The 120,818-nt window shown below is 45.9% G+C and overlaps 1 protein-coding gene across 2 annotated transcripts; it reads left to right on the top strand.

Annotated features, from left to right (window-relative positions):
* Positions 1-2,862: 2,862 nt before the first annotated feature.
* On the top strand, positions 2,863-90,864 carry LOC143989310 (WAP four-disulfide core domain protein 2-like). Of its 2 annotated transcripts, none has more exons than XM_077489396.1 (5): positions 2,863-2,971; positions 12,416-12,550; positions 19,009-19,155; positions 88,937-89,086; positions 90,702-90,864. In XM_077489396.1, the coding sequence occupies exons 1-5, from the start codon at positions 2,905-2,907 to the stop codon at positions 90,704-90,706; spliced, it is 504 nt and encodes a 167-aa protein (XP_077345522.1). In that variant the 5' UTR covers positions 2,863-2,904; the 3' UTR covers positions 90,707-90,864. The 2 variants fall into 2 exon arrangements, with proteins under 2 accessions (XP_077345522.1, XP_077345521.1); XM_077489395.1 differs by lacking the exons at positions 88,937-89,086; positions 90,702-90,864 and adding exons at positions 22,624-22,803; positions 31,428-31,590.
* Positions 90,865-120,818: the final 29,954 nt, after the last annotated feature.

The raw sequence follows: 120,818 nt of genomic DNA, 5'->3' as shown, positions 1-120,818 counted from the left end.
TTTTAATATGGGTACGGGGTTCCCCTTAATATCCGTACAAGACCCAAAGGGCCTGGTAATGGGCAGGGGGGGCTACCCATGCGATTTTTCTCAATGATTTTCAACCATATTGCCGGAACCAGATATAACATTAAAACCGCAAGCAGTTTTAAATTACGTTATTTCCGTTAAATGTCCTTTTGTGCAGGGACTGTTCCAAACACGGGAAACACGTGGCACTTCACAGGCATACTATAGACACCCCCCAGGCACCATATTTAAAGGAATATTTCACTTTTTTTTCACTTTAATCGTCATTAAAATCAGTGCTCCTGCCAAAATGGACATTTTTTAAAACATTTTAGGCATTGACCCGTGTCCCCTGGGGCAGGAGCCAGGTCCCCAAACCCTTTTTAGGACAGTATCTTGCATATTAGCCATTAAAATTAGCACTTTTTATTTCAAACGTTCGAGTCCCATAGACTTCAATGGGGTTCTAACGTTCGTACGAATTTGCGGTCCGTTCGAAAGTTGTGATGCGAACCGAACTGGAGCATGTTCAGCTCATCCCTAGTCAGAACACATGAGGGGAGTTAAGCAACCAGAGGAAGATCACTGCATAACCATGACACTCTACTAATTACTACCACCTAAGTGGAGTAGATGATATGAAGGGGAGTGAAGTAGATGTGGCGCTGTTCTAACTAATAATCAACAGCCCAGTGTGACAGATGACTGATTATATGATTCAGTAATAACACACCCAAATGTACTTCCTAATCATAAGTGCTCATGAAAATGATAAATTTATTCAAATATGGAAATTTAAATCTGTGACAATAACAAAATTAATAAGTGTGAATATATGCAGTGATCTTGTATCCAAAAAATCCATTGGCTAAAAAAATACAGTAAATATACACTGTGATCTTATATCCCCAAAAAATTGTTAACTGAAAAATCCAGCTCAAATTTATATGTAAAAACGTGATAAGTCGTGATGACCAAAAACAAAAACCAAAATACAAACTCAGTGTGTTTATATAATATAGCAAATGATTCGATACTAATCCAAAAATGCAAAATAAAAAATAAAAAATAAGAATAAAAGATAAAAATAGAAGTAAAAGTGAAAATAAATAAATAGATGCTATAGTCCAATTCTTCACTAATAATCCAAAATTTTCTTCTAAGATTGCCCGTATTTGGCTCCATCCATCTTCCCATCAACCAGCTTCCCTGTCCCTGCTGAAGAAAAGCATCCGCACAATATGATGCTGCCACCACCATGTTTCACGGTGGGGATGGTGTGTTTAGGGTGATGTGCACTGTTAGTTTTCCACCACACATCATGTTTTGCTTTTTGGCCAAAAAGTTCAAGTTTGGTCTCATCTGACCAGAGCACCTTCTTCCACATGTTTGCTGTCCCCCCCACATGGCTTCTCACAAACTGCAAACGGGACTTCTTATGGCTTTCTTTCAACAATGACTTTCTTCTTGCCACTCTTCCATAAAGGTCAGATTTGTGGAGAGCATAACTAATGGTAGTCCTGTGGACAGATTCACCCACCTGAGCTGTGGATCTCTGCAGCTCCTCCAGAGTTACCATGGACCTCTTGGCTGCTTCTCCGAGTAATGCTCTCCTTGCCGTCAGTTTAGGTGGACGGCCGTGTCTTGGTAGGTTTGCAGTTGTGCCATATTCTTTCTATTTTCTTTACATTTTCGGATGATGCATTGACCAGTGCTCCTTGAGATGCTCAAAGCTTGGGATATATTTTTATAACCTAACCCTGCTTTTAAACTCCACAACTTTATCCCTGACCTGTCTGGTGTGTTCCTTGGCCTTCATGATGCCGATTGTTTACTAAGGTTCTCTAAAAAAAACCTCTGAGGGCTTCACGGAACAGCTGTATTTATACTGAGATTAAATTACACATAGGTGGACTCTATTTACAAATTAGATTACATTTGTAGGCAATTGGTTCCATTAGATTTTAGTAAGACCCCTTTCACACTGGGGCACTTTGCAGGCGCTACAGCACTAAAAATAGTGCCTGCAAAGCATTCTGAAACAGCCGCTGCTGTCTCTCCAATGTGAAAGTCCCGAGGGCTTTCACACTGGAGCGGTGCGCTGGCAGGACGCTAAAAAAATTCCTGCTAGAAGCATCTTTAGAGCGGTGAAGGAGCGGTGTATACATATATAAATCAATGGGGCAGCATGGCTATACCATCGGCAAAGCGCTTTGTGGTGGTTTTAACCCTTTTGCGGCTGTTTTTTAACCCTTTGTCGGCCACTAGCGGGGCGGTTTTGAATATCACAGCTAAAGCGGTGGTAAAGCGTCGCTAAAAAATAGCGCAGCTTTACCGCTCATACCTGGGTGCCGGCAGTGTGAAAGGGGCCTTAGGGATATCAGAGTAAAGGGGCTGAATACAAATGCAAGCCACACTTTTCAGATATTTGATATTTGATTCTAAAAAAAATTGAAAACCATTTATCATTTTCCTTCCACTTCACAATTATGCACCACTTTGTGTTGGTCTTTCACATAAAATCCCAATAAAATACTTTTACGCTTTTGTTTGTAACAAGACAAAATTTGGAAAATGTCAAGGGGTATGAATACTTTTTCAAGGCACTGTATCATGAAGCAACCATTAATTTTATTGTCGCCTTAAAGTGCTTCAGTTGACAATAAAATCTTGCTGTTCCTCCTTTGCAAAAAGTTTAAATATAATTTAAAATATTCCATTTAGGGCTTGCTTAAACATGTGCTGCAAAATATGCAAATCTTGATTATGGTTAAATTGGGGAAACAATAACAGATAATGACAGGTTTGTGGCACACCTCTGACATCTCTTCCTTCTAAAATACAGATATAAGAACCATCCGCAGATTAGAGATTTATTCCATCCAGACTGCAGACATGAGATTGGTGGGACTGACACTATCCATCCTCCTGGGGGTGCTACTGCTCCAAGTGGTGACTGCAGGTATGTGATTCTGCGCTAAGGCTACTACAACTATAGGAAAACAGAAAAGAGAGGGCACACCGGTCTTGTGCATTATCCTATAACAAGTTTATTTAATTTAACTTTAAGTAGCTGTTAGCCCTTGTGCACACGGTCGGACATTCTGACAACCAAATCCGTTGGATTTTGTCCGATGGATTTTCTCCGACGGATTTTGTCCGAAACTGTTGCATACACACGGTCGGACAAAGTTGTTGGAAAATCCGATTGTACATAACGTGATGACGTTATTTCGTTACGACGGAACTACGTTCAGGCTAGTAGCCAATAGCTTTGGTCTAGGAATTTGATCTGAGCATGCGTGGCACTTTGTCCGTCGGAGTAGGCTACACATGATCGGAGTATGTCCGATCGGAGCATTTTACGGACAAGTTGGAAAACTTGGTCCGTCAGATACTCCGACGGAAACAGTCCGATGGAGACCACACACAGTCGGATTATCCGCCAAAACGGTCCAATAAGACACATTCCGTCGGAATCTCTGACCGTGTGTACAAGGGCTAAGAGATGAACACTGTTAGTCTCTGAAGAAGAAGGTGTAACCTTCAAAATGCATCAGCCAGCAGCGGTTTGTACGTTCTCTTCGCAGGATCTGGAGAATGCTACCAGTGGACAGACTGTGACAAGTCAAAGACTTGAGCGTGATTTTCTTCTGCCTTTGTGAGTAGTTTTATTATGGGTTCTTTTACATAAACTTGTTAATGGATAATGCACAAGGTCGGTGCGCCCTCTCTTTTCTGTTTTCTTGTTTGATCGTTAGGATATCCCTATCCTTGAGGGCAGCAAGGCTGAAAGTTACCGTCCATCCTGAACCTTGAACTGTCGGGCTAACACATTTATGTGCAAGAGTTTTTGTTCTGTTACTACAAATATGGCTCTGATATATTGCACAGTGCTGTGTACAGACAGAACACGGACAGTCTCTGCACCAGAGAAGCTTACACTCTAATGTCCTTCACACTGTCACAGTCACATTTATATAGCTCTGACATATACCGCAGTGCTGTACAGAGAACACTGAGCCAGCCACATCAGTCTCTGTACCAGCTGAGCTTACACTCTAATGTCCACCCAAAGTCACATATTATTATTATACATTTATATAGCTCTGACATATACCGCATTGCTGTACAGAGAACACTGAGCCAGTCACGTCAGTCTCTGTACCAGAGGAGCTTACACTCTAATGTCCCCCCACAGTCACACATTATTATTATCATACATATATACAGCTCTGATATATAGAGCAGTGCTGTACAGAGAACACTGAGACAGTCACGTCAGTCTCTGTATCAGAGGAGCTTTTACTCTAATGTCCCCCCCATTATACAATTATAATGTCACAAGACGTGTAAAGAGCCTGCATGTACGTAAAGTACAGCACCCGTATAACACACAATCCAACTGACCCTACAGAATGCCTTTACATTATAACAGAGCCCCTGGGTTGTATAGGCGCTATGCTTGCACACCAACTGAAATGAGAAATCAGAATGAGTGTGGAGGTTCCGAAAGAGGAGCAGGAGGGAGCAACCCTCATTCTCTGAGGAGCTGATACCCCCTTCTAATGTTCCTAGACAGAGAAAAGCTTTAAAAAATATCACCCCCCCCCCCCCCCCCCCAATCACCAGTGACGTATTCCAGAATCTGGGCTGGCTTGTGATTTCCTTCTTTCAGTCTTTAGTTCACATCCTTTTATTTAAAAGCTGGGGAATCTTTGGAGAAAGTTGTGTGACTCTTGGGTGAAAACATTGATAAATAAATCCCTAAGAGTGAATGAATATTGATAAAAAAAAAAAAAAGCACGAATATGTAATAGTCCAAAATATGAAGAGGATACTGCATAAAGTAGCATGGAAACACTACTTGGCATAAAAAGCATGAGGCCCAGCTCTTGATACACTTCGTCTTCCCCCATCCATTGCCACAACCTGTTTCACCACTTATAACATGCAGGAACTGTACACTATATGACCCATAGTTTGTGGACCCCTGACCATCACGCATATATAAAATTGTTTGACATTTCATTGCAAAAGCATGGCTATTCATATAGAGTTGACCCCCCTTTCATTACTATAATAGCCTCCACTGTTCTTGGATGGCTATCCACAAGATTTTGAAGCAGATCTGTGGGAATTTGTGTTTAGTAGGGTTGGGATCCAAAGGCATTGTAGGATTGAATCACAGGGTTAAAGTCCAAAGGTGTTCAGTAAGTTTGAAGTTCAAAAGTGTTAAGGTAGAGTTGAGGTCCAAAAGTGATCAATAGGGTTGAGGTCCAAAGCAGTTCAGTAGAAATGAAGTTCAAAGGTGTTCAGTAGGGTTGAGGTCCAAAGGTGTTCACTGTTCAGTAGGGTTGGGAGCCAAAGGTGTTTAGTATGGTTGATATCCAAAGGCATTTGTTAGGGTTGAGGTCCAAACATGTACCACAGGGTTAAAGTCCAAAGGTGTACAGTAGGTTTTGAGGTACAAAGGACTTCAGAAGGGTTGAGGTCCAAAAGTGTTAAAGTAGGGTTGAGATCCAAAGGTATTCAGTAAGGTTAAGGTCCAAAGGTGTTCAGTAGGGTTAAGGTCGAAAGATGTTCAGAAAGATTGAGGTCCAAAGGTGTTCAGTAGGGTTGAGGTCCAAAAGCTTTCATTAGAGTTGACCTCCAAAGATGTATCTTAAAGCGGACCTCCACCCTAAAGTGGAAGGTCCGCTCATTGGAACCAGTGGCACCTTTCAGGGGGGAGGGGGTGTAGATACCTGTATAATCCAGGTATCTGCACCCACTTCCGGGACAAGCTAGCCGCAGATGCCCCCCCGTTGTGTTCTGGGAAACACACAGTTCCCAGGACACAGCGGTGGGACCAGTGGAGACGCGCAGCGCGACTCGTGCATGCGCAGTAGGGAACCGGGCAGTGAAGCCGCAATGCTTCACTTCCCGATTCCCTGACAGAGGATGGCGGTGGGGGCAGCCGAGAGACGAACGATCGTCTGCATCTGCTGCCGACATCGCTGGACCCTGGGACAGATAAGTGTCCATTTATTAAAAGTCGGCAGCTGCAGTATTTGTAGCTGCTGACTTTTAATATTTTTTTTAAAGGTGCAGCTCCTCTTTAAGGTTGAAGTCTAAATGTGTTCAGTAGGGTTGAGGTACAAAGGAGTCGGACTTCGGTGGGGTTGAGGTACAAAGGACTTTAGTGGGGTTGCGGTCCAAAAGCATTCAAGTAGGGTTGCAGTCCAAAGGAGTTCAGTAGGGTAGAGGTCAAAAAGGGGTTAAATAAGGTTGAGGTCCAAACGTGTTCAGTAGGGTTGAGGTCCAAACGTGTTCAGTAGGGTTTAAGCTCAAAGGTGTTCAGTATGGCTGAGGTCCAAAAAGTGTTCAGCAGGGTTGAAGTCCAAAGGTGTTGAGTAAGGTTTAGGTCAGGGATCTGTGCAGGACATTCAATTTCCTCTACGCCAGACTGGTCAAACCATGTCTGAGTGGAGCTGGCTTTGTGCACAGGGGCACAGTCATGCTGGAACATAAAGATAAGATTAACATGCACAACAGAATTAATCAGAAGAAAGACTGACAGAACGGCTATGACAGAACACGCTAATGACAGAACCGATATGACAGAACCGCTATGACAGAACACGCTAATGACAGAACACACTAATGACAGAACACTAAAAAGTCCAAGAGTGCAGCGCTAAAAAAGAGATTTAAATGTGATTGTCCATATAAAACAAATGTGTAAAAAATCTATAAAATCTTAAAACGTGATTGTCCATATGAAAGATGATGTAGATCCTCCACCAAGTTTCAATGTGCATATAAAAAGCACACCACACCCACGTGCTCTCAATCTGCTTACCAGAATAATATGAAAACGGGCATGTAATCACACGATGCAAATGGTGAATAGTAAACTTGGATGGCACACTCCAAACTTGATAGATGGATGATAGAGTTAACCGGGTACATCAGTATCAGAAGGAGCACCAGGACTCACACCAGAGTATGAATTAAACAATCTCGGATGTTGTCTCTCTGACTGAACGGCACAAACACCTGATCGTCATGTACTTTGAGGACAAAGTCTAGCGGGTAGCTGAAGGTCTTCTCAGTCTCAGCTCGGGGGGTCTGGTTGTCCAGCTGGTAGATGAGTCCTCCAGCCTTGTAGCCCTGACAGAAACACACTAATGACAGAACCGCTATGACAGAACACGCTAATGACATAACCGCTATGACCGAACACGCTAATGACAGAAACACAAATGACAGAAACGCTATGGCAGAACATGCTAAAGACAGAACCGCTATGACAGAAACAAAAATGACAGAAACGCTATGGCAGAACACGCTAAAGACAGAACCGCTATGACAGAAAACAGAAAACGTTAATGACAGAAAATGCTGTGAGGCATAAGTCAAGAAATGACCATGGAACTGGAGCAACCCCACCAATCAGCCCCCCACCTGCTGGTCTCCACCCCAACCCACCCTGTGATTTGTGACCCCAAGGTAGCCTGGACTACCAAGCAAGGCTCAGCTGGCTTGCTCCTCCGGCTGTCAGGGCCAGGGCCGCTGATAGAAATCATGGGGCCCCGTACAGCCTACCTGACGGGGCCCCCTTCAGCTCCACCCTGGCCCCGCCCCTGGTCCCTCCTTCAGCCCCACCCATTGCCCCTCCCCAGACTCCGCCTTGAAACAAAGTGTAGGTTTGTCTACAAGTGATATTTTTTTTCTCCAGCCAGTTATAAGTTTGATTATCCAAAAGAAATGGGATGGAACGGTGGGATGGCGTCAAGGCTGGGCTGATCTGTGTTTTTTTGTTTTGTTTTTTTACATTGAATTTACTTTGCTGTTCAGGTTGCCCAGGCCCCCCTGCTGGTCAGGCCTGGTACAGCAGGGCCAGTTGTACTGGCCTATCAGTGGCCCTGGTCAGGGCCATGCCAAGACAGATCAAGCCAAAACATGTCCTCACTAGAATTTACTGAGATTCTGGTGACACACTGTGTAAAAAGCAAACTAAAGGTAGACTTGAGCAGGGGTTCTTAAACGGGGGTATCGCTTGTGGGGATGGATCCAATTGATGGGGGTATGGTATGAATCTTTGAACAATTAAATGAAATTGAAATAGCATTCTCTGCTGTACTGCAAGCAGCCCTCCCCCCATTATTGGCACCCTCCAGCCCATCCATTCCAGGACCAAAACAGCTAACCAATGCAGGCACCCCCCCCCCCCCCCCAATAATGCCAGGCGTGAGTACTGGGAGAAGTGAGAGGGCGGGAGTGTGCACCCCCCCCCCCCTGATGATGCAGAACCACCATGAGACTCCTGCAGCCAACTGCCATACTGTGAAGAAACCGGTGGTGACGTGGCCAACCCAGAAATGACGTGTGTTGGTTGTAACCATGAAGATGAGCCAACACACAATCACAGGAGGAGGAGGGATATATACCCCTCAGACTCCTCCTACAAATACAGGCTGGTTTCCTGCCAGCCTTCTCACATGTCCACTTACACGCGCCACTCCATAGAGGAGAATGGAGGGTAATTTCAAGTCCTCCCACAAAATGGACAGGTGGACTCGATCAGACCGCTAGTGTGAAAGGGGCTTAAGAAAACAGATAAGATGACCCTACACATTGCTGTTATCATGTCCCAAATTTCCAATACCCATCGTGCCCTGCTCTCTGCAGGAGATACACAAGGAGCCTCATCAATCCAACACTGACCAGGATTGTAAAGGTGAATAGAAGTGCTGCCTCTCCGTCTGCCAGTATATATGCACAGGCACCAAAGGTAGCAGGCACAGGACTGGCATGACGTCCATATACCAGAGTCCAAAAGTCACCCCTCCTGCCTCCAAAGACACCCTTTTAATCATATAATACAAATTATAACAAGTTGGTTGCAGGAGAAGATTAAACAAGACCATGACAGGAAAAGGTGCACATCATTTGTAAGTCCTCTTTATTCAGAATGAGAGAGAAGGGGTAAGTGTGAGGTATATGTAGCCAATCCACACTTACCACACTGACAACCATTACCCAGATACCTCCCTTCCTCTTCAAGGGCAGGAAGTAAACCAAGTTGTTGGAAGGAAGTCATGGAAGGGTCATGGAAGGGTAGGGATCATTTCTGTTAGTCCTCTGAAAGGAGCACTCATAACACCACGTGAGCCCCGGAAGGATTTAACCCTTGAATGACCAGGCCATTTTTTGTGATATGGCACTGCGTTGCTTTACCTGCCAATTGGGCGGTCGTACGACGCTGTACCCAAAACAAAACTGATGTCCTTTTTTTTCCCCACAAATAGAACTTTCTTTTGGAGGTATTTGATCACCTCTGCGGTTTTTATTTTTTGCGCAATAAACAAATAAAAAAGCGACAATGTATAAAAAAACAAACAATATTTTTAACTTTTTGCTATAATAAATATCCCCCCAAAAAAATGTCATCATCAGTTTAGGCAAAAATGTAGGAGGGGGCAGGGGGTAAGGGGAAAAAAGTACCAACCAGGTAGGTGACAATGAAAATAAAAATAATAAATATAGATAAATGTAGAAGGGGAAAAGACGAAAAAAAATGTAGAAGGGGAAAAAAAAGCTGGCATGAGGTGAGAATAATTAGATGAAGATGCAAATGAATGTGATGGGGGTTGCCAAATAATACCTAGAATTATCTGTGTAAATAACCCAATCCAATAGCGACAAGTGTCTACAAAACAAAAACCTAGGGAATGTCTTATAGGGTAAGTGGAGTATGGAAACTCCAATGTAGCTGGGAATGACCACCAACGACACGCCATGGTCAAAAGCGAGGCATAACTACACCGAACGAGCGACGGACGCCGCGCGCAGGAGCACCAGTGCAGCACCACCTCGTGGAGAACGCTGATAGAAAAAGCACCGCGGTCGCGCGCCCACGCCAGTGGTAATGACGTGGGATTGACAGATCGCCGTTCTGGCTCTCTGAGGAGCGATCACGGGTCACCGGTGGACATTGCCCCTTTACATTTGGCACTTTTTTTGGGAAGAGGAGGAAGAGAGGAACTTCCCCTTGTGGGTGAAGTTCCTCTTTAGGCTCCCTTTACACGTCCCATTTTCACCTAACTCCCATGGCCAATAGAAAGCCAAATAAAGGTGTCACCCTGCCTTAATGGTTCTCCATAATGTAGAATGAAGACAAGTTTGTAGGAGTCAAACTGTGAGTGGATAACACCCTCGCTATGGTCTTGGGATGAACAAAGACAAACTGGTGGAGGGGCTTATAAGGAGAAGCAGAGACACAAGCTACAGTGGTAACTGGTTTGTGCTGGAGAGCGCACTGGACTGACTGGATCAGTCACTGGTAATGGATGGGAAATTGTGTGGGTGAGTAGGAAGAAATCCCTATCCAGTAGGTTATGCCAATGGTGGATGGTGGCGGTGGTGAACTCTCTTGGGGCTTGGGCTGCTGCATGTAAATGTACAATGTATCTGTAAAGCCAGGGCCGTCTTTAATATTGATTGGACCCTGGGCAAAACTTTTCTTTGCCCCCCCCCCCCCCATGCAGTTTCACTCTCCACCTGCTCTGAGACATATAATAAATAGTAGCTAGACTCAAAATCAGTTTACTGAATCAGATCGGGCAGCTATTGTGATTGGTTGCCAGAGGTTACATTGTATCATTACCGCTCACTGACTGGTTGCTAGAGGTTACAGCACACATTACAGCTCACTGATTAGTTGCTAGAGGTTACAGCACATGATTTCTGCTTGTTGATTGGTTGCTAGAGATTACTGTGGATATGACCTCAGGGGAGCATAATATACATATCATGCCCCCCTGAGGGGGGGGGCATGATACCCCCTATTTACATATGAATGCCGCTGCTATTTACATATGAATGCCGATAATTTACATGTAAACACGGGGGCCGGAAGATTAGTCATCTGTACACAACAATAGGGCAGGGCTGAGCAGCATTAGTAGCAGCACTTCACACTGAGATATCAGGACACAGCACGGGACTAAAACTTCAAGGGACGAGGCAATTTAACCCTTTCATGACTAAGCCTATTTTTGACATTTGGTGTTTACAAGCTAAAATCCATATTTTTTGCTAGAAAATTACTTAGAACCCCCAAACATTATATATATTTTTTTAGCAGAGACTCTAGAGAATAAAATGCCGATTGTTGCAATATTTTATGTCACGCGGTATTTACGCAGCAGTGTTTTAAACTCAACTTTTTGGGGAAAGGGACACTTTCATGAATTTAAAAAAAGTAAACAATAAAATTAGCCCAATTTTTTTGCATAATGTGAAAGATAATGTTACGCCGAGTAAATAGACACCAAACATGTCACACTTTATAATTGCACGCACTCGTCGAATGACGACAAACTACGGTACCTAAAAATCTCAATAAGCGAAAAAATTTCCGGTTACCACGTTAGAGTCACAGAGGAGGTCTAGTGCTACAATTATTGCTCTCACTCTGACGATCGCGGCGATACCTCACATGTGTGATTTGAACACCGTTTACATATGCAGGCGCAACTTCCGTATGCGTTTTCATTGCTGCGCGAGCTCGCGGCGACGGGGGGGGGGGGCACTTTAAAAAAAAAAAATATCTTATTTATTTTATTCATTTTTAAATTAATAAATAGTTTTTTTTTAAAAAATAAGAATTTTATCACTTTTATTGCTGTCACAAGGAATGTAAACATCCCTTGTGACAGTAATAGGTGGTGACAGGTACTCTTTATGGAGGGATCGGGGGTCTAAAAGACCCCCCCACCCCTCCTTTACACTTCAAAGTATTCAGAACGCCAAAAACGGCGATTCTGAATACTGTATATTTTTTTTAATCTGGCGCCATTAGCAGCCGAGTAAACAGGAAGTGACGTCATGACGTCGCTTCCGTGCTTACAATTAGGAGACTGGAATGACGCCTCCTTACGGCGTCATTCCAGTCCCTCCCTAGCCGCTGGAAGCGGCGGGTGTGAGATCGGTGCTCCCGATCGAGCGGGAGCACCGGTAAGAGCGGCGGGAGGCGGCGGGAGGGGGGGGACGTCCCCTCCCGCTCCTCCGGCATAACAGCCAAGCGGCTTTTAGCCGCATCGGTTGTTATGGCTGGAAAGCCAATCGCCCGCTCTAAAAAACGGTACCGGGATGATGCCTGCAGGTGCAGGCATCATCCCGGTATATCCCCTGGAAGCTGAGTACGCACATCTGCGTACGCTTGGCGGGAAGGGGTTAAACCAGGATAGTTGGCAAGTATGAGGCAGCTGCTTTGGGCCCCATAACAATGACAGGGGCCCAGGGCAGCTGCCCCTTTTGCCTTGCCTTAAAAACGGCGCTGTGTAAAGCGCTAGGTAAATATAATTACCTGTAAAAATAATAATACTAATAATGATAAATGTGTATTTTCCTGCAGAGTTGGGGAAACCGGGCATCTGTCCCCCAACCCTTAAAGAATGTTTGCCATGGAATTGTAAAGAAGACTCGGATTGTCCCGGGACAAAGAAATGCTGTGAAACAAGCTGTTCTTCTGCTTGCCAGGAACCCATCGGTAAGTGGATGACTGTGATAAGATATTAAAGCGGAGGTCCACCCTAAAATGGACCTCCGCTCATCTGATCCCTCCCCCCCTCCGGCGCCACAATCGGCACCTTTCAGGGGGGAGGGGGGTGCAGTTACCTGGATAATCCAGGTAACTGCACCCACTTCCGGGCTAGCTGTCTGCGGAACGAGCGTAGGTTACGCCCCCGTTCCGCAATGCCCCGCCCCCTTCAGCAAGTGCCCCGCTGCCTGCTGGGAAACACACAGCTCCCAGAGGCAGCGGGGACCGTCCGGATTGCGCCGCGCGGCTCGCGCATGCGCAGTAGGGAACCGGGAAATGAAGCCGAAAGGCTCCATTTCCTGATTCCCATACCCAAGATGGCGGCGGGACCCAGCAGCCGAGCGAGCGATCGGCTTCGGGTGCCGACATCGCGGGCGCGCTGGACAGGTAAGTGTCACTATTTAAAAGTCAGCAGCTGCAGTATTTGTAGCTGCTGGCTTTTAAAAAAAAAAAAAAAAAACGCGGAGTCCCGGTGGACTCCCGCTTTAAGTGGCCCGGTACAGACCACATCTTACCCAAATGTGAGGGTGGAACTGTCAGTATTGCCCCTAGGAGCCAATAATCCGATCCTTCCTTTCCTTCTCCCAGTGCAGCTTGTATAAGAACAATGTGTACAGCAAGTTTTTACAAAGCATTTGCAGAGCTTTCATCCAGATTTTAGCAGCTTTGTAAAAGCGTTCATCCAGTTGTACACACTGGGAGTAAACAGGGTGTGTGTAGTACATCGTGTCCTTCTTCCTCGCTGCTGTTCCCCATCTCATTTGTCACTAATGGCTGTCAAAATGACAGCAGGGAGTTCCTGTGTAAATACAGCAGCTTTAGTAGCTACTGCTGTCAAAAAAAGCACATCTGATACAGTGTTTATAAACATTGTGCATATGTAAGATAGAGAGGTAGAAAGCAATATATTTATTAATATTTTTCAGACAGGAGATAGAGAGATACAAAGTAACATTGTTTATAAACATTAATCAGACAGGAGATAGAGAAAGATACAAAGTAAAGTTGTTTATAAACTTTGATCAGACAGGAGAGAGAAAGAGATACAAAGTAACATTGTTTATGAACATTGATCAAACGGGTGATAGATACAAAGTAACATAGTTAGTAAGGTTAAATAAAGACACCAGTCCATCCTGAGTGAGTGTCTACAATTGTCTCTATCCCTGTACATTGCACACTCACATCAGTCCCTACCCTCAAGGAGCCCACAATCCAAGGTCCCCATTCATATACTAGGGCCAATTTTGGACAGAAGCCAATTAACCTACCTGCATATGATTGGAGTGTGGTAGGAAACCGGAGTACCCAGGGGGAAACCCACACAGGCACAGGGAGAACATGCAAACTCCAGGCAGGTAGTGTCGTGGTTGGGATTTGAACCAGTGACCACTGTGCCGCCCAAAAACATTTACAAACATTGCTGATAAACATTGATCAGACGGGAGATAGATACAGAGTAACATTGTTTATAACATTGTTTATAAACATTGATCAGACGTGAAATAGAGAGATACAAAAAGTAATAATGTTCATAAACATTGTATATAGAAAAAAGGGGGTAAAGGGGGTACCACATCCATATATAACTAGAATTGAAAAATTAGGACTTTAGAGCAGACTTTATAGGTACCAGAAAAGGAATACAAAGTATTATTAGAAAAATAAATATTTTATTAAACATAAATATAAAAAAGACAATATCACATTAAAAGCAAATTGTATTTGGCTCTCAATAAGAGAGACCGCACATGGATTTGTGTATGTAGTCCCTGTTATTGCTTGGACAAGGTTGGTCGACGTTTCGCTTTCACTTCCTCAGGACCTAATTGCCTGACAAGGCCGGTCGACGTTTCGCTCTCGCTTCCTCAGGACCTAATTGCCTGACAAGGCTGGTCGACGTTTTCGCTCTCGCTTCCTCAGGACCTAATTGCCTGACAAGGCTGGTCGACGTTTCGCTCTCCCTTCCTCAGGACCTAATTGCCTGACAAGGCTGGTTGACGTTTCGCTCTCGCTTCCACAGGACCTAATTACCTGACAAGGCTGGTTGACGTTTCGCTCTCCCTTCCTCAGGACCTAATTGCCTGACAAGGCTGGTCGACGTTTCGCTCTCGCTTCCTCAGGACCTAATTGCCTGACAACAAGCAGAGGGATTCTGTGTAAGAAAGGGGAAATAATCATATTTCACATATAGACAATGGGCACATACACATAAATCTCAGGGGAGAAGTTTCCGCATAGCAGAAATACAGACATGGTGCAAGAGATAACCACTCACATAGAACAGCAAAGCCTCATAGGTGTGGCATGCCCCACGTCATCCCAAAAGTGGCTGGATTATACCGGAGGTCATGCAAATATCCAGGCAGTAAGTCAAAGATTTATATCATATAAAGAATAAGTGCTGTCAATAAACAGCAAGCTGAGATAATATGTTCAACCGGCAAGACAGCATTATTTTTATTTTTAGCAAATACTCACTCAGCTATGGGTGCGTTACATTTATCATGCTAGAGCCTAGCAGGTGTGCATCTAGAAGTCAAGAGGACTCAGGATAGCATAGCAGTTACTTCACCATAGAAATAGAGAAAAAGAAAAAGTCATCAAATGTGACCAATTATTGATAAAGATAGTATATCCCACCATCAGATAATAGTGAAGAATTACCTCTCAGGGGTAATAGGATATCACCATACAGTGGAACCTCAGATTACGAGCATAATCCGTTCCAGGAGAATACTCGTAATCCAAAGTACTCGCATATCACAGAGAGTTTCCCCACTGAAGTCAATGGAAACTAAAATAATTTGTTCCCCATCGACTTCAATGGCTTGTAATACCGCATGCGGCCAGAGCCTGGGGGGGGAGCCGGAGAGCCCAAGGACACCTTGGCTGACCTCGGCAAACCTCAGAAAGACTTAGTTCCCGAGATTTGCCGAGGTCAGCAGAGCTGTCCTCGGGCCTTTCCATGCATTTCTAAACTGCGCTGATCGGCGATGTTCGGCTCTGCTCGGCTCCGGCACCCCCCAACCCCACCTTGGCCAAACGCGGTACTGCACACGGCTTTGGCCTGAATTGTGCTCGTATCAACAGACCTGTTATGATGAATCCATAAAATATGCCACCGCTATAAATAGTGCCTGCAAAATGGCGCCAAACAGCGAGACAGCAATTATTGCCATCAGCTGTATCAGCGCTCCCTTTGCGGTAGAGGGCGAGGGGGGAATAAACATTTTCCCAAAAAACTGCCCTTAAAAGCCGATGGAATCCTCCACCGACTTTCGCATGTGCGCAGTGCAGCTCTCATGCATGCGCAGTGCACCCACGATCTACGGCTGCAGTCGGATGTGCGCACATGCGCACAAGCACCGAGCTGGATGAGAAGGTTTTCTACTGTCGCTTGACCTACCTGGAGCGGGGATATCTCTCTCTCTCTCTATGTAAATGGTGCAATGGTGGCTTCAATAGCACATCTTAGTCAGTCAGTATTATTTGAAAAAAGGAGGCAGCCATCCTCAGAGGGTGTCCATTACCTCTGTCATCAAGGAAGGAGTAAAACTGGTGGGGGGGAGGCGCCAACTGTGACGGTCCTACTATTTAATAGAGTGTTAGTGTAATGTATACTTACTGGTTCACAGGGGGAAGATGCCCGTCGGGGATAGAGGTGTCCTGGGGTATGCTGCTCTGCAGGCTCCGTTGACGTTAGCTCGGCCGTAGGGGTGTTGAGTCGGGTCACAGGCTTCTCTGTGGTGTCCACTAGATAGGAAGCTCCACGCTAACCACTCTGGAACGCTGAAGAGGAAGTGACGTCACCAAGGCAGGGCGGGGCTTCCAAGCAAAGAGTGAGGAATGTACGGGCTACGCGCTCGGGGCTCACAGCTCCTCCTACTGGCCTGTTAGAAACCAGAGTTCAGAAGTCACCCCTCCTGCCTCCAAAGACACCCCTTTAATCATATAATACAACTTTTTTTTAACAAGTTGGTTGCAGGAGAAGATTAAACAAGACTATGACAGGAAAAGGTGCACATCATTTGTAAGTCCTCTTTATTCAGAATGACATAGAAGGGGTAAGTGTGTGGTGTATGTAATATTCAAAGAGGAAAACACTGCGCTATGTCAAACAAACACCAAAAAAAAAAAGCTTCAAAACGGCTGCCGACACTTCAAACAAAGTTCAATAAATATAAAATAGCAAATAGTGTGGCGCTGAATATATATAGCAAAATCAAACATAAAAAAATGATGTGATTGTGAAAAAACGAAATGTGAATATACAAATAATGTGACATAGAAACTGTGAGTACTGAAAAATATAAATAATAACTAAAAAGTGAGTCCCAGAGAGAAAGTCCACATATATTAAGTGGTACACCAATGTTGAGGTAGGTATTCCTCACAGGGAAATCAAGGAGTCCACAGATCAGGAGAGACCAAGAGTATCGACTTGTCTGAAGTAATTTAAAAATATAGGTAGAATACTCTTACCAGAGAAGATGGACTCATCAGTCTTACGACAGTTGAGTCAATAGCGCTTGGGGTCCAAACATGGAACCAAATGATGAGTTGAGGGTAGTCCAAATGGATGCTGGGGAGGCTTCAGATGTTATAAGACCATGGTGAACGTCTCTCTCGAAGCGTCTCTCAGAATACCGGGATCGGATGTATCGCATTTGGGGTTCCGACACCCCAAATGAGGAAGGGGGTCCACAAAAATAGTAAAAGAAAAAGAAAGCTCCAAATGGTGCAGGTCAGAGAGTAACCATTGGGTTTTATTTTAAAAAGTCATAAAAATAAACAGAAATTATGACATGTGATCACAGAAAAAATATTCCAAATAAAAGCAATGTGGGGTGCCAGATGCAAGCCCGACGCGTTTCGACAAAATATGTCTTCAACAGGGGCATATTGGAACCCTCCACATTGCTATCCAAATTATAGAATACCCCTTAGCTGGCCCGCCTATAAAGGGGCGGAGTCTATAAACAAAGGTAGAATGTGTGTGGGATGGCCGCCCAATGAAATTGAACAGTGGGTGGATCACTCTAAACTCAACAACCAATGAGCATAGCCAATTCAACACACAGACGCCTGTATACTTAACAACCAACCAAATGGATTATCCAAATGTCAATAAAAACATACAAAAAATATACAAAAAATATAATCAAAGATCCCCCATATATATCCACTTATCATAGACAAACCACTGATAAATATATCTAGTATTAACAATTCAATCTGGTATGTGTCTAGAAAGATAAATAAACATAACTTAGTCCGCAAATAGACAGTTATACAGCAGAGTGACAAAAAATGTAATGAATGGAAAATCATTTGCATGGATATAGGGCAGTGATGGCAAACCTTGGCACCCCAGATGTTTTGGAACTACATTTCCCATGATGCTCTGGCACGCTGCAGTGTACTGGAGCATCATGGGAAATGTAGTTCCAAAACATCTGGGGTGCCAAGGTTCACCATCACTGATATAGGGTGTTCACAAACCTAAGATAAAGGACAGTTTCTCAGATAAGCCGATCAAGTGACAAGGCAGTGATCGCTTGTTTGATCGATCTATAGCTGGCCATTTATAAAACTGTAAAGTACTCACACTATAAGAATGGCTTTCATTTAATCTCATAAATCCACACATGAAACACCAGTCATTGAATAGATGACATAGCGTCCATGCACTCGGAAGTCCCGGTTGCCGGTTGCCACGACAACCGCTGGGACGCTGTACCGACCCCGCACTACGTTCGGGATCACGTGACACAGTCATGTCATCGCGAACGGTGCGTCACTAGGGCTCTCGTCCTATCCCGTGGCATACGCGGTGCGTTGCCATGGTACCCGGACAGAGCATGATGTGCGCATTTGGAAATTCGCGCCACGAGGCCCGCGACACGCGCCGCGGGTCACGTGATGCTCTCCATCCACTCCTCCAAACACATGGTAGGAATGGCAGAATTTTGTATTTCGGATAAAAAAACCAAACTTCCATCAGCATCGACTGTCATATTGAGGTATATTTTTTTTTCCTTTAAATTCATCGTAAAGAACGTTCGTACAAAGTTAACGAACCTAACGGCAATTCGTATTTCGTACGAATTGAAATTGAATTTCGGACACGAAATAGGAAGTGCGAATTCATTTTAATACGAACCGTAACGGAACAGAACGAAAACAAATTTATTTCGCTTGTAGACTTGGAAAAAGAAGGAAAGAGCACCCGATGTCCAAAGAAATGCAAGTTTTAGGTAGGTTTAAAGTGGTTGTAAAGACTCATTCTCAGTATAGACAGTTATTGACTGATGTGAATGTACAATGTATATGTAAAGCGCTAGGTAAATATAACTACCTGTAAAAAAATAATAGTAATAATAAATGTGTTTTTTTTCCTGCAGAGGAGGTGAAACCGGGCACCTGTCCCGTGGTTGACCCGCTTGCAGAATGTTTGCCCACCCCCAAGGGTTGTAACGTAGACTCGGATTGTCTCGGGACAATGAAGTGTTGCAAAACAAGCTGTTCTGCTGATTGCCAGGAACCCATCGGTAAGTGGATGACTGTGATAAGATATTAAGTGGCCCGGTACAGACCAGATCTTACTCAAATGTGAGGGTGGAACTGTCAGTATTGCCCCTAGGAGCCAATAATCCGATCCTTCCTTTCCTTCTCCCAGTGCAGCTTGTATAAGAACAATGTGTACAGCAAGTTTTTACAAAGCCTTTTGAAGAGATTTCATCCAGATTTTAGCAGCTTTGTAAAAGCGTCCATCCAGTTGTACACACTGGGAGTAAACAGGGTGTGTGTAGTACATCCTGTCCTTCTTCCTCGCTGCTGTTCCCCATCTCATTTGCCGCTAATGGCTGTCAAAATGACAGCCGGGAGTTCCTGTGTAAATACAGCAGCTTTATAAGCTGCTACTGTTAAAAAAAGGGACTTCTGGCACAATGTTTATAAAGAGAGATACAAAAAGTAACATTGTTTATAGGCGATAGAGAGTTACAAAGTAACATAGTTTATAAACATTGATCAGACAGGAGATAGAGAGATACAAAAAGAAACACTGTTTATAAACATTGATCAGACAGGAGATAGAGAGATACAAAAAGTAACATTGTTTATAGGCGATAGAGAGTTACAAAGTAACATAGTTTATAAACATTGATCAGACAGGAGATAGAGAGATACAAAAAGAAACACTGTTTATAAACATTGATCAGACAGGAGATAGAGAGATACAAAAAGTAAAATTGTTTATAAACATTGATTAGACGGGAGATAGAGAGATACAAAAAGAAACACTGTTTATAAACATTGATCAGACAGGAGATAGAGAGATACAAAAAGTAAAATTGTTTATAAACATTGATTAGACGGGAGATAGAGAGATACAAAAAGAAACACTGTTTATAAACATTGATCAGACAGGAGATAGAGAGATACAAAAAGAAACACTGTTTATAGGCGATAGAGAGTTACAAAGTAACATAGTTTATAAACATTGATCAGACAGGAGATAGAGCGATACAAAAAGTAAAATTGTTTATAAACATTGATTAGACGGGAGATAGAGAGATACAAAGTAACATTGTTTATAAACCTTGATCAGATGAGATGGCAGCATACATTTTTGGGACATCGGGCCACTCTTTTGAGGTTAAGGCCCCTTTCACATGGGCCGTACTCCATCAGGAGTCCACTTGCTCAGCGGAGAAACTGTCTGTTGATCCTCCACTGAGCATACAGATAGCTGTTCCATGTCCGCTCCACTTATGCAGAGTAGACACAGAGACAGCCTGCTCTCCTCTATGGGCAGTCGGATGTAAACGAAACCCGACTGCCATCTGATCCACCCAAATGGAGGGTAACAGAACCTCATCCATTCATTTTTAGCAGATTAGATGTAGGTGGGTGTAAACAGACACATGTCCACTTACACCCGCCACTCCATAGAGGAGAATGGAGGGTCATTTCGGGTCCTCCCGGAAAAGGACAGGCGGACTCAATTAGACCGAGTGTGAAAGGGGCTTAAGAAAACAGATAAGATGACCCTACACATTGCTGTTATCATCCCAGATTGCCAATACCCATCGTGCCCTGCTCTCTGCAGGAGATACCCAAGGAGCTTCATCAATCCAACACTGACCAGGATTGTAAAGGTGAACAGAAGTGGTGCCTCTCCGGCTGCCAGTATATATGCACAGGCACCAAAGGTAGGAGGCACAGGACTGGCATGACGTCCATATACCAGAGTCCAAAAGTCACCCCTCCTGCCTCCAAAGACACCCTTTTAATCATATAACACAACTTTTTGTAACAAGTTGGTTGCAGGAGAAGATTAAACAAGACTATGACAGGAAAAGGTGCACATCATTTGTAAGTCCTCTTTATTCAGAATGGCAGAGAAGGGGTAAGTGGGAGGTATATGTAGCCAATCCACACTTACCACACTGACAACCATTACCCAGATACCTCCCTTCCTCTTCAAGGGCAGGAAGTAAACCAAGTTGTTGGAAGGAAGTCATGGAAGCGTAGGGATCATTTCTGTTAGTCCTCTGAAAGAAGCACTCATGCAACCTTAACCACTTCAGCCCCGGAAGGATTTACCCCCTTAATGACCAGGCCATTTTTTGCGATATGGCACTGCGTCGCTTTACCTGACAACTGGTTGTGCGATGCTGTACCCAAAACAAAACTGATGTCCTTCTTTCCCCACAATTAGAACTATCTTTTGGGGGTATTTGATCACATTTGCGGTTTTTATTTTTTGCGCAATAACCAAAAAAATAGTGACCATTTTGTAAAAAAAAAAAATAATAAAAAAAAAATAATATATTTTACTATTTACTATAATAAATATCTCCCCAAAAAATAAAAAATGTCTTCAGCAGTTTAGGCCAACATTTCTTCTACATATTTTTGGAAAAAAAAATCACAATAAGTGTATATTGATTGGTTTGCGCAAAAGTTTTAGCGTCTACAAAATAGAGCATAGATTTATGGAATTTTTATTTTTTTATTTTTTTACTAGTAATGGCGGTGATCAGCAATATTTAGCGGGACTGCGACATTGCGGCAGACACTTTTGACACTTTTTTGTGACATTTATACAGCGATCAGAGCTAAAAATAGCCACTGATTACTGTATAAATGTCACTGGCAGGGAAGGGATTAACACTAGGGGTGATAAAGGGGTTAAGTGTTCCCAAGGGAGGTGTTTCTAACTATGGTGAGAGGGGATTGACTGGAGGAGGAGATAGATCGCTGTTCCTGATCACTAGGAACAGCAGATCTCTCTCTACTTCCCTGACAGAACGGGGATCTGTCTGTTTACATTGGCAGATCCCCGTTCTGGATCTCTGAGGAGCGATCACGGGTCGCCAGCGGACATTGTGATCTGACCAGAAGTGGAGGAATGGATACCTGTCAAAATCAGGTACCCGCTCCTGCTCACAAAAAAGTGCCAAATGTAAAGGAGGAGGGGGGGGGGGGTGGGAAGTGGAGGAAGAAAGGAACTTCCCCTTTTGGGTGAATTTCCTCTTTAGGCTCCCTTTACACATCCCATTTTCACCTAAATCCCATGACACAAGCTACAGTGGTAACTGGTTTGTACTGGAGACCGCACTGGACTGACTGGACCAGTCACTGGTAATGGATGGGAAATTGTGTGGGTGAGTAGGAAGAAATCCCTTTCCGGTAGGTTATGCCCAATGGTGGATGGTGGCTGTGAACTCTCTTGGGGCTTGGGCTGCTACCTTTTCCGATTTGGCCTTATGGTCATTTCCGCATGTAGATTTGGAAAAGACGGAAAGAGCACCCGATGTCCAAAGAAATGCGAGTTTTCGGGAGACTTAAAGTGTTTGTAAAGACTCATTCTCAGTATAGACAGTTATTGCCTTGTTATATCCTGGAGGGCCGGGACTGATGAATGTACAATGTATCTGTAATGCGCTAGGTAAATATAACTACCTGTAAAAATAATAGTAATAATAATAATAAATGTTTTTTTCCTGCAGAGATGGTGAAAGATGTTGGAACCACCATGGAGCTGGTGAAACCGGGCATCTGTCCCTTCGTGCTTCATACTGGTCCACTGTGTTACCCAGGCCCCCCGGGTTGTTTAATAGACTCACATTGTCCCGGGACAATGAAATGCTGTGTAACAGGCTGTTCTGTTAGTTGCCAGATACCCATCGGTAAGTGGATGACTGTGATAAGATATTAAGTGGTCCGGTACAGACCAGATCTTACCCAAATGTGAGGGTGGAACTGTCAGTATTGCCCCTAGGAGCCAATAATCCGATCCTCCCTTTCCTTCTCCCAGTGCAGCTTGTATAAGAACAATGTGTACAGCAAGTTTTTACAAAGCCTTTGCAGAGCTTTCATCCAGCTTTTAGCAGCTTTGTAAAAGTGTCCATCCAGTTGTATATACTGGGAGTAAACAGGGTGTGTGTGGTACATCCTGTCCTTCTTCCTTGCTGCTGTTCCCCATCTCATTTGTCAATAATGGCTGTCAAAATTACAGCAGGGAGTTCCTGTGTGTAAATGCAGCAGCTTTAGAAGCTGCTGCTGTCAAAAAAGGACATGTGACACAGGGTTTATTAAAGGTAGAAAGCAACATATTTACAAATATTTTTCAGACAGGAGATAGAAAGATACAAAGTAACATTGTTTATAAACATTGATCAGATGGGAGAGAAAGAGATACAAAATAACATTGTTTATAAACATTGATCAGATGGGAGAGAAAGAGATACAAAATAACATTGTTTATAAACATTGATCAGATGGGAGATAGATACAAAATAACATAGTTAGTAAGGTTGAGTAAAGACACCAGCCCTTCCAGTTCAACCTGAGTGAGGTGTCTACAATTGTCCCTATCCCTATACATTGCACACACACATCAGTCCCTACCCTCAAGCAGCCCCCAATCCAAGGTCTACATTCATATACTAGGGCCAATTTTGGACAGCAGCCGATAAACCTACCTGCATGTCTTTGGAGCGTGGGAGGAAACCGGAGTACCCAGGGGAAACCCACGCAGGCACAGGGAGAACAAGCAAACTCCAGGCAGGTAGTGTCGTGGTTGGGATTTGAACCAGTGACCCCTTTTTACAGCTAGGTGAGAGTGCTAACCACTACACCACTGAGCCATTTATAAACAATGACCAGACAGGAGATAGATACAAATTAAGATTGTTTATAAACATTGATCAGACAGGAGATAGAGAGATACAAAGTAAGATTGTTTATAAACATTGATCAGACAGGAGAGAGAGAAATACAAAGTAAGATTGTTTATAAACATTGATCAGACAGGAGAGAGAGAAATACAAAGTAAGATTGTTTATAAACATTGATCAGACAGGAGATAGAGAGATACAAAGTAAGATTGTTTATAAACATTGATCAGACAGGAGAGAGAGAAATACAAAGTAAGATTGTTTATAAACATTGATCAGACAGGAGATAGAGAGATATAAAGTAACATTGTTTATAAACATTGATCAGACAGGAGATAGATACAAAGTAAGATTGTTTATAAACATTGATCAGACAGGAGAGAGAGAAATACAAAGTAAGATTGTTTATAAACATTGATCAGACAGGAGAGAGAGAAATACAAAGTAAGATTGTTTATAAACATTGATCAGACAGGAGATAGAGAGATATAAAGTAAGATTGTTTATAAACATTGATCAGACGGGAAATAGAGAGATACAAAAAGTAATAATGTTTATAAACATTGTATATAGAAAGAAGGGGGTAAAGAGGGTACCACATCCGTATATAACTAGAATTGAAAAATTAAGACTTTGGAGCAGACGTTATAGGCACCAGAAAAGGAATACAAAGTATAATTAGAAAAATAAATAATTTATTAAACATGAATATAAAAAAGACAATGTCACATTAAAAGCAAAGGGTATTTGGCTCTCAATAAGAGAGACTGCACATGGATTTGTGTATGTAGTCCCTGTTATTGCTTGGGCAAGGCTGGTCGACGTTTCGCTCTCCCTTCCTCAGGACTTAATTTCCTGACAAGGCTGGTCAACGTTTCGCTCTCGCTTCCTCAGGACTTAATTGCCTGACAAGGCTGGTCGACGTTTCGCTCTCGCTTCCTCAGGACTTAATTGCCTGACAAGGCTGGTCGACATTTCGCTCTCCCTTCCTCAGGACTTAATTGCCTGACAAGGCAGAGGGATTCTGTGTAAGAAAGGGGAAATAATCATATTTCATATATAGACAATGGGCACATATACATAAATCTCAGGGGTGAAGTTTCCGCATAGCAGAAATACAGACATGGTGCAAGAGATAACCACTCACATAGAACAGCAAAGCCTCTTAGGTGTGGCATGCCCCACCCCAAAAGTGGCTGGATTATACCGGAGGTCATGCAAATATCCAGATAGTAAGTCAAAGATCTATATCATATAAAGAATAAGTGCTGTCAATAAACAGCAAGCCGAGATAATATGTTCAACCGGCAAGACAGCATTATTTTTATTTTTAGCAATTACTCACTCAGCTATGGGTGCGTTACATTTATCATGCTAGAGCCTAGCAGGTGTGCATCTAGAAGTCAAGAGGACTCAGGATAGCATAGCAGTTACTTCACCATAGAAATAGAGAAAAAGAAAAAGTCATCAAATGTGACCAGTTATTGATAAAGATCGTATATCCCACCATCAGATAATAGTGAAGAATTACCTCTCAGGGGTAATAGGATTTCACCATACAGTGGAACCTCGGATTACGAGCATAATCCGTTCCAGGAGAATGCTCGTAATCCAAAGTATGGGAATATAAAAAAACCCCTATGAGTGGGACTTTATAGGTAATACCATATCAACATTAATAGAAAAATATAAAATTTATTGTACAAAGAGAAAAAATATATAATTAAAATTACAAAAAATACATGAATGAATCAAGGATGCATAGTAATGTACCAATAATAGTGGATTGTTAGAATGGAAATGACCCAAACCCAACGACGTTTCAGAGACGAGTTGTATTCTCCTTCATCAGGGGGATTTCTCAACTAATACCATATCTACAAAATTTAAATGTAGAGCAATCAGCCAACAAAACACATGAATAATCAAGGATGCATAGTAATGTACCAACAATAGTGGATTGGTAGAATGGAAATGACCCAAACCCAACGACGTTTCAGAGACGAGTTGTATTCTCCTTCATCAGGGGGATTTCTCAGCTAATACCATATCTACAAAATGTAAATGTAGAGCAATCAGCCAACAAATCCTGGCATAGACTATTACAATATCATGAGATTAGTACAAAACATATACTTACATCCTAGTCATTAGATGAGTACATTTGAGCATCCAAAACGATTTTTTAAAAAAAGAAATAAGGAAGAGACGTCATGACACAGGGCCCCGACCCGATCCCATCCGCCCGTATGCTAATAGGGATCGTATAAATACTTGAAATAAAGGGAAAAATTCAGGGGGATAATGTGAAAAGGTCCCCCGCTATATCACATATCCTACCAGCCACACTGGAGTCTAGATTACCAGGCCGACAGCAGGCTGACACGTATACTGGGGCCCCATAGATGGAGATCTGAAAAAGAGGGGCAGACATTAAAAAAACAAAAGTAATTATGATGTACAGAAATGGCATGAAAAAAAATATATATAGAGAGGTCCATGACATATTGTAAAAAATAAGACCTCACCTCGGTCAAATAGTAATGTTGCTTGCAGGCCAATAGCAGAGCAGAGAGGGGTGCCCTGGGGACCCCGGGAATTCAATGAATATGAACCCGCTGGCAGGTAAAGATGCTATCATAAAGAAAAGAAAAATCCAAAAAGAAAACCACAGTAAACCAAATTATAAAGCCAAATATGTCTGTGTACATCATGTACTATCTAGAGTAGATGTGAAATACATCAAACCCAAGAGACATTAAAGGGGTTATAAAGGTTCATTTTTTATTTTCTAAATAGGTTCCTTTAAGCTAGTGCGTTGTTGGTTCACTTACCCTTTCCTTCGATTTCATTTCTAAATGTTTTTTTTCTTTGTTTTCTTTGTCTGAATTTCTCACTTCCTGTTCCTCCTCAGTAAACTGGTCTGGCGGACTAAACACCGCTCAGATGATGGTGTGAAGTTTACTGAGGAGGAACAGGAAGTGAGATATTCAGACAAAGAAAAAAAACATTTAGAAGGGAAATCGAAGGAAAAGGTAATTGAACCAACAATACACTAGCTTAAAGGAACCTATTTAGAAAATAAAAAATTAAGCTTTACAACCCCTTTAATATTGGCTGAAGAAAATATAAATTACTGGCACAGTCTGGGTCTGAATCATGGATCCCAAGAGCACCTAAAATGAGTGTCCATCTCCTAGCTCTGTTTAGCCTGTAATGAATCCATGCTTAAGGTCCGGTTCACACTGAGGCAGCACGACTTACAGCGATACTGCCTCAGGTGACCTGGACGCGACCACTGCGGCGACTTGCAAAACGACTTCTGTATAGAAGTCAATGCAAGTCGTCCCAAAAGTCGTACAGGAACCTTTTTCTAAGTCGGAGCGATTCTGGTTCCATTGCACAGAGCGGGACGCAACTTGTCAGGTGGCTAAGTCGCCTGACGAGTCGCCCCTGTGTGAACCGGCTCTAAATACTAATCATAACACAGCTGATCAGTCAAATATGCCAATCAGCTGTGTGTCAGTCTAGCCCAAGCCAAACCTCCAAGGGCGGGCCCCCCGAGACGTCACTGCGCCACACCTCCACACCGCGCAGGCGCCGCAAACAAAGCATAGACCGGGCAACTTGCCAGTACAGTCCAGTGCCGCAAGAGCGCTGACGTCACACCGGAAGTGCAGTGGAGGGGCACGACGCAATAGAGTCCCACCGGCGCGACGAGTCATGACGCAAATCACCGTGGAAACCAGAGAGGAGGGGGTGATACATGGTGGTAAAGTAAAGCCCCTCCCATCTGCAAGCCCCAGCAAGGGACTATCCCCCCGTGCCGGGCATACATGATGAGGATGAAAAAGAGCAGAGGCATATGTTTTGCCCAAAGTTCCTGATCACTAGGAACAGCAGATCTCTCTCTACTTCCCTGACAGAACGGGGATCTGTCTGTTTACATTGACAGATCCCCTTTTGGCTGAAGTGCCCATTTTCTCCTAACTCCCATGGCCAATAGAAAGCCAAATAAAGGCGTCACCCTGCCTTAATGGTTCTCCATAATGTAGAATAAAGACAAGTTTGTAGGAGTCAAACTGTGAGTGGATAACACCCTCGTTATGGTCTTGGGATGAGCAAAGACAAACTGGTGGAGGGGCTTAGAAGGAGAAGCAGAGACACAAGCTACAGTGGTAACTGGTTTGTACTGGAGACCACACTGGACTGACGATTCGACCTTACGGTCATTTTCGCTTGTAGACTTGGAAAAGATGGAAAGAGCACCCGATGTCCAAAGAAATGCAAGTTTTAGGTAGACTTAAAGTGGTTGTAAAGACTCATTCTCAGTATAAACAGTTATTGCCTTGTTATATCCTGGAGGGCCGGGACTGATGTGAATGTACAATGTATCTGTAAAGCGCTAGGTAAATATAACTACCTGTAAAAATAATAATAACAATGAGAAATGTGTTTTTTCCTGCAGAGTTGGTGAAACCGGGCACCTGTCCTGTGGTTAACACCCTTGTAAAATGTACGCTCCCCCATCCCCAGGAGTTGTAACGTAGACTTGTATTGTCTCGGGACTAGGGATGAGCCGAACACCCCCCCACTTCGGTTCGCACCAGAACCTTCGAACGGACCGGAAATTCATACGAACTTTAGAACCCAATTAAAGTCTATGGAACTCGAACTTTCGAAATCAAAAGTGCTAATTTTAATGGCTAATATGTAAGATACTGTCCTAAAAAGGGTTTGGGGACCTGGCTCCTGCCCCAGGGGACATGGATCAATGCAAAAAAATTTTTTAAAATGACCGCTTTTTCGGGAGCACTGATTTTAATGACGATTAAAGTGAAAAAATTTTTTAATATTCCTTTAAATATTGTGCCTGGGGGGGGTGTCTATAGTATGCCTGCGAAGTGCCACGTGTTTCCCGTGTTTAGAACAGTCCCTGCACAAAATTACATTTAACGGAAAAAAAGTCATTTAAAACTGCTTGTGGTTTTAATGTAATGTCTGGTTCAGGCAATATGGATGAAAATCAGTGAGAAAAATGGCATGGGTAGCCCCCGCTGCCAATTACCAGCACCTTTAGGTCTTGTACAGATATTAAGGGGAACCCAAATTTAAAAAAGAAAAGGCATGGGGCCCCCAGGCCCTATATACTCAGAACAGCAGTATACAGACGGTGCAAACAAGACAGGGACTGTGTAGGTTTGTTGTGTTAAGTAGAATCTTTTTGTAATTTTGAACAGAACAACACCAGCAATAAGGGGTATCTTCAGGTGTATACTGTGCAGGAGGCACACAACACCCACTGTAACAGTGCTAGGTTCCCAAGCAAAAAGACACTGTCCCTGCCTATCTTGCTCTTTCCCTGCATGCCAACACACTGCACAAGGCCACCGCACTGGCTGCCTTATATAGTGTGGGGCGTGTACTAAAACCCACTGCGCTATAATTGGCCACAGGCATCCTGCCTGTGGCCAATTATGGCTCTCCTCGCTGCCGGCGCTGTGATTAGCCAAGCATGCGGGGTCACAGTGCATGCTTGGCCAATCATGAGCAAGCAATGCACTGCAATGGCGTAGTGCATTGTGGGCCGTTCGCGCCACACGAATATGGTGCGAACGGTCCACAAAGTCCTGAATTTGCCGAACAGGGGAACGGCCCGAAGTTCGAGTAGAACACCGAGCTCATCCCTACTCGAGACAATGAAGTTCTATGACGTCGACTGTTCTTATGGTTGCTCGGATGACTGTGATAAGATGTAAACATTGTAGATAAAGGATGAACAAACTCTGGAGGTAGAAAGCAACATATTTGCGAATATTTTTCAGACAGGAGATAGGGCAAGTTCACACCACTGAATCAAAAACGCACCAAAAACATGCATGCAGAAAAGCATCTGGAACGTATCCAGACTGCATTTCTATGGTGTGAGCTGGCCCATAGAGAGATACAAAGTAACATTGTTTATAAACATTGATCATACAGGAGATAGAAAGATACAAAGTAACATTGTTTATAAATATTGATCAGATATGTGAGTTTTAGGTAGGTTTAAAGTGGTGGTAAAGACTCAAGGTTTTTTTTACCTTCATGCAGTCTAAAAAACCTTCTGTGTGCTGCAGCCCCCCAATACTTACCGGAGTCCGATCTTCCTCCAGCGCTGTGCACGGGGGCCTCAGCTCTGCCGGGTCTCTCCCTCCTCGTGGGCTGAGACAGCAGTGGGAGCCATTGACTCCCACTACTGTCAATCACAGCCAGTAAGCCAATGAGGAGAGAGCAGGGGCAGAGCCGAGCCGCGCTCCATGTGTGAATAGATATACAGAGCAGCGGCTCAGTAGCGAGTCTGCTTGGGTACCCCTGTAGCAAGCTGCTTACTATGGGGGCACACAACAGGAGGAAGGGGCCAGGAATACCAGAGAGGGACCCAAAAAGAAGAAGATCGTGGCTGCTCTGTGCAAAACCACTGCATAGAGCATATAAATATAACATGTTTGTTATTTTTTTAAATAAAAAATTGCCCTATTGTTTTGGATCCCAGACAAATGTCTGGCCGAGTTATCTGCACCTGGTCTAATTCAAATGTCCATGCATGCATGTTTAGAAGGAGTACGCTGACACACACTGTTCAGTGAAAAACTTCCTTTATTGTTCTGGGCATATAGCCCCCTTTATAGTAAGAGATGACTCATTGTTTGCAAAGCATCATCTCAGGTGTATTCTGTGCTGTCAAGCAGAGATTGGAGGACCCTTATCTAAGGGGTCCTCTGGCCAGTTTCATCCAGGTTTTCTGCTGATGGCTTGTGGACTCCTGGACTCTCTCCGATGGGAGGGGGGTCTCTAGGTGAAGCATTTTTAGTAAGGAGATTCAGCATATATCTTTAATTAATAGAAAACAGTCATTTAATCAAAGTATTAAACAATCCATAACACTATTACTTTAAAAGGCATTTATTGAAATTAGCATCATGTACATAAAGCCAACGTGTTTCAGGTGAAAGGACTACCCCTTCTTCAGGGCTGTTACTGCATGCTATTAGATGGGAAAGATTGTTGCCTCTGCAGCTACTGTATAGTCGGGACTCTGTCAGCCTGCTATCTGAAATCTTGCAATTAATATATCCAGTTTGGGAACCATTCCCATCTAATAGCATGCAGCAACAGTCCATAATGAATAAAGCCGGATACTCCGTGTACTCTTCATAAAGAAATCCTTTTTGTGGCTACATGTAAAATGACAAAGCATTAGATATGCAATATGTTTCAGCTTATACAGCCTTCCTCATAGCATACCAACAACAGCCCTGAAGAAGGGAAGTCCTTTTCCCTGAAACACATTGGCTTGATGTACATGTCCCTAATTTCAATAAACACCCTTTAAACCTACCTAAAGCTTGCATTTGTTTGGACGTCGGGCACTCCTGACTTCTTTTCCAAGTCTACAAGCTACAGTGCGGAAGTCTCACAGCGGTAGGAGGAAACTCTGATATAAAAAGCAGGAGGTTCATTCTACCCAGTCGTGTCTATCCAAATCTGACAAATGTTCATTTTTCATGTAATAACGCTTCTATGTGACATATTGAACGGTAATGTGTTTGGATTATATTGCTCATTCCTGCCTTCATTGTCTCCTCATCCAGGGTGAAGTCACAACAGAACGAGACAAGTCACAAGGTCTTTCAGATGATGAGAATGGCATAAGTTCTTTTCTCCCGTGGGGACATCACCCTGTCAATGACTTATAATGACTAATAAATAACTAATGACTAATGTCAATGACTAATAAATGATCATTCCAATCTATACCATGACAATTTGTGTGGTTTCTATACTTTTGAAGGTTCTCATGAATCCAGGTCATGCTATAACTAATAGTAGTTAGTCACATGTCACTGGTGTTGTTCTGTAATGCTGGAGACGTTTCGCAGCTGGTGGCTTCCTCAGCCGCAACGAGTGTCAAGATCATACCTCAGCCACAGAGGTAATTCCGACACCTTCATCCAATCAGCACAGAATGTGTCAAGGCAGATGTTTATTGTACAAGAACATGGGAGGTGTGAAAGTTTGTGACACTCACCTTGTTCTAAATAGGGATGAGCCAAACACCCGCTTCGGTTCACAGCAGAACATGCAAACAAGCAAAAAATTAGTTCGAACACGCGAATACAGTTAAAGTCTATAGGACACGAACATGAAAAATCAAAAGTGCTAATTTTAAAGGCTTATATGCAAGTTATTTTCATAAAAAAGTGTTTGGGGGCCCGGGTCCTGTCCCAGGGGACATGTATCAATGCACAAAAAAGGTTTAAAAACAACCGTTTTTTTGAGAGCAGTGATTTCAATAATGCTTAAAGTGAAACAATAAAAATGAAATATTACTTTAAATATTGTGCCTGGGGGTGTCCTTAGTATGCCTGTCAATTAGCGCATTTTTCACCTGTTTATAACAGTGTCACAACAAAATCGCATTTCTAAAGGACAAAATGTCATTTAAAACTGCTCACGGCTGTAATGTATTATCGAATCCCGGCAATATAGATAAAAAATACCAAAAATAATGGTGTGGATGTCACCCCCAAAATCCAGAGTTCAATAACCAGATCGGGTAATCAGCCAGACCAGAAGTCAGGGATCCAAGTAGAGCAACAGGAAGCAGGATAAGGAGCCAGAAGGGATGTCGGCAAGCCAGTTTTTAAACGGAACCGCAGGAGATGGTTTCTTGTGATGTGACCAAGGCGAAGGCAGAGGTGAAGTGAGCTGGACAGCTTTAAGTAGGCAGGTCAGACGAGCATGATCAGGAACAGCTGGTAACTGTGGAGAGAGATAAGAGCTGGCAATTAGCCGACAGCTGAGCAGCCAGCCCAGAGAAGGAAGGGCTAAGCCAGCCCTGACAGTACCCCCTCCTCAATGACCCCTCTCCCTCAGAGGGCCAACGGGCTTGAGGGGAAACCATCTATGGAACTCGCGGAGGAGGACAGGGGCATGTACATCCGAGGATGAAACCCAGGAGTGTTCCTCCGGACCTTAACCCATTCCAATGCATCAGGATGTGCCCACGGAATCTACGGGAGTCAACAGTGGATTGTACCTCATACTCCTCATGGTTCTCAACCTGAATAGGGTGAGGGTGTGGCACCGAGGTGGTAAATCGGTTACAGACCAACAGTTTTAATAAGGAGAGATGAAACACATTTGAGATGCACATACTAGGAGAAAGGTCCAACGCGTAAGCCACTTGGTTAATCCTGCGAAGGATACAGAAAGGCCCAATAAACCGAGGTGCAAACTTCAGTGAGGGAACGCGAAGTCGAAGGTTGCGAGATGACAGCCAGACCCTGTCTCCAACCTGGTAGGAAGGCGCAGGCAGGCGTCTGTGGTCAGCATGGAGTCTGTACCTATCATTAGCATGACGCAAAGCCTCCTGGACTTGTACCCAAGTGGAACAAAGACCATGGAGATGCTCCTCTAAAGCAGGAATACTCTGCGGAACAAATGAGTCAGGCAACATGGAAGGTTGGAAACCACAATGCACCATAAATGGAGACAACCGGGAGGCAGAATTCAAGGCACTGTTGTGAGCAAACTCTGCCCATGGTAATAGGTCTGACCAGTTGTTATAGTGGTCAGAAATATAGCAATGTAGGAATTGCTCCAAGGACTGATTGGCTCACTCTGTGGCCCCATTAGACTGCGGGTGATACGCAGAAGAGAACGCAAGCTGGATTCCCAACTGTGCACAAAAGGCTTGCCAGAACCAGGAGACAAACTAACTACCCCGTCCGAGACAATCACCTTGGGTAGCCCATGTAAGCGAAAGATCTCCCGAGCAAAAATGGAAGCCAGTTCCTTAGAGGTAGGCAACTATTTAAGTGGAATACAATGACACATCTTTGAGAATCGGTCAACCACCATAAGGGTAACAGTGTTGCCTTGGGAGTTGGGCAACTCCACAATGAAATCCATTGACAGGTGAGTCCAGGGCCTCTCTCCATTGGGTATGGGTTGTAGGAGGCCCACTCAGGGCCAGATTAACATAGGGGCTATTGGAGCTGCAGCTTCAGGCCCCTTACCTTAAGATAGGCCCATTTAAAAAAAAAGGGGGGGGGGGGGTAGGTAGCTGAAGGTCTACCCCACTACTGGTCAAAATTTGGGGCTCCTATCACCTATGGTCCTGGTGATACGGGGCTCTTTTCGCAGCCTGTCAGAAGCTACATACAGAGCGGCCAGTTTAAATATAAGCTGGCACACTCTGTTTGCAGCAGACTGAGAGGATTAGCTCACAGCGCCTCTCCTCACTTCTTGTCAGGCCGCGTACACACGCGGGGACTGTTCGCCCAACTTTGTCCGCTGAACAGTGTTTCGGCGGACAGTCCGCCCGTGTGTGGGCTTTCAGCGGACAGTTTCAGCGAACAGTTTGCTGAACAAGGTTTTTCGGAATTTCCGAAAAACTGTCCGCTGAAACTTGGTTTCAGCGAACAGTCCCCTCGTGTGTAGTCTTGTTCGTCAAACTAAGTTCCGCGCATGCTCAGAAAGGATTTACACGCCGAAAGTTGTAATGCAGTGTATAGGACGTTGTATTTTCCGTCCCGTCGTACGTGCCGTTCACGTCATCGCGCACGGTTTCAGCAAACTGTTCGTTCGTCGTGTGTGGGCATGTCCGTCCATGCTAATTTTGAGCGGACTGTTTGCTGAAACTGTTTGACGGACAAAGTTGAGCGAACAGTCCCTGCGTGTGTACGCGGCCTCAGAGGCACTGAGTTAAATGGATAGCTTGGAGACTGCAGTGTATAACAGGCAGAACCGTCTGTGAAACACGCTCGCAGTAGTAGCAGCATAGTCCAACAATGTAAAACTGCCATTCAGCAATGTAAACAAAAGATCACAGATCACTTTTCAGAGGGCAGTAAGCATTACTGCAAATGTGAAAGAAACGTGAAACACATCATCCATTTCCCACTCACCACCAACCAGGTCACTCTGCAGCCACTTCCCATGTAAGCCACATCCCTTCAACTTATATCACAGGTGACCATTTCCCAATGTGCAGATGACAGACCCTACTCCAAAAGATATCACTCCCAGTTACTTCCCCCACCCTCTGATTGATGTCCCTCCATGACCACCTCACACCCCCCCCCCCCCCCCCCCCCCCCCCGCTGACAGATATCTCTCCCCAGCCTGTCTCCACACACCTGCTTACCTGCTGACCTGTGGATGGGGGAATCACTCCTACAGTGTTATTGTGTTCTGCCAGTGGGGAGCCTTCCCTACCTACACAATACAATGATAAGTGTTGCTAACTATAGCTGGTAGCACTGATTGTTTTGGGAAAAACCTGACAGGCTGGTTGTACTCAAGTCGATTTAATAGATTGATTTGTGTACAACCAGCTAGCCCATACATAGATCGACTATGGCTGGTCTCTGCTTAATTGGCTTAATTGGCTTAATTTAAATTCATGTATGGCCCGCTTAACCACTATGCAGTCCTGAAGCATCCTTTTACAAACCTTTACAGTTTTCCTTCCCAGATTCCGTCATCCTCCTCAGCTGTATATAGTGCCCACTGTCATAATCTCCACACTCCTCTCCTATACATAATGCCCACTCTCATACCCTCCACATGCCTCTCCTATACATGTGCCCACTGTCATACCTTCCAGACTCCTCTCCTATACATAGTACCCACTGTCATACCCTCCACACTTCTCTCCTATACATAGTACTCACTATCATACCCTCCACACTCGTCTCCTGTACATACTGCCCACTGTCATACCCTACACACTCCTCTCCTGTACATAGCGCCCTCATAATACCTTCCACACTCCTCTTCTGTACATACTGCCTCTATCATACCCTCCAGACCCCTCTCCTGTACATACTGCCCCATCATGCCCTCCACATTCCTCTCCTGTACATACTGCCCAATGGCATACCCTCCACACTCCTCCCCTGTACATAGTACCCACTGTTATACCCTCCACATTCCTCTCCCTCACCTGCACATACTTCTCACATCCATACTCCACCCCTATGCCTCTTACACACAAAAACAGTTCTTTAAAATTATATTGCATATGCTCAATGTTACCAGCTCTAGAATGGGCACATTTTTGTTCCATCTTCACCCTGTCTTCCTTCCAGGTTCTGTGCCTTCAGTCACTTGCCCTGGCCAGGCTGTGTTGCTGTCACTTACATGCATGCTCATTTGCATCCTCTCTCTCTAATCCCCCCTCTCTCTCATCCTCCCTCCCTTACCCCTCACTCCTCTCTCATCCCCTCTCTCTCTCTCTCTCTCTCTCTCCCATCCTTCCTCTCTCTAATTTAATGTGCAATTTTAATTATTTTTTTTATTTTTATTTTTAATAAAAAGCCCCACCATAATCCTCAGCACCAGGCCCATGATGTTCTTAATCCGGCCCTGGGCCCACTGGAAGGTGTCGTGGATTCTTACTCTGAGCACACACGAGACAGCCAACAGTCAGGGGCTTGACCAGAGACGAGAAGTTACGAATAAACTTCCAATAGTAGTTGGCAAAACCCAGGAAACGCTGCAGAGGACGTAAACCCATGGGTCGAGGCCACCGTAGGACTGCCGAAAGTTTCTCTGGGTTCATCGAAAAACCAGCAGTGAAAATGACATAGCCCAGGAATGTAACCTGTTCACGATGGAACTCGCACTTCTCCAGTTTACAATGGAGACAGTTCTCTCTTAGTTTCTGAAGCACACGACAGACATCTGTGCGGTGGCTCTCCAGTTACTTGGAAAATATGAGGATATCATCGAGATAAACCACCACACAAAACTGCAACAAATCTCAGGGGACATCATTAATAAATTCTTGGAAAACTGCCGGGGCGTTAAAAAAGGCCAAAAGGCATAACCAAGTATTCATAATGGCCTGTTCTGGTATTAAGCGCAGTTTTCCACTCGTCGCCCTCCTTAATGCGCATGAGATTGTATGCCCCTCTCAAGTCAAGCTTCGTGAAAACCGTTGCTCCCTTGAGGTGGTTAAATAACTCTGTAATAAATGGAATTGGGTAGGCATTCTTACCAGCACCAGCAGGAGACGAGGATTTGTGGATGAAAACACGAGAAAGTGCGTCAGCAACATACTCCTCCATGGCCTTATCCTCCAAGACCAACAAAGGGTAAACCCGGCCACGAGGAGGTATGGCACCAGGTTGAAGGTCAATTGCGCAATCATAAGACCGGTGTGAAGGCAAACTACCGGCTTGACCTTTATCAAAGACATCCGCAGAGAGACGCGTGAAGCCCAGATGCATGGGTTCATCTTCACTGACCGACTCGGTACCAGGAGGCATGGGAGGTGAGGGAGGCATGGGTGGGACTACAAAGCTCAGAGGCAAACATACAGGAGCGCTCCTTAAGAGAAAGTCTTTCTCTGAGTCTGGAATCAATGAGGATGGCAAATGAGATCAAGCTCTCCAGCTCAGTGGGTATATCTCGGGCTGCTATCTCATCCTTGTTGGAATCCGAGAGACCATGAGAAAAAGCAGCCACGAGGGCCTCATTGTTCCAAGCAACCTCTGCTGCCAGAGTACGGAATTCAATGGCGTAGTCGGCAACAGTTCTCGTACTCTGTTTGATGGACATGAGGCACTTGGCAGAAGAAGCGGAGCATGTGGGAACGTCAAATACCCTTTTAAAGGAGGCCACAAACTGAGGGTAACTCAAGACAACAGGTTTTTGCGTCTCCCATAGAGGGTTAGCCCAGGCCAAGGCTCTATCAGAAAGCAAAGATATCACAAAACTTACTTTGCTTCTGTCTTTTGGAAACGCCTGGGGCAGCATTTCGAAGTATATCTCAACCTGATTGAGAAACCCTCTGCATTGAACTGGATCGCCCCCAAATCGATGGGAAAGCAGAGCGTAACCAGACATACCTCTTATAGAGGTAATACTCGAGGCGGGTGCCTGCACAGAGACTGGCACAGCAGCAGGGAAGGCCTGCGACTCAGGTTGTACCGAAGCAGCCACCATGGGGGATTCCAGGTGAGCCATGCGACTCAGGAGCGTTTGTAACGCCAAGGCAAACTGATCCATGCAGTGATCTTGCTCATCCAATCTGGAAAAAATATTACCAACAAGTGGATTGACTGTATCTTCTGAATTCATGGCCTTCGCCTACTGTCAGAAACCATGAATCAGACCAAGACAGAAGTACAATTAAATCACACTTGTTTATTAAATAAAAATAAAAAGGTAAATAGAAAAGCGTAGTCAAAGCATAGCCAGAGTCCAGTAACCGGATAGAGTAGTTAGCCAGGCCAGAGTTCAATAACCAGATCAGGTAATCAGCCAGGCCAGAAGTCAGGGATCCAAGTAGAGCAACAGCAAGCAGGATAAGGAGCCAGAAGGGATGTCAGCAAGCCAGTCTTTAAACAGAACCACAGGAGATGGTTTTTTGTGATGTGGCCAAGGTGAAGGCAGAGGTGAAGTGAGCTGGACAGCTTTAAGTAGGCAGGTCAGACGAGCATGATCAGGAACAGCTGGTAACTGTGGAGAGAGATAAGAGCTGGCAATTAGCCGACAGCTTAGCAGCCAGCCCAGAGAAGGAAGGGCTAAGCCAGCCCTGACAATTATCCACGTCATCTCCCCACTTCAATATCCACAATCTCCCCACTGTAATATCGACAATCTCCCCACTGTAATATCCACGTCATCTCCCCACTGTAATATCCACGTCATCTCCCCCACTGTAATATCCACGTCATCTCCATCACTGTAATGGACATCTCCCCCACTGTAATATCCACGCCATCTCCCCCACTGTAATATCCACGTCATCTCCATCACTGTAATGGACATCTCCCCCACTGTAATATCCACGTCAACTCCCCCACTGTAATGGACATCTCCCCCACTCACTGTAATATCCACACACATCTCCTGCACTGTATATCCACAGACAGCCGCTGGGTGTACCAAGATGGCCGCCACTCCGGAGCTAGGCCGAGTTATTGCTCTCCTAGCAGAGCCAGGTCAGGTGCATGCTTTGGCCAATCATCAAACGCAATGCACTGCGATCTCGCAGTGGATTATGATGTCTTCTGCAGCCCTTGAATTTTCAGCAAACGCCTCATAATCTTTGCTGTTCAGCGAACACTCGATGTTCGAGTCAAACTTATATTCAACCCGAACATCGTGCTCTTCCCTAGTTCTGATTATGTAGTCCAATCCACAATGCCATAAAGTCTGGAACTAGTGTTGACCCTTTGGGTTACATGGCTGAAAGTGCACATTGCATAGTTGCCAACATTGTAAAAAAAAAAATCGGGACACTTTTTTGGCAGTAGGCGGAGTCGTGGTATAATTAGGGGGCGGGGCATGCATTTATAGGTGTGGCATAGGAAAAGGTAAAAATGCGGCGAAATATGGCCGTGGTTTACGTGAAATAGTGGGCGTGGCTTACATAGGGCGTGGCTCAAAGGGGTGTGGTTAGAGTCTGAGATGAATGCGGGATGGAGAGGGAAAGGAGGGGGATGGAGAGGGAAAGGAGGGGAGGGGGATGGAGAGGGAAAGGAGGGGGTGGAGAGGGAAAGGAGGGACAGCAGCCCCCCGATCCTACACCACAATAGCAATATGTGTTTTCCAGAGTTTGACAATCAGCAGATAAAGATACTCCAAATACCTGGTGTTGGTGCTTCAATCATCCCGGCACCATGATTGTTATGGTGTCAGGATGATTGAAGCGCATTATTTCTATTATTACATTGTAATATGAAATTAAATCATTCAACTCACCATAATGCCGAATCAGTGGGAGCCATGAGCGCGTCACTAGCCACGTTGCCTGCCACCAGATTCCATCAGATGTCCCAAGCGGAGTCTGTCCTTACATCAGGTGCCCCATCAGAGGTACCTTCCTCACATCTGTGCCCATCAGCGGAGCCCCTCCTTACATCTGGTGCCCCTCTGACATCCACAGACCGCCCCCCCCCCACATCCACAGACCGCCCCCCCACATCCTGCACAGACCTGCCCCCACATACTCCACAGACCGGCCCCCACATCTCCAGACTGGCCCCCGACATCCACAGACTAGCCCCCGACATCCACAGACTGGCCCCCGACATACCACTGGCCCCCAACATACCACTGGCCCCCAACATCCACAAACTGGCCCCCAACATACCACTGGCCCCCGACATACCACTGGCCCCTGACATCCACAGACTGGCCCCCACATCCACAGACTGGCCCCCACATCCACAGACTGGCCCCCGACATCCATAGACTAGCCCCCGACATATCACTGGCCCTCCACATCCACAGACTGGCCCCCACATCCACAGACTGGCCCCCGACATCCACAGACTGGCCCCCGACATACCACTGGCCCCCCACATCCACAGACTGGCCCCCATATCCACAGACTGGCCCCCGACATACCACTGGCCCCTGACATCCACAGACTGGCCCCCACATCCACAGACTGGCCCCCACATCCACAGACTGGCCCCCGACATCCATAGACTAGCCCCCGACATATCACTGGCCCTCCACATCCACAGACTGGCCCCCACATCCACAGACTGGCCCCCGACATCCACAGACTGGCCCCCGACATACCACTGGCCCCCCACATCCACAGACTGGCCCCCATATCCACAGACTGGCCCCCGACATCCACAGACTGGCCCCGACATACCACTGGCCCTCACATCCACAGACTGGCCCCCACATCCACAGACTGGCCCCCGACATCCATAGACTAGCCCCCGACATATCACTGGCCCTCCACATCCACAGACTGGCCCCCACATCCACAGACTGGCCCCCACATCCACAGACTGGCCCCCGACATCCACAGACTGGCCCCCGCATTCACAGACTGGCCCCCGACATCCACAGACTGGCCCCCGACATACCACTGGCCCCCACATTCACAGACTGGCCCCCGACATCCACATAGTGACAGACTGGCCCCCGACATTATCATACCATGACTGGCCCCCGCCCCGACATCCACAGTGACAGACTGGCCCCTGACATGCCGCCGTTGCCGCGCGCCGCCCACTGCACTTTACACACACATACACTGGCAGCGGGGGTGGGCGGCGCCACAGGTACTCTATTGTAGACCAACTTCTGGTCTTCTTAAAAATGGCGGCCGGCGGAGACATTGTCTCCACCGGCCGCGGACCTCTAGCGGCCGGCGGCAAAAAACTGGGAAATTCTATTTCCCGGGACAAACCGAAATTCCCGGGACAAAATGAATTCGGAACAAATGTCCTAATCCCGGGAATGTCCCGGGAAATTCGGGACAGTTGGCAACTATGACATTGCTGTCAAATCACCAAGGTAGAATTGTTAAAATGGCATTATATAAAGATGACAATGGTGTCAAACGCCCACAAACCCCACAGCATTTGCACCCCCATGCTCCACTGGTCTAGGAACCTGACGTCAGCAACACCAGAGTAGGGTCCATAGCCAGGGTCATCTTATTAGCAAGTAATGCACTGGGGCCCTTACCAGAATGCCCCAATTTACGCACATACTCTCAAGAATTAAAGTATAAACAGTTGATAGAATTAAAGTGGTTGTAAACCTCAGATACAAAATATGAACAAAGCCTATACCTCTATATTGTGTACTTGTCTCTATCCAGAGCATTAAGTGTCATTTCTGTCTGCTGCTTCCTTCCTCTCCTATCTGCATGAGTCACTTCTGACAATTTTTCCTGACACCAAGAGCAGCGCAGGGAAGCTGTTGTCACAAATCTTACCTGTTCTGGCACACTGGCACTGAGCTAAATCTACAATCGGAATGACATCTCCTGGTGCTCTTCTGACACTTTGCAGGGGTTAAGGGAGAACCCATGAGCGTCTTACTACTGTTGCTGCTTGTGTGAGATGTGTACTGTTCCAATCACATGGGAAGAACAGGAGAGGAGGGCCAGCGAGGATTGGAACAGTACACATCTCGCCCACATAAGCAGTGGCAGTAGGAAGATGCTCCACTCCCAGAGTTCTTCCTTAACCCCTGCAAAGCACTGGAAGAGTTCCAAAAACTGTGGAGAGGGGGGACCCCCCATGCACCTGGTAGCCCTGGAAAGTGCATGAAAAGCCACAGATATTTTTTTTTTACTTTTGGATAACTTTTTTATTGTTGTCTGTGTCTCTATTGACCACCACTGGTCTCTGGCATAGAAGGTGAAAGGAAATGCAACATGTTTGAGTTGTGACGCCAACAGGAAGTGGAAATCCTCCAATGGGAAAACATCTTCTACTGACAGCTGTCTAAGAGGGGATTTATACTCACTTTGGAGGGATCTTCTCTTTCTGATTCTCTAAGCAAAAAGTGAGGGAAAATCTCAAACAATGGGACAGAGACAGAAAAATTGACAGGTGACCAGAGGTTCTGGTTATAGACCAGATACATCCTAAATATAGAGCCATTTATCCAACTGTCCATCCAGTGCCACTGGTTTATAAACCAGATACATCCTAAATATAGAGGCATTTATCCAACTGTCCATCTAGACCCTCTGGTTTATAGACTGGATACATACTAAATATAGAGACAGTTATCCAAATGTCCATCCCAAGCCTCTGGTTTATAGACCAGATACATCCTAAATATAGAGCCATTTATCCAACTGTTAATCCTGAGCATCTGGTTTATAGACCAGATACATCCTAAATATATATAGAGCCATGTATCCAACTGTCCATCCAGAGCCTCTGGTTTTTAGACCAGATAAATTCTAAATATAGAGCTATTTATCCAACTGGAGAAGTCTGAACGGTATAGTACAGGGAAGTCAGAAGGGTACAGAAGAGAGAAGTCAGAAGGGTACAGAAGAGGGAAGTCAGAAGGGTACAGGGAAGTCAGAAGGGTACAGTACAGGGAAGTCAGAAGGGTACAGACGAGGGAAGTCAGAAGGGTACAGAAGAGAGAAGTCAGAAGGGTACAGTACAGGGAAGTCAGAAGGGTAAAGAAGGGGGAAGTCAGAAGGGTACAGTACAGGGAAGTCAGAAGGGTACAGAAGAGGGAAGTCAGAAGGGTACAGTACAGGGAAGTCAGAAGGGTACAGTACAGGGAAGTCAGAAGGGTACAGTACAGGGAAGTCAGAAGGGTACAGAAGAGAGAAGTCAGAAGGGTACAGTACAGGGAAGTCAGAAGGGTACAGTACAGGGAAGTCAGAAGGGTACAGAAGAGAGAAGTCAGAAGGGTACAGTACAGGGAAGTCAGAAGGGTACAGAAGAGAGAAGTCAGAAGGGTACAGTACAGGGAAGTCAGAAGGGTACAGTACAGGGAAGTCAGAAGGGTTCAGCACAGGGAAGTCAGAAGGGTACAGAAGAGAGAAGTCAGAAGGGTACAGTACAGGGAAGTCAGAAGGGTACAGAAGAGAGAAGTCAGAAGGGTACAGTACAGGGAAGTCAGAAGGGTACAGTACAGGGAAGTCAGAAGGGTACAGAAGAGGGAAGTCTGAAAGGGTAAAGAAGAGGGAAGTCAGAAGGGTAAAGAAGAGGGAAGTCAGAAGGGTACTGAAGAGGGAAGCCAGAAGGGACCAGATACATCCTAAATATAGAGCTATTTATCCAACTCTGGTTTATAGACCAGATACATCCTAAATATATAACCATGTCTCCAACTGTCCCTCCAGAGCCTCTGGTTTATACACCAGATACACCCTAAATATAGAACCATTTATCCAACCATCCATCCAGAGCCTCTGATTTATAGACCAGATATATCCTAAATATAGAGATATTTATCCAACTGTCAATCCCGAGCCTCTGGTTTATAGACCAGGTACATGCTAAATATAGAGACATTTATCCAACTGTCCATCCTGAGCCTCTGGTTTATAGACCAGATACATCCTACATATAAAACTATTTATCCAACTATCCATCTAGAGCCTCTGGTTTATAGAGCAAGTACATGCTAAATATAGAGCCATTTATCCAACTGTCAGTCCTGAGCCTCTGGTTTATAGACCAGATACATCCTAAATATATATAGAGCCATGTATCCAACTGTCCATCCAGAGCCTCTGGTTTATAGACCAGATACATCCTAAATATAGAGCTATTTATCCAACTGTCCATCCAGAGCCTCTGGTCTATAGACCGGATACATCCTATATATATAGAGCCATGTATCCAACTGTCCATCCAGAGCCTCTGGTTTATACACCAAATACACCCTAAATATAGAGCCATTTATCCAAACATTCATCCAGAGCTTCTGGTTTATACACCAGATACATCCTAAATCTAGAGCCATTAACCAACTGTCCACCCAGAGTCTCTGATTTATAAACCAGATACATCCTAAATATAGAACCATTTATCCAACTGTACACCCAGAGCCTCTGGTTTATAGACCAGATACATCCTAAATATAGAGCCATTTCTCCAAGTGTCCATCCAGAGCCTCTGGTTTATAGACAAGATACATCCTAAATATAGAGCTATTAAGAGGATATCTCCCAAACATTGACAGTTGTTACAAGGTCAGGTGTCCCCATTAAAGATTTTCTCCACCTTTTGTTCAGGTGGCAAGTCAAACATTTTGGATTTTCCATGATTTTTAACTCTAGATAACAATGCCCACCTGTACAACAAACACTTCCATGGAAATAAATAGAGATGGGTAACTCTGACCCTGTTGGTGGCTTTAACATGTACTGCAATATATGCCATACAAGAATCCAGAGGATGATATAGAAGAAGCAGTATGCAGAGGGTTAATTGTGAAGCTTAGGGGTTGGCGTGCGGTCACACCCCTCCAGCACCTCACATTTTATGCCTGGGACAAGAGGTTTTAATACAGCGTTCCAGGTAATTACACCAGAACAAAAATGGCAGTAAACAATTTCAAAGCTGGATGATGGCAGAAAATGTATCTGTCTATTGTGAAATATTAATATCCAATCGCATGTTTGAGGCTCTGACCGCTTTTTTTTAAGATTAGGATACAAAGATATAAAGTCCATCCACAGAAGGGAGATATTCCTTCTAGACCAAAGACATGAAACTAACAGCAGTGACCGTATCCATCCTGCTGGGGGCGATACTGTTCCAAGTGGTGATTACAGGTAAGTGATGCTCTGCTATGGCTTCTATTGATATGTAACATTCCAACATATACCACAGTGCTGTACAGGGAGCACTGAGTCAGTCACATCAGTCTCTTAACCAGAGGAGCTTACACTCTAATGACCCTCCACAATCACACACTATTATCATTACCATTATTATTATACATTCATATAGCTCTGACATATAACGCAGTGTTGTACAGAAAACACTGAGCCGGTCACATCAGTCTCTGTACCAGAGGAGCTTCTTCAGGTGGTGCTGTTTTGCAAGGTGCTGCTGGCTCACTCTGCTGTGATCTCAGCTGGGAGAAGCAGCAAGCCTGGGGCCTCTCCTGCAGGCTTTTCCCCAGCTATCATGGACCGGGCTGGGGAAAATTAAGGTGGAGGCTCTCCAGAGGCACTGTGTGCTCATGCTGCAGTGGATCCTGGGCTTGTCCCTATGCAAGGGGAGTACTTACTAGCATTCCAGGATAGAGTGGTGCATAGACTTCACTGCATTACTAAGGAGGAAAAGACACTTGCTGTCCTGAAAGCAGATTTAGGGAAAAAGTAATATCTGCACAGTAAGAGCGAGAGCAGTAAGAGGGAAGACTCCAAGCTAAAGTCTTCGCAAAAGGCATGGAAAAAGCAGGAGAAGCCGGTCGCTTCTTTGAAGGAGAGCAGCGGTGTGTTCAAGGAGAAATATGAGAATGAGCAGAGATTCCAACAGATGAAGGAAAGTACCTGTGCGAGTACCAGCCAGAGAGTGGATCCCACAGCAACAGCGACAGTATGGATGGGGGGGTAAGTAAGTGGCTTCACAGGGTGGCATCATGCTATCTCTGTCTCAGGATCTGCCCCCTCCCTCCCCAGCAGCCTGGGTCATCTCAGGAGTAGGTTGAGGAAAATGGTGGATTGCTGCAGGCCATTACAGAAATGGAATCTCCCTTGTGTGGCACCGACTCATCAGACGAAGTGCTTGGTAAAGGAGTGCTTGCTGAGAATCTCTCTCAGTGTATGGATGCCATTCCTGTGATTACTTCTACAAAGAGACTGCATCTGTCAATGGATCCTTGCAATCAGCAGGGAATGCAGGAGGATATGGTGGGAATCCAGACAAAAATGTTCCTGCTGGCTGTGAGGACAAGGAACAGGAATCCCACATGGACACTAAAACTGCAGAGCAGGAGTGCCGTATGGACACTTAAGCAGCTATTGTTTTTTCTAAAGAGAAGACTTTACCTAAAAACAGGACTGCTAGTAATTGTGGTGCTTCTGGGACTATGATGAGCGGGACTGCTATGCTGGAGGGGAGGAGGGAGGATCAGGTGGTGGGTAATTTACCAAATCTGATTGCAGAGGTTCCTAGGCAGCCATTAAATGTGTCCAAAACCCCTAATTACGTGTCATCTGTCTCGAGTAGGAGCTATGCTAGGGCTGTGTCAGGACAAAGTCATGCTGCTGGTGGAAGGGAGCTAGATGCGGGACTTTGACCTAATGCACCTTCTTCCATTAAATGCAGGAATGTGGTACAGCTCAGGTGGGAAGGAGGAGGTATTCCACCTATATGGAGAGTGGTTGTGGATAGGATCCTAGCCATGGGATTTAAGGCAGAGGATATTTGTGCTGTTATCAGTCCGGCTGGTTCCTATGAATATGATTTGTCATTTGTGCATCCAGAGTCACTGGATCTGTTTTGGGAGAGGTATGAGCATGTGTATGGGGGCCAGCTGGACTGGAAGGGGCTTTTCCCCAAAGTTGTCTCACATGTCTATCATTGATTAAAAATGTGACTATCCTGACTAGGAATGAGTCTTTACCCCCTGGGGATTTATGGGTCTGGTTAAGGAGGTCTGGTGAAACGTCGTGTCTCCTAAAAAAGATTATGGATGATAGAGGAATCTGGACGGATGGGTAGTCGGTGTCAATGAGGTTAAGCAATTGGGTAGTGTATATTGTGCTGGAGACACAAAACACCCACTAACTCCTGCAGATGCCTTTATTATAGAACACCAGCATTAAAGGGCAGATACAGGTGTATATTGTGCTGTGCTGGAGGCACACAACAACAACTAACTCCTGCAGATGCCTTTATTATTGAACACCAGCAATAAAGGGTAGATATAGGTGTATACTGTGCTGTGCTGGAGGCACACAACACCAACTAACTCCTGCAGATGGCTCAATTAGAGAAGAGCAATATAGGTAGCTACAGGTATATACTGCGCTGGAGGCACACAACACAAATTAACCCCTGCAGATGGCAGATGGCTCAATTAGAGAACAGCAACAATGGGTAGATACAGGTGTATTCTGCGGTGCTCACACACAGACAACACCCAGTTGCCCACTAACTACTGCAGATGGCAGATGGCTCAATTAGAGAACAGCAACAATGGGTAGATACAGGTGTATTCTGTGGTGCTGGCACACAGACAACACCCAGTTGCCCACTAATTACTGCAGATGGCAGATGGCTCAATTAGAGAACAGCAACAATGGATAGATACAGGTGTATTCTGCGGTGCTGGCACACAGACAACACCCAGTTGCCCACTAACTACTGCAGATGGCAGATGGCTCAATTAGAGAACAGCAACAATGGGTAGATACAGGTGTATTCTGCGGTGCTGGCACACAGACAACACCTAGTCGCCCACTAACTACTGCAGATGGCAGATGGCTCAATTAGAGAACAGCAACGATGGCTAGATACAGGTGTATTCTGCGGTGCTTGGAAACAGACAACACCCAGTTGCCCACTAACTACTGTAGATGGCAGATGGCTCAATTAGAGAACAGCAACAATGGCTAGATACAGGTGTATTCTGCGGTGCTGGCACACAGACAACACCCAGTTGCCCACTAACTACTGTAGATGGCAGATGGCTCAATTAGAGAACAGCAACAATGGGTAGATACAGGTGTATTCTGCAGTGCTGGCACACAGAAAACACCCAGTTGCCCACTAACTACTACAGATGGCAGATGGCAGATAGCTCAATTAGAGAACAGCAACAATGGCTAGATACAGGTGTATTCTGTGATGCTGGCACACAGACAACACCCAGTCGCCCACTAACTACTGCAGATGGCAGATGGCTCAATTAGAGAACAGCACCAATGGGTAGATACAGTTGTATTCTGCAGTGCTGGCACACAGACAACACCCAGTTGCCCACTAACTACTGCAGATGGCAGATGACTCAATTAGAGAACAGCAACAATGGCTAGATACAGGTGTATTCTGCGGTGCTGGCACACAGACAACACCCAGTCGCCCTCAAAATAACTACTGCAGATGGCAGATGGCTCAATTAGAGAACACTCAGAACAGCAATGAAGGGTAGGTACAGATGTATTGTGCGGTGAAGGCACACACACAACATCCACTAACTCCTGCAGACGCCGGAACACTACACAAGGCCGCCGCGCTGGCGGCCTTATATAGTGTGGGGCATGTACTACACAGCCTGAGCTATAATTGGCCACAGGCATCCTGCCTGTGGCCAATCATGGCTCTCCTCGATGCCAGCGCTGTGATTGGCCAAGCATACGTGGTCACAGTGCATGCTTGGCCAATCATGAGCCAACTATGCACTGCGATAACACAGTGCATTGTGGGCCGTGAGCGCCACGCGAATTTGGCGTGAACGGCCCACAGAGTTCTGGCTTCACCGAACGGGCGAACACCAAGCTCATCCCTAGTGGCGACCATTAATGTCGCCAGCATAAAATCAGTAAGTGCTCGTAACATGGCCTTATTTTTGCTCAGCAGGTTTGATGCTGATATTTTCTTTTTGCATGTGACCCGGTTGTCTAGTTTGGCTGATATTCATCTGGCGAAGAAGGATTGTAGGCGCGGTCCCTCCTTTTGGTCTCTTGCGGTCGAGCCTTACATTGGAGTTGCGGTACTTTTTTTCCAGCATGTTAACCTGTCGGCGGATTATTGAGGTAGAAATGGGGAGATGCATGGTCTTAGACCTCTCCATGGGGGGGCAGGACCTGCGGCTGATCAACATCTATGGGCCCCAGACAAAGTGGGACAGGAAATGCCTATTCATGAAGATCAATGCTTTTCTTTTTACAGCCTGGCAAGTTGCCTTTGGTGTTTCAACACCGTCACTAGGACTAAGGACAGGAAAGGTACTGGAGCCAGGCTAGACTGTGATGGCTTTTTTTTTAAACAAAATAGCTTGCAGGTCTGGTTGATGTGCACATTCATTGCTGCCCAGACAACACAGATTCACTTTTCAGCGAGGTTAAAGGGGATCTCCGCCTTCTCAGCACCAGTGTGCCAGGCGGTGGATTTTTTACGATCACTGTGTTCTGTCTGTGACTCTGAATAGCCCTAATATGCCATCTAAGGAGAGGGGTACCTGGAAGCTGAATTCGGCACTCCTGAGAAGGATAAGGATCGTTGGGTTTTTCAAGGCCATAGGACAAAATAAACAGTTTGATAAGTATGTCGCCTACCAGTGTCTGTGGAGGAAGCTTTATAGGCTTGTCTTGAAAAATGGAGATCCGGGGATGATCTCTGAGGTTAAACTCAGGGAGTGTCAATATGACAGGCATGCCTCTTTGGTTCTGGAAAGGGATTATGGGAAATATCACTCGCCCAACCCTTACCAGTATTGCAAACAAGTTAGAGCAGTATGGGTTCCCTGATAAAGTCCAACTCATATTATACTGACCTCCTGGGCAGGTGGGACCTTGATCGGACAGGCATGTCGGGTTTTCTAGATTCTATTCCAGGACTGGGAAATGGCAGTTCTCTTGTGAGTTTGACAGAGGACCTCACTGCAGATGAGGTGGTTAAGGCTATTGATAAGCTTGCCATTAAGAAGTCTGGGCAAGATGGATTGACTGCCGAGTTTTATAAGCATTTTAAGGTTACTCTGGCCCCATATTTGGTGGAGGTTTTTAATGGCTGTCTGAGAGAGGGTTCGCTGTCTCCCTCTATGCAACAATCTGCTGTGATTCTTCTGTCAAAGGGTAAGGATTCTTTGAGAATTGAGAATTGGTGGGCCATTAGCCTTCTCAATGTTGATAGGAAGATACTGGCAAAAAAATGTTTCTGCCGTTTATCATCTGTAGCAAGCAATCTACTTCCAGCCACCAGCACTGTTCGGTGCAGGATAGAAGCACTTTTTCAGCAGTGTTAGCTGTCCAGGAAGCCCTTGAATGGTGCAGGGCGGCAGGCTGGAGAAAGTACCTGCTGGCATTGGATCAGGCTAAAGCTTTTGATCGGGTCAATCATGAGTACCTATGTGGTCTGGAGGGGGGATTTGTTGATTGGCTGAAAACTTTGTACAGCGGGGCTGAAAGCTTCATGCTTGTGAATGGTTGGATTGGATGGCCCGTTGAGGTTGGCTCGGGTGTGCACCAGGGGTGTCCTTTGAGTCCTCTGCTATATACATTCGCAATCAATCAATTCATCAGTAAGTTAGAGAGCGGACTGTTGAGGCATTCTGGATGAGCCCCCTCTGAGGATCTCGGCCTAAGCTGATGACGTGTCTGTTTACATCTGTGGGATAGAGGAGGCAGAGGAGGTGGTCTCGGTGATGGAGCAGTATGCTAAGGCACCTGGCTCAAAGATCTATCAGGATAAAAGTGACGTTTTTCGAATGGGGGAGGGAGGCGATGGCTTCGAGCTTCCGGACACCTTCCCAGAGCCCCGGCAGGAATTTGAAGTTTTAGGCATCAAATTGTGTCCTGGCGATTATGGCCTTGCAAATTTGGAAAGCAGGCTACAAGATGCCAATGTCAAGGTTGCCAGCTGGAAGGATTCTCTTACAGGGAAAGGGTTGACCTGATTAAAACTTACACGATCCTGGTATTACTGTATGTCAGCCTGGTCTTTGTTTTGCCAGTGTCTCTCTATACGAAGATCTACAGTTGTTTCTTCCAGCTGTTATGTGGGAACAAACTGAACCTCATTAGCAGGTCTGTAACCTACCTTCCCAGTCGGATGGGTGGCCTAGGTATGGTCAACCCAGTGGTATTTTTGAAACATAATTTTGCTAACATGCTGGCAGAGGAACCGCCTGGGTGGGTTGGTATATTTCAGTTCTGGTTTAGGCCTTTTCTGAAAAGCTGAGGGGATATCGGGCCAGTGAAAAGCCTGAGGGTTTGACAGGGTAAAGTCCCAGATTACGTTGCCCTGTGCCTGAAAATGCTTAGGCAGTGGCGAGCGATGGCAGAGGAAGTTACATCTCTTTCTAGGAAGGCCCTGGAGAGGAGGGTTGTTGAATCTGCCTTTAGCAAGCCACTGGCCTTGAGGGGTTGCCCAGGCCCCGTTATGAGGGAGGGTCTGCGTTTGATTGATCTGGAGAGATCCCTTTAAAGTTTTGGGATTTGGCCTGGCTTTCGTTTCATGGCAGATTCTATGTGAAGGGCAACCTGAAGCATCGCTCTGCGGAGAACCATGGTTGTTCAAGAGTGGTGTGTGGCGTGTGGAGGAGACGATAGACCATTTCTTGCTTCAGTGCCCCTTCAATATAGAAGTCTATAAGTGGGTGGGTGGGACTCTGGGTATCCCTTTCCTTTTCCACTTGAGTTATGCAGAGTGGTCGTACGGGTCTTTTGAGACTCATTGGGATTTTGATTTTGAGACACTTTTTCTAGTTAGCTTAGTAGACCGTTACGTCAGGTGGAGTGCACAGTGTCAGGTTTCCATTTGTATAAAAGTCCTTCCTGTCGAGGTGGTAATGCACAACATTCTGGGTGAGGTTCGGAAGATTCGGGGTCTTGAGGAGAACAGGTGGCGGCCGGGGGCCTGGACAAAGGCGTGGAGGAATGTCAGGTCCCCGTAGTGGCTGTCTATCAGTCCCTGGATGTGTGGCTTTCTTTCTGTCCTTTCACGTCCCCTAGATTTTGATAAGATCAGAATTTTGGAAAATGGTTGCATGCATGGATTCAATGTGTAATCGTTTTACAGCCTGAGAGTGTGTTTAGGTGGAGGGTTGGCTTGCATCCCCCCACTACGCTCAGCACCATCCATCCCTCCAGTCTCCACAGTGCATCACCACCTACACCCAGCACCATCCATCCAACAGTTGGTGCGATTATTTGCAAATGGAAGAAACATAAAATAACTGTCAATCTCCCTCGGTCTGGGGCTCCATGCAAAATCTCATTTCGTGGCATTTCAATGATCATGAGTACGGTGAGGAATCAGCCCAGAACTACACGGAAGAATCTTGTCAATGATCTCAAGGCAACTGGGACCACAGTCACCAAGAAAACAATTGGTAACACACTACATGACTGAAATCCTGCAGAGCCTGCAAGGTCCGCCTGCACAAGAAAGCACATGTACAGGCCTGTCTGAAGTTTGCTAATAAACATCTGATTGATTCAGAGGAGAACTGGGTGAAAGTGTTGTGGTCAGATGAGACCAAATTCAAGCTCTTTGGCATCAACTCAATTCGCCGTGTTTGGAGGAGGAGGAATGCTGCACATGACCCCAAGAACACCATCCCCACCGTCAAACATGGAGGTGAAAACACAAGGCTTTGGGGATGTTATTCTGCTAAGGGGACAGGACAACTTCACCACATGAAAGGGACAATGGACAGGGCCATGTACCATCAAATATTGGTTGAGAACCTCCTTTCCTCAGCCAGGGCATTGAAAATGGGTCATGGGTGGGTATTCCAGCACAACAAAAACACATGGCCAAGGCAACAAAGGAGTGGCTCAAGAAGAAGCACATTAAGGTCCTGGAGTGTCCTACCCAGTCTCCAGACCTTAACTCCATAGAAAATATGTGGAGCGAGTTGAAGGTTGGAGTTACCAAACGTCAGCATCGAAACCTTAATGACTTGGAGAAGATCTGCAAAGAGGAGTGGGACAAAATCCCTACTGAGATGTGTGCAAACCTGGTGGCCAACTCCAAGAAATGTCTGACCTCTGTAATTGCCAACAAGGGTTTTGCCACCAAGTACTACAGTGCCTTAAAGTGTTCATATCCCTTGAAATTTTCCACATTTTGTCAGGTTACAACCAAACAGGTAAATGTATTTTATTGGGATGGTATGTAATAGACCAACACAAAGTGGCACATAATTGTGAAGTGGAAGGAAAATTATAAATGGTTTTCAATTTTTATACAAATAAATACCGTATTTATCGGCGTATAACACGCACCTTTTCCCCCTAAAAATCAGGGAAAAATCGTAAGTGTGTATTATACGCCGATCCCCCGCCGATCTCCGCTGATTGTGAGCGGAGGAGCAAGCCACCGAGATCATAGCCGAGTGTACTCGGCTAGAGTCAGCTCCGCTCACAGTCATGCCCAGTCCCACCCTATGATGGACACAGGGACTGGGCATGACTGTGAGCGGAGCCGAGTCTAGCCAAGTACACTCAGCTATGATCTCGGTGGCTCGCTCCTCCACTCACATTCAGCGGAGATCGGCGAGAGCCGCCAAGAGCGGTGCCATTTTTAAACTGGAAAGCGGCAATGACACTGGAGCAAGGCTACACTGACAAGGCTGCAAATGACACTGGAGCAAGGCTACACTGACAAGGCTGCACTGACAAGGCTACACTGACAAGGCGGCAAATGACACTGGGGCAAGGCTACACTGACAAGGCTGCAAATGACACTGGAGCAAGGCTACACTGACAAGGCTGCACTGACAAGGCTACACTGACAAGGCGACAAATGACACTGGGGCAAGGCTACACTGACAAGGCTACAATGACAAGGCTGCAATGACAAGGCTGCAATGACAAGGCTGCACTGACAAGGCTGCAAATGACACTGGGGCAAGGCTACACTGACATTTCTGCAAATGACACCGGGGCAAGGCTACAATGACAAGGCTGCAATGACAAGGCTGCAAATGACACTCACAAGTCTGCAATGACACTGGACAAGGCTGTAGGTGGACACTGATAAGGCTGCAATGATGGAAAATGCTTTGGACATTTAGAGAGTGACATTTTTGCCCATTCTTCTTTGCAAAATAGTTCAAGTTCTGTCATATTGGAGGAAGAGCGTCTGAGGCCGCGTACACACGGGCGGACTGTTCGCCCAACTTTGTTTGTCAAACAGTTTCGGCAAACAGTCCGCTCAAAATTAGCATGGACGGACATGGCCACACACGGCACTTTTTGAGCGGACTGTTTCAGCGAACTGTTTGCCAAACAGTTCGCTCAACTTTTGAAATGAACGGACTCGCCCACGTAAGGCGGAGGCAAATCCGCCCATTTCGAGCGCGTGTACAGGTAGGCGGGGCCCGCGAAGGAGACGTCGCGGGCTCCGCCGCCTGGAATGGACTTAAAGGGGAACCCCAACGCCGAAAAAAATCGGCGTGGGGGTTCCCCCAAAGTCCACAACAGACCCTTGTCCGAGCACGCTACCCGGCCGGCCAGGAAAGGGGGCGAGCGAGCGCGCCCCCCCCTCCTGAGCCGTACCAGGCCGCGTGCCCTCAACATGGGGGGGTGCCTTGGGGAAGGGGGGGCCGCGCGGCCCCCCCACCCCAAAGCACCTTGTCCCCATGTTGATGAGGACAAGGGCCTCTTCCCGACAACCCTGGCCGTTGGTTGTCGGGGTCTGCGGGCGGGGGCTTATCGGAATCCGGGAGCCCCCTTTAAGAAGGGGGCCCCCGGATACCGGCCCCCCACCCTATGTGAATGAGTATGGGGTACAATGTACCCCTACCCATTCACCTGTGAAATAAAGTACCAAAAAAAACACAACACAGAGAAAAAATATTTTATTGCACAGCTCCGGGGGTCTTCCGTCTTCGGGGGTCTTCTCGCCGGACTCCTCCGCTATCTTCGTGTAGCTCTTTTACTAGCGAGGAGCCCGGCTTTCTTCCTCCCCGCCGCCGGCCTCTTCTCCCGACTTCGGGGGTCTTGTCCCCCTCTTCGGTTCTTCTGCCGGGCCACCGCGCCTTCTTGTAGCTCTTTTGCAGGCGGTGGCTCTGTCTTCTGTCGCCGCTGCCTTCCGTTCTTCTGTCGCCGCCTTCGGTTCTTCTGCCGGGCCACCGCGCCTTCTTGTAGCTCTTTTACAGGCGGTGGCCCGGTCTTCTGTCGCCGCTGTCGCTGTCGCCGTCGCCGCCTTCCGTTCTTCTTCTTCTTCTTGTTCTTCTTCTTCTTCCCCAGGAGATGTTGACACGTCGCTCTCTCCGGCCGGAATGCCAGAGCCGCGCTGTGCGGTCACTTATATAGTGACAATGGGGCGGTGTCACATGGTATATGTCACATGGGTTGGTCACATGGTGACCCCGCCCCCTTACGATGTCATAGTCCCCATGTGACATCAACCCATGTGACCAACCCATGTGACATATACCATGTGACACCGCCCCATTGTCACTATATAAGTGACCGCACAGCGCGGCAGAAGAACCGAAGAGGGGGACAAGACCCCCGAAGTCGGGAGAAGAGGCCGGCGGCGGGGAGGAAGAAAGCCGGGCTCCTCCGCTAGTAAAAGAGCTACACGAAGATAGCGGAGGAGTCCGGCGAGAAGACCCCCGAAGACGGAAGACCCCCGGAGCTGTGCAATAAAATATTTTTTCTCTGTGTTGTGTTTTTTTTGGTACTTTATTTCACAGGTGAATGGGTAGGGGTACATTGTACCCCATACTCATTCACATAGGGTGGGGGGCCGGTATCCGGGGGCCCCCTTCTTAAAGGGGGCTCCCGGATTCCGATAAGCCCCCCGCCCGCAGACCCCGACAACCAACGGCCAGGGTTGTCGGGAAGAGGCCCTTGTCCTCATCAACATGGGGACAAGGTGCTTTGGGGTGGGGGGGCCGCGCGGCCCCCCCTTCCCCAAGGCACCCCCCCCATGTTGAGGGCACGCGGCCTGGTACGGCTCAGGAGGGGGGGCGCGCTCGCTCGCCCCCCTTTCCTGGCCGGCCGGGTAGCGTGCTCGGACAAGGGTCTGTTGTGGACTTTGGGGGAACCCCCCACGCCGATTTTTTGCGGCGTTGGGGTTCCCCTTTAAGCCCATTCCAGGCGGCGGAGCCCGCGACGTCTCCGTCGCGGGCCCCGCCTACCTTCACACGCGCTCGAAATGAGCAGACTTTCCTCCGAGCGGGAACAGTTTGCTCATTTCGAAAGTAGCCTACACACGGGCGGACTGTTCGCTCAAACACAGTTTCAGCGGACAGTTTTTCGGAATTTCCGAAAGACTTTGTCCGTCAAACTATCCGCTGAAACTGTCCGCTGAAAGCCCACACACGAGCGGACTGTCCGCCCAAACACTGTTCAGCGGACAAGGTTGGGCGAACAGTCCGCCCGTGTGTACGCGGCCTGAGAACAGCAATTTTCAAGTCTTGCCACAGATTTAGGTCTGGTCTTTGACTGGGCCATTCTAAAGCCTTGTACACGCGGTCAGAGAATCCGTCGGAATGTGTCCTATCGGACCGTGTCGTCGGATAATCCGACTGTGTGTGGTATGCATCGGACTGATTCCATCCGAATCTCCGTCGGAACCCAATTTTCCAACATGTTGGAAATATTTCCCGACCAACTGGGCCGGTCGGACCTAATCCGATCATGTGTAGAGCATTTTGATCGGACCAAGTGCCACGCATGCTCAGATCAAATTCCTACATCAAAGCTATTGGCTACTAGCCTGAATGTAGTCCCATCGTAACGAAATTACGTCATCACGTTCTGAAAGATCGGATTTTTCGCCAACTTTGTCCGACCGTGTGTATGCAACAGTTTCGGACAAGATCCGACGGACAAAATCCGACGGGCAGAATCCGACGGATTTGGTTGTGGAAATCTCCGACCGTGTGTACAGGGGCTGACACATGAATATGCTTTAATCTAAACCATTCCATTGTAGTTCTGGCTGTATGTTTGGGGTCGTTGTCCTGATCGAAGGTGAACCTCCCCCCCCCCCCCCAGTCTCAAGTCTTTTGCAGACTCTAACAGGTTTTCTTCTAAGATTTCCCTGTATTTTTCTCCATCCATCTTTCCATCAACTCTGACCAGCTTCCCTGTCCCTGCTGAAGAAAAGCATCCCCACAATATGATGCTGCCACCACCATGTTTCACAGTGGGGATGGTGTGTTTAGGGTGATGTGCAGTGTTAGTTTTCACGCCACACGTTGCGTTTTGCTTTTAGGGCAAAAAGTTCAATTTTAGTCTTATCTGACCAGAGCACCTTCTTCCATATGTTTGCTGTGTCTGTCACATGGCTTCTTGCAAACTGCAAACGGGACCTTCTTATGTCTTTATTTCAACATTGGCTTTCTTTTTGCAACTCTTTCATAAAGGCCAGATTTGTGGAGAGCACGACTAATAGTTGTCCTGTGGACAGATTCTCCCACCTGAGCTGTGGATCTCTGCAGCTCCTCCAGAGTTACCATGGACCTCTTGGCTGCTTCTCTGATGAATGCTCTCCTTGCCCGGCCTGTCAGTTTAGGTGGACGGCCATGTCTTGGTAGGTTTGCAGTTGTGCCATACTCTTTCCATTTTCTTTCATTTTCGGATGATGGATTGAACCAACGGGATTTATATGGACTTCACATATGATTGTCTATAATCACTTTATCGTAGTATTATATATGCACTTTGATTGCATGTATTTGCTTTTTGCTTTTTGTCACTTTTCAGTTTTACTTGTATTTGTGATTATCACTTGCATAGGGGAACACAGCGCGGCACACTGACTGAGTTGTTTGGTTATATTTTGCAAACCTGTATGGGAATGTGAATAGTGCTTGCAGCTTCTTTGATTTGGTGAATATACAGTACATAGTAGATCGCAAGAATTTACTACAATCATTGACCTGGTGCCAATGACCTACCTCCCAACTTTCTGAGATGGAATCAAGAGACACCTATTAGCAAAAGTATGTAGGCATAAGACACGCCCCTTCCATGCCCCCTTACGAAATAAAACGATTGCTTTTTACCACTACTATTCCTTTATATTGGAGTTTGGAATTAGAAAGTGGATGACACTTTTTGAAAGATAAAAAGTGCATTTTATATACAACTATATAGATCAGATGAAAATGAGGGACAAACGAGGAGGAAAGAGGGACTTTGTTCCAAATCAGGGACAGTTGGGAGCTATGGCCAATGGTCTTGTTCACACCAACAATGTTTTAACTACGTACATTTCTTTGGGGTAATGAGATGTGCATGAACGTGTGAAATGTGTATTATGAAAGGACTTTGCAGCACACACGCTATGTGCCGGTGATATTTTTCCTGGTAAAGGTGTTGACACATTATACTGGGGTGTGTATTTAGATTAATTATATGTTGTGTGCATTATGGGTTTGCGCGGCATATTGTATTAGGGTGTGCCCCCCCAAAGACGTGGTGAATGGTGGGTGTTGCCACTGTTGTTTACAGTGGGAGAGGCTTAAGGGAGAATGGTTAACTAAAACAAAAGCCTTCCTATACCAATAAAATATGCTTTATGGTCTTCTCTCCCCCCAGTAGGGTGCATTCACGCTAATTCAGTTTTTATGGTCTGCCATTGACATCTATTAGATCCTGCGGTTTTGGTGCGCTTTCTGAAAACAAAAACTGAAAGGTCGGTTTTGGTGCACTTTCAGAAATCGCAAACCATGGGACATAATAGAAGTCTATGGCAAAGTGCAACTAACCCACATGGAGACTGGCTACACTGAGCTGCAGCCATGGTGTGGGAACGCTCCACCGCATTAGTCTGAAAGCCAAGCTGATTGTTTATTATTACTGACCTCTAAACTATCTGGTAATTACTACTAAACTCTGAACTCTACCTTACTTACTACTGACCTCTGAACTACGGTTCACTTACTACTGACCCCTGAACTTCGGTTCACATATTACTGACCCTTGAACTCTGGTCCACTTACTACTGACCTCTGAACTCTGCCTCACTTACTACTGACATCTGAACTCTGCCTCACTTACTACTGACCTCTGAACTCTGCCTCACTTACTACTGACATCTGAACTCTGCCTCACTTACTACTGACATCTGAAATCTGCCTCACTTACTACTGACCTCTGAACTCTGCCTCACTTACTACTGACATCTGAAATCTGCCTCACTTACTACTGACCTCTGAACTCTGCCTCACTTACTACTGACATTTGAACTCTACCTCACTTATTACTGACCCCTGAACTCTGGTTCACATATAACTGACCCCTGAACTCTGGTCCACTTACTACTGACATCTGAACTCTGCCTCACTTACTACTGACCTCTGAACACTGCCTCACTTACTACTGACCTCTGAACTCTGCCTCACTTACTACTGACCTCTGAACTCTGCCTCACTTACTACTGACATTTGAACTCTACCTCACTTACTACTGACCCCTGAACTCCGGTTCACATATTACTGACCCCTGAACTCTGGTCCACTTACTACTGACCTCTGAACTCTGCCTCACTTACTACTGACCTCTGAACACTGCCTCACTTACTACTGACCTCTGAACTCTGCCTCACTTACTACTGACCTCTGAACTCTGCCTCACTTACTACTGACATTTGAACTCTACCTCACTTACTACTGACCCCTGAACTCCGGTTCACATATTACTGACCCCTGAACTCTGGTCCACTTACTACTGACCTCTGAACTCTGCCTCACTTACTACTGACCTCTGAACTCTGCCTCACTTACTACTGACCTCTGAACTACGGTTCACTTACTACTGACCCCTGAACTTCGGTTCACATATTACTGACCCTTGAACTCTGGTCCACTTACTACTGACCTCTGAACTCTGCCTCACTTACTACTGACATCTGAACTCTGCCTCACTTACTACTGACCTCTGAACTCTGCCTCACTTACTACTGACCTCTGAACTCTGCCTCACTTACTACTGACATCTGAAATCTGCCTCACTTACTACTGACCTCTGAACTCTGCCTCACTTACTACTGACATTTGAACTCTACCTCACTTATTACTGACCCCTGAACTCCGGTTCACATATAACTGACCCTTGAACTCTGGTCCACTTACTACTGACATCTGAACTCTGCCTCACTTACTACTGACCTCTGAACACTGCCTCACTTACTACTGACCTCTGAACTCTGCCTCACTTACTACTGACCTCTGAACTCTGCCTCACTTACTACTGACCTCTGAACTCTGCCTCACTTACTACTGACATTTGAACTCTACCTCACTTACTACTGACCCCTGAACTCCAGTTCACATATTACTGACCCCTGAACTCTGGTCCACTTACTACTGACCTCTGAACTCTGCCTAACTTACTACTGACCTCTGAACTCTGCCTCACTTACTACTGACCTCTGAACTCTGCCTCACTTACTACTGACCTCTGAACTCTGCCTCACTTACTACTGACATCTGAACTTTGCATCACTTATTACTAGTGTTGTCCCGATACAGATACTGAGCATTTGCACGAGTACTTGTACTCACGCAAATGCACTGATGCTTGACCCGATACTTGGGCAGTCAGCGGTGTTTGGTGTGGAGGTGCAGGAGTTACAAGCACCGAACCCCCTGTATAGATTTCAAAATAGCAGCTTCCTCCAGTCCCCCTCTGTGTCCTCCTCCAGGCTCCTCCTGTCCCCCTCCGTGCTCTGCTCCCCCTCCGTCTTCCTGTCCCCCCTTCGTGCTCCGCTCCCTCCTCCGTGTTCCTGTCCCCCCTTCATGCTCCCCTCCCCCCTACGTGTTCCTGTCCCCCCTTCATGCTCCGCTCCCCCCTCCATGCCACCCCCCCCCCCCCCGTCCTGAATCTGTCAGGACAAATATGTTGTTTACCGGCTCAATCATTTTCCGAATGCACAGTGTCAGTGTTTATGATGCTTCAGTTTATGAATGGAGAGGAGCCTTTGTCTCCTCTCCATTCATCTTCAGTGCAACTGGAGCTGCTGAGAAAGGGACTGGGGAATCTCTATCCTCAGTCCATTTCCATGGCTCAAAGGGGAGATGTCAGGGGTCTGTTAAGACCCCTGATAACTCACCAAAGCCCCCCAACAGGGCTGATAAAGAAAAAAAATTGTAATTAATATTTAAAAAATAATTTAAAAAAATGAATTGTAAAAAAAAAAAAAAAACTGACAGTCCACGCGTCATCAGTGCTGCAATTTAGTGCCACTGTCACATCACATTAAAAAAAAGTATCGGTAATCGGAATCAGGGAGTACTTGAAAAAAGCATTGGTACTTGTACTTGGTCTTCAAAAAGTGGTATTGGTGTAACCCTACTTACTACTGACTAGGGATGAGCCGAACACCCCCTGGTTCGTTGCACAGCAGAACATGCAAACAGGCAAAAAATTTGTACAAACACCATTAAAGTCTATGGGACACGAAGCTGAAAAATCAAAAGTGATCATTTTAAAGGCTTATATGCAAGTTATTGCCATTAAAAAATGTTTTGGAAACCAGGTCCTGTCCCAGGAGACATGTATCAATGCAAAAAAAAGTTTTTTTGGGTGCAGTGATTTTAATAATGCTTAAAGTGAAACAATAAAAATGAAATATTTATTTAAATATCGTGTCTGAGGGTGTCCTTAGTATGCCTGTAAAGTAGCGCATTTTTCCCATGTTTATAACAGTGCCACAGCAAAATGACATTTCTAAAGGAAAAAATGTAATTTAAAACTGCTTGCAGCTGTAATGTATTGTTGAATCCCGGCAATATAGATAAAAATACCAAAATAGCTAAATAAAATGGTGTGGATGTCACCCTCAAAATCCATACCAGGCCCTTCAGGTCTGGTATAGATATTAAGGGGAGCCCCGCACCCATTTTTTTTTTTTTTTATGGCGTAGGGGCCCCCCAGGCACTATATACTCTGAACAGCAGTATATATACTATATGGCCTGCCCTATATACTCTGCAGAAAATTGGGCCTTAGGTGTTGGGGAGTCCAATTTACCTCCAAATTCTGGAAAGACCTCTGCAAGTCCTTAGAAATCAAAATCAGCCTTTTCTCAGCATACTACCCCTCAAAGTAATGGCCAAATGGAAAGGACAAATGAGAACAATACCTTTGCTGCTTCTGTTCCTGCTCCCAAGACAGATAGGATGAACCACCGCTCCAAGGTAATCCCCGGGGACTGAAGCTCTGTCTCCTATTGAGGAGCCCCATATGCTGACCATTACACACACACTGAGTAAACAAGCAGGACAAAACTCTGGATAGACGCACACTGGAAAAAGACTTGAAATCCCATCTTTAATTGAAACAACGTGGGTCACATCACAACAAAATCAAAAAATCCACAACGAAAGGAATAACAGGGTACAGGAATATTCTGACGTGTTTCGCACCGCAATCAGTGCTTACTCATAGCTTTTGATTCTGTTTTGATGTGACCCATGTTGTTTCAATTAAAGATGGGATTTCAAGTCTTTTTCCAGTGTGCGGCTATCCAGAGTTTTGTCCTGCTTGTTTGCTCATCCTGCTCCCAAGACAACTGGACTTCTCTTCATCCTTGGGCAGAGTTTGCCTACAATAATTCCATACACACAGCCACCAATCAAATCCCTTTCTGGGCCAAATATGGGTTTTACCCCTCCTTTCTTCCTGATTCTATCCCTGAAGCTTCAGTCCCTGCAGTACAAGATCGATTAACTTTCATTCTAACAACTTTTCAACATAACCAGGAAGCTATGCAGAAGGCTCAGGACAGCTACAAAAAGTATTATGACTGTGAATCCCGTGGCTTTTGAATTAGCACTACCTAGCTCCTACAAAGTGCATCCTGTTTTTCACGCTTCATTGCTGAAACCAGCTCTTTCTCAGGAAGAGAAGAATTGCCACCGCCTCCAGTTGAAATTGAGGACAAAAATAAGTTTGAGGCTATAATGGACTGTAAAAAAAGGGGGGTCCAGTATCTTATTAAATGGAAGGGGTACCCCCCAGAAGATAAAACTTTTGTAAAACTTGAAATAATTTACACGCCCCACGTTTGGTACAAGCCTTTCACAAGAAATACTCAGGAGTTCTGGCCAAGGTAGGCATCTGGAGGCTGCCCCTTGGGAGGGGCACTGTCAGAGAAATAACAGAAACCGGGCTTGCCAGTATCGGCACTTTCCTGCATGGTGGAATGGCGCTCCGGGGCATGCGGTGCGCAATTCAGCGGAACAGTGCGGGCGCATAACGTGAATCTCCTTGCTGGCCTATAAAAGGCTGCTCAGGCCCGTGTTTAATTCCTGGTTTGTCTCTCAGCTTCCTGTGTTCCTGCCTCAGTACTCTGCTTCCTTGTGATTACCTGTTGTGACCCGGATTGACTCTGACCTGCTCTGATCTTCTCCAGTAATTTGACCCTGGCTTGCCTAAGGACTCCTCTACTCTACCTGCTTTCATTGTTTGACCTTGGCTTGTTTAAAGGACCTTCTCCCGTCTCACCTGCCTGATTATCTGTGCTTGACCCTCTGCCTCCTCCAAGGACTTTCTTCTACTTGACAGTATCTACTTACCAGATCTGCTGGGTTAGAGCCCAAGCCGGGCATCACACTCCAGACACAAGCCTACCTCAGCACAGAGTATCAGCTCTACCTAGAGTCATCACTCAAGTCCTTCCTAAGCCTGCTGGTGACTCATGATTCTATGTGCCCTATACCCTCTGTACCACTTCCAGGGGTAGAGTGCGCTTAGCTGCAAGGGATGCCGCTCTCAGCATCTCAGCCTTGGTGAGTACCCTGGCACAATGGGTAGAAGTCATTCCCCTGGCTGGTATTTTAATTTAGGTAATGAGAAACAGACTAACCCCTCTACATGCAGTATGTCAATATTTAACATTTCCACATGTAAAACTAAGGGAAACTCCTCCTGTTCACTGTTCCACATCTGATCCTGATTTAAATAACACCTTGACTAATTTTTCTTCCCTCTCTGATAATGTAAGTGATATACTACACCAATTCATACTAGCAGCACAGAACAAGGACACTCGTTGGCTTATTGCTAAGAAACCATTTGCACTAGGACAAATTGTCTATGTGTGTTGTGGGAAGGTATGCTATCCTTGGGTCCCCCTCCATGTCCAGGGATGGTGTTATTTGGCCTCTTTAGTCCCGATTATGGGAGTAATGGGTAACAATAAGGGAGTTCACGTACTTGAGGCCAGTATGCATTCAAGATACCCTCTTAAAGCGGGAGTCCGCCGGGCGTTCCGCCGTTTTTTTTTTTTTTAAAAAGCCAGCAGCTACAAATACAGCAGCTGCTGACTTTTAAAATAAGGACACTTACCCGCCCAGCGAGCCCGCGATGTCGGCACCCGAAGCCGATCTCTCGATCATCTCTCGGGTGCTGCCGCCGCCATCTTGGGTATGGGAATCAGGAAGTGGAGCCTTTCGGCTTCATTTCCCGGTTCCCTACTGCGCATGCGCGGGTCCCGCTGCGCAATAAGGATGGACCCGCTGCCTTTGGGATCTGTGTGTTTCCCAGCAGGCAGCGGGGGACTTTCGGAAAGGGGCGTAGATCTACGCCCCTTTCCGCAGAGAGCTATCCCGGAAGTGGATGCAGATACCTGTACTGTACAGGTACCTGCACCCCCCTCCCCCCTGAAAGGTGCCAATTGTGGCGCCGGAGGGGGGGAGGATTCCAATGAGCGGAAGGTCCACTTTAGGGTGGACCTCCGCTTTAAGCATAGAATGAAGTGAGAATTGTTTCTTGAAAAGGACATGGCATGGGCTTGGTTTCCCCTATTGAACAGGATGTGGGATTGATATGATGAAGAAATTAAATAATTATTCTAAGATACTAGATGAAATACTGGATAAAAATTCAAAGACATCACTAAGTTAAATTTGTAAACAAGAGCAATCAGAAAACAACTAGAACTTCTAGATGACATGACCATAGAAAGTAAGAAAACAACCCTTACATGGTTATGTGAGATGAGTGTAGACTATGAATGTTGTACTTGGATACATAATACCAGTCTAGAAATACCTGATTATTATGACATAATCTCACAACACAGAAAAAAAGTAGATAAATTACAAACAGAAGCATGAGACATACCGTATAAAAGAATTGGGATCCTTTCAAAGGATTAGGTGAATTTAATTTTGGAGGAATATTTTCATGGCTGAAAGACATTGCTATGAGTATTATAATGATTTTGCTTTTTCTATCATTTTTATATGCATGTTTCAAACTTGTAATGTCATTGTATATCATTGCTAGAGCTACCCGAACCCTTGACCCCGGTGCTGCTAATAAAGCCTACCTTAGCATGTACTATGATAAGAAAGCTAATTATGTTACAGTGGAGAGAAAATAAGTCACGTTCATGACGTAAGAGGTGATTGTAAGAGAAATGTATAAACAATTGTCACTCCATTTTAGATTCCCCTCCATTTTACATAAAGTAGAACTTTTTGTATGTATGAGTTTTGCCATAAACAGCTTAAAGAGGAGTGCCACTTTAAACAAAAAATCTTAAAAGTCAGCAGCTACAAATATTGCAGCTGCTGACTTTTAATAAACGGACACTTACCTGTCCCAGGGTCCATCGATGTCGGCAGCAGATGACGAGCAATCGCTCATCTCTTTACTACCCCCGCCGCCATCCTCTGTCAGGGAATCGGGAAGTGAAGCATTGCGGCTTCACTGCACGGTTCCCTACTGCGCATGCGCGAGTCGCGCTGCGCGTATTTACTAGTCCCCGTTGTGTCCTGGGAACTGTGTGTTTCCCAGAACACAACGGGGGCGGGGCATCTGCGGCTAGCTATTCCTGGAAGAGGGTGCAGATACCTGGATTATACAGGTATCTGCCCCCCCTCCCCCCTGAAAGGTGCCAATTGTGGCACCGGAGGGGGGAGGGTGCCGATGAGCGGAACTTCCATTTTAGGGTGGAGGTCCGCTTTAACTAACAGTTTCCATAGAACCACACCCTATGAGTTACTGTGGTTAAACCGATTCTCGGAGCAGCAAGTCATCAGCTATTACTGAGTGTAAGTTTATATAACCATTAGGCACATATATATTAAAACGCAGCCCCCCCTTCTTTGTTTTTCTGGTATATAAGCTACTGTTGTGTTGATTAAAGTCAGAGATCTTATGAACACACTCAAGCCTGTTTCCTGTGCCTCATGTGGTGTCTCACGGATCAGAGGGTCCTGGTGGTCTGCCTGCATAACCAGGGTGGTCGTCAAGGTGTATAATTCCATTGGTATACAAGTAGCCATACTCCTCAGCCACTTTCTTAATGACTATACGCTGTAGCCTGGCCAGCCTGGGCAGTGTTTTGGGGTCTCCATATCCAAGTAAAACTCGTGCATCAGAAGCACATTGAACCGGATGTCCAGCAACAACATCAGGCTTGCAACCAGACTTGGCCGATTGAGTTGGCTTAGCTATAATGACTTTAAGGACCCATCTTGCCCAGCGATCCTCCTCAAAGGATTCAGTGAAACACAGATGTGGCGCTACACTGGAAGATAGCTCAATCTTAGCACTGACAGCTGGCACAGGAAGAATTTCATCCTCCTTCAAATCACACAATTGTTCCTCTTCACTGTCACTGAACAGTTCAGAGATCCAATCAGATGGGCTATCCGAATCGGAGATAGTGGAGCACTTTTCAGCCGGGAGCAGGTTGCACTTTGAGCTAACATCAACTGGCAAAATAACCTTATCACCCTTACTGGCCACAGGTATCACAGCCCCCACTGGCACACTACTTTCACCCACTTCAGGCTTACCCGACTCCAGTGTCTTTCCCCTTGGAGGTTCCACCATCAAGGAATGTAGGTGGGCCCGACCACGACCTCGAGGGATAACTGGAGTGCAGGGCCATGGAGCAGCCACAGAAATAAGAGGAGCAGCTTCTCGCACAAGCCGAGTAATAGCAGGGGGACTCTCGATGCAGTTCCCAGCTGGGATGGCGACATTCCTGTCCCAATCTGCTTGTAGTGTTCAGGCTGGGGAGACTACCTCAAGCAAGGCTTCCTCACAGGGTCCACAGACAATCCAAGACCGCAGATGCGTGGCCAAACCGGAACACTTCCTGCAGATCAGTCCCAAAGCTTCATAACCTCCAGCCATATACAGGGCAAGGCTGTGGTGTATACCGCACTCTGGTGTCAGTCAGAACACCTTTAGTTCCACTCAGACCAGGACCAATGCCGGGAACACACATTTTCCAATCTCCAAACTGCGCCATCTTCTCCATCCAACCGTCGGATACATGTGGTAGCACTTACATCTCTATAGGTAGGACCACTGTCTCCTATGGCAACTGAACTTGTAACAGTCACTAAAGGTATTTGCACATAACTCTTGGTAACACAGAATGGTTATTCTCTTATCTCATAGTATCGCACTGTAGATCTTTATTCACTGAGCTCCAGTCTCTCATTAGACTTCCAGATCCAATCGTCACTGAATCTCCCGAGCTCTTCTACAGCTATCCCACTGTATACTCCTCAAGTATCACCCCCACTTACCTTCTGTGTCCCTAGTTTGGCACTTGCTGAAGCTTTTCCACTTCTTCACTGTCCTCGGCTGGTGAGAAGACTGCTCTGGTACTTGCTCAAGCTTACTCACAGTAGTCTCTGGTAACAAGGTGGATAGTCCCTTAGTGGCGACTGCTTCCCTTTTACCTCCGACCACAACTGGTTTCCCATCCGGCTGAAACCTTCGCAACTTGGTTGGACTCCAGTCCTGCAGTCCTAACCCTGTGCTGCTTCTCCTGCTCCAGATAGGCCTCAGACAGCCTAGCGGCCAGGTGTCCCCGGGATAGGCCTCAGTCTTCCGGCCTAGCAGCCCGGGGCGACATAACACACTTCCACCCAGACAGCCACCCAGGTGCCACAGAACCCCGATCACCTGGTTCCACCCCAATAAATAGGCTCTCTCAGCAGGCCTAGGGACTAAAGAAACCCCTGACAATTGGCTGAGACATCCATCCAGTTATAATCTGACCTTGCAGAGCCTTTGTTAATCTAATGTCACCAGCCACAGTGCCACCTAGTGACAGAAGAGAATAGGTGCAGCAATTCCAGAATTAGAGAGGAATCAGTGGATCTACTAACAATTGACCAGGACAATTACTACCTTGCAAATTAAATTTATTAGCAACCCTGCCTAAACACCAGGGTGCTACGTGGAAAGGCTGGCCTTAGGCCAGCCTGTATTTGTAGGAGGAGCCTGAGCGGGCTATTTAAACCTCCTCCTCTGTCAGGGCCAGTGTTGTCAGGATTTCTGGGTGATGCTGTCACTCCTGGCTTCCTGGCGTAACGGCGCCCCCCCCCAGCTGTTTGGTGTCCCCCCTTGCAGCCCATGTTCCAGCATCGTGGGCGGCACTCATGGGGGTGGGGCAGTCTTTCCATCCTCTACAATCTACTTCCCCCACTACTCTGGCCAGCGCGCCTGCTTTTCCTGGCTTTCATGCCGGTGGGGAGTGGGGGTGCGTTCTCCTGTCATGGCTCCTCTTTCTCTCCCCGCCCACCCTCCCCCATGTACATGTCTCCACGTGGCAGCTCACCACTTTTCTCCCGTTGTGGGGGGGGGGGTCGGCCGGCTCCTCTCTCTCCCCATGTACTTTTTTACTCCGCCCGTCGATTCTCCTGGTGGGGGGAGGGGGTGATGATCGGCCGCCGCCGGCTCCCCCTCTCCCCTCGCATGTGCGGAGCACCCACCGATTCTTTTGGTGGGGGGGAGAGGGGTGATCGGCCGGCTCCCCCTCTCCCCTCGCATGTGCGGAGCGCCCGCCGTTTCTCCCAGTGTGATTGGCCGCCCGAAAGCTCCTCTCTCCCCATGCACTCTGGCTGCTTCTGGCGGTCTCCCGCCGATTCTGGGGGGGGGGGGGATCGGCACATCTATCCCCACATCCGTGCCGCACACCTGGTGGGGGGTCAGTGTTCTGTCCCCTCCTGCTCCTCTCCTCTGGCTCCACCAGGAGGGGGGTCGACGGTGCTCTGGGGGTGAACGGTCACTGACATCTCTGCTGCTGTGAAAGAGGATGTCAGACCACCCACAGCAATCACTACTACGGCAGGGCTGCCAGGGGTGCTGCTGTCTCTTGTGAATTTGCTTCTTTGGTCTATGTGTCGATCGCAGCCTGCGTTCTGTCCAGGTTTCGGTCATAAGCGTTTTCTGTCCAGCATGTTCTGTCACAGCGTTTTTCTTGTCCAGCATTTTCTGTCCAGTATTTTCGGTCACAGCGTTTCTGTCCAGCATTTTCTGTCATAACGTTTTCTGTCCAGCATTTTCTGTCACAGCGTTTTCCGTCATAGCGTTTCTGTCCAGCTTTCAGTCGTAGCGTCACCCTACACCCCCCACGTGCCACTTGCCAGCTAGTTCACCTCCTGGGAACTCACGCCATGCTCCATGGAGGGGATGCCCACACGCTTCCCGGTACTCTCGGGGGGGGGGATCCCCACACCTCCGGGCACCCATTTCAGTCACGGTGGTTTTATCATGGCGTTCGGCCCCAGGTTCCTGTCTCTGCCTTCTTCTGTCATCACGTTCTGTCCAGGGGTTTTCGTCATATCGTTCGGTCCAGCATTTCTGTTGTATCGTTCGGTCCAGTTTTTCTGTCATATCGTTTGGTCCAGCTTTTCTGTCATATCGTTCGGTCCAGCATTTCCGGCATAGCGTTCTGTCCAGCATTTTCGGCATAGCGTTCTTTCCAGCTTTTCCATCATAGCGTTTCTGTCCAGAATTTTCTGGCATAGCGTTCTGTCCAACATTTCCGGCATAGCGTTCTGTCCAGCATTTCTGGCATAGCGTTCTGTCCAGCATTTCTGTCGTAGCGTGCTGTCCTGCATTTCTGTCGTAGCGTTCTGTCCAGCATTTCTGTCATGGCGTTTCTGTCCAGCATTTCTGTCATAGCGTTCTGTTCAGCATTTCTGTCATAGCGTTCTGTCCAGCATTTCTGTCATAGCGCTTTGTCCAGCATTTCTGTCATAGCGTTCTGTCCAGCATTTCTGTCATAGGGTTTCTGTCCAGCATTTCTGTCATAGCGTTCTCTCCAGCATTTCTGTCGTAGCGTTTCTGTCCAGCATTTCTCTCATAGCGTTCTGTCCAGCATTTCTGTCATAGCGTTCTCTCCAGCATTTCTGTTGTAGCATTTCTGTCCAGCATTTCTGTCATAGCGTTCTGTCCAGCATTTCTGTCATAGCGTTTCTGTCCAGCATTTCTGTCGTAGCATTTCTGTCCAGCAGTTCTGTCGTAGCGTTTCTGTCCAGCAGTTCTGTCGTAGCGTTTCTGTCCAGCATTACTGTCGTAGCATTTCTGTCCAGCATTGCTGTCGTAGCATTTCTGTCCAGCATTTCTGTCATAGCGTGCTGTTCAGCATTTCTGTCTTAGCATGCGGTCCAGTATGTCTGTCAGTGTTTTGCCCATGGATTCCTGTCATAGCGTTCTGCCCCTGGATTCCTGTCATAGCGTTCTGCCCCTGGATTCCTGTCATAGCGTTCTGCCCCTGGATTCCTGTCATAGCGTTCTGCCCCTGGATTCCTTTCATAGCATTCTACCCCTGGATTCTTGTCATAGTGTTCTACCCCTGGATTCCTGTTATAGCGTTCTGCCCGGCATGTCTGTCTTAGCATTCTGCCCCAGGATTTCTGTCTTAGTGTTTTTCTGCCCCAGGACTTCTGTCATAGCGTTTTTCTGCCCCAGGACTTCTGTCATAGCGTTTTCTGGCCCTGGGTTTCGGTTATAGCGTTTTCTGCCCCAGGGTTGCGGTCAGTGTTCTGTCCCAGGATTTCTGTCAGCGTTTCACACCAGGAATTCTGACGCAGTGGTCCGCCCCAGCATTTCTATCACAGGGGTCCGCCCCAGCATGCTGCCCAGCATTTCTGTCATAGCTTTCTGCCCAGGCATTTTCTGTCTTTGCGTCTCTACCCCTGTATTTCTGTCATAGTGTTCTGCCCAGCATTTCTGTCATTGCGTGCTTTTCTGTCATAGTGTTTGGCTCGGCGTTTAGTCTCAGTAATTCTGGCGGCATTCAGTCTTAGATTTTCGGTCATATCGTTCTGCCCCAGGATTGCTGTCTTTGCATTTCTGTCTCAGTGTTCAGTCTCAGCGTGTTGTCGGTCACTGCATTTCTGGCCAGGATACTGCTGTTGCTTCGCTGTCTCAGTTTTTCTGTTGTAGCGTTTCTGCCCCAGGATTTCTGGCATTGCATTTATGCCTCAGCATTTCAGTCTTGGTTTTGCTGTCATTGCGTTCTGCCCCTGGATTTCTGTCTCTACATTTCTGTATCAGCATTCAGTTTCAGCTTTTTCTGTCATAGCGTTGTCTCTGTCATAGCGTTGTCTCTGTCATAGCGTTGTCTCTGTCATAGCGTTGTTTCTGTCATAGCGTTGTTTCTGTCATAGCGTTGATGTCTTTGTGTAGCTGCCGGCATGTCTGTCATAGTATTTCAGCCTTGATGGCATACTCTGGTAGTCCTTTGTCTTCGTTGTTTTGTCATGTCCCATCGTGTCTGTGTCATGTTTGTACCTGGGTCAGGTAGCTAGGACTCACACGTCAGGATCTGTCACATCTACAGATCCATACGGGCTGAGATTTTCGTTTGTTAATTGATTGTTGTCCACAATCTTCTCGCCCTCATGTTTCATTCTGAGGTAGGCGGGAGGGGGGGGGGGGCATTGTTGTTCTCCTGTCTGGTTGTCTGTCATTTCTCTAGTTTGTGTTTCAGGTTGGGCCGTCTTGGCATCCATACCGATATCAACCATGCATGCACTCACTTCCATCAGCCCGGCCGTTGTTGGGGGCTAGTTGATTGGTGCTGATGTCGTTTCGCCACTGGGCTCACCCTTGGGTCAGAAGCAGTCGCAAATTTTTTCTTCAGTTGATGTCCTGTTGTATTGAGGCCCTGGTACCACCCAGGGATGTATAGTCTCTCTCAGGGTGTGTGCTAAGCCACATCCCTGTGACGGTCCTTGGGTGGTAGGTTGGGCAGACGTCATAATGATTCTGGATTCCACTCTTGGCTCTGATCTTGTCTAACATATTGCCTGGGGTGTGGGGTCATCAGCTTAGAGTATGATTAATATTTATTGGTTGTTTTTTTTTAATGTAATTATGTGTTTATAACATTTTGCTATACCATTGGGACACTGTTTGCTTAGTAGTCCCTCTGGTTTTAATGTATTTATGTGTATCTTTTGTTCTGTATTTGTTAATAAAATATTCATGTTTTTGATTTGTGTGTGGTGTTGGTGGTCACTTATAATCCCATTTATATAGGGGGATTTTTTTGTTTAAAATGTATCAGGGATGAGACCACCACACTAGAATCTTTTGATCCACTGAGAGCCCCCTTCCCATTTTAAAGGGATTGTAAAGTGAAATAAAAAAATAAATAAAAAAATAACAAACATGTTATACTTACCTCCACTGTGCAGCTCGTTTTGCACAGAGTGGCCCTCGGCGGCTGTCTCTGCTTCCTCCCTCAGATGCTTCTCACATTCATGCGAGCTCCCTCGCATGGTGAGAAGCATCTGCGGGCGCGCTCCCGTGATACAGCCGGCGGCTATAGCCGCTCGCTGTATCACACGGCCCCGCCCCCCGGCGCTCCGCGTCAGTGGATATGATGGACAGCAGCGCGAGCCAATGGCTGCGCTGCTTTCCATCCATCCACTCCAGCCAATCAGCGGCCAGGCTGAACGGTGGAAAGGACGTCGGGGGACGAGCGTGGGACATTCGAGGGGTGAGGTAAGTAAAACGGGGGGCTGGGGGCGCAGGCACTGTCAGATGTTTTTTCACCTTAATGCATAGAATGCATTAAGATGAAAAAACATTTAGCTTTACAACCCCTTTAACATATTGCCTGGAGTTCTACTTAGGGACGTCAGTCCAGTCGTCTTTTCCGATCCCCAGCCTGTTCCAAGTAGGGGGGGCTTCAGCCACCTCGGGTATGTCTGTATCATGCCATAGGACTATTTCCCTGGGAGGGAGTCTGGCCCTCCTTCCTCCGTTCAGGATTTCTGACTCAGCTGTTAGGTCTCAGGCTAAAGCATTACCCAATCATATTCAGTGGGACCAGGGTCCTGTGTCCGGCATGGTTTCTCCATGTTGGTTGATTTTATTGCTATGATGCATGTGCCTTATCCGCTTACTCCATCACATCCATCAGCTATCCAGCTTTTCGCACTCCTGCTAGGGGTCTTTTTTGCCACTCACCCTCTCACCCTCTTTGGGGGTGGGTATGTCTGAGCTATTTCACTGGTGTTTGTTGAGGTGTTTAGGTTGATGGTTGATGGTTCATTGATGGTTCATTACCTTCCCTTCTTCACCTAAATTTGTGTCTTTTTGTCAGGGCCAGTGTTGTCAGGATTTCTGGGTTCCCACCCACCCGTTCCCCCAGTTTTTTTTATATATTCTCATAGTATTTATTCTTCTTCTTACATTCAGGTTATGCCCTCTTTTCAGGCATACTGACCAGCTAGGCCAAGGCACACCTCAGGCCTTGGTTCTTAGGAGTATCGCATTTCCCGCTTGAAGACTCTGACTACAAATACATATTATCAAATTGTTTCCAGGTTATCTGAAACAATATGATTTCAGATTTCTGAAGGTTTTTTTTGGCTGATTACGCAGAGCTGACCATGCCCAATTACTGCTGTGTACCTAGCATCCTCACTGGGCCAGGATTTGCAGAGCACATATTCTCAGTAGCGTCAGGTGCTCCCTCCTGCAATTGGGCCACACACTGTCTGATCTAAAGTGAGGCTTGGCATGTGCAAGATTTATTGGTGACATCAGTGGAGGAAGTATGAAGGCATGTAAAATGTTGGCACCAGGATGGATAAAGATAGCCCTGGCTTAAGCAGGAGGAAGGATTGTGAAGGGTGCAGTCTTGTGTATGGTAAAGATATTAATGTTTTGGAACTCAGCATTCTCAAAGATGAAATTGTCATCAGCTCCTCCCTTCCAATCGGAGAACACCTTGTATTCACTGAAAAAGACAAGGCTTCTCCTGATGGGTGGAGGTGCAGGAGCAAGCAACTCTCTGTATTTGGTGCACAGAGGGGAAGTTGCTTGAGCACCTTCTGGAATAGCATTAGGCCACAACAGTGAACTAGAGCTGCCCACTTCCTGGAAACCAAAATAAAGGGGTTGGGGTCTGGAGAAAGGTGGTGGAGATTACAATGCTCCATTAAATCTTCAGATGTAACAATAGACACCTAGGACAGAAAATAATCCAGATGTGCTAATTGGATTGGCTTTGTCTACAGAGATTCTGGTAGGATAAGGCAGTTTCGGTCATCAACCAGGTCTTCCCGATTGTGAAGGGAGTCACTTTGGGCTGGGGGGGCTTGTGGAACCCAGCTTACCTTAGAGAGCTCTGGAAACTCCTTGTCCTGCTCCCCCGGGGCCCTCCTATGTGCAAGTTACCCTGTGTCTATTAGGGGCACAGGGTGACTGAGAACTCCAGTCTGATCTGCACTAATCAGACTCACCGTACAACCACACCCAGCATTTCCTTTTACCTCTGTTATCCTGGGTTCTATATGTCTGGTGTGTTTTGAAATAATGAAGGGGCTTTTTCACTTTGGACAGTAATATTTATGAACATTATCTCTCAAGAAAATATGAAGATAAATTCCACTTTTCCAACTGCTGAAATATTGTATGAGCTTGGTCTCATAAATTGGTGTATACTTTTTACTAGTATGTTTGAGGTGTGGCTGTATCCCATTATTTTATTATTTGTCTGCCTTGGGAGCAACCTATAATGGAATGTATATGTGTTTCTAGCATGTAGACTGGGGGGGCAGGGTGGAGGGAGGGGGGAATTTTTCCCTGGTGGCGCTGCTCACGAGCTATCGATTTTTTTTCCAGAGTTGTAGGCAGACAGAATCATACCATCCCAGCAGGACCTGCATTGACACTGGTCCCCTGTGCTGTATCCGCATCTCTCACAAATTCCTTTTGAATTCCTCTTCCATGGCAGCTGGTATCTATACCTGTCCTCTCCTGCTATCCAAACCTTGGATCCCAATGGTGGTTAGGAAGCACAATCCCACTGCTGCCACCAATGTCACGGATCCCCATAAAACAGAATGGCATGTGTGCCACGGCCTGTTGGTTCCAATGTGGGAGAGCTGTACCCAAATGACAGCTGGAGGTCACCATGAGTGCAGCTCAGGGGCAGACCGACCATTCGGGCACTCCGGCATTGCCAGAGGGCCCCATGCCACTGAGGGGACCCATCGGAGTTGCCAGCCTCAATAAAACCAGGGACAGTATGTAAAAATCTCTGTTTTTTTTTTAAATCCCAAGATTATAGCTGCCCCTCCTCTCCAGTACCTTTTCAGTGTGTTTATGTGTGTTTATGTGTATTCTGTGTGTGTATACTGTATGTGTATATTGTGTGTCTGTGTGTGTATACTGTATGTGTGTGTGTATACTGTGTTGCCCCATAATCTATTGCCTAAGGGCCCCATAATCTCCTATTGCCTGGGAGCCCCCACATAATCACCTATTGCCCGGGGGCCCCATAATCTCCTATTGCCCGGGGGCCCCATGAGTTGTCAGTCCGCCCCTGGTGCAGCTACCCATAGAAATAAATAAATGCACAGAGTGAAGAGAAGCCAGTTGGGTCCATACCAGTGGTAAGATCATGGGAGAAGGTAAGTATAAGTTGAAGTCACCCGCACTTATGGGCTTTATTAATAGAAAACTTCTCCAAAGCACCTATTAAGTAAAAAAAAAAAAAAAAAAACATTGTCCAGATGAACAATAAAGAACTCAAACCATTTAAGGACTTTTCAGGAATAGGAATATCCCACCCTTTGTGGAGCCAGGGTATTCCTGGGTTTGAAGTGTCAATATGACCATGATAATGAAGTCATGTAGAAGACTAGTGTACATTATCCATCATCCTCTTCTTTAGTCACCCACCTACCCAAATGTGATGAACATACAGTGCCTTAAAAAATTATACTTACCCCTTGAAATTTTCCACATTTTGTCAGGTTACAACCAAAAACGTTAATTTTTTTAATTGGGATTTTATGTGATAGACCAACACAAAGTGGCACATAATTGTGAAGTGGAAGGAAAATGCTATCGTTTTCAACATTTTTTACAAATAAATATATGAAAAGTGTGGAAAAGTGTGGTGTGCATTTGTATTCAAATTTGTATTCAAATGCACACCAGCTTTGCACATCTAGAGAGTGACATTTTTGCCCATTCTTCATTACAAAATAGCTCAAGCTCTGTCAGATTGGATGGAGAGCGTCTGTGAACAGCAATTTTCAAGTCCTGACACAGATTCTCAATTGGATAAAGTCTGGGCCATTCTAACACATGAATATACTTTGATCTAAACCATTCCATTGTAGCTCTGGATGTATGTTTAAGGTCTCTGTCCTGATCGAAGGTGAACCCCCGCCCCAGTCTCAAGTCTTTTGCAACTCTGACCAGCTTCCCTGTCCCTGCTGAAGAAAAGCATCCCCACAACAAGATGCTGCCACCACCATGTTTCACAGTAGGAATGGTGTGTTCAGGGTGATGTGCAGTGTTAGTTTTCCACCACACATCATGTTTTGCTTTTAGGCCAAAAAGTTCAATTTTGGTCTCATCTGACCAGAGAACCTTCTTCCACATGTTTGCTGTGTCCACTACATGGCTTCTCGCAATCTGCAAACAGGACTTCTTATGGCTTTCTTTCAACAATGTCTTTCTTCTTGCCACTCTTTCATAAAGGTCAGATTTGTGGAGTGCACGACTAATAGTTGTCCTGTGGACAGATTCTCCCACCTGAGCTGTGGATCTCTGCAGCTCCTCCAGAGTCACCATGGGCCTTTTAGCTGCTTCCCTGATGAATACTCTCCTTGCCCGGCCTGTCAGTTTAGGTGGACGGCCATGTTTTTGTAGGCTTGCAGTTGTGCCATACTCCTTCCGTTTTTGGATGATGGATTGAACAGTGCTCTTGGGATATTTTGTTATAACCCAACCCTGCTTTAAACTTCTCCACAACTTTATCCCCGGCCTGTCTGGTGTTCTCCTTGGCCTTCATGATGCTGCTTGTTACATAGTTACATAGTTAGTAAGGTTGAATAAAGACACCAGTCCATCCTGAGTGAGTGTCTACTATTGTCCCTATCCCTGTACATTGCACACTCACATTGGTCCCTACCTTCAAGGAGCCCACAATCCAAGGTCCCCATTCATATACTAGGGCCAATTTTGGACAGAAGCCAATTAACCTACCTGCATGTCTTTGGAGTGTGGAAGGAAACCGGAGTACCCAGAGGAAACCCACGCAGGCACAGGGAGAACATGAAAACTCCAAGCAGGTGGTGTCATGGTTGGGATCTGAACCAGCGACCCTTTTTACTGCTAGGTGAGAGTGCTAACCACTACACCACTGTTCCGCAAACTTAGTCTTCACTAAGTTTCTCTCACAAACTTCTGAGGGCTTCACAGAACAGCTCTACTGTATTTATACTGAGATTAAATTACACAAAGGTGAACTCTATTTACTACTTAGGTGACATCTGAAGACAATTGGTTCCACTAGATTTTAGTTAGGCTTATCAGAGTAAAGGGGCTGAATACAAATGCCCGCCACAATTTTCACATATTTATTTGTAAAATGTTTTGAAAACCATTTATCATTTTCCTTCCACTTCACAATTATGTGCCACTTTGTGTTGGTCTATCACATAAAATCCCAATAAAATACATTTCCATTTTTGGTTGTAACATGACACAATGTGGAAAATTTCAAGGGATGTGAATACTTTTCCAAGGCACTGTATCATGAAGCAACCATTCATTTCATTGTCGCCTTAAAGTGCTTCAGTTGACAATAAAATCTTGCTGTTCCTCCCTTGTAAAAATTAAAAATTAAAAAAAATAATTCCCACATAGGGCTTGCTTAAACATGTGCTGCAAAATTGGCAAATCTTGACCCTTTATTTATGATGTAAACAGACATTATGAATATTAAGACTGACATGGGGAACGCCCCTCCAGTTCCTCGTGTGTTCTATATATCAGAGGTGTACCTGGAATACAGGCTTTATTGTGACACCTCCAGGGATTTACACATAAGGTGTTTGCAAGATGGGTATGATGCCACCAAAGGCAAAAGATTATTGTGAAATTGGGTAAACAATAACAGATAATGACAGGTCTCTGGCACGCCTCTGACATCTCTTCATTCTAGAATACAGATATAAGAACCATCCGCAGATTAGAGATTTATTCCATCCAGACTGCAGACATGAGATTGGTGGGACTGACACTATCCATCCTCCTGGGGGTGCTACTGCTCCAAGTGGTGACTGCAGGTATGTGATTCTGTGCTAAGGCTACTACAACTATAGCTCTGATATATTCAACAGTGCTGTGTACAGACAGAACACGGACAGTCTCTGCACCAGAGAAGCTTACACTCTAATGTCCTTCGCACTGTCACAGTCTATTATTACACATATATATAGCTCTGACATATACCACAGTGCTGTACCGATAACACTTAGCCAGTCACATCAGTCTCTGCACCAGAGGAGCTTACACTCTAATGTCCTTCACACTGTCCGCCTATGATTACACATTTACATAGCTCTGACATATACCACAGTGCTGTACAGATAACACTTAGCCATTCACTTCAGTCTCTGCACCAGGGAAGATTACACTCTAATGTCTCTTCACAGCCACACACTATTATACGTTTATATAGCTCTGACATATACCACAGTGCTGTACAGAGAACACTGAGCCATCACATCAGTCTCTGTACCAGAGGAGCTTACACTCTAATGTCTCTTCAGTCACACACTGGTATTATTAGCCCTTGTACACACAGTCGGACATTCTGACAACAAAATCCGTCGGATTTTGTCGGACGGATTTTGTCCGAAACTTGTGTTGGACAAAGTTGTTGGAAAATCCGATCGTACGTAACATGATGACGTTATTTCGTTACGACTGGACTACGTTCAGGCTAGTAGCCAAAAGCTTTGGTCTAGGAATTTGATCTGAGCATGCGTGGCACTTTGTCTGATCGGAATTCTCTACACACAATCGGACAAAGTCCGATCGGATCATGTTGTCGGAAAGTTTTAGAGCCCAGCTCTAAAACTTTGTCGGTTGGATATTCCGACAGAAACAGTCCGATGGAGCATACACACAGTCGGATTATCCGGCAACGCGGTCCGATCGGACATTTTCCCTCGGAATGTCCCACCGTGTGTACAAGGGCTTAGACATTTATTTAGCTCTGACATATACCACACTGAGACAGTCACATCAGTCTCTACCAGAGGAGCTTACAGCATGGGCGCAGCATAAAGGGGTTGCAGGGGTCACAATTGCAACCCCGCCCCTAGCTCCAGGGGGCCCCTGCAACCTCCCTGTCATATTATCATATCCTCCACAAAATCCAGCTCCAATCTGCCCTAGGGCCCCACAGCCACGCTTCAGTACTGGGCTTCTACATTGCCTTCCACAGTCCACACCCCTCTGTTCCCATTAACTGGGGAGAAGCTGTGAGCCATTTCCTGAATGGAGAGGAGCACAAGGTGAGAACAGCCCAGGGTGAGGAAGTGTCTGTGCTGTGTGCTGACAACATGGATTGGTAACCGAGCTCATAGAGGCAAGAGGAGAAGAGTCAGGGGCAGACTGACAACTCATGGGGCCCCAGGCAATAGGAGATTATGGGGCCCCCAGGCAATCAGAGATTATGGGGCCACACAGTATACACAAACACACACACACACACACACACACACACAGTATACAATCACACAGTATACACAGACGTGTTTCTATTGGCTGAGAAGGTACTGGAGAGGTGGGGCAGCTATAATCTCTGGATTTTTAGACCAAAAGGATGTCGGTAAGGGACATTTCAGAGACAGATGTAAAAAAAAACACAATTTTTTACATACTGTCCCTGGTTTTACTGAGGCTGGCAACCCTGATGGGGCCCCTTAGTGGCATGGGGCCCTCGGGCAGTGCCCGAGTGACCCAATGGTCAGTCCGCCCATGAGGAGAGTGCTGTCCTGTAGCCACGATGGGACCAATGTCACTGGTGAGGTATGACACTGCTCAGTGTCTCGTAGTCACCAGCTGGGATTCTCTGTACCCCCCCCCCCCACCTGGGGATGTCTACTTACACCACTTCCCTGACAACTGGGGAAAAGACACACACCCCAGGGAGGTGACCTTCCCCCACCACCTGCCAACACAGACAGAGAAACCTTCAGAAATTGCTAAAACAAATCCCTTAACACCTCCTCGGGGGGGGGGCTGAAGGTCTGCAGGCTCCAGATTCTGTGTCACATGGCTTTGCCCTCCCCGATCTAAGTTGCCCCCCCAAAGCCCCCTGACCGCCCCCTCCACTTTGCATGCTATGCCCGGCTTCTGAGCTCCTTTCCCATTACAGCATTCTATACTGCTCCTCCTCCGCAGGGCTGAAATCACATTCCTTTACAACACAGCCAGTTAGCCACGATCTGCACAGGGTGTATCTGCCTACTGCAACTACACTGCCATTCTGACCAGAGAATTTCACAGGTCAGAAGGGCAACATAAATGCCAGATACACCCAGTATCTGCACGCACGTTAGAAGTAGTAGGGGGGGCCCACAAGCTTCAAGCTACGCCTCTGGCTTACACTCTAATGTCCACCCACAGTCACACACTATTATTATTAATATAACTTTATATAGCTCTGACATATACCACAGTACTGTACAAATAACACTGGGCCGGTCACATCAGTCGCTGTACCAGAGGAACTTTCACTCTAATGTCCCCCCCCCCCCCCCCCCCCACAGTCACACTATTATTTCACATTTATATAGCTCTGATGTATACCACAGTACTGTACAGAGAACACTGAGACAGTCACGTCAGTCTCTGCACCAGAGGAGCTTTCACTCTAGTGTCCCCCCCCATTATACATTTATAATGTCACAAGACGTGTAAAGAGTCTGCATGTAAGTAAAGCACAGCACCCGTATAACACACAATCCAACTGACCCCAACGGATGCCTTTGCACTATAACAGAGCCCCTGGGTTGTATAGGCGCTATGCTTGCACACCAACTGTTCATAGACATAGAAAAGCTTTAACAAATATCACAAATATCACCCCCCCCCCCCCCCCCCAATCACCAGTGAAGTATTCCAGAATCTGGGCTGGCTTGTGATTCCCTTCTTGCAGTCTTTAGTTCACATCATTTTATTTAAAAGCTGGTGAATCATTGGAGAAAGTTGTGTGACTCTTGGGTGAAAACATTGATAAATAAATCCCTAATGCCGTGTACACACGAGCGGACTTTTCAACATCCAAAGTCCGACGGAATGATTCCGTCAGACTATTCGATCGTGTGTGGGCTGCAACGGACTTTTGATTCGCAAAAGTCTGACGGACTTTAGAAATGAAACATGCTTCAAATTTTTCCGACGGAACTCCGCCAGACCCAGTTCCTACCGAAAAATTCGCTCGTGTGTGTGCTATTCCGACGGACTAAATCCGACGCTAGGGCAGCTATTGGCTACTGGCTATGAACTTCCTTATTCGAGTCCAGTCGTACGTCATCACGTTCGAATCCGTCGGAGTTTGGTGTGATTGTGTGTGGCCAAGTCCGCTCAGTCGAAAAGTCCGTCAGAACTCTGTCGGAACTCCGGCGGAACTCCGGCAGAACTCCTTCGGAAGTCTGTCGGACATAAGTCCTCTCGTGTGTACGGGGCTTAAGAGTGAATAAATATTAATTTAAAAAAAAAAGCATGAATTTGTAACTAATAGTCCAAAATATGAAGAGGATACTGCATAGAGTAGCATGGAAACACTACTTGGCATAAAAAGCACGAGGCCCAGCTCTTGATACACTTCGTCCTCTGCCATTTAGCTCCCCCATCCATTGCCACAACCTGTTTCACCACTTATAACATGCAGGAACTCTACACTATATGGCCCAGAGTTTGTGGACTCCTGACCATCACGCATCTATAAACTTGTTGGACATTTTATTGCAAAAGCATGGCTATTAACATAGAGTTGACCCCCCTTCACACTACTATAATAGCCTCCACTATTCTTGGATGGCTATCCACAAGATTTTGGAGCGGATCTGTGGGAATTTGTGCCCATTTGTGAGGTCATGTGTTTAGTAGGGTTGGGATCCAAAAGCATTTGTTAGGATTGTCTCACAGGGTTAAAGTCAAAAGTGTTCAGTATGTTTGAGGGCAAAAAGTGTTAAGGTAGGGTTGAGGTCCAAAGGTGTTCAATAGGGTTGAGGCCCAAAGGTGTTCAATAGGGTTGAGGTCCAAAGGTGTTCAATAGGGTTGAGGCCCAAAGGTGTTCAATAGGGTTGAGGTCTAAAGGGGTTCAATAGGGTTGGAGACCCAAAGGTGTTTAGTAAGGTTGAGATCCAAAGGTGTTTACTGTTCAGTAGGGTTCACTAGGGTTGGGATCCAAAGACAGAACCGCTATGACAGAACACGCTAATGACAAAACCGCTATGATAGAACATGCTAATAACAGAACACGCTAAAGACAGAACCGCTATGAGAGAACACTCTATGACAAATCCGCCATGACAGAAAGTGCAAATGACAGAAAACGCTGTGAGGCATTACCCATGAAATGACAATGGAAGTGGAGCAACCCCACCAATCAACCTCCCACCTGCTGGTCTGCATCACAACCCCCCGTGATTTGTGACCCCAAGGTAGCCTAGATTATCAATCAAGGCTCAGCCTACGGTATGAATCTTGATCTCATTTGCCACTAATGGCTGTCAAAATGACAGCAGGGAGTTCCTGTGTAAATACAGCAGCTTTTAAGCTGCTACTGTTAAAAAAAAGGGACTTCCGGCACAATGTTTATTAGAGAGGTAAAAAGCAACATATTTACGAATATTTTTCAGACAGGAGATAGAGAGATACAAAAAGTAACATTGTTTATAGGAGATAGAGAGATACAAAAAGTAACATTGTTTATAAACCTTGATCAGATGGGATGGCAGCATACATTTTTGGGACATCGGGCCACCCTTGTGAGGTTAAGGCCCCTTTCACAGTCCACTTGCTCAGCGGGGAATCTGTCTGTTGATCCTCCGCTGAGCAGACAGATAGCTGTTCCATGTCCACTCCAGTTATGTAGAGTAGACACGGACAAGGCCTGCTCTCCTCTATGGGCAGTCGGATGTAAACGAACCCGACTGCCATCAGATCCACCCAGATGGAGGGTAACATTTTTAGCAGATTAGATGTAGGTGAGTGTAAACAGACACATGTCCACTTACACCCGCCATTCCATAGAAGAGAATGGAGGGTCATTTCGGGTCCTCCCGGAAATGGACAGGTGGACTCAATTAGACCGCTAGTGTGAAAGGGGCTTAAGAAAACAGATAAGATGACCCTACACATTGCTGTTATCATGTCCCAGATTTCCAATACCCATCGTGCCCTGCTCTCTGCAGGAGATACCCAAGGAGCCTCACCAATCCAACACTGACCAGGATTGTAAAGGTGAACAGAAGTGCTGCCTCTCCAGCTGCCAGTATATATGCACAGGCACCAAAGGTAGGAGGCACAGGACTGGCATGACGTCCATATACCAGAGTCCAAAAGTCACCCCTCCTGCCTCCAAAGACACCCTTTAATCATATAACACAACTTTTTTAACAAGTTGGTTGCAGGAGAAGATTAAACAAGACTATGGCAGGAAAAGGTGCACATCATTTGTAAGTCCTCTTTATTCAGAATGACAGAGAAGGGGTAAGTGTGAGGTATATGTAGCCAATCCACACTTACCACACTGACAACCATTACCCAGATACCTCCCTTCCTCTTCAAGGGCAGGAAGTAAACCAAGCTGTTGGAAGGAAGTCATGGAAGGGTAGGGATCATTTCTGTTAGTCCTCTGAAAGGAGCACTCATAACACCCTTGCAACCTTAACCACTTCAGCCCCGGAAGGATTTACCCCCTTAATGACCAGGCCATTTTTTGCGATACGGCACTACGTCACTTTAACTGACAACTGGGCAGTCGTGCGACACTGTACCCAAAACAACATTGATGTCCTTTTTTTCCCCACAAATAGAGCTTTCTTTTGGTGGTATTTGATCACCTCTGCGGTTTTGATTTTTTGCGCAATAAACCAAAAAAGCGACAATTTTGAAAAAAAACAAACAATATTTTTTACTTTTTGCTATAATAAAAATCCCCCCCAAAAAAATTCTTCATCAGTTTAGGCCAAAATGTATTAGTCTACATATTTCTGGTAAAAAAAAAAAAAAAAATCGCAATAAGCGTTTATTGATTGGTTTGCGCAAAAGTTATAGTGTCTACAAAATAGGGGATATATTTATGGCATGTTTATTATAATTTTTTTTGTTCTAGTAATGACGGTGATCAGCGGTTTTTAGTGGGACTGCGACCCTGCGGCAGACAAATCAGACACTTTTGGGACCAGTGACATTTATACAGCAATCAGAGCTAAAAATAGCCACTGATTACTGTTGCAGAGTACGATTGCTGGGTGCAGCGGAGTTAATTCAGATTAGACATTGTGGAGTAATAGGAACTGGCTTCTTTATTGGAACATAACCACTCTAGCAAGATGTCACATGGTAAGAAGAACACAGACAGGAAAAAGAAACCAACAAGTACAGCATTATGTACAAGAAATACAACACATCATAGAAAATGTATAGTAAAACTAAGCATTAGCGACATCTAGTGTCCTGATTGTGAACTGCAGTCAATAGGCTAAGCTGAAAGTTGTTGTATCTCCAACACCCTTTCTCAACAGCTAAGGCTTAGTCTGTTAAACACATCCTCTTTTGCCACATACACATGTAGCAGACTATCCGGCGGACTTAGTCTGGCGGACTGTCTGCCGGATTTTCCGAATGAGCTACCTGCCCACACACGGTACTTTTGCGGTGGACTAAGTACGGCGTACTAAGTCCGCCGTACTTTTGAAATGAATGGACTCACACACGGAGGAAAGTCCGCTCATTTTGAGCGCGGCTCCAGGTAGCCGGGACCAGCGACGTTTACTTCGCTGGTCCCGGTCACCTGGTATGGACTTAAAGGGAGTCCCCCCCACCCGCGCGGCCCCCCCACCCCAAAGTACCTTGTCCCCATGTTGATGAGGACAAGGGCCTCTTCCCGACAACCCTGGCCGTTGGTTGTTGGGGGCTGCGGGCAGGGGGCTTATCGGAATCCGTGAGCCCCCTTTAATAAGGGGGCCCCCAGATCCCGGCCCCCAACCATATGTGAATGTGTATAGGGTACAATGTACCCCTACCCATTCACCTGTAAAAAAAAAACAACACAACACACAAGGGTTAAAATAGTTTATTGCACAACTCCAGGGGTCTTCTTCTGTCTTCGGGGGTCTTCTCGCCGGACTCCTCCGCTATCTTCTGCTCTTTTGCTAGCTCTTTCACTAGCGGAGGAGCCCGGCTTTCTTCTTCGCCGCCGCCCTCTTCTCCCGACTTTGGGCATCTTGTCCCCCTCTTTGGGGGTCTTGTCCCCCTCTTTGGTTCTTCTTGCCGGGCCACCACGCCTTCTTCTAGCTCTTTTGCAAGCGATGGCCCAGTCTTTTGTCGCCGCTGCTGCCGCCGTCTTCTGTTCTTCCTAGTCCGCCAGACTTTTGGGTAAAAAAAGTCCGCCAGAGCCTACCCACGGGCGTATTGTCTTGACTTTTCCACCGGATTGATTGATCGTGTGTATGCGGCATTTGTAAGCCTCGAATGCCTTTCAGCGGTCAGGGGCTTTGAAAGGATATCTGCTGTCATATCCTCGGTTGGGCAGTAAAGTAACTCAAGAAGACCTTGCTCTTGAAGATCCTTAAGAAAGTGGAACTTCACATCAATGTGCTTGGTTCTTGAATTAACTCCTTCCATGTGCGCAAGTACAAGGCCTCCTCGATTGTCCTCATAGTGTTCTGTTGGTCCCAACTGTGGTTGACCCAAGTCTGTTAATAGCTGTCTCAGCCATATAACTTCTTGGCTTGCCTGCGCTGCAGCAATGCATCCGCATATCCTGTTAAGGTGGTTTCATCACTTGCCGGTAACTTTAACTTGTAGTGCGAGGTCCCTTTTAGATAGTATCGAAACCTTTCTGCATTAAATGTCTGTATAATACAACAAAACATGAAAATAAAGAATATATTAAAAAAAAAGAAGAAAGCTGCCATCTTCCTCTCTCTCGATCTGGATACCGAGGTAATTCTTTATGTTGCCAAGATCTTTGTAGTGCGAAGTCCCTTTTAGCCCACGTACACAGGGTCGGAGATTTTTCCAACCAAATCCGTCGGATTTTGCCCGTCGGATTTAGTCCGACGGATTGTGTCCGAAACTGTTGCATACACACGGTCGGGCCAAGTTGTCGAAAAATCCGATCTTTCAGAACGTGATGAAGTAATTTAGTTACGATGGGACTACATTCAGGCTAGTAGCCAATAGCTTTGATGTAGGAATTTGATCTGAGCATGCGTGGCACTTGGTCCGATCAAAATGCTCTACACATGATCGGATTAGGTCCGTCCGGCCCAGTTGGTCGGGAAATATTTCCAACATGTTGGAAAATTGGGTCGGACGGAGATTCGGACGGAATCAGTCCGATGCATACCACATACAGTCGGATTATCTGAGTGTGTACAAGGGCTTAGATAGCATCAAAACCTTTCTGCATAGGATTCCAACAGTTGCTGCTATGTCTGGCTTTGTAGCAGTGGTAAGGTACAGCAATTTTCCTATTGCTTTCCTGTATTGAGTATTAGTAGGTAATGGGTTATCTTGACAATTCATCTCTTTTAGGTAGTTGGTTTCCATGGGAGACTTTACTGGTTTGGCGTCTTCCATTTCAAATGTTTCAATTATTTCTTGTATTTTGTGTCTTTGGTTCAGAAGAAAGTTGCCATCTTCCTCTCTCTCGATCTGGATACCGAGGTAATTCTTTATGTTTCCAAGATTTTTGGTGTCAAAGTGCTGATTTCGTTTTTTCCAGTATTTCTGCTTCGTTCCTTTCTTGCTCAAAGCAAATCAGGATATCATCCACATAAATAAGCAGATAGACCCATCTGTTTGCCAATTTCTTTGTGTATAAAGCAGGGGTCTGCTTTACTCCTTAGAAAGTTTTGATGTGTAAGCACTTCATTTATTTTTATATTCCATGCTCTGGCTGCTTGCTTTAGACCATATATATCCCTGCCAAGTTTGCACACTAGGTCTAACCTTTGTTCATCTTTGAATCCTGGCGGCTGTTTCATGTAAATATCTTCTGCTAAATCTCCACGTAGAAACGCGGTTTTCACATCAAAATGTTTCACTTGCATTTTCCTTGTGACGGCTCCTGTCAGTAAAGTCCGTATTGTAGTGTGCTTGACTACTGGTGCAAACGTCTCATCATAGTCCTCTCCGTATTTTTGAGAATAGCCCTTGGCTACTAGTCTTGCTTTGTAGCGTTCAATTGTGCCATCTGCATTGTATTTCACTTTAAAAGTCCATTTACAGCCTATGGCTTTCCTTCCAGGTGGTAGTTCTGTAAGTGTCCATGTTTTAGTGTCATGCATGTAAGTAATCTCTTCCTCGGCAGCCTTTATCCATTTTGGCCGCGTACACACGTGCGGACTGTTCGCCCAACTTTGTCCGTCCAACAGTTTCGGCAAACAGTCCGCTCAAACTTAGCATGGACGGACATGGCCACACACGACGGACGAACAGTTTGCTGAAACCGTGCGCGATGACGTGAACGGCACGTACGACGGGACGAAAAATACGACGTCCTATACACTGCATTATAGCTTTCGGCGTGAAAATCCTTTCTGAGCATGCGCGCAACTTTGTTTGACGAACAAGCCTACACACGGGCGGACTGTTCGCTCAAACAAGGTTTCAGCGGACAGTTTTTCGGAAATTCCGAAAAACCTTGTCCGTCCAACTGTCCGCTGAAACTGTCCGCTGAAAGCCCACACACGAGCGGACTGTCCGCCCAAACACTGTTCAGCGGACAAAGTTGGGCGAACAGTCCGCCCGTGTGTACGCGGCCTTACTTGCTTCTTGTTCTGAAAGCAAGATGCTATTTGTAACCACTCTAGCAATATCACCTCACATGGTAAGAAGAACACAGACAGGAAAAAAGAAACCAACAAGTACAGCATTATGTACAGGAAATGCAACACATCATAAAAAATGTATAGCATAGCATATCACTGAGCATTAGCGACATCTAATGTCCTGATTGTGAACGGCATTCAATAGGCTAAACTGATAGTTGTATCTCCAACAATTACTGTATAAATGTCACTGGCAGGGAAGGGGTTAAAACTAGGGGGTGATCAAGGGGTTAAGTGTTCACTAGGGAGGTGTTTCTAACAGTGGGGGGAGGGGACTGACTGGAGGAGGAGAGAGATCGCTGTTCCTGATCACTAGGAACTGAAGATCTCTCTCTACTTCCCTGAGAGAATGGGGATCTGTCTGTTTACATTGACAGATCCCCGTTCTGGCTTTCTGAGGAGCGATCACGGGTCGCCGGTGGACATTGTGATCTCACCAGAAGTGGAGTAATGGATACCTGTCAAAATCAGGTACCCAGTCCTGCCCAAAAAAAGTGCCAAATGTAAAGGAGGAGGGGGGAGGGAAGAGAGGAACTTCCCTCTTTGGGTTCCCTTTACATGGCCCATTTTCACCTAACTCCCATGGCCAATAGAAAGCCAAATAAAGGTGTCACCCTGCCTTAATGGTTCTCCATAATGTAGAATAAAGACAAGTTTGTAGGAGTCAAACTGTGAGTGGATAACACCCTCGCTATGGTCTTGGGATGAGCAAAGACAAACTGGTGGAGGGGCTTAGAAGGAGAAGCAGAGACACAAGCTACAGTGGTAACTGGTTTGTGCTGGAGAGCGCACTGGACTGACTGGATCAGTCACTGGTAATGGATGGGAAATTGTGTGGGTGAGTAGGAAGAAATCCCTATCCAGTAGGTTATGCCCAATGGTGATGTCCAAAGAAATGCGAGTTTTATGTAGGCTTAAAGTGGTTGTAAAGACTCATTCTCAGTATAGACAGTTATTGCCTTGTTATATCCTGGAGGGTCGGGACTGATGTAAATGTAAAGTGTATCTGTAAAGAGCTAGGTAAATATAACTACCTGTAAAAATAATAGTAATAAGAATAATGATAAATGTTTTTTTCCTGCAGAGGTGGTGAAACCGGGCACCTGTCCCGTGAATAAAAACCCTGTAGCATGTAGGTTCAACGACTACGGGAGTTGTGACGTAGACTCGGATTGTCTTGGGACAAAGAAGTGCTGTAATTTGGGCTGTTCTTATGGTTGCACGGAACCCGCCAGTAAGTAGATGACTGTGATAAGATGTAAACATTGTTCAGATGTAAGATAGAAAGGTAGAAAGCAACATATTTATGAATATTTTTCAGACAGGGGATAGGGCAAGTTCACACCACTGCATCAAAAACGCACCAAAAACATGCATGCAGAAAAGCATCTGGAACGCATCCGGACTGCGTTTTTTATGGTTGAAACTGGTCCATAGAGAGATACAAAGTAACATTGTTTATAAACATTGATCATACAGGAGACAGAGAGATACAAAGTACAATTATTTATAAACATTGATCAAATGAGAGATAGATACAAAGTAACATTGTTCATAAACATTGATCATACAAGAGATAAAGAGTTACAAAGTAACATTGTTTATAAACATTGATCAGATGGGAGATAGATGCAAGTTTTAGGTAGGTTTAAAGTGGTTGTAAAGACTGAAGTTTTTTTTTTTTTTTTTTTACCTTCATGCAGTCTATGCATTGAAGTTAAAAAAAACTTCTGTGTGCTGCAGACCCCCCAATACTTACCTGAGCTCGATCTTCCTCCAGCACTGTGCACGGGGACCTCAGCTCTCCCGGGTCTCTCCCTCCTCATGGGCTGAGACAGCAGTGGGAGCCATTGACTCCCACTACTGTGAATCACAACCAGTGAGCCAACGAGGAGAGAGCGGGGGCAGGGTTGAGCCGCGCTCCATGTGTGAATAGATTTACAGAGCAGAGGCTCAGGAGCGAGTCTGCTTGGGTACCCCTGTAGTAAGCTGCTTACTATGGGGGCACTCAACAGGTGGGAGGGGCCAGGAATACCAGTGAGGGACCCAAGAAGAAGATCGGGGCTGCTCTGTGCAAAACCAATGCATAGAGCATATAAATATAACATTGTTTTTTTGTTATATTAAAAAATACCATATTTATTACTTTAAATTAGCATCATGTACATCAAGCCAACGTGTTTCATGGGGAACGACTACCCCTTCTTCAGGGCTGTTACTACATGCTATTAGATGGGAAAGATTGTTGCCTCTGCAGCTACTGTATAGTCGGGACTCTGTCAGCCTGCTATCTGAAATCTTGCAATTAATATATCCAGTTTGGGAACCATTCCCATCTAATAGCATGCAGCAACCGTCCATAATGTATAAAGCCGGATACTCTGTGTACTCTTCATAAAGAAATCCTTTTTGTGGCTACATGTAAAATGACACAGCCTCAGAAATGCAAAGTGTTTCGGCTCATACAGCCTTCCTCATAGCATACCAACAAAAGCCCTGAAGAAGGGGAGTCATTTTCCCTGAAACGCGTTGATGTACATGTCGCTACTTTCAATAAACACCTTTAAAACCTTCTAAAACTTGCAATTGTTTGGACATCGGGCGCTCCTTCCTTCTTTTCCAAGTCTACAAGCTACAGTGGGGAAGTCTTACAGCGGTACAGAAGTCTTACAGCGGTAGGAGGAAACTCTGATATAAGAAGCAGGAGAGTCATTCAGCCAGTCGTGTCTACCCAAATCTGAAATACCATGTGTCCATTTTTCATGTAATAATGCTTCTATATGACATATTGACCGGTAATGTGTTTGAATTATACTGCTCATGCTTGCCTTCATTGTCTCCATATCCAGAGTGAAGTCACAACAGAACGAGACAAGTCACAAGGTCTTCCAGATGATGAGAATGGCATTAGTTATTTTCTCCAGTGGGGACATCACCCTGTCAATGACTAATAATGACTAATAAATAACTAATGACTAATGTCAATGACTAATAAATGATCATTCCAATCTACACCATGACGATTTGTGTAGCTTCTATACTTTTGAAGGTTCTCATGAATCCAGGTCATGCTATAACTAATAGTAAAAAAAACTCAAGATACACTATTAATGGCCTCCCGTCTAGTATATCATCACAGCGCTCAAACACCCCCCTCTCCCCAGCTGCCACTTAAATAATTGAATATATCACTCAGAAGGTGAAAAGAAAAAACTAACAATCACAGTGCAAAAATCACCTTGTGGCGCTACAAATAATAAACACTGTTAAATAGTAGTGTACTACAATGCCCAAAACTGCGCTGCGTAAAAATTATAAACGCATGTGCATAAATACATTACAATAAACAATGAAGTAAATTGTGATTAAATAGCAATCAAAAAATCGCAATCAAAAAATCGCATAAAAGTGATAAAGTGAATATGTGACAAAACATAAATAAAACAAATAAACACAATATTTTTCTGCTACAAATAGTGCTCTTAATGGAAATGTGTAGTTCCAAAGTATATTTAATCTTAAAGTTCGATCTTCAATCAGACACAATTGTTGAAGAGCAAAAACTGTGATGGTAGCATTAATTGAAAAACTCCTTTTCCAGTGAAAGTTCTATAACAAAGTGTCCATAAATCGCAAAGCCTCCACCACACCCTTGGTGATCGTGCCCCCCTTGTTTAGAACACTCACCAGCAGTATTGCCCAGCACTCTCGTGTCGGGCAAAAATCGCTTATAATGTATACAGATGATAACTGTTTCTCCAGCCAATTCTTGTGAAAAACTTCGCAGCAGAGGGTAATCAATTAATATCTCAGAGTTACCTCAGGGAGACAAAAGAAACTTCCCATAGTGCAAAATTGCAAAACTATTTTTAATCTCAATAAAACACTCGATTAAAATCACACTCACATGGATCCAATTAAAAGCAGGCACTTCAGATAGACATTCCACTTATCAATTAGGAGATCCTTCACTCATAGGCATTGGTGAGCACACTGGAAGCAAGCTAAGTTCATATCAAAAAGCACCGTCTCTAAACAAGGTAGCTGTGTGGTACCTGACAGCAGACAACCCAATTTGAAAAGCAGCGCCAAATAATGATATCCAGTCCTTCAACTTGTGTGTTCTCCTTCCTCTGCCTTCTCTCTAGCCTTCTACTGTGTGTGCTGGTCGCCGTATAGCCATGCCCCCGACATGTTTCGTCCAATAGACTTCCTCATGGGTTTCAATCAAAACCCATGAGGAAGTCTATTGGACGAAACATGTCGGGGGCGTGGCTATACGGCGACCAGCACACACAGTAGTTTTTCACAAGAATTGGCTGGAGAAACAGTTATCATCTGTATACATTATAAGCGATTTTTGCCCGACACGAGAGTGCTGGGCAATACTGCTGGTGAGTGTTCTAAACAAGGGGGGCACGATCACCAAGGGTGTGGTGGAGGCTTTGCGATTTATGGACACTTTGTTATAGAACTTTCACTGGAAAAGGAGTTTTTCAATTAATGCTACCATCACAGTTTTTGCTCTTCAACAATTGTGTCTGATTGAAGATCGAACTTTAAGATTAAATATACTTTGGAACTGCACATTTCCATTAGAGCACTATTTGTAGCAGAAAAATATTGTGTTTATTTGTTTCACTTATGTTTTGTCACATATTCACTTTATCACTTTTATGCGATTTTTTGATTGCGATTTTTTGATTGCTATTTAATCACAATTTACTTCATTGTTTATTGTAATGTATTTATGCACATGCGTTTATAATTTTTACGCAGCGCAGTTTTGGGCATTGTAGTACACTACTATTTAACCACTTTCAGACCGGACCATTTTGCTGGTAAATGACCAGAGGTCTTTTTACACTTTGGCACTGCGCTGCTTTAACTGGTAATTGCGCGGTCATGCAATATTGTACCCAAACAAAATTTGCGTCCTTTTCTTCCCACAAATAGAGCTTTCTTTTGATGGTATTTGATTGCCTCTGCGATTTTTATTTTTTGCGATATAAACGTAAAAAGACCGCAAATTTTGAAAAAAAATGATATTTTCTACTTTTTGTTATTAGAAAAATCCAATAAACTCAATTTTAGTCATACATTTAGGCCAAAATGTATTCAGCCACATGTCTTTGGTAAAAAAAAAGTCAATAATTGTATATTTATTGGTTTGCGCAAAAGTTGTCACATCTACAAACTAAGGTACGTTTTCTGGAATTTACGCAGCTTTTAGTTTACGACTGCCTATCTCATTTCTTGAGGTGCTAAAATGGCAGGGCAGTACAAAACCCCCCCAAATGACCCCATTTTGGAAAGTAGACCCCCTAAGGAAATTGATAAGAGGCATGTTGAGCCCATTGAATATTTTATTTTTTTGCCTCAAGCGATTGAATAATGACAAAAAAAAAATTTTTTTTTTTTTTTTACACAAAGTTGTCACTAAATGATATATTGCTCACACATGCTATGGGCGTATGTGAAATGACACCCCAAAATAAATTCTGCTGCTTCTCCTGAGTACGGGGATACCACATATGTGGGACTTTTTGGGAGCCTAGCCGCGTACGGGGCCCCGAAAACCAAGCACCGCCTTCAGGCTTTCTAAGGGCGTAAATTTTTGAGTTCACTTCTCACTACCTATTACAGTTTTGAAGGCCATAAAATGCCAAGATGGCACAAAACCCCCACAAATGACCCCATTTTAGAAAGTAGACACCCCAAGCTATTTGCTGAGAGGCATGTTGAGTTCATGGAATATTTTATATTTTGCCACAAGTTGCGGGAAAATTACAAACTTTTTTTTTTTTTTTTTTTTTTCACAAAGTTGTCACTAAATGATATATTGCTCACACATGCCATGGGCATATGTGAAATGACACCCCAAAATAAATTCTGCTGCTTCTCCTGAGTACGGGGATACCACATATGTGGGACTTTTTGGGAGCCTAGCCGCGTACGGGGCCCCGAAAACCAAGCACCGCCTTCAGGCTTTCTAAGGGCGTAAATATTTGACTTCACTCCTCACTACCTATTACAGTTTTGAAGGCCATAAAATGCCAAGATGGCACAAACCCCCACAAATGACCCCATTTTAGAAAGTAGACACCCCAAGCTATTTGCTGAGAGGCATGTTGAGTCCATGGAATATTTTATATTTTGCCACAAGTTGCGGGAAAATTACAAACTTTTTTTTATTTTTTTTTTTTTCACAAAGTTGTCACTAAATGATATATTGCTCACGCATGCCATGGGCATATGTGAAATGACACCCCAAAATAAATTCTGCTGCTTCTCCTGAGTACGGGGATACCACATATGTGGGACTTTTTGGGAGCCTAGCCGCGTACGGGGCCCCGAAAACCAAGCACCGCCTTCAGGCTTTCTAAGGGCGTTACAGTTTTGAAGGCCATAAAATGCCAAGATGGCACAAACCCCCCCCAAATGACCCCATTTTGGAAAGTAGACACCCCTAAATTTAGGGGTACACTAGTGAGACTAGGTAATAAATGGCGGGTGCCCTGAAACTATAAAAAAATAACTAACCAACCAGCGTCACCTGTAACAGTTATATGGTGATCACTGGTGAAAGGGTTAACTAGGGGGCAATCAGGGGGCTTTATGCGGTAGTATATGGGGGTCCCTGGCGCTATAAAAAGCTGCGGCGAACCTAAATACCTACTTGCCTAACTAGCGTCACCTGTGACACTAATACAGCGATCAGAAAAACGATCGCTTATTAGGCTGGGTTCACACTGGAGCGATGCGGGAACGCCACGAATGCGCGGCGGGTTCCCGCATCGCATGCCTCCCGGCGGCAGTTCACACTGCCCTATGCGAACTGCTGGGAGTGTCAGTGAAATGTTACTGACACCCCCAGATCAGTTCGCATATCGCAGTGCGATCTGCAAACTCGGATCGCATGGTGTGAACACCCATGCGATCCGATTCTGCTGCGGGCCAAAAAAAGGGTCCCGTGCGAATTTGCGGCGGGTGCGGCGGGTGTGGCGGGTGCGGCGAATGGCTGAACTCGAATCGCACAGAGATCGGATGTGATTTGCACTGCAGTGCGAATCACATCCGTTCTCAAACCGCTGCAATCTGAACCCAGCCTTAGTGACACTGGCGACGGGGGGTGATCACGGGGTTAAACCTTTATTGGGGGGGTTAGGGGGGTACCTTAGAACTAAAGGGGGCTAACCCTAACTGCCCTAACAGTTATTAGTCACAAATGACACCCGCCGGGTGATCAGGGGGTTAAACCTTTATTAGGTAATAAATGGCGGGTGCCCTGAAACTATAAAAAAATAACTAACCAACCAGCGTCACCTGTAACAGTTATATGGTGATCACTGGTGAAAGGGTTAACTAGGGGGCAATCAGGGGGCTTTATGCGGTAGTATATGGGGGTCCCTGGCGCTATAAAAAGCTGCGGCGAACCTAAATACCTACCTGCCTAACTAGCGTCACCTGGGACACTAATACGGCGATCAGAAAAATGATCGCTTATTAGGCTGGGTTCACACTGGAGCGATGCGGAAACGCCGCGAATCCGCGGCGGGTTCCCGCATCGCATGCCTCCCGGCGGCAGTTCACACTGCCCTATGCGAACTGCTGGGAGTGTCAGTGAAATGTTACTGACACCCCCAGATCAGTTCGCATATCGCAGTGCGATCTGCAAACTCGGATCGCATGGTGTGAACACCCATGCGATCCGATTCTGCTGCGGGCCAAAAAAAGGGTCCCGTGCGAATTTGCGGCGGGTGCGGCGGGTGTGGCGGGTGCGGCGGGTGCGGCGAATGGCTGAACTCGAATCGCACAGAGATCGGATGTGATTTGCACTGCAGTGCGGTGCGAATCACATTCGTTCTCATAAACCGCTGCAATGTGAACCCAGCCTTAGTGACACTGGCGACGGGGGGTGATCACGGGGTTAAACCTTTATTGGGGGGGTTAGGGGGGTACATTAGAACTAAAGGGGGCTAACTCTAACTGCCCTAACAGTTATTACAGTCACAAATGACACCAATGCAAAAAAAAAAAAAAAAAAAAAAAAAATGACATTGGTGTCACTGTGACTGGGGGGCAGGGGTAATTGGGGGGGTGATCGGGGGGTAAAGGGGGGGTGTGAGTGTGCCTGGCATGTTCTACTGTGTGTGGGATGTGTTGGTGCAACTCACTGATCCGCTCTCCTCCGTGTCGGAACGAAAAATACCGACACGGAGGAGAGAATACATCACTTCCTCTCCTGTGTTTACATTACAGGAGAGGAAGTGATGTCACCGGGGATTTCTATTCGTCGGGAGCGATCGCGAGGGGGTGGCCATGAATGAATGGCCGTCCCCTCGTCCGGGATCGCTCCCGAACGAAAACCGACCGCCGCAGGCACCGGGCGGGGGCCCGATCGGGCCCCCGACCCGCGGGAGGCAAATCACGTACATGTACGTGCTTATGCCTGCCCGTGCCATTCTGCCGACGTACATCGGCGTTAGGCGGTCGGCAAGTGGTTAACAGTGTTTATTCTTTGTAGCGCCACAAGGTGATTTTTGCATTGTGATTGTTAGTTTTTCTTTTCACCTTCTGAGAGATATAACCAATAGTAGTTAGTCCCATGTCACCGGTGTTGTTCTGTAATGCTGGAGACGTTTCGCAGCTGGTGGCTTCCTCAGCCGCAATGAGTGTCGGGAACATACCCCAGCCACACAGGTAATTCCGACACTCTCATCCAATCAGCACAGAATGTGTCAAGGCAGATGTTTATTCTTAACATGGGAGGTGTGAAAGCTTGTGACACTCACCCTGTTCTGTTTAGGGATGAGCCGAATACTCCCCCCCCCCCCCCGCCGGTTCGGTTCGCAGCAGAACATGCGAATAGGCAAAACATTTGTTCGAACGCGCGAACACTGTTAAAGTCTATGGGACACGAACATAGGGCTGATTTTAAAGTCTTACATGCAAGTTATTGCCATAAAAAGTGTTTGGGGACCCGGGTCCTGCCCCATTGGACATGTATTGATGCAAAAAAAAAAATTTAAAAACGACCATTTCTTTGGGAGCAGTGATTTTAATAATGCTAAAGTGAAACAATATAAATGAAATATTCCTTTACATATCGTGACTGGGGGGGGGGGGGGGGGTGTCCTTAGTATGCCTGTAAAGTAGCGCATCTTTCCCATGTTTATAACAGTGCCACAGCAAAATGACATTTCTAAAGGAAAAAAATGTCATTTAAAACTGCTCGCAGCTATAATTTATTGTCGGATCCCGGCAATATAGATAACAATACCAAAAAAAATGGCATGGATGTCTCCCCAAAAATCCATACCAGGCCCTTCAGGTCTGGTATGGATATTAAGGAGAACTCCGCACCCAGATTTTTAAAAAAATTACATGGGGATCCCCCAGGGCCCCAGAAACGATATACTCTGAACAGCAGTAAATACACTATACGGCCTGCCCTATATACTCTTCAGAAAATTGGGCCTTAGGTGTTGGTGGTACCAGAACACTGTAAGGGCCCTGCTGTGAAATATTATATCAAGAATTGTAATTACATGCCCCTGTTAAACAGGGGCAGAAAAATTGGGCCTTGGGTGGTGGTGCCACAACACAGCCTCAGCCTCAGCCTCAGAATGACAGCCTCACATATGTTCCTGTGAGCTGTGTGCCAGGGGGGTGTGTCTCCTTTCCTCCAATCAGCACTAAGAGCTCTCCTCACTGAGCTATGCAGAGTGTAATTTCAGCTCTACATTCTCTTTTTTTCTGAACTCTCAGACAAGCTGTATAAATTCTGCATTTTTAACTGCTGTAGAAAAGAGAATACTGCAGATCAACAGATACAACTTATATAGGAGGATTTTTTTTGTCACTGTGTATCACCTGATGGCTGTCACTCCACTGAGTATATGTAAGGGTTTACAACCTCTTCAAATATATATTTATTAATACGTTCAATAACATTGATTTTAAACAATAAGAATACATGTCATATATCAAAGAGTAATCAATAAAAATATCTAAACAATATTAAAAAGTCAGTAGAGCAGGGGACAAAGCGTTAGAAGGGCAGATTATGGGGGTTAGTGGGGGGAGGGAGGGCACAGTACGGGAGGGGGTCTGGAGGGTACAGTACAGTGAAGTCAGTAGGGTACAGTACAGCAGTCAGGAGAGCACAGTACAGGCAGTTTAGGAGGGTACAGTATGGGGGGGTGTCAGGAAGGTACAATACAGTGTGTAGTCAGAAGGGTACAGTACATTGGTAAGGATGGCACAGTACTGGGGGGGGGGGGGGGGGACGACAGTACAGCAGTCAGGAGGAAACAGTACAGAGGGGAAGGAGAGCACAGTATAGGGGGGGTGAAGGCCACAGTACATGGTGAGAAAGGTACAGTACTGTGCAGTCTGGAGGGTACAGTACAGGGGGGCATAAGGGCACAGTACAGGGGGTCAGGAGTGTTCAGTACAGGGGGTTTCAAGAGTGTACAGTACAGCGGTGAGGAGGGTACAGTACAGAGTGCAGTAAAGTATAAAACAGAGATGACCTCCTCAAGCAGAGCAGCGCAGGGAAGCTGTTGTCACATATTTTACCTGTCTGGCACACTGGCACCAAGCTAAATCTACAATTGGAATGACATCGCTCTGCGATCTTCTGACATTTTACAGGGGTTAAGGGAGAACCCATGAGCATGTTACTACTGCTGCTGCTTGTGTGGGATGTGTACTTGTCATGAATCAGGTGTGACCAGAACTTCGAGGACAGCAACAGAGGAAACCAAACGCATGTAAATTGAAAATAGAGTAATTTATTAAAGTAAGTGAAATATAAATACAACACCTCCAATACAACACAGTGCACAACAAACCAACTACCAGACAGAGACCCACAAATCACAACAGTTACACAGGTATATACAATAAATGGGGAATACCAGAATCGTAAACGTAGCCAGGCTAGGGTCATCAACAGGAACAGGACGGGGAGAGGATGGACGGATCAGGCTGCAGGGCAAAGGTAAAGGTAACAGGGTCACAAGAGGGACAGGTTCAGGTACAGGTTTCAGATACAGAGGATTGGCGGTACAGGTCAGGGCTCAAGGACAATACCAAGGCAAGTGTGTGTGTGTTTGCCGGGTATTAATACACATCTCCTGCAATCAGGCTCAGGTGATGCCTGATCGCAGGAGATAATGTCGGCTCCACACTGCCGGGAAACACCCGCTGGTGGACTCCAGTACTGAGGCCCTTGGATCAGATCCACACCAGCAGGTGAAACCTTTCCTGACAGTTCCAGGCTACCAGGAAACACCCGCTGGTGGACATCAGCACTGCAAGCCAAATGTCCGACAGCGCCACCAGCAGGTGGAATCTTTCCTGACAGTACTGTTCCAATCACATGGGATGAATAGGAGAGGAGGGCCAGCGGGGATTAGAACAGACTCCCTATTGACCACTATTGGTCTCTGGCATAGAAGGTGAAAGGAAATAAAACACAGTTGAGTTGTCACGCAAACAGGAAGAGGAGATCCTCCAATGGGAAAATATCCTCTACTGACAACTGTCTAAGGGGATTTATACTCACTTTGGAGGGATCTTCTCCTTCTGCTTCTCTAAGCAAAATGTGAGGGGAAATCCCAAAAATGGGACAGAGACAGAAAAATTGACAGGTGACCAGAAGCTCTGGTTATAGACATCCTAAATATTGAGCCATTTATGCAACTGTACACCCAGAGCCTCTGGTTTATAGACCGGATACATCCTAAATATAGAGCCATTTATCCAACTGTCCATCCAGAGCCTCTGGTTTATTGACCGGATAGATCCTAAATATAGGGCCATTTACCCAACTGTCCATCCAGAGCCTCTGGTTTATTGACCAGATAGATCCTAAATATAGGGCCATTTACCCAACTGTCCATCCAGAGCCTCTGGTTTATAGACCAGGTACATCCTAAATACAGAACCATTTATCCAACTGTCCATCCAGAGACTCTGGTTTATAGAGCAGGCACATCCTAAATATAGAGCCATTTACCCAGATGTCCATCCAGAGCCTCTGGTTTATTGACCGGATAGATCCTAAATATAGAGCCATTTATCCAACTGTCCATCCAGAGCCTCTGGTTTATTGACCGGATAGATCCTAAATATAGGGCCATTTATCCAACTGTCCATCCAGAGCCTCTGGTTTATTGACCGGATAGATCCTAAATATAGGGCCATTTACCCAACTGTCCATCCAGAGCCTCTGGTTTATTGACCAGATAGATCCTAAATATAGGGCCATTTACCCAACTGTCCATCCAGAGCCTCTGGTTTATAGACCAGGTACATCCTAAATACAGAACCATTTATCCAACTGTCCATCCAGAGACTCTGGTTTATAGAGCAGGCACATCCTAAATATAGAGCCATTTACCCAGATGTCCATCCAGAGCCTCTGGTTTATTGACCGGATAGATCCTAAATATAGGGCCATTTATCCAACTGTCCATCCAGAGCCTCTGGTTTATTGACTGGATAGATCCTAAATATAGGGCCATTTATCCAACTGTCCATCCAGAGCCTCTGGTTTATTGACCGGATAGATCCTAAATATAGGGCCATTTATCCAACTGTCCATCCAGAGCCTCTGGTTTATTGACCGGATAGATCATAAATATAGTGCCATTTATCCAACTGTCCATCCAGAGCCTCTGGTTTATTGACCGGATAGATCCTAAATATAGGGCCATTTATCCAACCGTCCATCCAAAGCCTCTGGTTTATTGACCGGATAGATCCTAAATATAGGGCCATTTACCCAACTGTCCATCCAGAGCCTCTGGTTTATTGACCAGATAGATCCTAAATATAGGACCATTTACCCAACTGTCCATCCAGAGCCTCTGGTTTATAGACCAGGTACATCCTAAATACAGAACCATTTATCCAACTGTCCATCCAGAGACTCTGGTTTATAGAGCAGGCACATCCTAAATATAGAGCCATTTACCCAGATGTCTATCCAGAGCCTCTGGTTTATTGACCGGATAGATCCTAAATATAGGGCCATTTACACAACTGTCCATCCAGAGCCTCTGGTTTATTGACCGGATAGATCCTAAATATAGGGCCATTTACTCAACTGTCCATCCAGAGCCTCTGGTTTATAGACGAGCTACATCTTAAATATAGAGCCATATCTCCCAAATCTTGACAGTTGTCACAAGGTCAGTTGTTCCCATTAAGGATTTCCCCCAACTTTTGTTTGGGTGACAAGTCAATTATTTTGGATTTTCCATGACTTTAACTCTAGATAACAATGGCCACCTGTACCACAAACACTTCCATGGAAATGTATAGAGACGGTTCACTCTGACAATGTTGGTGGCTTTAATATGTACTGCAATATATGCTATACAAGAACCAAGCAAACGTTTCCTAGAGGAGGATATAGAAGAAGCAGTATGCAGAGAGTTAATTGTGATGCTTAGGGGTTAGCGTGCGGTCACACCCCTCCAGCACTTCACATTTTTTACCTGGAACTAAATTTGAATACAGCGTTCCAGGTAGTTACACCAGAACAAAACTGGCAGTACATTTGCAAAGCTGGCTGATGGCAGAAAAAGTATGTGTCTATTGTGAAATATTAAGATACAATTGGATGTTTGAGGCTCTAACCGCATTTTTAATTTTTTTTTTTTTATAAGATTAGGATATAAAGATACAGTGGATATAAAAAGTATACACACCCCTGTTAAAATGTCAGGTTTCTGTGATGTAAAAAAAAAATGAGGCAAATATAAATAATTTCAGAACAGAACAAAACAAACTGAAATCTTTTAGGGTGGGGAAGTAAAAATAAAATAAGGTGGTTGCATAAGTGTGCACACCCTCTAATAACTGGGGTGTAGCTTTGTTCAGAATAAAGCAATCACATTCAAGCTGATGTTATATAGGAGTCAGTACACACCTGCCATCATTTAAAGTGTCTCTGATTAACCCCAAATAAAGTTCAGCTGTTCTCGTAGGTCTTTCCTGACATTTTCTTAGTCGCATCCTACAGCAAAAACCATGGTCCACAGAGAGCTTCCAAAGCATCAGAGGGATCTCAATGTTAAAAGGTATCAGTCAGCAAAACATAGAGGTGTACTGATAGCGTTTCATCACTCTTTACCATTCACCCCCACTGCGGAAATAAAGGACCCGGAAGGTCGCTATATTATCTTAGTAGGCCTACTCCAAGACACTGAAACCACGCTCGTCTCATATTATGCCCCGAATGGCAACCCCATTCCATTTTTCTCACACCTCCTACAGGTTATCAAAACTCACTGTAAAGGTACACTTTTTGTTTGTGGAGACTCTAATTTGACCCTACACCCCCACCTAGATAAATCACCATAGACGCCCGAACACCATTCCCTTTCAGCCCAGTTTCGGAGACAGCTACAGACGGCATCCCTCCTCGACACCTGGAGAGAGTGCAATCCCCTGAAAAAGAACTACACGTTTTATTCATACCCACACAGATCCTTCTCTAGGATTGATCACATTTTAACCCCAGTGGCCTCCTTTCCAGTCGTGCTCCAATCTGCTATTTGCCCAGTTCCCTGGTCCGACCACTGCGCGGTAATCACTACTATCACTTTGTTGATCCCCCGGGCCAGGGAAGGGACCTGGTGCATGAACAAAGCGCATCTCACCAACCAGACCTACTGTTTTGACATTCGCCATGCTCTCACGGAATACTTACACCATAACACCACCCCGGAAATTTCCCCGGTTCTCCTCTGGGAGGCACACAAACCCGTAATTCGGGGTAGCTGTATCTCACTAACCACACATCTCAAAAAGGACCGGCAGATCAGGCAACAAAGACTAGAGAAAGACTACCACTCGCACTTTCTCCAATTTCAAAATTCACCCACAGAATCCCATAGGCTTATTTTTGAAAAAACCAAACTGGAACTGGATCTTTTGTTAGCTGAAACAGCAGACAAGGCTCTCCGTAGGTCCAGTCACACAATATACACTAAAGCTAACAAACCAGATACCTTTATGGCCCTGTGTCTTCGACAACCTGACAGGATCCGTAGACCAATTCGACTTAAGCTGACTAAGAACTCCCACACCAGTAACCCCCGTTAAAGTACTGGCCGAATTCCATGAGAGGTTGGCTGACCTATACTCTGACAAAACCCAGTTCTCCCATCAACATGCGGAGTCCTTATTTCAGAACCTGCCTATTCCTGAACTGTCCCAGCCGGCTAGGGAGTCAATTGACAGCCTGATCACGGTCGAAGAAGTACTCATGGCCATAAAATCTCTTAAACCCCACAAACGCCTAGATAATTGCCTAATAATTATTACAAAAAATTCTCTGATATATTAACTCCCCTTCTAGCAAACTCATTCAACGCCCTACAGCGGCAGCAGGCCTTTGGCAGAGATTCCCTGGCGGCCACGATAGCTATGATACCCAAACCCAATATTGACAACACCCTGTGGTCTAACTTTCGCCCTATATCCCTGCTCAATGTGGATATTAAAATTTTATCCAAAATCCTTGCACTACGCCTTAATCCAATCATCGGTAATTTAGTCCACAAAGATCAGGTGGGGTTCATTCCCCGTAGACAGGCTAGTGACAACATTCGCCGTGTTATTCTATTACAATACCTCGCGAAAGCGCGTTCAATCCCTATGCACCTCCTATCTTTAGACATTAAAAAAGCGTTTGACACTGTCTCTTGGCCATATCTTCACTTTATTTTGAAACGCTGGGGTTTTGGTCCCCACTTCCTCCAGTGGATTACATCACTATATGCTGATCCCCAGGCTTCAGTGAAATACTCCGGGTTCTGTTCTCAAAGCTTCCCAATACGGAGGGGGACACGACAGGGATGTCCCCTATCACCACAGCTCTTTGCCTTGGCAATAGAACCCCTAGCTGTGCTGATCCGGGCGAATCCTGATATCCAAGGCCTTGAGATTGCCTCAACTGCCCACAAGTTATGTTTATTTGCGGATGATGCTTTACTGTTCATTACCTCCCCGCACACCACCATCCCTAACCTACTCAGCCTTCTTGACAAGTTCGCTAAGATATCTGGTCTAGAGGTCAACCAAGCCAAGTCCAGAGCCCTCAATGTGTCTCTGCCAGAAGCCACCGTTGCACTCCTCCGGAGCAACTTCCCGTTTCAATGGTCCGGTTCCTCCATCCCATATTTAAGCATCAAGCTATCCAGCGACCCCACAGACCTATTTAATACGAATTATCTCCCGATGCTGAAACACCTTTCGTCTTTACTCCGCGATTGGCATCCCCTCTGCATTTGTTGGATGGGACGTATCGCTGATGTTAAAATGTCCCTACTCCCCAAGCTTTTGTATCTATACAGAGTTCTCCCAATACCAGTACCCCCTTACTTCCACCGTATAATCCAGGGCCGAGTATTTAACTATATATGGGGTCCCACGAGACCCAGGATACCACGATCCATTCTACTTCGTCACCACAGGGCCGGGGGTCTGGGCGTACCCAATTTCCACCATTATTACCATGCTGCCCAACTTGCCCAAATAACACTTTACCATGCCAAAGCTGAAATCCCTATATGGGTGAGCCTAGAGGCAGTGGATCTCCATCCTATACCCCTTACTAACTTCCTCTGGCTCCCTACTGCTGCTCGAAGCCCCATACTCAACCCCTTAACCTCACATTCACTGAAACTTTGGGATAAGCTACGTAAGCCATTCAGATTTATGTCCCCACATTCCCCACTCCTCTCCTTCTTGGGTCACCCTGAGTTCTACCCTGCCTACACTACACCCTCCTCATTCCGAGCCTGGACGCAAGCTGGCTTAACCCGAATATGCGACCTAGTAGCGGGCGGCACAGTTAAGCCGTTCCTATCCCTACAAGTCCAAGCACAACTACCCAATAAAGAGTGCTTTCGTTACCTCCAAATTTCTCACTTTACGCAAGGGATCATAGGCCCTGCTAGGGAATCAGACACACTATCACTATTCGAAAAAATATGCGACTCTGACCCGCATGCCCCGGGCATCATATCCCAGTTCTGCGAACACCTTACTTCTCAGCCTTCGGCGCTCCCAGCGTATGCGCAGTGTTGGTCCAGGGACCTATCTCTGAACCTGGATGGACACGACTGGTCTGACATTTGGCTACATACTAAACTCTCCTCACAAAATATTGTTGCCTTGGAAGCAAGTTATAAAGTCCTCATGCGATGGTACTTAGTACCGGACAGAATTGCTAAATTCCGACCTTCTTACTCGCCAAATTGTTTCCGCAACTGTGGTGAAAGGGGCACACACTTACATATTTGGTGGACTTGTCCAGTGGTACAATGCTTCTGGACAAATATTTTTCCAATCCTATCCCCTTTGATTCGTGAACCATTAGACCCCGACCCAGCCCTGGCCCTCTTAAATTCCTACCCAAATTTTTTACACCAAAGCACAAATGCGTCTCTCTCTACAAGTTACTACGGCCGCTAAACAAACGATCGCCAAGGCCTGGAAAACCCCCACCTTGCACCTTGCTGAAGTTAAAAACAGGGTTACACAAGCAATGATCCACAACAGAATTGAAGCGACTGTTCAAGACACTATTCCCCGGCACTCTAAAATCTGGCAGCCATGGGTTGATCACTTTTTACCGCCAAATTTTGATAGACACTTGTTGGAACCGTAGACACATACACCCCCCTACCCAGACGTTGACCGCTGGTCCTTGTGCATCCAATGCGAGCCGACCGACCCCCCAGCTCCATCTCTTCCCCTTCTCCCTCCCTCTCTCCCCCTCCCCCCCTCCCCTATATTCCCTCTCCCCCCTCCTTTCTCTTCTCCTACTCTTCCCTCCTTCTCCCTCTCCTTTTACTCTAACTTCCTTACCTTCTACTTTACCGTCTTCTTCCTAATTGTACTCACACACTGTTTATGACCACCCTTGTGGTGACATGTGGCTACACTAGTTATGGTCTAATTGCCCTGTGACTCTTCGCAAACTCAAGACTAGTTATTCTGTTCAATTGTACACGGTAGTGTCCTAACCCCAATGCGCACTACATATTTCTGTTCATACGATATGGTGTGAAGACCTGGTATCGGTTAGGTTTCAGATCTATCTACCCAGTACTATTATACTATTTTACTATATCATAACCTGACATGGTTTGGAGTACATTTTGCTCTCATTTCTTTTATCTTGTACAAGACAAACTGTTGTTTTCTCTGTACCTTACGTATTTATTACCAATAAAAATTTGGAACGAAAAGGTATCAGTCAGGAGAAGAGTACAAAATGATTTCCAAGGCATTAGATATACCACGGAACACAGTGAAGACAGTCATCATCGAGTGGAGAAAATATGGTACAGCAGTGACATTACCAAGAACTGGACATCCCTCCAAAATTGATGAAAAGATGAGAAGAAAACTGGTCAGGGAGGCAGCCAAGAGACCTACAGCAACATTAAAGGAGCTGCAGGAATATCTGGCAAGTACTGGCTGTGTGGTACATGTGACAACAATCGCCCGTATTCTTCATATGTCTGGGCTATGGGGAAAGAGGCAAGACGGAAGCCTTTTCTTATGAAGAAAAACATCCAAGCCCGGCTACATTTTTCAAAAACACATCTGAAGTCTCCCAAAAGCATGTAGGAAAATATGTTATGTTCTGATGAAACCAAGGTTGAACTTTTTTGGCCATAATTCCAAAAGATAGATTTGGTGCAAAAACAACACTACACATCACCAAAAGAACACCATACCCACTGTGAAGCATGGTGGTGGCAGCATCTTACTTTGGGGCCGTTTTTTTTTGCTGTAACAACAGCCTTATGCCGCGTACACACGGTCAAACTGTATGACGTACTTAGTCTGGCGGAAAAGTACGCCAGACTGTCCGTCGGAATTTCCGAACGGGCTACTTGCCCACACACGGCACTCTTTGAGCGGACTAATACGGCGTACTAAGTCCGCCGTACTATCCGCCCTACTTTTGAAATGAACGGACTTGCCCACACACGCGGAGGAAAGTCCGCTCATTTCGAGCGCGTCTCCAGGTAGGCGGGGCCCGCGAAGGAGACGTCGCTGGCCCCGCGGCCTGGTATGGACTTAAAGGGGAACCCCAACGCCGAAAAAAATCGGCGTGGGGGTCCCCCCAAGTCCACAACAGACCCTTGTCCGAGCACGCTACCCGGCCGGCCAGGAAAGGGGGGCGAGCGAGCGCCCCCCCCCCCTCCTGAGCCGTTCCAGCCCGCGTGCCCTCAACATGGGGGGTGCCTTGGGTAAGGGGGGGGGTCGCGCGGCCCCCCCACCCCAAAGCACCTTGTCCCCATGTTGATGAGGACAAGGGCCTCTTCCCGACAACCCTGGCCGTTGGTTGTCGGGGTCTGCGGGCAGGGGGCTTATCGGAATCCGGGACCCCCCTTTAATAAGGGGGCCCCCGGATACCGGCCCCCCACCCTATGTGAATGAGTATGGGGTACAATATACCCCTACCCATTCACCTGTAAAATAAAAGTACAAAAAAAAAACACACGAGATAAAATACTTTATTGCACAGCTCCGGGGGTCTTCCGTCTTCGGGGGTCTTCTCGCCGGACTCCTCCGCTATCTTCTTGTAGCTCTTTTGCTAGCGGAGGAGTCCGGCTTTCTTCCTCGCCGCCGGCCTCTTCTCCCGACCTCGGGGGTCTTGTCCCCCTCTTCGGTTCTTCTGCCGGGCCACCGCGCCTTCTTATAGCTCTTTTACAGGCGGTGGCCTGGTCTTCTGTCGCCGCCGCCGCCTTCCGCTCTTCTTCTTCTCCAGGAGATGTTGACTCGACACTCTCTCCGGCCACAATGCCAGGGCCGTGCTGCGCGGCCACTTATATAGGGACAAGGGGCGCTGTCACATGGCTTTATGTCACATGGGTTGGTCACATGGGTTGATGTCACATGGGGACTATGACATCGTAAGGGGGCGGGGTCACCATGTGACACCAACCCATGTGACATAAAACCATGTGACACCGCCCCTTGTCCCTATATAAGTGGCCGCGCAGCACGGCCCTGGCATTGTGGCCGGAGAGAGCGTCGAGTCAACATCTCCTGGAGAAGAAGGAGAAGAAGAAGAAGAAAAGCGGAAGGCAGCGGCGGCGACAGAAGACCGGGCCACCGCCTGTAAAAGAGCTATAAGAAGGCGCGGTGGCCCGGCAGAAGAACCGAAGAGGGGGACAAGACCCCCGAAGTCGGGAGAAGAGGCCGGCGGCGAGGAAGAAAGCCGGACTCCTCCGCTAGCAAAAGAGCTACAAGAAGATAGCGGAGGAGTCCGGCGAGAAGACCCCCGAAGACTGAAGACCCCCGGAGCTGTGCAATAAAGTATTTTATCTCGTGTGTTGTGTTTTTTTTTTACTTTTATTTTACAGGTGAATGGGTAGGGGTATATTGTACCCCATACTCATTCACATAGGGTGGGGGGCCGGTATCCGGGGGCCCCCTTATTAAAGGGGGCTCCGGGATTCCGATAAGCCCCCCGCCCGCAGACCCCGACAACCAACGGCCAGGGTTGTCGGGAAGAGGCCCTTGTCCTCATCAACATGGGGACAAGGTGCTTTGGGGTGGGGGGGCCGCGCGGCCCCCCCCTTCCCCAAGGCACCCCCCCATGTTGAGGGCACGCGGCCTGGTACGGCTCAGGAGGGGGGGCGCTCGCTCGCCCCCCTTTCCTGGCCGGCCGGGTAGCGTGCTCGGACAAGGGTCTGCTGTGGACTTTGGGGGGACCCCCACGCCGATTTTTTTCGCCGTTGGGGTTCCCCCTTTAAGTCCATACCAGGCGGCGGGGCCAGCGGCATCTCCTTCACGGGCCCCGCCTACCTGGATACCCGCTCGAAATGAGCGGACTTTTCTCCGGGCGGGAAAAGTCCGCTCATTTCAAAAGTACGGCGGACTTGCATACACACGGCCGGATTGTCCGCCGAAATGCGAGTACGACGGACAGAATTTCGGAAAAAACAAAATTCTTAGTACGCCGGACTGCACGCTGAAAAAGTCCGCTGAAGCCCACACACGAGCGGACTGTCCGCTGAAATGTGTTTCGGCGGACTAAGTAGGCCATACAGTCCGCCCGTGTGTACGCAGCATTAGAGGGAATTATGAACAGTTCCAAATACCAGTCAATATTGGCACAAAACCTTCAGGCTTCTGCTAGAAAGCTGAGGAAAGTCCTGAGGACTGAGGAAGCCCAATGAGAGGGTGAATTGCAAATAGAGGGGAGAAGCCGAGTCTGTGAGAACAAGCCAATGTTTTATATGCTTATCTGATGTTTTTACTTTGTAAGTGTAACTCTTTGGGGGTGGTTTAATGTAGAAACAGAGATACACTATGGTAGTTGTGTCTGTTGTTCCATGTTACCAAACCACACTGATTAAAAGCGAAGCTGAACCTGAATGAGAGTGAGGGAGGGCGTTCCCTGGAATCAGCTGTAGTGAAGCCACCAGCGTGAACGGGCAGTCTAAGGGCTCTTTCACACGGGGCGGATCCGTGATGATCTGCCCCGTGGACATCCGCCTGCTCAGAGGGGATCGTTCCGTCGATCCCCGCTGAGCAGGAAGAAGACAGGTCCATTTCTGCACACTGAGCAGGGACGGACCTGTCTGAGCGCCGCTCTCCCCTATGGGAGATGGGATGACGACGGACCGCAGAGTCCATCGTCACCCGATCTGATAATGGATGGAAAAGTAGGTTTTTCCTCCGTCACACTTTTTCGGATCGGAGCGGGTCGGATATCAGCGGACATGTCACCGCTGACATTTGACGCTCCATAGACCTCTATAGAGCATCCGTTCAGGTCCGCCTGAAAAACTGACAGGTGGACCTGAACGGATCGGTCATGTAAAAGAGGCCTAAGAAGTATAAGATTCTTACCACCAATAAGCCAAGAAGTAGAAAGGAATGAGGAGGGGATTTGAAAGATATTTTCTATGAGTTTTTAACTCATCCTTAAGGTGAGCGGGCATTTTGACTGGTGATGGTGTGCACATAGCATTATACTCAAGAGAGGGTCTACACCAGCCTTTCTCAACCTTTTCAACACAGAGGAACCCTTGATATAGTTCTCCAGTCTCGGGGAACCCCTGCTAAAAATAAAAAATCTACAACTCATGATACAATAGTGTGATGGTCAGTGGGAAGAATGGTCCTTACACTTGTGGTCATTGGGAATACAGATAGCTAAAAACATCAATGGTGTCAGTAGGAATGGCCCAATGCTGAAGGAACCCCCAGCAACCTCTGGAGGAACCCTGGTTGAGAATCACTGATCTACACAGTGATGTTTCTGTTAACAACACATTTTATGAGAACATATTTTAAGAAAATACAGTTATTTTTTCACGAAATTTACAATTTTTTCATGAATATTTTTGAGCGGTCACACAATGACTGATTTGAGTGTGAGATAATCACTATTAATAAGCATTGTACACTTTATATTTGTATGTATGTTTTAGAGTTTATTTCATGGCGCGGCACTATTTAACAATTATTATGGAGGATATTTATGCTCTCACCGGTCCGGCTGGTTCCTATGAATATGATTTATCATTTGTGCGTCCAGAATCACTGGATCTGTTTTGGGAGCAGTATGAGCGTGTATATGGGGGCCAGCAGGAATAAATCTATACCCTGAGGATTTATGGGCCTAATTGAGGGTTGGGGAAACGTTGTGTCCCCTAAAAATGATTGTGGATGATAAAGGAATCTGGACGGGTGGGTGGTCAGTATCAAAGAGGTTGGGTGTGCGTAGGAATGTGGTACAGCATTTGCCCTCCTCTGCCTTTATTGGAAGAGATACAATTACTGTCTTCTACCCTGGTCAACCTAAGCTGTGCCATAAATGTGGCATCAAGGGACATTTCTCCTCTAAATGTCCAGAACAGAAGTGCTCTTTGTGCCAGGAACTGGGCATCTGGCGAGGGACTGTACCATCGTTAAATATAACCTATGTCATAAGGTTGGTCGCCCTAATAGCCAGTGCCCTGAGGCTTTGCACAATAAGCCAGAGCTAGTGGAGGAATTCTTACATCTGGATAGAGAAGAGTCTGGGGTGGTGGAGGTTGTACCAGGGGATCCTAGTGTCTCTGACCCGTCAGAATCTGTGTCTGTGAAGCCAGCTGTGGTGTCAGTGTCCCCCCAGTCTGTGGTCTCCCAGGCAGTCAGAAAGCATGGTTGTCAAGTCTGTGTTTGCACCTATTGTTTCTTCTAGTGTAGTGAAAGCAGCAGAGGGTGCTGGACCAGAATGTATGGTGGGGCCAACCCCTCCTCCTCATTGTGGCAGAAGTGCGTCTGGAGGTCGGCAGACACCGAGGGGTGGAGTGATGGATGGATTGGATGATGGTGGAGGGGGAGGAGGGAAGCGAATGAGGATAGCTGGTGCAGAATGCAAGGTGAATGATGTGGAAGTCAGGTGAATGATGTGGGGGGAGGGGTTAATGGGGGAGTTTTGGAATCGCATCCTGATGGCGATTAAATCCCAAATGGTTTCTTAGCCTGGATTGTGTTTAAGTTGAGGTTCGGAGTTTGTAGTCTTTTTTTTGTTTCATTAAAATATGTTTCTTAATATGTTATCTCGTCAAGGAAACGGTTTTCTTTATTTGCTGATGTAACCACGCTTGTTTTTGTTAAGTTGTTGTTTATTTTTGTGTAAATATGTATTTATTAACCACTTCGTGCCCGCGCTATAGCCAAAAGACGGCTATAGCGCGGACGCTATCTGCCGGGAGGCCGTCCCTGAACATCCTCCTATTTACTTCCCCTCTGCGCACTGCCACGGGCGCGCATCGGGGAAGTTCTGTGCTGGCCGTGTCCCCCGGACACAGCCAGTCACAGATCGCTGTAAACGGCCAATCACAGCAGCCGTTTACAGCGCAATCGGTGTGTCCAATGGTAGATTATCTCATATGTAAACATATGAGATCATCTCTCATCGCCGGCTCTCCCTCCTCATACAGACAGCGTGAGGAGGGAGAGATGAACCGCTGCAGAGATGCATCAGTTAGTGACAAAAAATGAAAACTAAAATAAAATGCCCATCTGTCCCCACTGCCACCTGATTTTTACTGCCCTCACCACATCAAGAGAATGTAGTGACTTTTCTTCTGCAGAACGGGGTTCTGGAAAAAAATGAAGGTAGAACAATATCCTGGTTTAAATGAAAACCAGAGACTACCCTAGGTAGAAAATTAGGATGAGGACACAATACAACCTTATCCTTGTGAATAATTAAATATGGCTCTTTACAAGAAAGAGCAGCTAACTCGGATACCGTTCTTGCAAAAGATATGGCTACCAACAAAACTAGTTTCCTTGTCAAAAGGATCAAGGGAATATGTTGTATCAGCTCAAAAGGCTGTTTCTGTAATGCTGACACGACTAAATTTACCTGATCCTTGACTCAAGACAGGCTTTATTTCTAATCCCATCTCTAGAAAGTCAAGGATTCTACCTATTATATATTTCCTGGGGTGCCAACCCCTGGATTCACACCAGGAGACATATGTCTTCCAGACTCTATAATAAATGACTCTGGAGGCCAGGTTCCTTGCATTAACCAGAGTAGACTCTACTGAACCTGACAGCCCACGCTTCTTCAGAATGTGGATCTCAATAGCCAAACCGTTAAATTTAGCATTTGTAAAGTAGGATGGAATACCGGACCTTTGTGAGAGACGGTCTTGGCCATGGCGGTAGGGTCCATGGGCCCCCTACCTCCAACTTTACGATGATCTCTGCATACCAAGATTTCCTGGGCTATGCTGGAGGCCACAAGAATCACAGACTTCCCTTCCTGCTTGATCCTGCGAAGAAGTCGTGGATGAGGCAGAATAGGAAGGAATGCATAAATCAGTGAGAACCGATTCCACCGAAATAGCAAGGCATCTGTTCCGCATGCTAGCGGATCCTCTGTTTTTGACACTAAGTTGTCGATTTCTTTGTTAAACCTGGACGCAAACAGATCTATGTCTGAGAACCCCCATCTCTGACATATTGACATGAAGATATCGGGGTGAAGGAACCATTCTCTTGGGAACAACTGCTGGTGACTCAAGTAGTCGGACGGATGTGACATCACCCGAGCCACTACTGTTTGTTTGAAATGCTGATACACTGGGCACTCGGTCATTAGTGCCATATTTGTGAGTTTTGTTCCATTTTATTCAGAATAAATTGTATGTATAAGCGGAAAGCACTTATTTTTATTTTTATGATACATGTGGGATTGTGAGTGGAGTCCGTTGTTCCATCTACCTACTTATAAGGATTCTCATGGGATTCTATTGTGGATTGGCATTTGTATTACCCCAGAGGGTAAGGTGCTTCAGACCCTCTGTAATTAACCACTTCAGCTCCGGACCAATAAATACCTTAAGGACCAGAGGTCTTTTTGCAATTTCGCACTGCGCTGCTTTAACTGGTAATTGCGCGGTCATGCAATATTGCACCCAAACGAAATTTGCGTCCTTTTCTTCCCACAAATAGAGCTTTCTTTTGATGGTATTTGATTGCCTCTGCGATTTTTTTTTTTTGCGATATAAATGGAAAAAGAGCGAAAATTTTGAAAAAAAAAGATATTTTCTTCTTTTTGTTATAAGAAAAATCGAATAAACTAAATTTTAGTCATACATTGAGGGCAAAATTTATTCAGCCACATGTCTTTAGTAAAAAAAATGTCAATAAGCGTATATTTTTTGGTTTGCGCAAAAGTTATAGCGTCTACAAACTAGAGTACATTTTCTGGAATTTACACAGCTTTTAATTTATGACTGCCGATCTCATTTCTTGAGGTGCTAAAATGGCAGGGCAGTACAAATCCCCCCCAAATGACCCCATTTTGGAAAGTAGACACCCCAAGGAAATTGCTGATGGGTATGTTGAGCCCATTGAATATTTATTTTTTTTGTCCTAAGGGATTGAATAATGACAAAAAAAAAATAAAAATTTTTTTTTTACAAAAAGTTGTCACTAAATGATATATTGCTCACACATGCCATGGTTATATGTGGAATTGCACCCCAAAATATATTCCGCTACTTCTCCCGAGTATGGGGATACCACATGTGTGGGACTTTTTGGGAGTCTAGTCGCGCACGGCACCCCGAAAACCAATCACCACCTTCAGGATTTCTAAGGGTGCAAATTTTTGATTTAACTCCTCACTACCTATCACAGTTTCGAAGGCCATAAAATGCCAAAATAGCACAAAACCCCCCAAAATGACCCCATTTTGGAAAGTAGACACCCCAAGCTATTTACTGAGAGGCATGTTGAGTCCATGGAATATTTTATATTTTGCCACAAGTTGCGGGAATATTCCAAACTTTTTTTTTTTTGCACCAAGTTGTCACTAAATGATATATTGCTCACACATGCTATGGGCATATGTGAAATGACACCCCAAAATCCATTCTGCTGCTTCTCCTGAGTACGGGGATACCACATGTGTGGGACTTTTTGGGAGTCTAGTCGCGCACGGCACCCCGAAAACCAATCACCACCTTCAGGATTTCTAAGGGTGCAAATTTTTGATTTAACTCCTCACTACCTATCACAGTTTCGAAGTCCATAAAATGCCAAAATAGCACAAAACCCCCCCCCAAATGACCCCATTTTGGAAAGTAGACACCCCAAGCTATTTACTGAGAGGCATGTTGAGTCCATGGAATATTTTATATTTTGCCAAAAGTTGCGGGAATATTACAAACTTTTTTTTTTTTTGCACAAAGTTGTCACTAAATGATATATTGCTCACACATGCTATGGGCAGAAGTCAAATTACACCCCAAAATAAATTCTGCTGCTTCTTCCGAGTACGGGGATACCACATGTGGGGGACTTTTTGGGAGCCTAGCCACGTACGGGACCCCGAAAACCAAGCACTGCCTTCCGGATTTGAATATAAAATGCTACCAAAAAACCTGTTAGCGATGGCAGGGATCAGGCCTGACTCTGCGATCGCTGCAGTTATGCGTTTAGTGTTTTGTAAGTGACAGTGATCGATCGATACTGCACTTGGGTGGGCTGGGCAGAGGGGCAAAACGCAGGTGCCAGCAGGTATTTGGGCTGATCCCGCTAACAATGCGTTTTTTTGGAACCCTAAACTGCTGGGGACGCTAGTATAGATCTGATCAGATCAGATATTGATCTGTTCAGATTCTATACCACTACGGGAGGTGTATGCTTTGTGTGTGGGTGTTAGCGGTACTGGCACTAACCTAGCGCTGCCTGGGGCGACGCAGACCCTGACCCTAAAACCTAATTGATATCACCCGCCGGGTGATCAGGGGGTTAAACCTTTATTGGGTAATAAATGGTGGGTGCCCTGATGCTATAAAAAACAAACTAACCAGAGTCACCCGTAACACTTATACGGTGATCAGTGGTGAAAGGGTTAACTAGGAGCAATCAGGGGGTTCAAATTTTTATTAGGTAGTATATGGGGGTCCCTGGCGCTATATAAAAACCTGACGGGGAACCTAAATAACTAACTGGCTAACCAGCGTCACCAGTGACACTTATACTGTGATCGCTGGTGAAAGGGGGTGAAAGGGTTAACTAGCAGCAATCAGGGGGTTAAAACCATTATTGGGTAGTATATCGGGGTACCTAGCGCTATAAAAACCTGGCGGTGAACCTAAAAAAATAACTAGCTACCTAGCGACACTGATGCAGCGTTCAGAAAAATTATCGCTTAGTGACACTGGCAAAAGGGGGTGAAAGGGTTAACTAGCGGAAATCAGGGGGTTAAAACCATTATTGGGTAGTATATCGGGGTACCTAGCGCTATAAAAACCTGGCGGTGAACCTAAAAAAATAACTAGCTACCTAGCGACTGTAGCGACACTAATGCAGCGATCAGAAAAACGATCGCTTAGTGACACTGGCAAAAGGGGGTGAAAGGGTTAACTAGCGGCAATCAGGGGGTTAAAACCATTATTGGGTAGTATATCGGGGTACCTAGCGATATAAAAACCTGGCGGTGAACCTAAAAAAATAACTAGCTACCTAGCGACACATGCAGCGATCAGAAAAATGATCGCTTAGTGACACTGGCAAAAGGGGGTGAAAGGGTTAACTCTAGGGGCAATCAGGGGGTTAAATCTTTATTGGGGGGTGATAGGGGGCTACCCTGGACCTAACACTAACTGTCCTGACAGTTTTTACTGTCACAACTGACACTGAATGCATTGATCAGTAAATAAATGATCAATGCAATCAGTGACACTGTGACTGGGGGGGGAGGGGGGGCGGGGGGGGATCGGGGGGGCGATCGGGGGGGGGGATCGGGGGGGGGGTTGTGTGCCTGTGTGTACCTACATGTCAGTGTAGTGTTGGTGCACACTTACTTTTACTCTTCTCCTCGTAGTCCGGTCAAAAAGACCGCCCCGAGGAGAATGACATCACTTCCTCCTTCCTGTGTAAACAATACACAGGGGAGGAAGCTTCTCATTGGCCAGGAGCGATCCAGAGGGGGTGGCCGAAAACCAACGGCCATCCCCTCATCACGGAGCGCTCCTGGACCGAATCGGACCGCCGTAACCAGCGGGAGGGGGTCCGATCGGACCCCCCACCCGCTGGAAGGCAATCACGTAGATGTACGTGATTGTGCCTGCCTGTGCCATTGTGCTGACGTACATTGGCAATACGGCGGTCCTGAAGTGGTTAAAGGTTCCACAAAGTGAGGTGCGCTGCCATCTATACTATTGGTGGAGGTGTGATTGATTCATGGAGTCACCTGCATGCATCAAATATTTTAGGTCATCACTGAAGACACTCTTTGGACATTTTTCACAATTTTCCAGAGATTCATCTTGATTTTATGAACACTTGATGTGTTAGATTATTTATATGTTGTATTAGCGCTGCACTGTTCTTTTATATAATTTTTGTTTGGGGATTTGAATTTTGACCCTTGGTGTTCAGCAGCTGTTTTAGATTTCAAATTTTAAGTTGTTGCGCTGATTTGTTTTCTTATATACGGTCTCCCATCCAGGCACTAACCAGGCCTGACCCTGCTTACCCTCCAAAATCTGACTAGATCGGGCACGCTCAGGGTGATGTGACCACAGGCTTTGAAGTCAGACACATTGGGAATCTAGAGCTTGAACCCTTTTTCCAAGCCGATAAGATACTGTTTTGCAGCAGTCTTGAATGAAACTGAGCATAGGGAATGGCCTCGAATGAAGCCACCATCTTTCCCAACAACCTCATGCAAAGTTAAATAGAAGAATTCATCTTGCTTCGACCACCTGAATCAGTTCCATTATGGCGCTGATCTTTGCCTGGGGCAAGAATACCCTTTTCTGGGTGTATCTATGATCAGACCCAAGTATTTTAGCATTCTTCATGGTTTTAAAGAAGATTTCTTCTAGGTTGAGAATCTGACCTAGATATTCCAGGTAGTTGAATGTGGTGACCATACTTTGGTCTGAGTAGGCTACTGACTAGTCTATCAAAAACAGATCGTCTAGGTAAACCATAATCGTCATACCTTGGGCCCTTAATCTGGCTAGAAGAGGGGCCAGAACCTTTGTATACACTGAAGGTGCAGTAGCTGGACCAAAAAGCAGAGCAACACACTGAAAATGAAGATATTCCACCTTGAAAAGTAGATATTACTAGTGAGCGAGGAAATAGGCACATGGAGGTATGCATCTTTGATGTCAATTGATGCCAGAAGTTCTCCTCCTTGTAGGATGGAGATAACTGATTGGATTGACTCCATGCGAAAAAAGAGCGGTTATAGTCAGGAAATGAATTTCGATTTTTGAGATCCAGAATGTCCATTCGGTTTTGGAAAAAAAGCCAACCTCTGCTCTTACATGGGGACCACCATGATAATTTTTTGCCAAAAGATGGTCCAATGCCTGAGAGAAAGACCTCTTTTTCTCTGGATCCTTTGATGAACGTTAGGAATGTTTGATATGAGAAAACGAGGAGACGGGAACTCTCTGAACTCCAGTTTGTACCTTGGAGCTATTGAGGAAGTCTCCCCATCTGTCTCAACACTCTTCCAGCCGAATCCCTGAGAACTGCAGAATTCCCTCTATTCATGCGAGCGGGGGGCGCCCCCTCATAAGGACGCTTCAGTATTTTGTCGGTTTCCTCCACCAAGTCCTCTTTTGTCTCTGGGGTTAACCCTGAGGATTGCCTTTTGAACTTGATGGCGGAGGCCGTCGTGACTGCCTGGAAGCTGATACTCCTGGCACAGGAGAAGGAGCTTGTTAAAATTAAAATACATTTACTCCTTTTCTTAAATGGCAAAGGGGTACTTTGTCCACTAGAACTTCTTTGGATGTATTGCTCAAATCATCCCCAAATACCTAACGCAAGAGGAAGACTAGCCAGAAGCTTCTTGCATGGTACTTCCCGAAGGGCTTAAGGCCTGAAGTATAGAATCTCTCATAGCAACTTTTGCAAACATAAAGCTGCTAGTAGCTTGCCAGATAAACTTAAAGAGGAAGTAAACCCTGATGAGTTTACTTCCTCTTTGATTCCCTGCAAAGGTAAAGCATAATGGACTACAATGCATCACATAGTAGTTCATTATGTGTCACTTACCTGACACAGGAGCCAGCGAAGTCACCGCTGTCCCCTGTAGTCCGGCGCATCCATCTTCTCAGTGGGTCTTGCTGCTCCGCCGCTGTCATTCGACAAAGCCGCGATGACGTCACTCCCGCGCATGCGCACGGGAGCCGCCACTCGCGGCATATCGCCGTTGACAGCGGCGCGCTCAGTGCGCCTGAGCGCCGCTGTCTATGACGCATGCGCCGTAGACAGCGGTGCCTTGTATTATGGAAAATATTTCCTAAACCGTGTAGGTTTAGGAGATATTTCTTGAACCTACAGGTAAGCTTAGATTAAGGCTTAATGTGGTTTGTAAGGGTTTACAACCACTTTAAAACACCTGTTTAAACTGGTCTTTCAACTATTAACCAATTACTATCAGTGCAGGCTGAGATACTCATTCTGCCAAAGAAAAAAGTGTTTTTTTAAAATAATAGGAATTCAACTTTTTATCCGTTGGATCGCTAAGCATTTGAGCATTGTCTGCCGGACAAGTCAAACTCTTATTCGCAGAGGATACAGCAGCGTTAATTGCTGGTATACCCCACTTTTAGTGAATTTTCTACACCATAGGATAAAGTGTGAAAAAACTTTTTAGGAGGGGAAAAAAATTCTTATCTGGGTGGTCCACTACGATACAAAAAATCTTTTCCAGCAATGAATGGTCAGCAAAGGTATACACAGCTTGAGGAGGCTTAGCGAACCCAAACACTCAGTTAAGGGTACATAAATCTGGAGCGGACCATTCAACAAGAAATTGCACCAACAATCTTACAGATTGTGAAAGCTGATCCACCCGCATTAAAGTCTCCCCTTAATTAAACGTATCAAACAATACTTAGAATAGCATCACATAATGTGACAACACTGACAGAGGTGATGGATGGGGCTCCATGCGAAATTTCCAGACCGAAGCACAAGGTGACCTCTGAAATGTGTAAAGTACATAAAGACAAAAACTACAAGCTGATTTGTATAAAACTAATTTTAATTGCCTCCCCAGAAAGCAGAAATAGATACCAACAAAAAATATTTTAAACTAAAGAAGGCCAACCTTCCCTAACACAGAGGGTGGGCAACTGGCCGATCACAACAATCCCACCGTGCTGCCTCCCAAACCTTAGATCTGAACTGGGGGGGGGTTACTTAATCCTGAAGCCTGCTATCAGCATTACATACACCTAAACCTTGAATTCTACCGACATCTGCATTTTTTTATTCCTGCTCCCTGCACTTTGTTTTACAACTACTGACCCCTGCACTTAGTATTACATACTCCTGACCCTTAAACTCTGTCTTACTAGACCTCTATACTGTGTGTTACATACTACTGAATTCTGCATTATTTATTCCTGTCCCCTGCACTGTTTTACATATTACTGAGCTCTGCACTACATACTCCTGACCCTTGAACTCTGTTACTTACTATGTTACTACTGATCTCTATACTGTGCCTTACATACTACTGGCTTCTGCATTATTTAATCCAGATCCCTGTACTGTGTTTTACATACTACTGACCCCCTGCACTCTGCATTACAAACTACTGACCTCTGAATTACATATTCCTGACTCTTGAACGCTGAGCTACTTGCTACTGATCTCTGTACTGTATGTTACATACTACTGACCTCTGAATTACTTAAACCTGACCCCTGTACTGTGCATTATATACAACTGACCTCAGCATTACTCCTGACCTCTGTACTGTGCATTATATACCACTGACCTCTGCATTACTTACCCCTGTACTGTACGTTACATACTACTGACCTCTGCATTACTTATACCTGACCCCTGTACTGTGCATTATATACTATTGACCTCAGCATTACTTACTCTTGACCCCTATACTGTGCATTATATACTACTGACCTCAGCATTACTTACTCCTGACCTCTGTACTGTGCATTATATACTACTGACCTCTGCATTACTTACCCCTGTACTGTGCATTATATACTACTGACCCCTGCACTCTGTATTACAAAGGCTACTTTCACACTGAGGCGCTTTACAGGCGCTACAGCACTAAAAATAGCACAAGTGCTACTAAAAACAGCACTTGCGAAGGGCCTCTCCTGGAGCGGTGTGCTTGCAGGACAGTAAAAAAAAGTCCTGCAAGCCACATCTTTACAGCGCTGTAGGAGCGGTGTATACACTATATATACACACTATATACTTCTAAAGTGCCCCTGCTCACTGAAAACAATGGGGTAGCGCTGCCAAACCGCCGCTACAGCGGCGCTCTGCTGGCGGTTTTAACCCTTTTTAGCCCGCTAACTGGGGTTAAAACCACCCCGCTAGCGGCCAGAGAGCGCCGCTAAAACAACGCTAAAAATAGCGCTGCTTTATTGCCG

The sequence above is a fragment of the Lithobates pipiens genome, unplaced genomic scaffold (genome assembly GCF_037356315.1).
Source record: "Lithobates pipiens isolate NorthernLeopardFrog02 unplaced genomic scaffold, aLitPip1_a1.2 Scaffold_18, whole genome shotgun sequence".
Lineage (NCBI taxonomy): Eukaryota > Metazoa > Chordata > Amphibia > Anura > Ranidae > Lithobates > Lithobates pipiens.
The sequence above is the reverse complement of the archived record's forward strand: the minus strand, read 5'-3'. Positions and strand labels throughout refer to the sequence as shown.

Coding starts and splice junctions, on each gene's coding strand:
- LOC143989310 (XM_077489395.1), top strand. CDS start 2,905: ATGAGATTGGTGGGACTGACACTATCCATCCTCCTGGGGGTGCTACTG. Junction 12,551..19,008: donor TGCTTGCCAGGAACCCATCG/GTAAGTGGATGA, acceptor TTTTTCCTGCAG/AGGAGGTGAAACCGGGCACC. Junction 19,156..22,623: donor TGATTGCCAGGAACCCATCG/GTAAGTGGATGA, acceptor TTTTTCCTGCAG/AGATGGTGAAAGATGTTGGA.